Below are 139,914 nucleotides of genomic sequence, written 5' to 3'. Positions count from 1 at the left end.
CCGTGGGTCTTCAATTGTATCGATCATTGATGCGTTGAACCGAGGACTTGATGGAGATCCTAAATATTTAACTTTATTGCATTGTAAATCTCTGGACTTGTGCACAAAATTGATGAGGCTTAGCGACGTCCGTTCTTGAAACATGAAGATGTTGATGATGGTGTTCAAAATTTTGGGCACGGTTTCCCTCCTCATCATTTGAGTTTCATGTCCTGCATGGTTAGTGAAATTCGGGGCTTCTCCTGACATGTGCTCTTTTAGGGTCATGAGCTTGGCCAAGCGCAAAGCAAGATCGAGATTTGCAATTATTTGTAAACATATGCAACATAATCACATCCTCAATTAAATTTCATCAACAAGGCATGGTGTAATTAAATGCAGCATGTGTTTCTTGCATAGCGCAGAGCTCATTATTAGGCAGAGGTTCTTTAAGCATGAAATCAACATTCTCAAGAAACTCTAGCCTATCATGAAAAGAACAAGGCATAGAATCTAAACTTTCATTCCGACTATCGGTTCGAGCATGAGATTTTTAAAGATTATCAACAAAACTAATAGAAGCTTGAGAATGTATACCTTAGCCTAGGAGCTTTTTCATACTCATTGGAGTTGTGGTTCTTTGTGCGAGATGTCATCTTGATGCACTCTTTGTGGTCCGTCGTGGTTTGCTTCTCACGTCTCCATGTGTTGAATGTTGCGCTCTTGTAATCCGTCGTGGTTTGTTTGCAACATCTTCGTTTGTCGAAGGTCGACCGCTTGTGCCTTCATTTGACAATGTCATTGGGGTTCTTCCTCTGCTCCAAGCCTATGAATTTTATTATGTATGCTTGATGAAAGCATCGCCCAAGCTCCCCTTCATTGTTGTCATCGTCATCTTCTCTATCTTGTTCTCATCGCGTTGCTCCTGCCTCTTCTTTGTGGAATCTCTCCTTTATACTCAACAGAACATATACCAAAATATAGACCTATTGAAATATTTATTAAATTACCTTTCCAACATGTGGTCATTCATCTTAAACCGAGTCCAAATGAGGGAGTTATGCCCGTTTCACTTTTGTTGTTGTGTGCTGTTCAGATATTTTCAGAGTGCACAACCTTCAATGTTTTGGACATACCCGCTTGTAGGAATCTCCGATTGACTTGGTTCTTGATTCATTGGAACGGGAACTTCGTGGAGCTATGCTGATATTGCTTTTGAGGTCGAGCTGGACATTGATGAGAACAATATCTTCTTGTGAATTCATCCAAAGATGTCAATGATCTCGATCATGTGGTCTTTGGTGCGTAGTGTCATGCGTCCCTAGGCTTCAAGGTCATCACCATTGATTGCCAGCATATCACAGCTTCAATGATGTGCCTTCTCCATTGTTCTTGCTCTACCCAAGGTGTCGGGATTGGAATATGCTCCTGTTCTTCGTGTTGATGATCCGAACGGTTTCCTTCTTTGATAGCATCACTCGATTAGAAGTATATCGAGCATCCCACTGGAGAAGATAGGTGGTGTCGTGGTTCTTCTAATCTTGTTGCCTCCAGCTTTGGTCAACTTCAAATCATCAGCTTTTGCGTACACAGTCTTCCAATCATCCTTTGACATCATCATCACCTTCTTCGTCGATTGCAACTGCCTCTGTCCTCATTGAATTCCCCTTCATCCAGTGCAGAACATGTACCAACTTCTGCTCCATTGCAAGTTGCATCAAATTATCTTTCCAACAAGTGTTCATTCGCCCCAATTGGACTCCGGATGAAGAAGTTATGCTTGTTTTATTACGGCGCTGCAATCTGTCCAGAGGGATTTCAGAACGCACAGCGTTGAAAGATTTTACCATAACTCTTCACACCGATCTCCAAAGTTGACGGTTCTTGATCCGTTGGAAAGAAAACTTGATGGAGCTTCAAAATAATCTATTGTTTGCTCATGGTACTTCTCTGATCTTGGGCGAAAAACTCATTACAACAGTAACACTTCATTGATGATGATGATCGCACGATTTTCTTCGCGGGCATGCTTCATACCTATTGCTTGAACAAACAATTCTTCCCAAAAACATTAGTCTTTAAAATTAATTGACACGGCGGCATACCTTATTTATCATCTTTTGCTTTGGGGAGTGGGGACTCGATAGCGGATGATGGGCCACTAACAAAAGTTAGCACCTACCACTAAAGAGCGAATCTTGATGTTGTTGCCGTCATGTCAATGTGGACATTGTCGATGTTCCATGTCGAGGTTCCTCGATCATCTTGTTGCTGATTGTTAAAATTTGTTGAAGTGGATTATGGACTTCTCGAAGTCCAATTTGGTGTCTAGCTTTTTCCACCTGCTTTCAAGGACACAAAAAAGAAAACAAGGGTATATGCAATAATAAAAATTAGGGTTAGTCTAAAAAAACTAGATAGATCGACCTAGGGTTCGAGTTGCCGATCCCCGACAACGGCGCCAGAAAAGCTTGTTGACGCTCCTTAGCGCCCCAATTTATGTACCGCAAGCGCACGGATCATGGTAGCTTTTCCCTTAGAGTACTCCCCCAAGGTTTATCGATCCGTGGATCGACAAAGAACTACCTAAGGTTTTCCATCTAATCTAACGGATCTATCCTAACATGAAGCATGAATTGCACATATAGGGTAAACCTTTGATAGATATGAGTGTTGTGTAAAGGTTGATCTCATCCATGAACATAGGCGTAACCATAGCAAAACCAAAGACATGACTAGGCCTATCGTCATCTAGTTGTAGTTCAAGCTAACGAGCAAATAAATCATGCATCTCAATCAATAGCATCCTTAAATCAAAACCTCCAATCCAACCCCTCGAGAACCCCCCTACTCAGGCCACGCCCTGTCACGACGCTCCCTTTCGACAAAAGCACCCCGAAGCATGCTAGACGTGTCGAATCCCCTTGGGTAGATCCGGTATGAACTCCTAGCCACCATAGCTACAAGAACACCCCATGCAATCTATCTCGAGAATAGATCTAGGAATAAGCGCACCCAAGGCAAGAACAAAATCAAAAAGGAGAGACATGATCGCTAATAGATTCGGAAGACATGATTATCATTACTCACATAATATATGTGTTTGGATCATCACTGCCGTGTGCACACCATCGATGAATCCAACTAGCTCATGAACTCCGCCATGGCACAACCACACAGGGAGGCCATGGCGGTAAGGGGCGGCCTAAGCCATCTCCTAGACAACTTCGAAGACTTGCGGCGGCTGTCGTCTCCCTCCGGTCTTGGCCCTAGGTTTTTGTCGAGTTCTGGGTGGATGGATGTCGCGAGTTGAATAAGGTGCGAGCTATTTATGAGCTGAGGAAGCCACCGGTCGAAGGGGAGGCCGAACCGCCTCGGAAACGAGCTAGGCCGGCCTGCTCATGGGCCTAGCCGGCCGGCCTGCTCATGGGCCTAGGCCGACCGGCCTGCTCATGGGCCTAGGCCGGCCGGCCTACCCTCTTTCGGGCTGCCTCGGTCTCATCTTTCATGTGTAGACTCCTCGCATCTTCTAGAGTTTATGTCCTTCACGATTGCACCCCTTTGGACGTCGTTATCTTGGAGATATCTTCGAGGAAAGGATAGGATAGGGAATCCTTCCTTAAATCTTCATTTGCTTTGCTTAATCCCGAAGTATCTTGATCTCATCTTCGTGGGCTTGGTCCTTTGGGCTCTCTTAGAGGATGGATGTGCATGAATGGGCTTCGAATCAACATGGGCTTTGGTCCTTCCTTTGGGCTTTGGCCTTCATCTTTCTCCGTGTTAGTGCTCGATCATGGGTCTCATCATTTCATGCTCCAAAATAGGCCCAAAAACTGCAAAAACGAAGTTCCTCCAAAATATATGTGCAAATGTGAAAATGACCAATAATTAGGCCGGGGTTAGGATGGTTAGTGATTTTGATATTAAATTCATGACATTATCAAGGATAAACAAGGGATAAAATAGGTACTTAAGGAGTGCCAACACACCAAAAACTTCGCACGTAAAGTATGAGTTCATAGCATGGACGGGAACAGGCATCTGTGGTCGGTTCCCTTCATCAAGCTTCTTCATTAGGAGGTCCAGGTTGGCGGCGAGCATGTCCGTTTCCTTCACGGTATGCATTCTGCCCTTGGTTCTGGGCTAGGAACGCTCCTCATTCCAGCACTGGTTGGAGACCATCTTCTCGATTAAGGCCGTAGCCTTGGCAATTGTCAGATCGAGATAGGCTCCTCCAGCAGCAGCATCGAGATGGGCTTTGGATGTTGTCATTAGCCCGTTGTAGAAGCTTTGGAGTACGAGCCACTCGTCCATCCCATGATGAGGATAGGCGAGTATGTATTCCTTTAGTCTCTCTCAAGCTTCTGGGATGGATTCCATCCCCGTCTGCTGGAAATTTGAAATTCTTCCACGTAGGGCATTGGTTTTACCCAACGGGAAGAATTTAGCGAGGAACGCCGTGGAACATTTGTCCCACGTGCTGACGGCTTCCTTGTTCTAATAAAACCATTGCTTTGCTTTCCCCAGGAGTGAGAAAGGAAACAGGTGGAGCCTGATGGCGTCAGCTGTAACGCCCCGTATGGTTACGGTCTTGCAAAGCTCCAGAAAGTTCTGGAGATGGGCGTTGGCGTCCTCATTCGGCTTGCCACAGAATGGGCTAGCCTGCACCATGTTTATGAGGCTAGACTTCAGCTCAAAGTTCACGTCCCCAATATCAACGTTGGGTCCAGTTGCCACATTGGCAGCTGAGGGGACGGAGAAGTCGCGGAGAGTCTTCTCAGCCATAAGTTCGGTGATTGATGGTGCTTGGGAAGCTGGTTTGCTTGTCGACTGCGAGATCGGAGGAGGGACGACACGAGGTCGGACCCTTCTCACGAGCTTCTCGGGATTTTCAACAAAGTTTGTCAGCAAGGAGAAACCAGACATACACTACCCTGTTTTCATCCAATTAGGAGAAAACAAAAGGATAAACACATTAGCCTGTATAAGCAGTAGCTACCTCTTACTTATATTGCCATGTTTATGTACTTTAGTAAACACCTAGTGCCATCCCCAGCAACGGGGCCAGAAATGCTTGTTGATATTTCTTAGCGTCGCCACTAGGAGTGGTTAGTTCCTAGCAACGCTGCCAGAAATGCTGGTGTTGGTATGTCTTAACGTTTACAGAAAAATCCGCAAGCGCACGGATATACTATTGTAGCATTTCACCCGGAAGTATTCAGGGTATCGTTATTTATATTTTCCCAAGGGATGGCTAGGTTGTGTAAAGTGTATTTACTTAGTTGCATAACCATGACACGTATGAGTAAGATGAAGACCACTGACTATACAGGGGTAAGTGATAAATAAATGATAATCAGGGGTAATGTGACTCACACAGAACAACCAACTCTCATGAATAAAGAATAAACAAGCAATCCTAAGGTTAGTGGGAGCATAGGCACAGGTTCCTAGTATACTATTCATATTAGCAGATAAGTTATGTTAGCCACATTGCTTAGAGCTGCAGGTGCCGGGAAATTAGGGATATCGGGGAGAATGACCCGTACTGGAGAACATCTAGTCCCATTTTATCTTTGCATGAACTCCTACACTGTACCCGAACGTCGGGGAGTACGCTAACCGAGAAGCAGCTTCCCGGCGAACCGACAGGGCTGTCGCCACCTGCGGTCTACCCCAGTCACACCGTGGAGCACCGTCATATCCGAAGGATCCCGCATACCCGGGCACCATGCCCGCATATGAGGTCACTACCCTAGCACCCCCGGGTCCCCCACCCTTCAGATGGACATGTAAGAGTTTAAGGCAAGCCCGAAAGCACAACGAACCGATATCCTTACCCAGATCATCTGGTCTAAGCAAGCAACTACTATAACTTGGTAAAGCAAAGATCAAGGCTAAGCAAGCTACGAACATAGCAAGATAACCAAGAATGAACTCAATATAAATAGCATAAAGAAAGTTGGAATACAAAGCCATACCGGAGGCCAAGGATTGCTCGCCGACCCCGAGGACGACTGGATTCGCTAAGGAGATAAAGTTCTAGCCTAGCTCCACTATCCTAAGGAGTACAAGTCAAAAGAGAGTGTAGAGAGAGGCCTTCAAGTGGTGTGTGTGAGAGAGAGTGGTGGGAGGCCCCTTATATAGTGCTTGAGGTCGGTTCCCGCCATCTCCTTGTATGGAAACATGCTAGACCGCCTTCAGGAGGATAGGATCAAGCTTCCCGCCAAAACTCAGCCTCGGAGGCTGCCAGATGGGGTCGGCCGACCCCTCCCCCCCCCCCTTGGCGCCATTTCCCACTGATCTTTGCTGGTACACTGCCTGGTGGGTCCTGATGTCAGATGGTCGGTGCCGGGGTTTGGTTGGTCAATTTAGTCTGATTTGTGGGCCTCCTTTGCTCATGTTACACAGGACACGATCGCCTATGACTTCTGTCTGCGTATTCGTCGTGTTTTCATCTTATTCCGGACTTGTGCTCCTGAAATCATAAATTCTCGAAAACAACTGTGGAGCTAGGTTAGTGATACAAATATGCGGGTAAGAGGTATAGTTTTCCTTCTTTTATGAGTATAGTTGAAGGTCATATTTCGCACTTAACGACCGCCAACAGAAGCATGGGTTGGTTAGCCGGTTCTGTGCCCAATGCGACCGGAACGCGTGCCGCTGCCATGGCCGAATAGCCATGGGGCACTGCAGTGTGGCCTGTTCCCCAGTTTCCTTAGGGCTCAGGTGATGTAGACGCGGCCCGATCTTCCGAGAGGTAAGGTAGATTCGATTGATGGAGTACGTGACGTTGGCGATCCGACTTCTAATCAGACACGAATTCGAAGCCTGCAACCGTTACACCACCGCTCCGCTGGTTATCAACCAAGCACAACTTGATTGACCTCGCCGAGAAGGCTTTTCCTGCAAGCGAATCGAAGAACACTAGCAAGAAAGGATAAACTCGCAATCTGAAATTGCAGATGTGAATGAAGCAAAAATCAAGTGGGGTTCAAGAACTCGATTCCAAAGGACTAATCGACACAGTGGAGGAGATCAAGAACGGGGGCCCTGGATCAATGTATAAGGACTTGTCGCCACAGATACAACGATGCAATGTCTGTTCCTCAAAGGAAAACTCAAGACTAAACAAAACCCAAGTCTAAGCGGCGGCGGCTACTGAGTTTATATAAAAGCTAGGGCGTCCTAGGGTTGGGGCGACCAGGGAGGGGGCGCCCACAACTTGGGCTAAAGGCCCGACACGATACACGGGCCATTGGCCCAAAAGAGGTGGCGCAGCACCTTTCCAGATTCTGGATGTCGAATTGTTTCATTAATTCCCGTCGACTCCGAATAGCTATGGACCTGAATCTGGTGGAGTTAGAAAGGATATGAAATTATCTTTCCATCCATATAAAGATCTCCTCAAACGGACTCCGTATGTGGCCGTGGCGTCGTTTTTGGTGCAGACTGTTTCTGGAATCCGAGAAGGAAACGAAGTCCAAGTTGAAGACGAGTCGGACTTCAACGTGTACGCATCCGATGCAGCGATGTCCTCATCATCCTCCCCTTCTTGAATTGGAGTCGTCCTCGACTCCATCCCATCATCAATCTCCTGCAAAAGGTTAGGGACAACAGGATGCATTGTGCAAGACATAGGAGCAGTTGGAAAAGATTTATATCGACAAAGCATAGTATAACAAGGTGCATCATGATTATCACAAAGCTCAGCAGCAGCAGATGTAGTAGCAATATAAACACCTTCTTTCAATTTAATTCCATTCGGTTTAGCATCAGATGATTTATTGCTAACATTTTCAGCATGCTCTTTAAAATGTTTCCTAATATCAGCCGGCGATAAAGGAAGCAAAGTAATCTTTTTGTCCTTATGCATGAAAGTATATGTATTAGTTCTACCATGGTGTGCAGCATCAGTATCAAATTCTCATGGTCGTCCTAACAATAATGATGATGATTGCATAGGTACAACATCAAAATCAGCATAGGCACGATAAGAACCAACAGAAAAGTGGATGCGTGCTGATTTAGTTACCTTAGTCTTACCACAATTGTTGAACCATTCTAGGTAGTAGGGGTGAGGGATAGAACGAGTGGTCAAGCCAAGCTTCTTGACCAAATCTGAACTCACCAAGTTGCTGCAACTTCCGCTATCAATTATGGTGAGAACACGACAATCCTGCACGATGAAAAACATGTGGAACAAATTCTTGCGTTGGAGCTTCTCCTCATCCGCATGTTCTGCTTTAGAAGTCAACACACGCTGCACAAGAAGACTAGGAAAATCCGCAGTTGCAGCTATGGAATCAATTGCCTCACCCTCATCTTCTTCCGAATCTGAAACAATGTTAGCTGCAAGGACCAAATCATCCTCAACATCACTAGCACTTACATATCCATTACCATCAGGAGCAGTGATGAAAGCACGAGCACTTGGACAATCCTTCATGACATGTCCCATGCCCTTGCAGCGATGGCACACGATGTTTGTAGATGATCTACTCGAAGACCCCCTTTCAAGCGTAGCATGCTTCTTGTGTTGTTGGGCCTGCACTGTAGATACATTGCTTACCTCAGAAACTGGCACAGGAACTGGTGGTGTTGCTGGTGGCTTAGCAACAGGCGCCTTGGGCTTCTCAACGTCGGAACGCTGCTGAAATAATCTCCCAGTGTTAGACCTGAAAGAATGTTGGGCAATGCGGCGTCCCTGTACTTCCCTTTCTGCCTTAAGAGCAAGATGATACAATTGGGAAAAACGATTCCAGTCTTTGTAATCAAGAATATCTTGTATATCACGATTTAAACCACCAAAGAACCTAGCACTAGTGTCCTCATCATCCTCATGAATACCACAACGTGCTAGACCAATAAGCAATTCCTGATAATATTCCTCTACTCCTTTATCACCTTGTTTTAAATTTTGTAATTTTAAACGTAGATCACGCTGGTAATAAGGAGGAACAAAACGAGACTTCATGCGTTGTTTCAAAACAGGCCAAGTTTGAGGCACAGCAGCAGCATTACCAGCATTGCAAAGATCAGTCCACCAAAATAAAGCAAAGCTAGTAAATTCACTAGTAGCAAGTCTAACTCTATGCTCAGCAGGAACCAAATGAGAATTAAACTTTTGTTCAACAGCAAGTTCCCAATCTAGATAAGCCTCAGGATCAGCAGTGCCAGCGAAAGGAATCATGGTAAATTTGGCTTTAGCAAAAGGATCATTGTTACCACGATTTTGATTACCTCCCATACCTTGACGATTGCGCCGAAGACGGTCCGCAGCACGAGCGTCAGCATCAAGGTCGGCATCCTCATCCTCATCATCGTCATCCTCATCAGGTTGGCGTCGGTGTCGCCGTGGGGGGTGACGTTGTTCAACATATTCAACCCTGGTGACGAGACTGTTGATAGTGCGCATCAGCTCATCAAACTTCCCGTCGATGTAGTTGCGCTGGTCATCAACAAGTTTCTGCAGTTCATTCTTTGACACACACTCGTTGAAGTCCGTAGGTGACTCTCCTCCTGTCCCTGGCATGGTTAGCAGATAGCAAAAGACAACACCAAAGTATTATCCCTATCAACTAAAAGGAATTGGATGGTGGTGACAGTGGAGTGCAAAATCTCAAACGGCTTACCACCGTCTTGCAAGTGTTCTTACCAAAGCCAAACAGGATGGTACAATCTGGTGTTGAGCTGGGTGTAACAGTTGCAAGATGAACCTGTGCTGATCAGAAGAATATGTGTAGCTTGGACAGGCACAATATGGTAGCAAGGGATTAGCAATAAACGCAACAGAATAGCAAAGTTCAATAAGTATCCAAGGCACAAGTCACAATTGCTGGCTAAGATATGTCCCTAGGAGTAGCACAACAAGTTGAAACAAGAACGATGGATAAAGCTCAAAACAGCACTTGCGCGGTTGTTTTTATTCTTTTTGCCGATTTCCCTCCAGCACTAGTAGGAATCAAGATTTCTTATTTTGTCAACTATTTTTTTTATATTTTTCTCTCAACAAGGATCACAAGAGATGGAAGCACAAAAAATTTCACCTTAAACAGAGGTGAGATGTGGCCTACACAAAATCAGGAACGTTTCCTGATAATCTGAAAACAACTTCGGACCCTAAAAACTCAATGTTTGTGAATTTTTTTTGAATTTCTGAGATCGGCCCCAAATGGCAAAGCGATTTTTTCTCATGTGCAAAATTTCGTCACCTTTCTGCTGTAAAAAATTGAGCCAAAACGGAGCACCGAGCGAAAAGTTATGCCCGTTTTACCGAAGGAACCTCAAGTTATGGTTTTCAGATAGCACAACTTGGCAGATCGGGTGACGGTGGCTAGGGCAAAGCTTCCCTATTCTCCAACACTGAACCACACTGAGCAAAGCTTCTCAGTAATCGAACAACCAAGGGCAAAGTATCCCTGGTGTATGCAGCATGGGTATCGCCAGATGAAATCAAGAAGGGCTGCGATGCAAGGCGAAAACACAAGGCGGCTTGCAACCTATCTAGGGCTTGCGCGGCGAGAGTTCACACAAGGCGGCTAGCGAGGGCAAGTCAAGTAGCGTGAGGGCTCGACTTGTTGGTGGGGTAAAGGTGGATAGGACGGCGGTTGACTACGACTACGAACACACGAAGCCAGCAACAAGACTCGACCACGGACACAAACTCAACTAAGCGAAACTGAAACGAAAATTGCAGAGGCTAAAACAGGTTATGGGACAGCGGAAAGTGTAATTTTTTTTGGGCTTTTTGTGGACTGTAGGTAAAGGAACAAGATGAATCTAAAGGGAGACACGAAAATATACCTCACGGTAAACCTGAATCCTGATACCACTTGATGTATACGCGGCCCGATCTTCCGAGAGGTAGGGTAGATTCGATTGATGGAGTACGTGACGTTGGCGATCCGACTTCTAATCAGACACGAATTCGAAGCCTGCAACCGTTACACCACCGCTCCGCTGGTTATCAACCAAGCACAACTTGATTGACCTCACCGAGAAGGCTTTTCCTGCAAGCGAATCGAAGAACACTAGCAAGAAAGGATAAACTCGCAATCTGAAATTGCAGATGTGAATGAAGCAAAAATCAAGTGGGGTTCAAGAACTCGATTCCAAAGGACTAATCGACACAGTGGAGGAGATCAAGAACGGGGCCTTGGATCAATGTATAAGGACTTGTCGCCACAGATACAACGATGCAATGTTTGTTCCTCAAAGGAAAACTCAAGACTAAACAAAACCCAAGTCTAAGCAGCGGCGGCTACTGAGTTTATATAAAAGCTAGGGCGTCCTAGGGTTGGGGCGACCAGGGAGGGGGCGCCCACAACTTGGGCTAAAGGCCCGACACGATACACGGGCCATTGGCCCAAAAGAGGTGGCGCAGCACCTTTCCAGATTCTGGATGTCGAATTGTTTCATTAATTCCCGTCGACTCCGAATAGCTATGGACCTGAATCTGGTGGTGTTAGAAAGGATATGAAATTATCTTTCCATCCATATAAAGATCTCCTCAAACGGACTCTGTATGTGGCCGTGGCGTCGTTTTTGGTGCAGACTGTTTCTGGAATCCGAGAAGGAAACGAAGTCCAAGTTGAAGACGAGTCGGACTTCAACGTGTACGCATCCGATGCAGCGATGTCCTCATCATCAGGTGAAGGCAGCGTTGGGTTTAGGGAGGGGCCGTGGTGCTCCCTGGCCTGTTCCCCCGGTGGTGCGAGAAGGGGTGCTTGTGGCAGTGCCGGAGCATGAGGACACACTCGGCTCCGAGAGGGGCGAGTGCTAGCACAAGTGGCCGCGCTATGGAGGATGAGGAGGAGAACAAGCCACGCCATGATCATGTGCTAGTGGGCTCCCTTCTCACACCCTCCACCCGCGGCGGAGTCTTCAGGTCGCTATTGCGGCAGACAGTGCAGCCGGCATGCGCATGGGCCATGCCGCCGTCATGCGGCTGCCACCGCCTCCCGCAGAGCCGCGTCCACCCGCGCCGCCGCGAACTCCCCCTCGCCCTAATCGGGCCATCCTAGCAGGTCGCAGATCCTGGCGACGGCGAGGCGCGGGGTGGGATGGTAAGGGCATTCCTCAGATGGACCACCTGTCTGTGAGAGAAAGGGAGAGGAGACGGTAAAAGAAGAAAAGCTGAAGTGGCCACTGGCGCCACGTGGGATGGGTGACGTGGATCAAAACCAGGTGGTTTGAGTTTGAGGAGGGTAATCTGCACGGTTTTGATAGTTGGCTGGTGCAGGATGTCCGATTTTGTAGTTCCGGCTTGAAAATCGGACGATCATGATTAGGGATGGCAATGGGTACCCGAAATCCGATGGGTTTTTACTCCATTAGGGTACAGATTTGGGTCTCCTTTTTGACTCGTGGGTTTATTAATGGGCACAAAATACTACCCGTTGGGTTTATGGGTACGGGTTTGTTCCTACAATACTCGAACCCGTGAACCCATGGGTTTTTTTAAACCCGATCCAACATAGAGCAATTGTCATTTTATTTTGTCATTTTAAACCCGTGAACATCCCTTTCCTTCAATTCTTATTTTGGTGAACCCTTAAGTGGTGGGTATGGATGTTGTCGCTTTGCAATTGGCGTGTTGTATATGCATACGATGGATTTGTGACTTTGTATAGTGTTATGATCATTTAAATATAGATGTTTTTATTTATTTTTTACTTTCTTTTGTAATTTTAAGTGAACATAGATTCCTTACTCATAATACGCTACAATGATGTTTACTATATTAAACTTATTAATCATGAGAAAAAATTGTATAGTAAGTGTAGACTCATGGATGACCTGTGGGTACCCGGTAACTCGATGGGTTTGGGTTTGGGCAAAAATTCTAAACCCGTCACGGGTATGGGTTTTTTAATGGGTTCAAATATTTTTCATGGATTTGGGTTTGGGGTGGCAAAACTCGATGGATTTATACTCGTTGCCATCCCTAATCGTGATGGTTTAGGGTTGAAAAGTGGACTTTACCTAAAACTTTATCTCATTCCCTTTTTAACACTTCCATTACATCTGTTAACAAAGTTTGGTGGAAACTACCCGTGAAAAAAAAATAGTGGGGCTCTTGGTTATAGATGGCCATTCAAGCCGCCCGGCGCGGCCCTGGCCCGGGCCCGCCCTGGCCCATTCTTAATGGGCTGTGCCTAGCCCGGCCCAATATCTCTACGGGTCGTGTCGTACTAGCCCACGGGGTCCCCTGACGGCCCAAGCACGAGCCCACAGGCTTGTTTCGTGTCGGGCCAGCCCGACATAGCCCAGCCCAACAACAGAGGTCGGACCGCTTGAAGCTCATCAGAGATGGAGGGGAAGGGGACTAGGGGAGACAGTGGAGGATTGGAGGCGGGGGCTGGCGGCTGGCGACCGGCGGGGCGATTACAAGGAGGTGGCGGCTTGCTGATTGGGAGTTCCGTCGGTCGACGGGAAGATAGAATTGATCATATCTTGGAGGGTCTCGGTTTGGAAGGCGGTATCTTTATTAGAGTTAGTTTTTGTTGAGTCAGAGTTGTATTTGCCGTAATCGGCTAGGACTCGGTTAGCATGGGGTATAAATATATGACCCCGGTCTTTGTAAAAGATTGATACACATCTAACAAACAAAACTTTATACTTTTCTGCAATTTACTTTTTCGTCAGCGGCTTCGCTACTTTCTTTTCTGCGAGTCCTTTCAAGCTTATCAAGGATGCCTCACATTCCAGCGACTTGGTTTGCTGGTAAGTGTTCGTTTTACCGAGTAAATCTGAGCTTTAGCTTCCGGGCGTATCGTTGTTGCTTCGTTCAGATCTATTCAAAAGTTATCGAATTTATCTAAGCTTTGATCTCTGGTGCATCGCTGTTTTCTCGTTTAGATCTATTCACAATTTATCCGGCTCACAATCTGTTTAATCGGCTATTATCTCTCTTGCTGTCACGTTAAATCTTGCAGAGCCGATTAGATCTATTGTGAGCTTAGCTTTGCTCAGATCCATACATTCGTGGATTTGTGCACTGTCTCTTGGCACTTGTCGGTTTAGATTTAGCCATCTGCTGCATACCGAAATCGGCAATTTCTTGTCGATTTCTTATAGATCGCTTTTAATACACGCTTATCCTGTTCGATGTGTTGTCGTTTCCTGTATCGGCAGCGCCTTGCCAATATACTGCGTGAGAGTCATTCGGAAATTCAGCCGATACGCTCTCGAATTTGACGGTTTGTTGATTCTTTGTCAATTTACAGGTTAAATTGACTGGCATGTCTCGGTTTGAAGCATTTGCAGTCTAAACTTGGCGAACGGTGCTCTTAGGCTTGGTGTGTGATCTTTTCGCGTCAACACTTGGGAGCTAGGTTTGAGTTAGCGGGTCTTTGGAGTGTGGCCTGTGGCTCACGCTGTGGCCTGTGGACTGGGCTGGGTGACCTTTGGAATTAGCGGGCCAACATCGGAACGGCCTGCTAACTCCGTGCCGAGTCGTGTGAGGTGGCAGCCCAACCCCTGTCACGGTTGACGGGTCGTGCCAGCCCGGGCACAGTGGAGAGTGGGTTAGACTTAGGCCGGGACAACGGACTGCGTCCTCAAGGACACTTATACTCTTGGTTGACTGAACCTCCTCTCTCAGAAGGCAACGTATCTAGTGCAAACCAAGGACCTCGTGCAAACCCGTGCAAACCTACTAAACAAAGTTTCAAAAAATTCTGAAAAAAATCATGAATGTGCTTCTCAGCTTACCTCATATATATATAAAATTTCATGGTCAAATTCATCTTACTCTAGAAGTTACAAAAAAGACAAATTTTCTGACAACAATAATGGTTCAAATGCATCTCAAATTTGTCTTTTTTGTAACTTCTAGAGTAAAACGAATTTGACCATGAAATTTTATATATGGATGATGTAATCTGAGAAGCACATTCATGATTTTTTTCAGAATTTTTTGAAACTTTTTTTAGTAGGTTTGCACGGGTTTGCACGAAGTTCTTGGTTTGCACTAGATATGTTCCCCTCTCAGAAACCCCGACCCTTGTCCTCTCGTGAACTTGGGGCGACCCCTTTTGCCCGGGAGGCAGCATGGGGACTCGTGGCTGCGGCTGCGGGCTGGCCGCAGGCGGCGTCTGCGGCAGCCGCGGCGGGCAGGACGTGGGGAGATGCGGCGACGGGACAGGTTGTTGGTGGCTGCGGCGGTCGTGACGGGTAGGCTGCGGCAGCGGGCTGCCTTTGGCCGCGGGCGGGCTGCGAGCGTCTGCGGTGACGAGCAGCCTCGTGGGGCTCGGGCGGCGGCCAAGGCCCGATTGGCTGCTGCAGCGGGCAAGGTGCGATGGGCAAGTCGGCCAAGGGCGCAGGGGAAGCCTTGCCAATGCACGGTGTAGCCTGTGGCACCGTCGACACACGCGCACCTTCCCTGGCGCTGGCTCCCTGCGCCCTTGCTCTTCCAATGCTGTTCAGCTCCATCTGCTCCCAAGTCCAAGTGTAGCGTGAGGGCAAGCAAGTAGAGGACGGCAGCGTCAATCACCAATGCCCAGTCTGTGCCCCACCCTGCTCGGCCATGCTGGCTCTTGTCGTCTCGCAAGTTTAAGCGGCCAAGCCATCTCATGCATTTTCTTTCTTTCTGGCTTTATGTTTGGTTATTGAATATTGATTAGTGCATCATTTACTTTTGTTAATGTAGCTTTCAAATTTCAGGGGACACCAAAAAATGTTGTTTTTTTAAGTGAAGATTATGCGGAAATCCAAAACAGCAATCGCCCGCTAGCTGTACCGCGCGACGTTGCAGCCGAGAGGACGCGCGGCTGTCCGTGACACCATCCCCCCCACCCACTATTGATTTGTCATTTGTCCGCGTCCGTGACACCCCCACCACTATTGATTTGTTTTCTTTTTCTCTTTTCTAGTTTCTTTTCTTTTCAGTTTTTTTCCTTTCACTTTCTACTATGTATTTTTCAAGAGAAATTCTTTTGAAAAATATTTTAGAAATATTCTCCTAAAAAATTATATCCAACATTGTGCTTTAGAAGTTGTATGATGAACTTAGTAAAAGGTTGTTCGAGAAGTCTTCCTGATTATATTTTCATTGAAGTTGTGTTGAAAACTTATCCCGATAAGTTATACGTTTACAAGCTGTATGACGCAAAATTGTAGTTGTCTGATAAGTTTTCGTGAAAATTATGTTCAAAGTTATCATTTAGTAATGAAGTTAAAAAGTTATGCGTCAAATTTATACGGGTCATGTTAAAATATTATCCTATAAAAGTTGGTTGGAAAAATTTATGCATAAAAATTATAAGTATCATAAAATTTATGCTGCAAAATTATCGATAATAGTTATGTCGAAGAAAGTTATACATATATATGTTTTAAGTAACTTACTGAAAGTAGAAAATTGTGGAGAGAGAAACTTTCCTTAAAAGGAAAAATCACCCACTGTCGGGATCGAGCGCTAGTATTCCTGCTAGCGCGCGCTAATTAGCTGGGCCCAAGATTATGTATGCGTGTGATGCTTTTTCGAGTAAAAATTATCAACACATTCGAGCAATGGTATAGATCCGGTTCTAGCTTATGTTGCCGTAAACTTATAGAATGAATGGTCATTGTTTCATTTTCAGCATTTAAGTTTAGGCCTTAACTAGGATTTTGCACAGGGCCTCAGAATTCTCCGGGACGGCCCTGGTGCCAAGGAAGGAACAAAAGAAAATTTTGGGTGTCAAATAGGGCCGACAAACATTTCCAGTGCTACACAGAGCAGCAGGTTTTTTTTCTTGCGCTACACAAGGAATTCTCTCTTTCATTTACCGGCTAGTAAATTACGTCGCGTTTCTCCGCAGCTCGATGACTAACAATCAGAGACAAAGGTTTATACTGGTTTCGAAAATTATCCTAAACTAGTGTGGTTTAGTTTAGCACTCAAAGACAATTGTCCTGCTGACGCAAAAATTTCCCCGCCGAATGGAAAATCTTCACACTCCACAATTGACAAAAAAAAGTAGACGCTAGATTCAAAAGGCTATCGGCTAGCCAGCCGATGCTGATGACGCCAGCAATAGGCTCGTGCAGCCGATTGGGGAAAAGTAAGGTACGCTTAAAGCAATGTAGCTCGCGAGGAACACCTTTTTTTTTGAAGAAATCCCGAGCAACACTTAGATCTAAACCCAAATCGGCCTGCGTGATAAGATCAAGAGGTGGTCGATCAAGATAGATCTAAACTGGATAACTTGTGACAAAAACATAAATCAAACTAGATTAAATGGATTAGCCTAGCACGATCTAAGCAGATGTCGATACCTTGTGGTAAAAATTTAAAACAAACTAAATCAAACGGATTAACCTAACAAGATCTAAGCTGGTACCGATAACTGATGATAAAAGCAACAACAGGCTAGATTAACGGATCAATTAACCTAACAAATTGATAGCTTTTATCGATAAATTGGTGAACAAGGCAGACCCCGCCGGACGGATCTACCTCCCTCGATAACTTTGAGCGCTATAGATAGAGGAAGAAGCGATGCACCGTCAACCTGGATCTATCTACGCAACTCAACTTACAACTTACCAGCAAACGATTAACATGCTTGCTGAGAAGAAACCCATAAAAAGAAAAACTACTGCAACTATGGCGAAGCCGCCTGCGAGAAAAGTAGATGCGATGAATGTAAATGTTTTTATTGGATGTGGTTGATCAAGATTTACAAATGCCGGAGGTCCGCTATTTATAAACTAAACATAGATCTCGTTGCCGATACGGTGAGATTATAACTTGAATCGCAAGAAACAAATTTTCCTAAACAAATGACTCCAAATCTACGAGATAACTTGCTGACGTGATCCCATCAGTCCTTCCTTAGCTCCACTGGCTGCGACATCCATTCTAGCCAACAGACCCAATATGTTTCTTTCTGCCCTCCGTCGGCCCACTCCTCATCGGCTGCCTATTATCAGATTGACACGTACCAAAAAATGGTATAAACATATCCTATGTCCAGTGTGGGTGGTCAGCTTTGTGTTTCTTGTGATCGAGTGCTGGGTACTTGCAAGCAAGTGTTGTGTGCGTGAGAGAGAGAGTCGAGAGTGTCTAGAGAGAAAGAAAGAAGGCCCAACTCCATATCTGTTGGCTAGGCTACAATTAAGGAGGGGTATCTCACCCTGGGGTTGATATCCTGGCGAGGGGGAGGTTGGGAGCTCTACACATGTCCTAGCTAGAGCCTCATTTTAGTTGCGTTCCACCACGTCGCGATGCTAAGTCAAGTTTGCCTGGTCAGCGGCGCCGCTTGATGTAGCCTCTATCATGTCCGCCATCTCCTTTTGGCAGGACATGGCATGGCCGGGGGCTATAGTACGAGTTTCTCGGTCGTCTGGTGCTGTCATCTTTATTTCGTGGGTGAGTTCAATACTCCTCGAGGAGGTCAGGGTTAGGCAAAGAATGGTAATGGGTTGGGTTTCGATTGGGTGGAGTGTTTAGGCACCTAAACCCAAAATTTGAATTTAAACCCGCCTTGAACTCCGATTCGGATGAAAATCTATCCCAAAATCAGAACCCTTGGATCCCCGAAACCCAATGGGTAACTCAAAACCTTTTTTTTTTACAAACCAGCATAATTCGAAACCTTGCATCAACACACATGTATTCAAATACGAATGTAAATACATAATAGTCACAATTATTACAAAACAGAGCAACACCACACAAGGTGAGATGCAGCATCAGCTTGAGAACCACTTAAGCACTATGGGCCGACATTGCTCACTTCTTGACAAATGCAAAAAGACAAACACATACACGACCACATTGGATGAGTCTCGGTACGAGTTTGACACTTAGATGATGCATGAAATTTGAGATCTAGGTAAGGGATATGCCGTCGTACCTCCTGGCCTACTTGATTCGCAAACTAGCGAGGCCAACGAGGTCACGGTATGGCGAAGCGCCAAGGTCGGTGAGGTCGCTTGTCGGGGCTTCAGGTGGGTGTAGGCGGACAACGGATTGGAAGCCAGGTCATGGCTCGCGGAGTGGAGGCCGGAGCCGAGGCCAGCGGCCGTCATGTGGGGTGCCTCCGCACCTGACTGCGTGTGGGTGCTGAAAGGATCTTGGTGATGCCTAGAGCGGGGGTGAATAGGCGAACCTGAAAAACTTAAAAATTCTCCGCAGCGGATTAGTCTGTCGGAACTTCCGACCCTACGAAGGAAGTTCCGACAAGGATAATGATTTGAATGAATTCAAAAGTTTTTGGAGAAACCTGGGATTGTGTTTGAACTAAAAGTTCACAAATGTGTTCTAGAGCAACCTGCAAGTGATCTTGTACAAAGAAACACTACACAAATGTAGATTGGGACAAAACAAGCACAAAAGTCAGCTAAAACAAGATATGATTATGAAGAGCAAGTGACACACGATTTGTTCCTGAAGTTCACTTCCACAAAAGGAAGCTATGTCTCCGTTGAGGTGCTCACAAAGAGCCGGGTTGCCCTATAACTCTTTTTCCTCACCCAATCAACCACTTAGGAGGATTGAGTACTTACTAGCTCTTGTCCACAAAGGTGATTCAAACTTCTCGGGGCGCTCACACACGAGAGGGCGCTCCACGGGCGACGCCGAACCGTCTAGGAGCAAGCTCCGAGAGTAACAAACACGAATCGGAAGAGTGGATATGCTCTTTGTGCACTCAAGATGGTGATGGCTGCTATCACAAGTCAAAGCTCAAGCTCACACTCAAATCTTGTTCTTGTCCAAGCCCTATCTTGAATCAACTCAAGGATTAGCTCTTGGAGGGAATGGAAAGAGGTTTTGGAGGCTCAAGAGTGTGTTCATGTCGGGAGGAGCAGCAACAAATGAATGGTGGGGGGGCTGAGGGATATAAATACTCGAGCCCCAAAAACTAGCTATTACTTGGCGTTTTATGCACTTATCGGAACTTCTGACACTAGGTCGGAACTTCCGATCTGTTAATCAGGAATTTGCCCGAGAGCCCCTTATCGGAAGTAATACAAAAATTCCGAGGGGGGGGGGGTCGGAACTTCTGGTACAGTGTATATCTGGTGGCCGAGAGGGTTTTCACGGAAGTAACAGAGAACTTCCGAGGTGGGTCGGAACTTCCAACCCATACAAATTTTGCAGGGATAAAACTGTGGAGTGTGTGTAGTGACTCTAGTGATTTTTTATTAGTTCTTCTAAGCACTTTAGCAACTCCATACTATATTTCCGCGTCCCTCTTAATAGTACGGTGATCCTATACTCAAATTCAAAATTCAAAATAGAAAATTATAAAAGATCCTCGTTGAAGCTCATCCACCGTCTCTTTAGCAAATATGGTGTCGTTAATTGCTCTTTCTCATTTCAATGATTTTAGGTCCTGCTCATAGCTTCATAAACACGTTAGCTCCTTAATTGTAAGTGTCATTATCGTCAAAATCCATTGAGGGGGGACAAATGCACTTACAGGTGCGCCGGCGTGGGTGTGAGGTCATGGCCGACCTCTGCCGTGCTGTGCGGGAGCGAGACTAGGTGCAAGGCTGCCCCAGTGTACCTGCGCGATGCCGGCGTGCGGCCGCCGTGCGCCCGTACGGAGGGGAAAGGGTTGAAGGATAAGAATTTCAGGCTTATGTAATTAGGCTTATAAAATTGATTGAAATTTATTGGATATATGACTTAAAATGATAAGTGTAACTAGATCTATATGTGAGTCCAATGTTAAGAGTCAGACCTGATGTACTAGAACATCACATTAATATCTTAGAATTTATTGAAATTCAATTGAATTTGTTAGAGATGACTCAACATAATAGCCAATTCTTCGGTGCAAACTGGTGTGGTTAAATACATATGTGGGTCCTGCGTCAAGAGTCGGGAGCTCTTTTGCAGAATCGTCATTCATGAACTGCAGGATGATTTCACCAAAATTTGAGAGATTTTTGCAAAATTTACATCTTCAACTGTTCAGCCGATCCTACGGTCCAGGAATTCTTATCTACGTTGTGGCCACCTCTAGTGCAGGAAAATGCAACAGGTCTGGCTTGTATATGGGCTGGGCCTTGCGATTCACCCCACACACAGGCAGTCGCCGAGCGGCGGAGCAAATAATCTCCATATCTTTGCTTGCTTGCTGCCTGCAATGTGGGGGAGGATTGAAGTGAGGAGAAGAGCCTGCTCCTACATCCATTCTAGCAGAGCAGAGCAGAGCAGAGTAGGCGGCCATGGAGGCGTCGTCAAGGCTCCAAAGCCTCCTGAGGCCCCTCCTCCTCTCCCCCTCGCGCACCACGGCCAGAGCCCTCCAAACCCTAGCCCTTCGCTCCCCGCCTCCTCCTCCACGCCTCCCTTCCTCCTTGCTCCTCCTCCGCCCGCGCCGCCTCCCGCCTCCCCAACCCCACGGCGTCCCGTCCCGCCTCCCCCTCCTCCGCCCCTTCGCATCCGTCTCCCCGGCCCCCGCCCCCGGGAGGGACCATCTCGACTCCAAAGACCAGGGACCCCCGCCCGCGCCCTTGCCTCCGCCGCCGCCGGAAGAACTCGCCTCCGACGACGAGGCCTACTACCACGAGCACCTTCTCGAGGTTGCACAGGAGAACCAGACACGGGTCGTCCCCGTCAAGGCCTTCTTCCTATGCACCAGGTATTGTTTCATCTCTCCCAAAATCTGCTTGTTTGTTCCGGATTCCGCGATCAACTGATGCTTGATGAGGCCTCTCCCAGTATCGACCTGCGGAGCCTCCAGTCCCAGAATTCCTTCAATGTCATCCCACCTACATCGCGTGCCACCAACTACGTCGTACTTAGATACTACGATGTCAAGGGAGACCCCGAGGTACCTAACCCAATCTTATTTTTTCTTATTATCACGATAGAATCAGCAGATGTTGAAGGCATCTTATGGTCTGCAAAGTAAAGTCTAATGTTTCAACAGATTCTTAAAATTGAAACCCAAAAGGAAGTTAATATGCCCTGCTGTCTGCATTTCCTTTATTTGCAATGTTGAATTCCAAGTTTGAAACACCACGGCAGGCTGAAGTTTACTGTTTTTCGATGTTGTGCTTCATTTGTCATAGTGTTGCCCCCCCCCCCCCCCCCCCCCAACAACACGCACACACCCGACTGTATGCCTGTATAATCGCTATTGAACTCAGCCTTTGCAGAAGGCTATCTGAAAGCTCTATTCTTGATTTGCCTGTGCTCACTGGGATTGCAAGTTAGGATAGAGTTCGGTCTGTCTTTTGTTGTTTCCCGAGACAGCATTTTGGTAGTATATGATGATTGTCTTTGTACAATATGTTCATATTATGCTCCTGCTTATGATTCATGATATGTACATGTTCTACTTATTGCCTTTCTAAAGGTCTGTGTTTGTTTTTTTTTTCCTAGATTGTTTGTTAACGACATGCAGAGAGCATACTTACTGGATTAGTTTTATCATTATTTCACAGGGTTTTAAGTCTGGTGTCATAGATGAGAGCCATTGTCACTACATGGTCGTTTTCCAATATGGGTCCATCGTTCTGTTTAATGTTTCTGATCATGAAGCAGATGGATACCTAAAAATTGTCGAGAAGCATGCATCAGGTTTACTTCCAGAGATGAGAAAAGATGGTAAGCCCAGAACACTTGTCCTCAAGGAGTAGAGTTTCTCATTCTTTTTATCTGCTTTGGATGTTATCATTGTTTCCTTGCATTAGTACTATCCTAATAGAGTTAAATGTATCTCATGGTATAAGAGGCATCTATAGAAGGTTATACTCTATTGTATGTCTATAGTGTTCTTCAATCAACAACTGCAGACAAAAATATCCCATGATATCTGGAGTTATTGATTTGCAGATGATGGCACCCATGGGTTATGGTAAGTTCTGTGACGAGAACTGTTCTTGGCTTATATAGAGGTTTACCATCCTGTTGCGTTACTTGGCAGAGAGCACATGGTATTTGCTTCACTAAATATATTCCTAGCAACTTGACCTATCTGCATTATTTTTTATTGTCGCTTCTTTGCATTTATTGTTATGGGGGCTGTTGTGTCATCTAAACGTTAGCATGCCCATGACACAACCTTTCCCAACTGCAGATTATGCTGTTGTTGAGAAGCCTACCTTGGAGACATGGATGCAGGGTGGTCTTGACTATATTGTGCTTAGGGATCTGAGTATTGATGGAATCCGTACGATTGGAAGTGTCCTGGGTCAGAGTATTGCTCTTGACTACTATATCCGTCAAGTACGTATAATTCAGAAGAAGAGATGTTGTGATGATACATCAAGAAATCTAATCAATTATCTTTGTTCATAGGTGGATGGAATGGTAGCTGAGTTCACAGATATCAATCGTGGTATGGAAAAAACTGGTACCTTCACTATGGAGAGGAAGAAGCTTTTCCAGCTCGTAGGGAAGGCCAACTCTAACTTGGCAGATGTTATTCTTAAGCTTGGACTCTTTGAAAGGTATCGTAGCTTCTGGCTGACTAGTTTAGTTTTCCTAAATGTAAATAATTTATGAATATTCCTTGTCCCATTCCCTGACACTAAAGGCTAATATCCTTTGTTGCATGCAACATTTGCAATTTTTCTTTGAGTTTGATAATTACACGTGCATTCTCCTGCCAGAGATGTTGCATATGTGCATCCCGTAGTCAGACAGTACACCGGTGTTCATGAAGCTGCTGCTTAGCTTGTCTCCATATGGGAGACAAGCTTTTGCTTTATTTTTAGTTTACCTTTAGTTTTATGTGATTCTGTACAGGTTTGTAAAGTAGATGGGAAAAGACCAAGCTTGCATAATTGTTGTAAAAAACGAACCCAAATTACTTATTTACCATTGCATGACTGTCAGGCGGTATTCCTTTCAATGCATAGTTCCTCTGAAATTCGCTGCCTTGTTGTAAGAAACGTGTTTCATTTGGCCTGCCTTTTGTGAGTTGGGGAAAAATACTAGTTCAGTTTCCATCTGTGATCTGAATTTGACTTATATGTTTACTGTAATTTAATTTGTCGGTGTTATTTCTTTATGCAGTTTTCTCCTTGTTTCCCTGCCATAGCTGTTGGATTCTGACTTTGAGATGAACTCTTTTATGTTTATATTTGAGCACATGTTTACACTAGACCTTTGTGGATTCCAGGTCAGACATAGCATGGAAAAATGCAAACTACGCTCAAATTTGGGAATACCTTCGAGATGAATATGAGCTAACCCAAAGATTTGGAAACCTTGACTTTAAGTTGAAATTTGTTGAGGTAAGGCTGGTGGTTTGATGCAGAAAATTCAGTGGTTGAATGAAAGTTTTTATGGTTGTGTGTTTCTGTATTTCTGATGCGTGCGATATTTTTGAAATTGGCAGCACAACATCAGGTTTCTTCAGGAGATCCTTCAGAACAGGAAGTCGGATTTTCTGGAATGGCTTATTATCATCCTGATCAGTGTGGAGATATTGATATCTGTTTATAACATCATCCAGGAGCAGATGTAGCGCGGATCCTGAACACGGAACGAGGGAGGTGTTTTGGCCAAGGATTTTGTGTTGCCCCCGATGCCATTGGCAGCCTCAATCAATTTGTGAAGGAGAGTAGTAGCTATAGAGTGGGGATCATATTGGGAATGGTAGATGATGGTCGCACACAGCGTAGTCTTAGTCCTTTGACTTGGTTTAGTGCGAATGCAATGCAAAGGTGCCCGGACCATAGTCACAAAGTTCCTGGGTCGAGGAACGGGGTCGAGGGTCGAGGGACGTCACTTTATAAAATTGTGGTACGAAGGGGGTATATCTCTATGGAACGATAAATTATTATGTGGAACGCGACTCTAATTCATTCGGGTCGATATTTTCGGGTCGATGCGTCTTTAAAAAGACAAAAACTATATATATATATGTGTGTGTGCGCGTGCTACAAATGAAGAAACTAATCTGCACAAGCATATAAGAAACATACAAAATAGTACATTTAGATCATACTACACGTACTCAGCTTATTATCTAATAAAAACCACCTCAATCCGCTGTCAATAACCTTCTTATCCCAATTAAATCTGCTAGCAATGGGCTGCGACCCCTCTCAAACCGGGACACGATCCAACCTTGAATGGGACACTGACCCTCTTTGACCCCGACCCTCGAATCGGAACGGCGTTCCCGGGTCGTGGGACGAGGCATCGACTCCGAATTCTGTGACTATGGCCCGGATTTTTACCGTGACAAAATCGAAGGGTGCAAATAGTGTAGTTTGGGTGACTGAATACCAATACCATGAGAGACCAGGTGAAACTGATGACTGTGGCTAGTGGCTTGGCTGTGGTTTGGCTATGTTTGTTTGGCTGTGGCTGGTGGTGCAAGGAGCAAGGAGCAAGAGAACTCTGAAGCTCAAAGGTGTGAAAGGAGCCTTTCTCAAGAAGTGTGAAGCAGCAAGTAATTTCAAAAGGTGGCATACTGGTATTTATAGACTCTAAGGCACATACATACGAGTAGTACACTACATAGTGCGATGCAATGCCACAAAGAACGACAGAGGAGCTGGAGCGGCAAAAAAAAATTGCCGCAGTGCAGCTAGCTGACGTGGGCCAAGCAGTCAATCTTGCCAATCGGCGCACACCACGTGCCACCTCTCCCCGGAGGAATCTCCACGCCCCTGCCGTGTTCCCACACAACCCCCGCTCGAAATTACCGGAATGCCCGCCACGGACGCTATGACTGGATCTGGGGAAGGGGCAGAACCGTCCGAGCAGGCGAGCACGCCGGTCCAGTGGGCCCCCATCCCGATCGGAGCCGCACGATCGGCCGCCCAACGGCCTCGATCCCGCTACTAGAAGCTTCCCCTGTGCCGCCGGTCTACGCGTATATAACGCGACGCCCGCCTCCCCCACCCACTCACCGGACGCATCCATCTCCTTCCTTCCTTCCTCGGTTCCTCCCCTCTCCCGCATCGTGACGTCAGCAGCCATGGTGAAGGCCTACCCCACGGTGAGCGAGGACTACCTCAAGGCGGTCGAGAAGGCCAAGCGCAAGCTCCGCGGCCTCATCGCCGAGAAGAACTGCGCCCCGCTCATGCTCCGCCTCGCGTAAGCCGCCCGCCCGATTCTCTTCATTCATTCCCCTCGCCCCCACCATCCCGATCTGGCCGGGCCTCCTCACTGTGCAGTTGTCACTCGCTTAATCCCTCGCAGCTGGCACTCCGCCGGCACCTTCGATGTCTCCACCAAGACCGGGGGGCCCTTCGGCACTATGAAGAACCCCGCTGAGCAGGTGCACGGAGCCAACGCCGGTCTCGACATCGCCGTCAGGCTGCTCGAACCTATCAAGGAGCAGTTCTCCATCCTATCCTACGCTGATTTCTACCAGGTTACCTGCCTGCCTGAGATTGCGCTTTCAATCACACATTCCCCTTGTTCCGGATCGAATGACATCTTCCGCTCTAACGGCGCTGCAGCTTGCTGGGGTCGTGGCCGTGGAGGTCACCGGCGGCCCTGAGGTCCCCTTCCACCCAGGGAGGCAGGTAAGACAGATCCATTCTTCTTGTTAACATCAAATCATGCCCCAACCCAACCCGACACAATCCTGAGATTTTGCTAGGGTTTAAGCAAGCAAATCCTATCCTCTGCCTACCAATTGCTCCTGCAGCACACCTGCCTATCAATTGCTCCTGCAGCACACCTAGAATTGAAATCTTCCTATTGGCTTATGTGGACACATACAGATGTGCGGAAATACTGTATTAGCACCCTGTGGGGTCCTTCGACTTTGCTGGAATACTTTCGAGTGATTAACTCTATATATTGTCTGTCTTTGATCAGGCCTTTTTGGCTCTGGATTTATGTGGTGCTATGAGCTTACCCCAACTTGTATTTATGTGGTGCTATGCTAATTATTGCAGCCCCTCATTATGTAGGTTCGTTGGACTGTTGATAGGTTGGCAATTTCGTGTCTACATTTCATTCCTTTATCTGTCATATGACATGCCACATGTAAAAATTCGTGTGTTGCATTTGCTGAATAAAGTTGCCATGATTATAGAGTAGTAATAGGGTGATGATGGAGCCAATTGATCTTCTGCATAGGCCTAATATGCTTGACATGGAATTATTGCAAGTTTCTTTCAAGTAGTACTCATTCCGTGGATGTATCATTTATTTGCTGGGCCAGGTCAAAATAGATAGTAAGCGTGTAATTAGTAATGAGCTATATCTCCTGTGTTATGAGATGTTGTTTAAGGCTTAAAATATTATCCTCTCTAGAGCCTTCCATAGTATTTGTATTTGCTTGAAATAGACATTAGATCATGTGGGAATGTGCTATTGTGCATGGATTTGGACTGTTGTTTCTTTACCCATTTAGCCGTAGGTGTTGATGAAAGCATCATTTTTATTCTGTAGGACAAGCCTGAGCCTCCACCGGAAGGCCGCCTTCCTGATGCCACCCAAGGTACAATTAGAAAATAGTTTTTGTATTGCCAAAGCTTATGGCTTCATTTATGTTAGTTTTATTCTGTTGACGTGAAATGAATGCATCAATAATACCTCCCCTTCAAATATGAGCATTTCAGCAGTAGCAGTAGCAGTAGCAAGTATTTGATTATGCTTCTTCCCTTTTGTGATTCATTTTTTTTCTAAAAAATATGTTCTCATGTTGGGAGTCTTGTTCCAAAATTTTTGCATGCTTCTGGATGCACTATGTGGCATCCTTCTTTTGGGGAAAAAAACACAGCTCAAGTGCAGGAAAATGCACAAACAAGATTTCCCTTCAGTTCTTGGATTGCTTTCTTTGTTGTGTGGGTGATAAAGTGAGAATGGTTTAGGGTTTAATTATATTTTCCATAAATTGGTAGGAATGAGATAGATGGACTTAGGGATGTAAACGGATCGAATACGGATGGATATTGCTGATATCGTATTTGTTTTTTTTTTCAAATACGGATAGTGTTAGTTTTTGCCAGATAAGATTGTAATGGATATTGACATCATAAAAATGTAACTTTTAGTATCCGGATACGGACCAGTTACAGATATTTAATATCTGGAATTGGGATAAAAATCCTTCCAAACTGGATCGAATACGGTCGGGAAATATCTGTACCATTGACATCCCTAGATGGACTTACTCGTTGGGGTCTCTTGCATCAGGTTCTGACCACCTCAGGCAGGTGTTCTCCACACAGATGGGTTTGAGCGACCAGGACATTGTTGCGCTTTCTGGTGGTCACACCCTGGTTGGTGGAATTGTTGAACCAGCCTCTGTATTTTTTGTGTTTCGGAACTTGAAGGGTGCTGCTTATGCGTAATTGACTATCTCATGTAGGGAAGATGCCACAAGGATAGGTCTGGCTTTGAGGGAGCCTGGACTTCCAACCCTTTGATCTTTGACAACTCTTACTTCAAGTAAGTGAGCTATTTCTTTCAAAGGATGCCCTTATTTCTAGTTAAATAGCAAGCTCTATTGATCGGGTAATAGCCTTGTGGGTTTAGGGTTTAGGGTTACAAACTCCTTGAGACAAGTCTTTGTTAAAGTTGAATACTCTGGCAGGGAGCTTCTGAGTGGTGAGAAGGAAGGCCTTCTGCAGCTGCCAAGTGACAAAGCACTCCTCTCTGACCCATCCTTCCGCCCGCTTGTTGAGAAATATGCAGCGGTATATATTTGATCCTTGCGTTTTCTCCTCTTCCGGAGAGTTTTGTCTTGTGCTTGTCGGTTGTGACCTGGATGATTTTGCCTGATTTGTAGGATGAGGATGCTTTCTTTGCTGACTATGCTGAGGCCCACCAGAAGCTTTCTGAATTGGGGTAAGGGTGCTCCTGATCGGTGAAGAATGCTTGCTCAACAATTTGACAGAGTAGTAATGTGGATCCCTTTGCACCATGTTTTCTTGATTGCAGATTTGCTGAGGCGTAAGGTGCTTCCAGAAAAGGTAAAAGAAGGGGGCTGGGGGCGGTTGAAGATTGTTGCCTAGCCAATTTATCTTTGTGGCTATTTGCACCTAAGACCACTACGAACCGGAAGAGTGTGGTGGCGGCTTGTCTGTAATAAACATTCGTGGGCCTTGTGAGGCAGGCCATACATCTTTCGTGTGTTTCCATGTAACGGTTAGAGTACTGTGATTTCCTTTCCGGGGGTTGATGAATTCAGCTGAAGGTGCAGTAGTGTGTAATGTCATGGTTCTTTTGGAGAGATGGTTGTTTTGGCCATCTGTTGTGATGTTGGTGACCATATCATTCTCTTTGAATCATGAACGTCTGGACTTTGCAGCTGAAAAATAAATAACTAGTAGTCCTTTATTTTAAATTGTGTGTCATTTTGACTTTTTCTAGATACTTATAAATTGGAGAGGAGTGTTTTTTCAGGCTTCATCCAAATAGAACTGGAGTGATAGAAATGTGTTTAAAGGTCTGTTTGGGAGCACTTCAGTTTAAAAAAAAATTGCTTCATTTCACCAACTTCATAATATTTTTTCAGCTCCACTTCACAAACTTAAGGAAAACCGCCAGCTGGAAGGAGGGGGCATCACCGGCGGCTTTTGCTCCGCACACTGCCAAGCCGTCATAGTCCTTGCCTTAGCTCTTTATATTTTCTTCCCCAAATCAGTTATTTGCCAACTCCCTAAATAGGTATAGGAAAGGAAAAAAATATCCATCTCCTACCATTCCCATTTCTTCTTCCCAATCATCAAAATTTGTGGATCCACCGCGCCTCTGCTCTGGCTACGGGAGGAGGAGGCGATTGAGCACAATAGAGAGTTGGAGCTCGAAAGAATTAAAAGAATCTGACTAGTTTTTTTGTGTGATTTTTCGGTGGCTTGAATTGGTAGGTATATATGATTGGGGGAGGCATAGTGCCGTGAAAGTTCTGGAGGATTTTGGAGCTGGGCAGCTGGCTCCTCAGCGCTGGGGGCAGTAAACGCTAGATGGTGCATCGCGGCGGCGGCGGAGACCAGCATGCTGCCAAGCACGAGCGCGGCAATGGTGATGGCGACGCTGGGCCTGGTGCCCATGAGGGCCGGCTGCAGCCTGCCGCCGTACTGGCCGCGTCCGCCGCTCGTGCTTCGCGGAAGTCGCGCAGCGCGCCGCCGACTTCATCCTCGCAGGTAGCGTCGGGCCGTGGCGTGACCTGCGCCGGATCATGCCCGGCATCATCGCCGGCAGCTTTTGCCAGAGCGAGAGGGAAGACATAGCGAATCGGCAACGCAGGGAAGAAGCCCGCGATAAAAAGAAACGGCGCTGGGAGGAGGATCGGGAGGAGGGATGGTGTGCGTATTTTTACGCACAGAATAGGGAGATTTACCGATTGTTAGGAGATAGGAATTTAGTATAAAAAACTATTGCAGAGGTTTATTTATTTATTTTTTAAAATAAGGATAGGGAAGTAAGATTAGAAACTCTTGGAGATGTTCTTAGAGTCCGGCACTGTGGCAGACGGTAACCTAACCGTCGTAATGACAATTAGAGGCTTAGAGCTAAAGTACTTAAAACGGAGTAAGCCAGCAGTCTATTGGGTAATATCTTGATAAAACTATTTGAAGTCTATTAGGTAATATCCTGATAAAACCATTTGAACTTTGATCGAACCAAAAGCATACTAAAATTTTGTCGTGGTGTGGCAAATCACAGCCGGGTGGCGGAATGCACCCGCCTAAGCCCAGAGGGTGAGTACTCGGGGGTTAGCTAGCGACCAGTTCGATCTCGCTCAAGAACACGATGAACACCAAGGGTTTAGAGTGCTTCGGGCCGCCGGAGCATAATACCCTACGTCCACTGTGTGTTGTATTGCCTTGCCCCGAGAGAGTCTGCGAGATTTTGGGCGAGCCTGAGTGTGTGATCCCGAGAGCTTGTCGTGTACAGCGAGCGCCTCCCTTCTATATCTCAAGGGGACGCGTACATGGCCGTTGGGTCCCCGACAGGTGGGCCCAACTGGTGCGGTATAGAATAATGTACTATTCATACATTATGGCGTCGCAGGTGAAGGAGATCTCTCTCCTGGATTCCCTTGCCTGCTCCTGGAGTTCTCCGTTCAGCATGTCTAGGCGCTGTCTTGTCGGAACAGCGCCAGGCGTAGCTAGCGGCGACGCCTGCCACGTAGCTGAACGGCCGTGTAGCTTGCGGCGTAAGCAGCATGATGGAAAAGTGTCGTGCCGTCGTTTCCAATTAATGCAGTAGACGGGCTCTGCGTGGGTGCGACGCAGGCGGCTGCATTGTGTACCTTGGTAATTCGCGGTGCACAGTGAGGTCTGGCAAAGGCTGCCCCGCGTGCCGCGGTGGCCGAGCACGCCTCAACCCACCGCATTGAATGCGGTGGGTGGGCGAGTCTTCCAGCGGAAGGTGCGCGCACGAGCCCGCGCCCGTGCCTCCGGGACACGTGGCGGGTCCGGACCCCCGGCGGTATGTTGGTTCTACCGCGTGGGAGGTCTGGATGGACGCGGGAGGTCCCGGACTCCTATGGGGGTCCGGGGTCTCGGCTGTCAACTCAGAGCTTCCCTTCCTCAGGGACACGTGGCGTCTCCGGACTTGTCCCCAAGCGGGAAACGGGTCTGGGGCCGTTGGCCTGATGAGATAAGAGCCTGACCCGTGGGGTCTGGCTGCTCCGTCCTTTGGGAGTAGTTACGGATAACTACGCGGGTCATGTCTTGCTGTAGTAGGAGTGGGTATCCCTGCTACAGGGTACCGACAAATCTACACGAAGGCGAGTTCAGAGTTTACATTATTTCATAAATTGTACATCACAAATTCTAAAACTAAATTATTATTATAAACCGAGTTTGAAATCATAAAAGTAATTCAGAGTTCATGTGCAGAAAAAAAAATAAACGATAGTTCTAAACGACGATACAAAATATCAAGATGAAGCTTGTACATGACATCAATCAACATTATTATCATTGGCCGGGCTCGTATCACATTCCACCAACCAACCAAGAGCATGGTCCTCAAAACTTTCACATGAAAACAAAACCACAAGTAAGGCTGAGTATATTAATACTCACCAAGATTGCCCGATTAGTGTAATATACTAAGCCGACTATTAGATATGTAAGGCTTTTGACTTGAGAGGTTTGTTTTGCCAAGAATCATCTAAAAATGAGTCCTTACTTTCAAGCTTTAGCATCAAATTCTAGTTCAATTAACTATTCTACGTAAGCAACTATGTAAAATCACACATGGTGGAAGAATTAATTTGCATCCAATAAAATTTATCATCATCATTGTTCCATTTTTTACTCTATGTGGTAGAAGTATTAAGGAGCCTCAATGACCACGAGATATGGACAATTTGAATCGAATTTTATTAACCTTGCAAGGCAGACCAAAACACACGCATGAGAATCGAGTCACCCACGCAATTTTTTCTCTTTCTTTCCGGATTGTGGATCGGTGCCTAGCTCTGCACCCGCATGTGGCCGCATGTGAACAATGTTTAAAGAGGGTGAGAGTAAAGTTCACTCAGCGAGCCAATCAAGTTCTTTAGCTTACTGATTACCATATTTCTTAGCATGTGGTTAGTACGGTCAAATGGTTAACCACCACTACCACACACTGCGGTCCTAACATTTTTCACTAAACAGACGGGGCCTTAACCATGAACATTGTACCTGACCCCGCCCCTCGACGCAGTATGTAGTAGACATTTACCTCATATTTTCTCGTGAGTGACAGAAAATGACTCAACTTTTACTGCCCTTATTAGCAGAGCATCTACTCAGACTTTTATCTCTAGTATTCAGAACATGGGTACCTAGAATCATGCAACTAAAGTTCCATTCAACTCCTATAAACTTAATGCACAATACTATATATAGAAATAACAGTTGCATAAGTTGAAAATAAGAGTTATGCTTCGGGGCTTGCCATTCTAAGCAAAGTTAGCCTTGAACTCTTTCGAACTCTAGTTCGGGTCTTCGGCGGCTTCAGTTAGATTATCTTGAGCTTCTCGCTGCTCACTCTCGGGCTCAGGCATCGATTTGTTCATTCCATTGGCGAGAGCGGTCATGTCTACATGAAATGCATATGCATGAGTTGTGTTGACGGGCAAGTTAGATCAACATTTCACTATAAAGTTGTAAACCAACAAATTTAAATTATATTTAGAGTTAAATACACCAGCGGCCCTCGAACTTGTTCCCAGGTGACACCTAGGTCCACAAGCTCGCAAAATCGAAATCTGGCACCCTAAACTTGTTAAGTTGTGCCAGTTAGGTCCATAACCCTTTAAGAGGCATGAATATATGCAAAAGAGCCATTGAGTTTTATCATCTTCTATATCTACATCCTCTGACCGGTCCACCTCCGCGACGCTGCGCACTGCTCGCCTCCGGCCGCGCACCGTCCGCCTTGCCCGACGATGTATGTTGCTCACCTTCGGGCACGAGCTCAGCCATGGCTGCCACGAACTCTGCCACGCCATGGCCTCCGCCGGGAGGAGGGGTGCACCAGCACGGATCCTGCCGTGGTGGCCATGGACGGAGGAAGGAGGAGCGAGGAGGCAGCCCACTCACGTAGACATGGCCCGCTCCGCCGCGCGCATGGCCCCTGCTCCTCGGTCAAGGGAGGGGGCAGCGCGGCCCTGCGCGCCCTAGAGGGCGCAGGGAGGGGGATGGGCGGCAGAGGGAGCAAGGATGGGGAGGGGCAGCGGATGTAGATATAGAAGACGATAAAACTCAAGGGTATTTTGGCATATTTATAGGCGCCGAGGGAGAGGGAGGAGTGGCGAGGAAGCTTACTAGCGAAGGCAGATGACCGGTCGAGGTGAGGGACAGGGGCGCATCAAGGCTCGGCGTCGCGCCGTCTTCGTGGCGCGAGCGCAGAGGAACGACGCCGTGTGGCGAGGCTAAACCGGACGAGGACGATCCAGGGGAGGGGAGAGGATCGCCATGGGCTGTCGGGGAAGGGCAGCGTGGCGCTGCTGGCCAGCCCTCGCCGGCCAGGTGACTGTCGAGGCCTGCCATGGTCGGGCGCAGGAGGGAAAACAGGGGAGGGAGAGAGAAGACAGAGAAGAGAGAGAGAAAGGTTTGAGGCTGATTTTGAAACTAACTTTTTTCAGAATTCTATATGGAAACTCGAGAAATTTTGAATACGAAAGTTGTAGATAATTTTAAAACCTCCAACTTTTGTTTCAAGTAAATTTCATTTGAGTTACAGTTTGAAAGTTAATTTAATTTCTTACTTCTAGAATTTGAATTCCTAGTTACTTAATGTATTTAAATTTTAAATTTGCAAATTGTCTTTTCACTAAACTTGTATGGCAACAAAAATATATGTGTGTTTTACCATCTTATTTAGGGAAATTTCTATATATATACATGTATATATATTCACATATACATGCACACCTACATACATACATATGCAATTGTTTTTAATGACTTTTAGATTTTATGCACGATGTTATGTTTGAGTTTCGTTGCTTAGCATTTAAGCACGTGCGGTGTTACAAGCAGAGGTGGGGGTGAGATCGGGAAAACGGGGTGGGAGGAGCCCTTGGGGTAGCGAGCCGGACGAGGAAGAACATGAAGCTGGTCGGGCCGCTGCTCCGTGGCTTGCAGGCAGCGGCTCATCTGGGCCAGCTCCTCCCCGATGGCCGTCTGCTATCACTGTAACTTCTGCACTGTAACATTCCATATTTTTATGGAATATTATATATTCTAAAAATACGAGTTTCCAAAATTTTTCTTGTGCACGTGATAATAACCAGAATAACTTAAGGTTGATTCCATTCTCTATCCTAAATTCCTAGCAAAATTAAAATCAAATAACTATAAGGATATTAATGTTCGTGTGATTTATTTGGAGTTTTGGATATTTTCGCATCTACTATGTTTAGTTTGGTTCGAATGATTTTCGTCTGAAATTGTATGAGAATGTATTTGAATTAAGCCATTCAAATGAATTCCAAAAAACTAACAAACCCCTTACTAACTGGACCTAATTTCCTAATCTAACTCGGCCGATCCCAAAAACCCCTAAGGCCACTCGGCCTGCTAACCACCCCCTCTGCACCGGCCCATTTCGGCCACTCGGCCCAACCGGCCACCGATTCCCCACCACCCTTTCCCTATGCACTGACCCTCTCACTTTGAGTCAATGACAATAGGGGCCCGCATGTCAGCTTTGTCTTCAACCTTCAACCACTCCCTCTCTCGTCTCTACAGCTTGCCCCGCCCCGCGTCGCCCATGACCGTGCGCTCTGCGCCAAGGGCCGCCGCGGCGTGCACACCCTGCTACCAACACCGCTCCCCTGGCCGCCTCCGCTCGCGCGACCCGCAGCCGCCGCCTCCGCTCGCGCGGCCCGGCCTCGCCCCTGCGCGATTAGCGCCATCCATCGCCCGCTTTGCCGCCTATAAGAGCCCCTGCGGCCGCCACCTGAAACCCTAAGCCACGCTACTCCCTTCCCTAATCCGCCGCTGCCGCCGATTCCGTGGAGGGCCAAGTGTTGGAATGATCTCCTTCCTAACAGGCCCAACGACCTATTAGGCCCTTAATCCGCGCCCTGATCGGGGGCGCCCAACCCTTAATGGTTGGTGGCCCCCGCTGTACAGCGCTAAATAAAAGGGGGTGAGGGGCCGGGGCACTCGACACGAGGTTCGTCGCGCCGCCAGCACCCTCACCCACATCCCTAAACCCTAGCCGATCTAGAGGGAGCGCTGGAGCAGCGGGAAACCCCACCTTCATCGCCTTCACCGCCGCCAGCTCTGTCCCGTCGTCGCCGCCATCGACCACGACGCCATCGCTCTGGCATCGACTTCACTGCACCAATCGTCGCCGCCTTTGAGCGGATCTCCATCAACGAACCCGTGATGGCCGGACCAAGCTCTTCTGCAGGCACTGAACCGTTGTAGATCTAGGACTTTGTTGTACTCAGATCAAGAAAGAGAGAGAAATCCCACTGATCCGTGCACTAGTGTGATCCTAAAGTCTATCACCACTCACGGTGTGCTGGGTCTGCTCCGCCGGATTCAGCCCGACTCCGGCGTCCCCGCCCCGCCCAGCGACTCCCAGTCGGCGGAGGCCAACGCACAACACCGGTTAGCCGCTCTGGCGCCGTCGCCCACTCCCTACCGCGCCGCTTAGGTAGTCTGGAATGCGTGTTCTCGCCGCAAACCATTCCCTGGTGGCGTTTGCAATCTGGCGCCGCGCAAGCCTACCAAATTTGAGGCCCAGATGAACTCCGCCATGGACGACCTTGTGCAGAAGTTCAGTAGCTTCGAGACCTTGATGACTCAAGCACTGGACAAGTTCATGGGTTTGGAGGTGTGGAAGGCGACCTCAGAGGAGGCCACCGAACGGCTTCTCTCGCAGGTTGAACGGCTGGCGACCAGACTTCATCAGCTGGAGATGGTGCCACCACCTCCACCACCACCCCCACCACCACCTCGGCCGGCCACAGCGCCTCCCCAACACTTGCCGCGTTGGACGAACCTGTTCGATCTCAATCTGGCTCCAGCAGGGGCGACGCGTCCTTCCGCGTCGACTGGTGAGCGGCCCAACGGGCACCACGACGACCATACGGTGGGATCCTTGGCCCCCATCCGCCGCGCCCGGTCACGGGTTCGATCTCTGACGGTGATCCTTTGCCTTCTTTTGCTCGTGATTCTGTGCGGGATAGCTCATCTCGCTATACCCCCTTTCCTAAGCTTGAGTTTCCGAAATTTGATGGTGATAACCCTCATCTGTGGCGTGATCGCTGTGACATGTTTTTTGAGGTGTACTCCGTGGGAGAGAACTTGAAGACTCGGTTTGCTGCCCTGAATTTCGATGGCCCGACTGCAACCTAGCTTCAGACATTTGAGCACAAGGGTCGTGTTCTGGATTGGGAGGAATTTTGTGCAGCTGTCTTTGCTCGTTTCGACAAAGATCAGTATCAGCTTCTCTTGCGCCAACTGGACACTCTTCGACAGATAGATTCGGTTACATCTTATCTGCACCAGTTTGAGAATCTTTCCCATGGCATTCTTCTGTACAATTCAGCCTATGATGATACTTATTTTGTCACTAGATTTCTGGGGGGTCTGAAAGAAGAAATTCGTTCAGCAATTGCTCTTCATAGGCCATCAGATGTGTTGACTGCAAGTTCCTTAGCTCTAATGCAGGAAACTGAGTTGGAGGCTGTCAGAACTCGTGGGGTTCAGAAGGAATTCAGCAGACCTTTCTCCAAGCATTCTGGATCTTCAGACAAACAAAAGTTACCCTTCTCTGATAAGGTGCTGCAAACTAAGCCCAAGACTGACAAGTCTGATCAGGATGACAAGTTAAAGTCATTAATGCAGCATAGAAAGAAAAATGGATTGTGCTACAAATGTGGGGAGAAGCGGAGTCACAATCACAAGTGTCCTGCTCAAGTATCTCTACATGTTATAGAGGAGTTATTTGATGCACTCCAACCACCTGACTCTGAAGATGATGATTGTGCTTCTAGTGAGGAGGAGTCTGAACCTGCTGTGGTTTTAGCAGTTACCCCACAAGCTTCGGCAACACCTGCAAAAAGGAGAACAATGAGACTACAAGGTTGTCTTGGCAATAGAGAAGTCATTATCCTAGTGGATTCTGGTAGCAATGGCACACAGTTGATGTGTAACAAAGTGCTTAAAGGCCTTCAGTGGACAACTCAGGGGCACTCCTTTGTTTCTGATGTAGGAATTTTGCCTCTCAAATGTTATGACATGATCTTGGCGGAAGATTGGCTGGAAGATTGTAGTCCAATATCCAATGTGGGTCGATTGGAGAAAGAAAATCATGAGGTTCACTCGCAAAGGGGCCAGAATTACTTTGCACGGTCTCAAGGCTAATTTGTCCAAATGTACTGCTATTAGTGCTGGTAAGATCAAGGGCTTGATCAGACGTGGTGCCCTAACTCACTGCATTCAAATGTGGCCAAGATCTGTCTCTTATCATGTCCCTGATCAGGATGCTTCTATTCACATATTGTCTGAATCACCTAATCAATGGCCAATGGAAATTCAGGGGCTAGTTGCTCAATACAAACATGTCTTTCAGGAACCCACCCAGCTACGTCCAGAATGATAATGGACCATTCTATCGATCTGATCCCTAGAGCACAACCTGTCAACATCAGACCATATAGATATGCTCCTGCCCAAAAGTCTGAAATAGAGAAACAACTGAAAGACATGCTCAACAATGGCATTATTAGGCCAAGCACCAGCCCTTATGCTTTTCATGTACTATTGGTCAGAAAGAAAGATGCAACTTGGCGTTTTGTGTGGATTATAGATGTCTGAATGCTGTTACAGTGCAGAACAAGCATCCCCTACCACTACCAGGAAATGCACGTTGCGCGACACCCCAAAATCATCGCAATAAGCCCATAATGTGGGTCGATTGGAGAAAGAAAATCATGAGGTTCACTCGCAAAGGGGCCAGAATTACTTTGCACGGTCTCAAGGCTAATTTGTCCAAATGTACTGCTATTAGTGCTGGTAAGATCAAGGGCTTGATCAGACGTGGTGCCCTACTCACTGCATTCAAATGTGGCCAAGATCTGTCTCTTATCATGTCCCTGATCAGGATGCTTCTATTCACATATTGTCTGAATCACCTAATCAATGGCCAATGGAAATTCAGGGGCTAGTTGCTCAATACAAACATGTCTTTCAGGAACCCACCCAGCTACGTCCAGAATGATAATGTGACCATTCTATCGATCTGATCCCTAGAGCACAACCTGTCAACATCAGACCATATAGATATGCTCCTGCCCAAAAGTCTGAAATAGAGAAACAACTGAAAGACATGCTCAACAATGGCATTATTAGGCCAAGCACCAGCCCTTATGCTTTTCATGTACTATTGGTCAGAAAGAAAGATGCAACTTGGCGTTTTTGTGTGGATTATAGATGTCTGAATGCTGTTACAGTGCAGAACAAGCATCCCCTACCACTACCAGGAAATGCACGTTGCGCGACACCCCAAAATCATCGCAATAAGCCCATTTTCGTTGCAATATCAAGGAAAAACAACGAATTTAGGATCGTTGAAAAAAGAATCTGGGCATCGCATATACCCAGGTGGCAATAGGCTATCTCATCGCACTGTTTATTCAGTTGGGATAATGCAGGTTTGTTGCAACGACGGTCGGCGTGGCAATATGTTGTTGAAGCAACGACTTTGGTCGTCGCGCTAACCAGTGCGAGGGTTGCTATAGTTGATTTTGCAACCACGTAGGTTAGATGCAATCACGCACTAGTGCAATAGAAGATTTCGGTTGCAATAGCATATATTGCAACAATATCCAGGTGTGGCAATAACTCATATGGTGTTGCAATATCCTTGTAAGATATAGCAACGATTTGTTACCCGTGGCTATATCCTAAGAGGATGTCACAACGCCTCTTGAAGTCGTCGCTATATATTTGAAGGATATACCAACGCCAGGACTTGTCGTCGCTATATTCTTAGAAGATATCACAACACCAGTTATTGGCGTCGCTATACCCTTAGAGGATGTCACAATGCCTGGACGTGTCGTCGCTACATCCGTAGAGGATATCACAACGCCAGAACATGTCGTCGCTACATCCGTAGATGTTATCACAATGCCAGATATTGGCGTCGCTATACCCTTAGAGGATGTCACAATGCCAGGACGTGTCGTCGCTACATCCATAAAGGATATCACAACGCCAGTTGCAGCTGTCGCTATACCATTGGAGGATATCACAACGCCAGTTGCAGCTGTTGCTATATCCTTGTAGGTTATCACAACGCCAGTTGTAGCTGTTGCTATATCCTTGGAGGATATCACAACGTCACTTGAAGTCGTCGCTATATACTTATAGGATGTCCCAACGATAGTACGAGACGTCGCTATGTCATTATAAGATATCCCAACGGCAGTTCGAGTCGTCGCATTTTAATTGGTGTCTATCCCGTCAACGATACGATTCGTTGCTATATTCTGTGTATGAAATCCCAACGCCCATATGAATCGTGCCAATATCAGAACAAATCCAAATATAACAGAAATTTATGCAAAGCACAATTCCAATCATCAAAGCATCAAATAAGAATCCAGGGATTACAAACAAGCAGGGCTCAAACCCATAATGTATTCAAATGCAAACTTCTTTGTAGCATAAAACCAATAATGTCTACGACATCAAGCAACATCTAGTGTCAAGTGCACATATTAAAATAACATAGTTAAGAATAGATGTACATTGATCATAACCATTGGCCCGGCGATTGCAAATCTCAAAGCTGATGCACACATCAAAATATGTTGGAAACGTGCAATGATTAGTCTTAGTTTGCAGCCGAACCTTGATTCTCCTGCAGCTTAAGAGAAACATGGTTCATAGTGAGATGACAAACTTATGGCATGTACATGTTTGCAAAAGAGAAACGGCAGTTCCTTACCTGTTGTTGTCTTTTTCTACTTGATCTCCTTTTATGTAGCAGCTGTTGTTGAGTAATGTATGTCTTATTACTAGCTGCTGCAGCTTTCGCACTTTTATCATTGTTGAACAGACTCTTAGAAATGTTAGATGCTTCCTTTAAACTACGAGGTGGAACATTTTCTTTCTCTGTTGTGGTTTGACTTTGTTGCCCAATCTGCATTGTAATGTGGCAACAATTAATTTTGCCTCTATCTGAATGCACAAAACATGGTGATACGAATTGTTCTAATTCATCACGTACCTGGTTCAGATGGCGCTCTGGAGGTTGTGCTGGTGTTTCAACATTACTAGTGTTTTCTTCAGCGTTCCTACCTCCATTCTCAGTTGGGGCAGCAGGAATGTTTACCTCAGCGCTCCTATGTTCATCTGATGCCGTATCGTTCGATGCAGGGATAGCATATATGTGTGCAATAATTAGGCAAGTAAGAGATTGGCAGCAGTCGTGTAGCAGTAAACCTCAACCATAAGCAATTATAGTTGCTCATTATCATGATGCTAGTTAATTCAAGACATTACAAAGAAAATTGTACAATCTGATTTCATGCATTACCTCTTCTGTTGGCAGCAGATTATTATTTTGTGCCATCATTGTTATGACCTCCTGCATCACTTCCTGTTTAAGTTGCAAGCTTTTGCTTCTTTGCTTCCTTCTCAGCATTTTTCTGTGCCATCAGTTGTTGAAGTCGATGAATCTCTTTTTTTTATCTTCAAGTCTATCCTGAAAGATTCGTTTGTTACTACGAGTCGACATGTAACCATGGCCACATGACATGGAAGATTTGGCTCCTGTTGCTTCTAGGTTCGTTTCCTGGAAAGCTTGGTCTTCTTCAACGGGGTCAGCTGCGGCACATGTAGATTCTTCCTGTTCATTGGATTCCGACGTTGACAGTCTCCATGATGTCTGAGACTGAGGGAAAGAGACAATGGAAGGTGCAGTTTATGTAATGCTCTGATAGAAATAATAAAATATAGTGTGTAACCATGATTACGATCGAATAATTACTCACGTAAATTTTTTCTGCTAGGTGTCCAGACCATATTCCTTGTCGTGTGTGCGTAACCTTAAAGAGTTGCAAAGTACTTGGCTCTGCACCAGCTTCTCTATCTCTCTGTGAGTGCAATATGAAATGCTTTAATACCATATTATTTGTTTTATGTATTGAAAGTGAAAAACAATGTAAGAAGTATTTACATTTGCCCAACTGCACCGCGAGTATGGTTTGGAACCCATCAGATGATTTGTTCTCAAATTCTGTCGATTTGAAGAGTTCTGGCTGCTAACTAACTGCACTCAGCAAACAAGTAATGTTTATCAATGTAAATTTGAACTGATGATTCTGTAATTAGGTTTGTAAAGTAGTGTTGTACCTTGAACTTCTTAGATCCAAAGTACTTGATCAAATAATGCCACTCCACAATGTCTAAGTCTTCAGGCCTGTTTTTCATCCTCTCATCTTAAGTGTTGAATGTCTTGTAGGTAGCACTAAAAGTGGCTCGCCATCTTTTGTAGCGCTGTTGTGCAATCTTCCAAATCTTTTGCTTCATTTCATCAGTGTCTTCGATATCCCAACATGACTGTACGAAAGAAAATGGATATTTTTAATGCAACCTTTTGTAGGTAGCTGATGAAGTGTCTACCACTATATATGCATGAGATAAATGAATAAATATGCTTGTGTCATTTACATACCATAACTGCATGTGTGATACTAGTCTTGACATTTTCTTTCACATTTTTCCACCGTCTAACTCCAATTAGTGGAGCCCTTTTCCTTGTAAACATAACCACTTTGTCCACAAATGTACGCCTGTTTTCTCCACATGGACCACCCCGCTTTGCGGAAAATTCAATTTTTAGTTTTTGATGCATCCCTCTCTTGGCCACTGCAGCAATCCCTTTCAAGGTACCACGTCCAGTTTTCTTGCCACCATCTAGTAATAAAGACATAAGAGCTTATATTAACTACTGAAGAATAAAGACTGTAGCTAATTTGCAATCATGTACCTTATAGCTTCTTTATTTTCCTAGCATGACGTGGCCATTCTGTCGGAGGTGGGTCACTGCTACCATTTGCATCATTAGGTTCTGCGCAGCGCTTCTCGAATGCTTTATAACACTCTGCCAAAAAATTGGATAACAGATGAACTAAGTACATTGACAAATTTAATTAGAAATTAGAAGTGCAAAAGAACAAATAAGTACTGATGTCTTTTAGATGGCCTTGGTGTCTTAACCATTCTATGAATGTTTTTATAGTTTCTTCCCTGAAATCATCTCGTAGATCTGCAAGTAACGAACAATAATAGGTAAGTTAGTAAACCTCACTATTCTTTAGTGAACCAGAGACAATATATATGTATTACCTGTTTCAGAGCCTTCGGCCATGAGCCAATCTTTGTATGCATCAAGTTCAAAATCCTCCTCCTCCTCCTCCTCCTCCTCCATACCATCCTCATCGTCATCACTCTCATTAACTCTCGATCGTTTGAGTGGTGTAATTGGCACACTTCGTTTTGGTTGTTCCTCGGATGTCAACAGTAGCCTAATTTTCTTTTCGGACTCTATGTTTTCAATTATGTTGTCCTCCGATCCGAAGGGAAAGAAGGATTACTCGACGGCCCTAACTCTCCTAACAACACCAAAAGTCCTCTCCAGGACCCAAAGAGGCCCAATTCACAGCCCAGCTCTGTTGTACGGCCCGTCCGAACCCCCTCGAACCCGCGGAGCAATCTCTGCCTCACTCGAGGGTAGCGGACCTACCCTCGGGAGAGCGAACTAACTCCGCCTCACTCGAGGCTACCCCTCAGCTAACGGAGTTAACGATCCACCGACTCACCTGCCCGTCGGACAAGGGCATTAAATGCCAACCACTCCGCCGCAGAGCGCGGGTCAAACGGCGTCAGGCCGCCATGCCGCACAGCGGCTGTGACCAGGGTCCCGTCCGCCAACTCCGGTCACTGCTCCGCCATCCCCAGCACTGCAGCGGCACTGTGGGAGCCTGCGACGCTCTGCACAGACGTGCCCGGCACTGCTCCTGCCACTGTGATGCCTACTCCGCGTACTTTCTCCGCTGCAGAACCCTCGGACGGCATGGACGTGACCCTTGAACGCGGTCGGGACCTTGACCGGAGCAAGACCCCCGCCTGCAGGACCCTTGACGCTCTGTCACGTCATGCTTGGAGGACGGTACCCTCCACAGCAACTGCCACGACGCCCACTGGAGCCACAAGGACGCCGGCGCAATCTCCAAGAGGTCAGGACGCCGCCCAGGACAACTGTCACGCCCGGCGCCATGATCTCCAGTACCGCAGAGTGTACTTTCTACAGTAGACATCCATTGCACGCCCCCGATTCGGGGAGAAGACGACGACTTCTGACCCCCAGTGCATGTACACCGCCCCTCCTTGTGTCTATAAAATGAGGAGGCGGGCCTCTCATCCGGACAACAAACACTCGATCACCGCACGACGCACGACTCACCCTGCTCTCCAGAGCACGATATTGGCACTTGCCTCAATCACTTAGCAGAGACCTGGGAGCTTCCCTCCCTCTCTCGCCTCGCTTGTACCCCCTACTACAAGCACTCTGGTGCAAGATAGTATAGTGCCCTAGCACACCTTTGCTAGACGTACGGTCCCGCGGCCGAAACCAGAATAAATCCTTGCATTACTGTGTTGCCTCTTGCATCAACCATCTAGGGTTAGAGACCGCGCAGCATCATCACTAGTTGGTGCCTGGCCGTCGGGTCTGGACACCGACAAAAACATTAACAGTTTCTCAAAAAGATCAACTAATGGCGCATATCAGAACGAACAAGATGTTAGCGGATCCGCTTACAAAAGGCCTGCCACCCAATGTGTTCAGAGAACACTTAGCCGGCATGGGTTTAAGGGAAAGCCTATGATTCCTAGACAAAGAGAGCCCTAGAACAAGATTATGTTCCAGATCGGAAAAGTGATTGTGGCTGTTAATCTGACGGTAATAACTGTCATGACGAGGTCCGTCCTACACACTGATCTGTGATGGGATGGACCAAACTCAGATAAAGAACAAGAATAAGAAAAATGTGAGATCAAGGGGGGAGAATGTTGGATGTGATCTCCAGGCCCGATCCAAAGATCAGGCCAAATCCCCTTGATTGCGCCCTGATCGGGGGCGCCCAACTTATATGGCTGGTGGGCCCCCATTGCCCGCGCTATATAGAAACGGGAAGGGGGTCGGGGCTCGTCATCCCAAGTTTGCCGCTGCCACAAACCCTTCCCACATCCTGATCCAATCACGGGAAGCACGAGGCCGACGGGATGTTCCGCCAGCGCCGCCACAACGTTCACCGCCTCCACTCCCGTCGCCGGTCAGTGCTGGTGGAGGCCAGAGGGCTTCCGCTACCCACGTCGACCACCGTCGCCGCCGGATCCGTGCCTCGCCGACCCCGACTTCCTCACCGCCATTGGAGCAATGGCGAACCAGAGCTCCTCCTCGGCCGCGGCACCCGCCGCCGATGGTCTGCGCCTCCTTTCACCTCTCTTGCTCTCTCTCTCTCTCTTGTAGTAGATCAAGGATGAACTACTTGTATTATCTACTCAGAATCATGTACCCAACCCAATTTGTATGCCTAGTCTCGAGCCCATCGGTGAGCACCATCGAACTGCTCCCCAACTCCCTGTCCTGCTGACCGGCGTCTTGCCGATGACCCATCCTTTAGCAAGCCATAGGAACCCCCCGTCCTACCTATCTTGTGCAGGGACCCTCACCACCGTTTACCCCCGTTCCGCCGCGGCCAGACAAACCAGAGCCTGTGCATGCCCACCCCTGGCCGGGGAAGCCCAAAGGCGGCACCTTTGGTGACGCCCGAGCCAAGCCAAGCCCATCGGCCGCCGGTCCTGCACCATGCCAACCCCACGTGTCGAGCCGAGCAACCATGGCCATGCACCATAGCTCGCACGCTATGTAGACCAAGGTCACACCCTTTTTTGTCCTGATCACACACAAGCACGCCTCGTCCATGCTCTGCAAGACCTCGCTCTGGACTAGGTGGACACGGGAATGCCACTATGGCATTTTGCCGACAGCTCCGCATGCACCTCTTCACACGCATGTCCACAACCTTGTCATGGCCATGCACATGCACGCGTACGCATTCCTCACCACCGATGGACTCCATCTCGCCGACGCGCTTCGCCGAGCTTCGCCCAGCCGGACTTCGCCTCGTCATCGCTTCTGCACTTCAAGCCTCGCGGAGGAAGGAACGTCGCCGGCCATGCACCGATGCCGCTCCGCCAATCCTAGGAACACCGGCGCCACGCCGTGACCCGCGCACACGCGCATGAGCACCTCCACATCCGCGAAAAGATGCCCCTTTTACGCCCTAGCTGTCATTGCCCAAGCCACCGCTGCCGCCATGGAAGCAGCTGAAAGGATCACCGGGGTGTCCGACCCTAGAGGGGGAGGGGGTGAATAGGGTCGCTAATCGCTTTTTAACCTAGGGCTCAATCTAATTGCATAAGATAAACCTAACACGTCCTACACATGCTAGTTATGACTAAGGTTTATGTATGCTACCCTCTACTTACCCCAAAAGACTTGCAACCTATAGTCAATCCTAATCAAACTAACTAGGAAAGTAAAGGTAAGCAAGAAAGAGTAAATGCGGAAACGTAATGCGGTAAGTAAAGTGGTAAGGGAGAGGATATGCAAACTCCCGTGAAGACATCAAGACACATGATTTAACGTGGTTCGGTTAGGACACCAAAGTCCCTCTCTACGTCCACGGCCACTTGTCCAACACGAACAAGTGTGATGCCGAGTCTCTTCGCTTGATCACCGTCTTGCCACGCCTCCAAGGATCCCGACAAGCAAAGGCTAAGTGACGCCAAGTCACAAAGACGAGGTCACAGCCACCGTCTATCTCGAAGCGTCACCACGGCACCGTCTTCACTATCTTGGAGCTTTAACACCAAGTAGGGGCCTCCTTCCCCGCACAAAGTGTCATTGCCGCTCCACACCAAGTCGGAGGGTCACACGACGAGTACACAAGGTGCTTGCCGCAGCAAGGCTTTCTCTCAAGCTAGTTCTCTCAAGAACTAAGGCCTAAACAAGCACTAAGCACTCTCACAAGTGTGCTTAAGCCTATATGATGTATAATGAAGCTCTATAGTGGTTGGAGATGATCTTTAGCTCTTGTATACTTCCTTGAACTCCAGCACTCCCAAATGACCTGGCCTTGGGGGTATATATAGGCAGCATAAGCAAATATAGCCGTTGGAGAAAAGCTGCCAGAAAACTGCGTAACGCCGGTTAATCCGACGTACCCCAAAAGCCATCATCGGTTCAACCGGTGTATGTAAACTGCTACTTGAAAAACTAGCCGTTATCAATCAACCGGTGTATCGCCGGTTTAACCGATGTAATCAACCGGTGTATGTAATATTAGCGTCGGTTTAACCGGTGAGTGTAACTTCTTCACGTTCCTCCAAAAACCACCTCTCTGGACAACTGAACCGATGCAATTGACCGATGCATCGTCGGTTCAACCGGTGTAGGCATTTTCCTCGGTCTTCATCTGCCAATGCACCGACGTATACAATTTCCGTAGCGTCGGTTCATCCGGTGTAAAACCCTAGCCTGCAGACCTTCTCTGTGATTGCACCGGTGAGTTCATTTTGCCCTACGTCGGTTTAACCGATGATAGCAAAATGCCTCAAATCTTGTCCCTTGGACCGAAGAGCTCCCCCTCGACCCCCGTCCGCTAACCGGGTAGCGGAACCCCCGTAGGGGTGGCCCTTCGGGCCTTGCTACGCCTCTCTTCTCTTTGTCATCACTTGAACCTAAAAGCCTGAGAATAGTCATCTTAATAATCACATTAGTCCAAGTGTTGTGTGCGTCATCAATCGCCAAAACATTATATTGAAATATGGCATGAGAGGCCATTTTCGCTACAGCAGCACAGCCAGAGAAGACTTCGCTGCCGCCGAGCAGAGAGGAAGAATGGGGGTCTGCCAAGACCGACCCCGAAGCTAGGCCGTGCCGCGTTCGCCATCGCCGCCAAGCTCCGCCGCCGAAGCCTCGCTGGGACATCGACTCCCCACCGCTCATCGCTGTGCACGCACACAGGCACGCACACTCGGCCACACCCCCTGGTGCTGCAGTGGATCTGCCGTGTCGCTGACACGCGGACCCCGCCTGTCAGTGCGGCCGGGGACGAACGGGCTATTACTGGGCATGGCCCATTCCCTTTAATTCCACGAGCTAGACCCATTTTCCCTTTTTGACCCCATTAGCCGAAGTCCACCTGAGCCGATCCGCCCGAGTCGAGCTAGTGGCTCTTGGGCCGAGCCAAGCCGGCCTGCTGATTTGAGCCCGTTAACATTTGCCGCCTTCCCTTTTTCTTTTAAATCGAGCCTGACCTACAGGACCCACCTGTTGGTGACAGAGCGTTGCTGACTTGTGGACCCGACTGACTACTGACTTGTCGGCCCTTTGACCCGTTGACTTGGTCAACATTGACCGAGACACCGCTCGTTACTCGTTAGCAATGGCCATGCTGACGTCAGCAAATGGCTAACCCTGTGCTGATGTTAGCATGACATGTGGTGCACCCAGAGGCTGCCACATGTCAACCTGTGTGTATTCAGTTTTCCGAAATTCATTTCATATTTTTAGAAATAGATTTAAACTCCAAAAATTCATAATAAATTAACCGAAGCTCCGAAAAATATGAAACCAGTTTCATACTTTTTTTAAAATCATGATCTACACGTTAGAATAGGTTTTGGGTGCTATTTTGGTCTTATTTGAGAGTTTTGTGCATAATTGCATTTTGCCCTCGTATTTATTCGTAATTACAAATAGGACCCTGTTGCTGAGAAGTCGACCGACGTCCTAGACGACGAGAAGACCCCGGAGGCCCAGGAGAACTACGAAGTCATCTATGATATGAAACCCCAGTAGGCATTGCTTGCTAGAATTGCTATCGCTTTAATGTTATTGTTGAGATGAACCTGCATGCCCTTCTTATATATCTGAACCCCTTGATCTCCTACTCATACCATGTTGAATGGTTGAGGTGCTTTGCATGTGTTGTGTGGGATATGTGATAGTCTTGGCGTGAGTGGAGATCTACCTCAGAGGTGTTGGTGACTAGGACTTTAGCCGGGGGTGAGCGATTTAACCAGATCTTCAGATCAGGGGCTGGGGAGCGTGTGTTGGGCACGCCCTATGGACCGAGGAAGTGCATGGTCACATCCTGTGGAGCACCTGTGGCGGGTGCATGTTTTCCTTCGGTAAGATGTGGTGGACTGGAGGAGTTGAGGGGTGAGACCTGTGATGGGTGCCCATCGCGGACTGCTGTGGCAGATACGCATATGTGACGAAGATGCTTGCCCCGGCATATAAGGAACCGGTTGGGGGTAACTATGTTTAGTGGGACTATGTAAACGTGGACACCACTTATCTCTATGCGGAAGGATTCGGTTCGAAGCTAGCAAGTGTGGTGCCAAGCCTACAGGAGGATAGGGTATCAATGCAGGGGAAGAAGGTGCTGACCTCGCGTTCCCCGAGTCGCATGTTAGGCTTCACAGTCCCGGGGAGACCTCTCGTGGGAGGACGCGCCCAGACCTGGGAAAGCAGGATGGTACCATGGCTACTAGTTCTCGTTCTCAGTAGACCGGTGTTTCGTTGTCAGTTGATTTGATCCCGACTGGCTTCGATTTGAGTGGGTCAAGGTGTACAACCTCTGCAGAGTGAAAAACTATACATATAGCCGCGTACTCAGTCATGTACGACCCCACTTTTCTATTACTTCCATTAGTTAGTGTTACTGGATATTTCTACCTCCCTCTAGTCTACTTTTCTGCTTGGATAGTAGTTGAGGTGCGATGAGTGGGAGTTCTCGTACCGACTGGGTGGGTTATGCTTGGTATGGAAGAGTTGAAGTTGACTGGGAGTCCGGGATGCCGGATGGCCCGCGTCAGGAGATTGGCGGATGCTATATATATATATTTGCTGCTGATGCATAGGAAACCCCTAGCCTTATCCTTGGCTACTCTTTTTATACCCGTGCATTCCACTTAAAGCTGCATGCGGATGGTGATGTGAGCCTATCCCGTTCTTGGGGAGGATCCGATTCTATTTCAATGCTCAAGCTGGACGACAACGGAGGACGCTAAGGACGGCTCGAGCTACGCTCAAGTTTGCCTGTGGAGGAGTGAAGCAAGAAGATGAAGGATGCCCTGAAGACTAGCTACCGCTTTCGAGTTCTGTTTGTTTTTTTTTAGCCCAAGGGGCTTGTACTCTGATATTCGTACTGCAAATCCTCTGGATTATGTATAATTAAACCCATGTAACGACTTCTATCGAGAAGTATGACTGTGATATGTAATTGAAATGAGTTCTGTATGTGATAGCTACTGATCCAGAGACTATCACAACAATACAGAGAGTCGTGTTCTTCTTTTGGAAACCCGGTTCGTTTCATGCACCTTCTCGAGCAGTGCCTCCTGCTCCTCCTGACCCGACTGGCCCCCACGCTAGAGATGGCAACGTGCTCCCACCGTAACCTCTGCACCTTCTCGAGCAGTGCCTCCGGCTCCTCCTGACCGGACTGGCCCCCACGCTAGAGATTGCAACGCGTGCTAAATATCTACATAGCCGTGGATACCAAATCCAATAGCGCAGGCGCGGATACAGATCTGAGCTTGTGCCCAACGGATCTGAGCTTGTGCCCGTGGGCACAGATGTGGGTGCAACTCTACAATCAATAGATATCTTCTAACGGGTTTGAAAAATTAATATTCGAATTCGCAAACACACAAACCGGCAATGCAAACAATGACTCTTGTGATGTATGATGTATGAGACTCGTTTATTTATTTGCTCATACTTATTTGTTTCCTCAAATAAATAGTGTTAACATGTTGCTTGTTGAGCTATAATTTATTAGTGCCAAGAAGGTGCATTGATACATTAATAATTTACATGCTACTAAAATGTGCTTGTGTGCTTGATTTTTTAAAGCTTGCGGGTATATGGGCGTGTCTGCGGGTATGCGGGCATCCGTGGATAGCGGGTACGGGCGTCGTTTACTACCCATAGTGGGTTGCGAGCATAGGTGCAGGCACAGATTGTAGCATATGGGTTCGGAAGGTGGCGGTGCACGAGAAGAAGGCGTAGGGAGAAGGGATGTACTTTCCTCTCTCTTTTTCACGAACCGATAAGTTGTTTAATGAGTGGAGTTAATCTATAATACCTATAAAGTTAGTCCCCACTAAAAGTCATTAATTGTATTTCTCTCAACATGCAAGCTATCCACGTCATCATCCATTAGGATCTTGAGTCATTAATTTTATTTCTATCAACATGCAAGCTATCCACATCATCATCCACTAGGACCTTCTATTTATGCATCCTTCCGATTTTCTGTGCACAACCGCAAGTCACTATTGTAAGCCGTCAATTCTAGCGCAAATAATTCCTCCACCACAACAAACACACCTGAAAGGAGCTGAAGAAAACTAAAGGCCGTCACTGCAATATGAAGAAACCCAAATATCGTCCCTGCAATCGAGTTTAAATAACTCGACTCCACCTCCGACATGCCCTGCCCTACGCGGCACGACTGTAGCTAAGGGCACTGTCGACTTCATCTTCGGTAACGCCGCCACTGTGTTGTAGGGCTGCAACCTCCATGTCCGTCGTCCGCTCCCCAACCAAAGCAACATCTAGGAAAAAGGAGATGAAAGGTCTTCGCTGATGTTTACGCTCATCTTCAAGGTGTTTGGTTTTCAATCTCTTTTTTTATGGTTTTCTAATGGGAGGAAAAGATGTGGGCAAAGAATAGTATATAATAAGAATACAAAGATAAGGATTAAAGGGAGAAAAAGAAAAAGAAGAAAAGAAATGAGAAAAGGAAAAAGTAGAGAAAATAAACAGAAAAAATAGAATGAGAGAGAAAAAGAAAAAAATAAAGAAATAAAAAGAAAAAATTGTCTCATAATTTACGAGTGTTATTTTGTCATTAATATTTTATTTAGCTAAAATAATCTTCCTTTCTATATTTCAAGTCCCGCAGCAACGCGCGGGGAATCACCTAGTTTTACTTGTTTTTGGAGCACCTCTTTAGGAGCTCCATGAAAACATAGAGTTGGCCCCCAACTCAAGTTTTTTTTTTCTAAAGTTTCTGCATCTAAAGTTGTTGGAGCTAGAAGTTGTTGGAGCTAGATGTGTTTGCCAGGGAGTTCATAAAGCGGAGCTAGAAAAGTTGGAGCGGAGCTCTACTAAAGACCTCCTAATATTGTTGGCTAGAGGGTAAAGGACGAAAATCGAGAAAACAACAGCAGGATTTGGAGGTTCAAACCTTTTTTTAGAACAATTGACATCTTTGACTTTTACTTGAGAAACATTGACAAAATATTTGTTTAAAACACTAATTTTTTAAGTTTTAGCGTGTCATGTATTTCTAACTATTTATTACTAGCAAAAATGATTCTAAAACCGGAAAAGGTAGATTCAGAAGGTAGCAAGCAGTCAAAGTCCTTGCCCCCCCCCCCTCTCGGGATAAAAATATTCCTTGCCTCTCGGCTCCCGCTCGCAGGGATGGACGTTCGGTTCTAACCGAACTGATCGGTTTGGTTTCTTGGTTCTTTCAAAAATTTTGTTTCTAGAAAATAGACACTGGTCGGTTCTTTTTAGATGTAGGAATCGATGAATTTCAGTTTCGATTCTTTTGGTTCAGTTCCGTTTCTAAGTGAAGGAACTGAATTTATTTTTGAATAAAAAATAGCTCATTCAATAGCACATTTCAACGGGATTTTCATGCACTCAACGGTGACAATTCAAATAACAATAGAGCGTAAAACAACAGTACAACACGTAAACGTATAGTTGTCTTAAATTCAAAGAAAAATAAGCTAATAATCATCAAGTCACAAATAAATTACAGTAGTTTGAAAACAAGCAACAATGCAAAAATAAATTCCTTGCCTCCCGCCCCCCGCCCCCCGCCCCCCGCCCGGCCACCAGCCCACCACGAGAGAAGAGAGAGGAGAGCTACCAAGTACCAACCCCCCAGAAGAGTTCCTCCGTCTCTACTAACAGAGCGAGCAGCAGGACTGGATGGTGGTATCCACGGCGTCCTCGCCTCTGATCCCTACGGGAGGAGGAGGCCGCCGCCAGCCTCCTCACGCCCTCTCCATACCCGTGCGCTCCAGCCGCCGCCGCTCCCTCTCCGCCTCCGCCTCCCGCGACCCCGATCGTTCCGGCGTGCCCGTGCCATCCTCCCGCGGCCCCATCTCGCTGCCTCGTAAGATTAGATTCCTACCACCCCCACCTCATTATGAATTTATATTATGATATTCTTGGCAGAACCAACGAATTCCTGGAATGGATTCAGGGCCTCTGACGAGCGCGGATCTGATGGAGCCTAGTGGGGACGGATTGAAGGTCGCCTACCAGGTCGGCGCCAAACCCTAAACCCTACGTTACTTCTCCATCACTCAATCCGCCTTAACCATTACGAGGTTTCCGTTTCCTTTAGGGTTACCCCGGAGCCTACAGCGAGTCGGCCGCCAAGAAGGCCTACCCGAGCTGTCACACCGTGCCCTGTGAATACTTCGAGACCGCCTTCCAGGTATCCCGTTGCTCACTCACTTCCTCATGTAAAAGTTGCTAAATGCTTCAAAGGCTGTGCTGATGATACTAGGATACAAATTGACATTGATACAATCTTTTTTCTTTTTTGAGCAATTGATAGAATCTATTTGGCGGCCATTTCTAACAGGCCGTCGAAGGATGCCTTGCTGATCGGGCAGTATTACCTCTTGAGAACTCCTTAGGTGGTAGCATACATCGCAACTATGACCTTTTACTTCGTCATAGGTTGCACATCGTTGGTGAGGTACGGCTTGCAGTTCGGCATTGCTTGCTGGCAAATCAAGGTGTCAAGATTGAAAACTTGCAGAGCGCTATGAGCCATCCCCAAGTAAGTCTTTTCCCCCCCCCTTCTAAATAATAATAATAGTAGTAGGAGCAGCAGCAGCAGCAGCAGCTAATTCACCTCTCTAAGAGAGCATTTCTATTTGTCAATTACATCAGGCACTTGCACAATGCGAACAAACACTGACCAAGTTAGGAATCGAGCATAAGGAAGCTGTTGATGATACAGCAGGTGCTGCAAAGGTACTATTACTTTCACTCTGCTTTTGCCAAATATACACTGAACCTATTATCAATGGATGTTTGCTTCAGGCCATATGAGCAGTGAATATTTGGATCAAGTTATTTATTAATTGCATATACCTATTCTAGCTTATTGCGGAACAAAAGCTCCAAGACACTGCTGCGGTTGCTAGTTCATTAGCTGCTGAACTTTATGGACTGGATATTCTTGCAGAAAACATACAGGTACAGCATGTTTCATACTGAATCTGTGAGATCATTCCTTATTTTCTTGAAGAGCGATCCAACTTGTTGTACAGGATGACACAGACAACGTTACCCGTTTTATGATGCTGGCTCGAGAACCCATTATTCCTCGCACGGACAAGCCATTCAAGGTACGAGAGATTTTTTTTTTCGCGAACGTTAAGGTACGAGAGATGCAGGGCATCTTCAAAGCTTTCATGATCAACCCTTTGATATTTTAATTGTATAAATTGATGATCTCCAGACTAGCATAGTCTTCTGTCTGGAAGAAGGACCTGGGCAACTCTTCAAAGCACTTGCGGTGTTTGCTTTGCGGAAAATCAATCTCACAAAGGTACCTTTGAAATTTTCATTATTGCACACTTTGATGCTTGTTGTTTTTGCAAGACAGAACTTATCAGTGCTACAATGTTATGTTCTGCAGATGGAAAGCCGCCCACACAAGAAAAGGCCTCTACGCGTAGCTGATGACAATTGCTCTGCACCGCTGAAGTAGCGACTAACCTACTCATTCCAGTTTCTTTGAGAATACAGAATCTGAGATTTTCTGAACTGATTGCATAGATACCCCTTCCCCTCATACCACCCTTTTTCACACTGTTGAGCCAGGCACTTTGACTACCTCTTCTATGTCGATCTTGAGGCATCAATGGCTGATCCAAATGCTCAAAATGCTCTTGGAAACTTGAAGGTATTGCTTTCTCAGTTTTTATTAATGGCAATGTGGTATGCAAGTTGGCCAGTCGGTGACTCAGATTCATTTTGTCCTGTAGGAATTTGCCACTTTCCTAAGAGTTCTTGGGAGCTATCCTACAGATGTGAGTGAAGCTTGAACCATCGAGTGTGTGCTTGAATTGAACTACAAGCTTGTCCCTTCGATGGTTTCCTCATAGTTGAGAAAGATATCATTTTTTAGGCAGGACAAAACGACACCCTTGGGGACAGGACAAAACGAAGGATGTCATTGGTTCATTTGTAGTTTAAGTATTCTGTTCATGTCTTATATTCATGTCTTGAGTTTCATAGCAAGAACCAAGTGTCTTGATCTATGAAAAGATATAATAATGTCTTTTTCATGTATGAAACCTAGCAGAAAAGAAAAAAAGGAGCTTTGATATAATTAAGATATAGGTGGAGAATGAATAAATCGGTTTATTGATGATGCAACTGTTAATGGTTACTTTTAATCTTGTTACGTACACAAGACAGATTGCGATGTTGGCACCTTTTGACAATTACGACGAGAAAGTATCAAGCTCAACTTTCTTTCCTTCTTTTCTAAATCATCGTGAACTCGTGATCCGTGAAAATCTAAATTTCCGCATAGAGCTGATGGACCATTTAAGGTGTTGCAACGAATTAATGAGAATGCATATAAGTTTGATTTTCCTGCAGATTTTGGGGTTAGTCCCATATTTAACATTGCAGATTTGAAGCCATGTTTGGGAGAAGAAGACGAGCTTGAGTCGAGGACGACTCAAATGCAAGAAGGGGAGGATAACGAGGACATTAACACCACCAATACATCCACACCGGCACTCACACCTGCATCGCCAATACCACCTGGTTCTATTACTCCTGCTCGTGCCCGCCAACTTAACCATCAAATAAGCTCACTCTTAAGTTCTTATCCATCATATGTAGACAATGGAGACCCGTGTACTCTTGTTTTGGTTAGAAATGATGGAGTTTAGCTTAGGAATGATGGAGAGGATCAGAAAGGGAGGGGATTCACGCGGGCTGGATTCAAACCAGAGAACAACAACGAATTGTGAAGGTTGCCACGACTTCATTGGAGTCCGATTGGGGACTTCTTGGACTTCATGGAAAGCCTATAAAGTCTATTTTCCAACGGATCCAGTATCACATCCATACCTGTTCCCGAGTGAACACAGTCATTATTTTTGTACATAAACCTTTTCTGTCTGCGGTGCTGCATCACCAAGTTGAGTCCAATACGGACAAGTCCTAGGGTTGGGGGCAACCTTAGTCGTCCTCCCACGTTTTATACTCCTTAGATGCTGCCAGATTAGGGTTGGGTTTTGTTTAGTTGCAAGTTAGCTTTTGCTGCTTCCTTGAAAGCACGCGTGCTAGATCAGCCGCCCGTCTTTTTGTATTCAAAACCCCACCATAGTTGAGATTTAGTTTGGGTTTTCAACTTCACCTTATGATTTCGGTGCTTGTGTTACTTGTTGTTGCTAGTTCTTTGATTGCTTGCAGGACGAGTGCCCTCATGGCTGGTGGTCGCACTCCACAAGATCGGAACGAACTAGGAAGGTGATGTATCGGTTGCTAAGGCATAACATCTCTGGAAGTTGTAATTGGGCCATGAGCGTTGCCTTCCTCCCCCAAATTGAGATATCCAGTTTCCTCTCATCGAAATATCGGAATCCAACCCCACGGGTTCACATCAGTCATGCAAAGAACCTCTACAACTTTTATAATTTATTTAGATGATGGATGGATGATTTCTCACTCGGATTAGATCTCACACATCTCCGGAGGACATCATCATCAAATCAAAAGAATACAACAATAGTAAGTACGTTAATAAACAAAATAAAGCAGACCGGTGAACCCTTTGATTTTTGTCTACTTCACCTCCTTGCCTCTCCTCTCTCTTCTCCTCTCCTCTTTTTCCTCCGTCCACCCAGTCTCTTGTCCCTCCCTCGCCCAACAACACCACCACCACAACAATAGCTCCAAACTTGGATACAATATTTTGATCCTCCACCCAAGGCGAACACCGCTCATCTTCTCCCGGATTCCTTTAGAGAAGAAGTGTGGTGCCACGATTCACTACCCGATGTGCTAGCTGTCAGGTATCAAACACAAGGAGTACGGGTTGTTGGAGACACCCACTTAGAGATCCAGCTAGGGGAGTATGCGGTGCGTTGTTCATATATGGAAGGGTGAAACTTAAGGATACAAAGAGGGTTTTAGCTAGACAGATTCAAGCTACTTAAGAGAATGTAATACCCTACTCATGTGTGCGATCACCTCTTTAGATTATATAGTTAGTGCATGAGAGTTTGATCCAAAAGCCGAGCAACAAATGAGAGATCTGTTTCTTAATCCTACATCCTTTCCTTTTGTAGCCCCTATGGTCCCAAGTGGTCTTGGGATTATGGTTTAGGATCACTTTGATATTTCAGCCACACAGGTTTGAGAATATAATGAAGTGCAGAACAATTCAAACCTAGGTGTCAATCATCGTAAGGTCCCTCACCCCCGAAGGTAGGAAATAGGGGAGACCTCTTAACAGTTGGCCACTTCTCGTATTGAAGCAGCCTGTTCGAATGCCCTGAAAAGAGCTGTCCGGGCTGGAATCGGCTGGTATTCACTGTTCATACTGTTCACTGCCGTTCGGCTGCCGACCGGCTGGGCCAGCGATTCCAGCCAAGCCAGAGCTTTTCAGCTCATCCGACCCTACCCACGGAGAATCAACGTCTGTGCAGGAGCAACCTGCCCCTCCAAAATCACTAGTGATTTGCGCGCGCCCATGCGCGCGGGCAAGCACGCTTTTTTGGAAATGGTTGTAATCGAGATGGAAACAAGATAATAGTAGCGAATATATCATAGGAAAAAGTGTGGTTAGACCAATTGAGTCATGTTTATGTATGTAAACCGGCTTGCCTTATAGAATGGAACAGTATTCAGGTTTCTCCGAGCACTCACTTAACCAAACCTTTTTTTTCCCTGCAGGTTTACATGTAGTGATCTTTGTGTTCAAGTTGCTGAGCCAAAACTTCGCCCCTGCTTGCTGAGAACCCTTGAGACCTTATTTTCATTGATGTGCTCATATTATGCTATTATGAGCTTTTCCCCAGGAGATAAGGTAACATTTATTGTTTTGCCTTCACTTTTATTGTTGAAATCTTCACCATATATCTCTGATTAACAGATATGGACTGAGTGGCAAATGCTGCCAAGGCTCAGCACTTCAAAGTAAAGCAATATGAGAAACTACAAAATTTCTCTTTCTGCTTCACTGAACACAGACTATATAGTGAAATCGGGAAGCCAAAAGAAGATGAGATATATTTGAACCAATTATATGCTTACAGATGGTCAACATTCTTATATCCCTCTGATTCAAAACATATGATGACATTTTGATTAGCAATTTGTTTGGAAAATATAAAATTTCTAACAAAAATGATTAGAAATTATTACATACTTTTCATGATGAATCTAGCAAGACCTATCTTACTTAATCAAACTATGTAATTCTTTGTATATGGATGGTCAAAGCTTGAAAAGTTTGACAGCTAGGAATCCTAGAATGATATATTCTGATGTCAAATGCTACCATTTTTAATCTGCCTTCTATATGTGGAGTCGGAGCTTGGCAACTGTTCTATTTTTTTCGAATTGTAGATTGAATACATGATGAATATTTTTCTGTTTTCCGTATGAAATAAATTTAAGGTAATTGCACCTATCTTAAAATCCGATAATCTATATATATGTGGATGTGATGCAATATATGCTTAATCTAATTTTGAATACCAGGTTGTTGTTGCTCTTATTCATGATTTATTTGTTTCCTCTTCAGAATATTGAGTCCAAGGGCCCAGATCTAGCAGACAAGAATGACACATCACAGAATAGTAGTAGACTCAGGAAGGGGTCATTCAAGTGCAGAAGTCATTCAGGATGGTTCTGTAGCTGAAAAAAAGTCACAGAGCATCATCATCCGAGTTGTAGTATGTGCGATTGAAATAGTTAATTGCAGAATAAACTTTACTGTGAAGTCGTACGAGACAGCTTGGTTTATTCGTGGCGCAAAAGATAGGGTCTGACATAAGAGTGATGCAGGTTTAAAGATATATCTTACATACACATGGTACAAAATGGAACTAATTTACACTAACTCTATACATCTTCAGAACTTTAAAAACTGGAAGTGGTAACTATAGCTAGGTGCTGGATGGTCCTCCTATTTCTTCTTTTCGACACCTGTATTCTTTGTGTTGACCTTCGATGAAGTCTTGTCCATGAAGCATGATCGTCTTGTGCATCTGAACTAAAGAAGCAGCTAGCTTGCTGAAAGGATCGATTGGAAATGGGTGACCAGTATAAGCTAATCTGATTTTTACTTCAGTGTCCGATTGTCCCATGTAGTGACTTATTTGCAAAGGTAGTACAGTAGAATTGCCCATACTAGCAGCGTTCAACGCATCTTCCATCTTCTTGTAACCCGATATTTTCAATTTCAACTCTTTTTCTAGTATGCTCTCTCTATCTTCAGAAAACATAAGATTTGTCTGACTAGAAAAAAAGATTGGCTCTGGCTGTTTCGAAATCTGAACGGCTGAAGTCATCAATGATTACTTTTTTGTTCACGAGATTTTCTAATTGCTTTGTCATAAGCGCTTTGGATGGCTTCGTTGGCTTTGGTTTTGAAGTTGCCGTAGAATTCTTTTGCATTATTTTCAGATATATTAGTGCCGTGGATTCCCAGAACTGTTATTTTGCCTACGAAATCGTCTGGATATATTTGGTTTGCTACCTCTTGTGTAACTGAGAGATTTAGCCTTTGTGCTGCTGCTTGAAAAGTCTGTTTCCTGTCTATGTAGAGACGGAGAGGTTCCTGTGTCAGAAAGGATAATTTGTTATTGCAAAATAAAGGAGGCACGTCCTTTGCTAAGCTCTTGTATGGAACGTAACTTATCTTATTAGTGAGTAAATTTTGTCGTTCTGGTTGATGACACCTCTAGAATAAGAAAAGCAAACAACAAACAACAGGAATCCGCATGTGCACAGAAGATTAGTATGCAAAAATGAATGTACCTTCCGAATGAAGCTGCAAGGGTCGATGTCATGTTCTTCGGTCGCCATGGATAAGAGCACCGTAGAGGAACGTAGAGCATACTTACTTATGTGAAGGGTGTAGAGGATTTTATTTAACCAATACAGTCACTGTGACCGCTGTAACTTGGCAGGTGTCACAATTTTTATCTGCGTGGTACTGTACGTGTCGTTGCTACCTGCAATTTGGTGGTATGAGCAGTGTACAACGAACCTTGGATAAGCACGTGTTTTGTCGTGAAAGGAATTGTACTGCTTAAATGAGCAGGTTGATGTGCCATTTATTGTTAGAATACGGACAGGAATCGATGGCCGCGAACCACAGGATGACCATCGGAAGGCCCATCGATTTTTCGGCGACGTGGCCGGGTCGCGCGGGTGCCTCCCCCGCCACGAGTGTTATCGAAGATAGTGTGGCTGCCCTAGGCTCGCTGCTGTATCCTGAGCGACCTTACTATTTGTCACCCATAAAATACCCTGGATGGCTGGATCACTCGTAAAGGAGGGTTCATTCGCAGCTGGTACGCTTACTACATTTTGAGAAAAAAGTACTTGTATTAGATGGAGATTAATACCACACATATAAATATGAGAAATTATAGAAGAATGTTGCACTCATTCAATCATCACCTCCACATACGTGCAAAGAATATTTGAACCAACAATTTACAACATCTTCTATTTGCAACATACGGAGCATTGCAAAACATTCTGCCAAATACATTTACTCACCAAAAATGTTATTAAATCCAAATCCCACAACCTATCTGCTCCAGTCAGTGCAACGAGATCCGGTAATTATTATTTGGATTTGAAGAAAATGTTAGTAGCTGACAAGCACGTCAAGATATTTACAATTGCACGGTCCCAGACGTACAACAATTTCGTGGAGATAACAATCGCGCAACACACAACTCGTTAAAAGCATGGTTGGTCCATGTCCACACTTTGCTACCTATTTGCCAAACTTCTGTACGCCTGGCTTCACATTCCTTGTACAATGCACAGTAAGCAGCCGACCCAAAAGAGCCAAATCACATTCATCAAATCAAACATATACGTTAAATTGAACCAGTGCATTCACAATGCTCCAATGGCAGCACAACATGAGCGCTATCTTAAAAGAAAGAAAGAAAAGACGCCCCTGAATATCAACGGCCTCTTGTAAGGGCACCACTGTACGCACTTCCTCATGTATCCATTGTGCATATGCACTTGCGTAGTACCATAGGTATATCACATATGCCCATGGATAATAACGCGGGTTCAGCTCATCCATCATGGAAGTTCCAGATCTACTTAACTAGCTTGGCACAATCAAATAAATAGCTAAAGAGACCACATAATAGAGAGATCCACAGCTGTGCAATACAAAAAGGATAATATGCTAACGTGGGAGGATGCGCACAGTTTACTCTACCATCTAATAATTCAACATAAGCTAACTTTGATACCAAGCACACAACCAGGCATGTATCTGCAGAAAGCCTAAAGTTTGCTCACCCACTCAGTGACTAATGTGACCTGGTCAGTGGGCGATCCTAACTCTAAGTCAGGTACACCAATTAATGCTCCATTGCTCCAGACTTCATGGTGCATTTCCTGAATTCACACCATGCAAATTTGATAAGCAAAAGAATCAGCAAATATAGTTGGCATCAGTCAAAGAACATGTACCTCTGAATTACAGCATATCAAGTTCAGACCGCAGCACTTAAGAAACCTGAGGCGCGGATGGCAAGTATTGAATTTCATAGGTGAGCAGCGATGGACCGAATGCACTGTACTTTCCCGAACTGCTAAATGCCCGCTCTGCATCAGCACGCCTAGAGAAAACTACTTTTGCAATCTTCAACTTCTTAGTGATCTCAGTCTCACTCTCCACGATAGGTCCATGTATGCGGAATATGCTATTGATGTCATCCACAGAAGGGATAGCTTCTGGACTGCTAAAATGTAAAATCAAGGCTGCTGGGCCATCTGCAGGTTTCGCGTCCAGCGGACAATCTGCAGAAGCTGGATGATTTGCATCTGCCGGAGGATGATCTGTAGATGCCGCATCTTGAGGTGCCTCCTCCTGCTTCATCTTCTTATTGGCACTCCTGTTAGTGTTGTGAGGGTGGCGCTTCCTCTTGCGGCCTTCATAATCACTATCTCCATCATCAAAATCGCTGATGATGATATCACACCAGTATGAGTCCTCAGCCTTCCTAGCTGAGTACAAGCTCCCCGCGGACTTCCTCCGGCCCCTCTGACCATCCGCGGCGGCGATCAGATGGTTGTCGGCTTCTGGACTTGTAGCTGGGCCCAAGCTCCCAGCTGACTTTTTCCTACCCTTCTTGCAACCGAAAGTCTGGAGCAGCTCTTTATCTTCATAAACACTGGGCGCTTCAGAGTCCTTGTGCTTTGAGAAGAAGCTAACGATGACAGGAACCAAGCCATGACTACCGTTGACAGGATCAGCGGCAACGGAGAGAAGCTGCAGCAGCATGTCAGCAGCGGGCGGATACTCGAGTCTGTCTTCCATCTCCTCATCCTTGAGGTGTGTGTCCCTGCAGGCATCGGTTTTCCTGGGCCTCCCCCGTGGCCTTGCACAAGGCGCAGCAGCGCCCCTGCCCCTGCCCCTGGACCCTCTCTTGCGGTCGGAACCGAGGTCGGATTCAGAGTCAGTGCCCCCCTTCTTGCTGGGGTCCCAGTCCTCATCGGAGTCATCCCTGACGGCTTCGTCCTTCCTCTTCCTGCCCCTCCTGGGCGTGGCGGCGTCATTAGCATCCGTGGTGGTGGATTTGGTAGGCGTGAGGGGGAGCAGGCCGAGCTCAATGGTGTAGTTGGGGGGGTCCGGCAGTGCCCTGAAGGCGTCGAATGCCCTGAGATGCGCCTTGGCGATGGCTGCCTGCACCCTGTTGGTGAAGCCGGTGCGATCGGCGGCCAGGTCGTGAAGCGAGGTGAGGAAATCGGCGGGGACAAAGGGGCGGGCGGGGGTGGCGAGGGCGTCCTGGACGCGGCGGGAGAACTCGTCGAGGGAGGCCTCGACGGCAGCGTGGAAGTCGTCGCCGCCGTCGTCGTAGAGCTCGGCGACTGGGAAGTAGGGCTCGTAGGGCCTGAGCTCGGCGGCGTCGCACCAGGCGAAGGCCTTGTCGCCGAAGTAGGAGACGAGGAGCTGGCCGTGGTGGCCGGTGCCGTCGCCGCCGGCGGAGTAGACGAGGCCGGGCCATGCGGCGTGGGTGAGCTTCTTGCCCCAGACCATGTCGCCCGGCGCGAAGCCGCCGACCCTGGGGGCGCCGGGATCCGGAGGGCGCGGGCGGGCGGGGGGCGGAGGGTTCTTGCGGGGGCGGCCGCGGCCGCGCTTGGGCGGCGGCAGGGCTTCGGAGGAGTTGTTGAGGTCGATGTGGGCGGACATGGTGGCGGGGGTAGGGTAGGGTTAGGGTTGGGGCGGGGGGGGGGGGGGGGTCGATTTGGGGATGGAACGGAAAGCGCTCGATGAAGGGAACGGCAAGAAAGTGGAGTGAGTGATGGAAGCGAGGCGAGGGACACACCGCCCACGCCCACGCGCCTATACATGGTCATGCAGCCCGAAGCCCATAGGCCCGGCCCAAGCACGGCGATTTTGGTCCGGCTTAAGCACAGCACGACCCGGTCCAAACTGTACCCAGGCTAGCCCGGCCCGCTACCCGTGCCCGGGCTTGGGCCGCACCCCTCGCCCGTGGGCTGGCACGGCCTGGCACGGAAGTTGCAGGTCGGCCCGTAGTTGGCCCGCTAACTCTAAAATCTAACCAGCCCAGCCGGCCAGCCCACACAACTCCCCCCACTCCCAGGCTGCAAACCCTAGCGGCCCACTTACCTGGTCACCACGTCCGCCCAGCGAGCGCCACCCCCATCCCCCAACGCAGCGCCCCTCGCCTCCCCCCGTCCCCCGAGCCCCGAGCGCCGACGGCGGCCGCCGCGCCTCGTCTCCGCCCCGCCGGCCGCCGCAGCGCCGCATCCTCGTCTCCGCCTGGCCCGCCGCCGCTCCTCGTCCCTGCGCCTCTTCCTCTCCGGGCGCCGCCCCTGCGACTCTTCCCTCCGGCCGCCGCCCCTCGGATCCGCGGCGTCGGCCGCCGCCTCTTCCTCTCCGCCTCGCCGGCCTCCGCCTCCTCATCTCCGAACCACCGGATAGCCGCCGTTCCTCAGATCTGTGGCGCCGGCTGCCGCCTCCTCCCCTCCGAACCGTCGGATGCCTCGCCGGCCGCCGCCTCTTCGGATCCGCAGAGCCCGGCTGCCGCTTCCTCATCTCCCCCGCCGGCTGCCGCCGCGCGCCTCGTCGTCTCTGTTGTCTGCTCCTCGATGGGCTTCGGGCGGCCCGAGATCCGCTGTTGGGCCGGGCTGTCTCGGGCTGGCCCGGCACGAAAGTAGCCCGTGGGCTTGTGCCTAGGCCGTCAGGGGAGCCCATGGGCTAGCACGGCACGACCCGTTAGGTTATAGGGCCGGGCTAGGCATGGCCCGGTAAAGAGCGGGCCAGGGCGGGCCCGTGCCAGGGCCGGGCCGGGCCGCCCGAATGGCCATCTATACACGCGCCCTCTGAGCGCCTGCACGCAAATGGATTAGAGATCAAACTATATCCTATATCCTACACTAATATATTCTCATGAGAGAAATTAATATCACTCACTCCACTCCAAACCACCACTGTCACACACCAATCTAGTCTAAACTTTTCAGCTCACAATGTAATGAATTATTAGTCTAATTATGGTTACAACTCAATAAAAATATTTTTTCAAAAAAAATTATAATGTAGGTCTTGCCATACTGTTTTGCATAGAATAGCTGCCAGTCATACTGAGTCATCTCCAACAAATTTTAGTTATTTTGATAAAATTTTACAATGTGAACGCGATGTTATATTTCCAAATTCCGGCTCTTGACGTGGGGCCCACGTGTAGTTCTAGGCACACTGCTTTGCACATAGTAGCTGCTAGTCATACTAAATTATCTCCAATAAAATTCAGTTAATTTTAATAAAACTTTATAGTGTAAATGCAAGATTTTATTTCCAAGATCCGGCTCTTGATGTGGGGTCCACGTATAGTTCTAACTACACTGTTTTGCACAGAGTAGCTGCTAGTCATACTGAGTCATCTCTAATAAATTTCACTCAATTTCGATAAAATTTTATAGTGTGAATGCAAGGTTTTAATTCCAGGTCCGTCTCTTAGCGTGGGGCCCACGTGTAGGTCTAACCGCACTGTTTTGTATAGTACCTACTAGTCATATTTAGTCATCTCCAACAAATTTAAGTGAATTTCAATAAAATTTTATGGTGCAAATATATGGTTTTTAATTTTAAGGTCTGGCTCTCGACACGGGACCGATATTTATATATAGTCAAACTATTTTGCACAAAATATCTATTTCAACCCACTCAAACCCATATTTACATAGAACCCGCTCCGCTCCGCCGTATTACCTAATACAACATATTTCAACCCACGCAAACACACTCCACATCAAAACACAACCTATAAAACTCATTTCAACCCACACCATTTGCAGTGTAATGCGCGACTGGGAGCCGAGAGGGGCGGAACATCGACTGCGCTGTAGGGGCCAGCGGCTTCAGGATTGGTGGTGTTGTCGCTAGACCTGCTGGGCCAGGTGCTCGACCGTCTGTGCGACCGCGGGACTGCAAGGCATGCTGCCTCGTCAGCCGCCCCTTTGAGCGCGCTGCGGGTGCTCTGCTGGGACCTACTTCCACGCCTGCACCTGCTTCTCCCTGTCTCCCATTCCCGGTGCTCGAGCGACTCGATCTCTCCTCCTACACCTCGCTCGACGACGCCTCTCTCACCACGGCAGTTGCCGACGCAGGAGGCGGCCTCGCGGGGTGCCGTCTCTGGTGAGTCTCTCTTCAACTCCTCGCGGTTACGGCTTCCTCTTGTTCTCCTTGACCGATTTGAGCACTCACCTCTCCATTTCCCCACCTTGCAGGCTCTCCCCGGCCACGAGATCGCTTGCTGTCACCGTTCGTAGAACGTACTCGTCACCGAATCTCCCCACCCCGCGACCCCCTGGTGAGCCTCCTTGCGTCCCCACGCAGCCCCACCCGCCCCTGCTGTTTTGTCGCCCTTCACCGTTGGCGAAGCCACAGCTGATCATGTGCGGCTGCACGCCGTGCCGTGCTCGGGCTAGCCACACCCCGCATTGCAGCCGTAGGGTGCCGATATGTGACGGAACCGTTAAATTAAAACTCTGATTAAGCGTAATGGTCGTCATTTGAACACATTGGACGCATTAGCTTAACGACTTAATTTGGCGATCTTTTCTCAACCCACGTCCGATCGAAACAACACCGGTAGTCCCACGCGAAGGTGGGCGCAGATGGTACAAGCACAACCCATGTTTGAAAATATACCAGAGTGACATACGATAACAACAAAGAGTTTTACAAAACGAGTTCGAAATACATAATATTATACGAGTGTAGCTGTCTTTTATACAAAGTTTGATAAATATGAAATCTGCCCACTACAATGTATAAGAACGACAAAGAATTACACACTCAGCCCACGAGTGTGCAATTCCAACACTCCAAAGCTACGCGCCTGGGTCCTCGACGTTCCACCCATCCGCATCCAGTCGAACGAACTTGGCGCAATACGGACAGAAATCCACGTGTGCGGGTCCTGAAATCATTTTTCCAACAAAGCCCTGAGCAACTAATACTCAGCAAGACTTACCCGACCAGTGGGTATAATTTAGCCCACATATCTAGATATGCAAAGTTTTTGGCTGGTGGTTTATTTTGCAGAAAAGCGACTAAATAAATTCCTTACTTTCAGTATTTTAGCTCCAGATTCTATACAAATTAACTCTATTCTAATATTTGCATGGATAAACTATAGCAGACATGGTGGTGCAATCAACAATAATTCAAGGTGTTCATCATCATATGTATATAAATATACTCATCATGTCGTTATAACACTACGCTGCGACGCAGTGACCAAGGTGCTCATATCCGAGAGCGACTGACGGCGAATCGATTCGATTTAACCTTGCAAGGTGAACCTAACCAACAACCAGAATTTGATTGATTCACTTAGTTTGACCATCGGTCTGAGGATGATAGGCTGAGCTGCGAATAAGCTGAGTACCCAGAGATGCATGCAACTGTTTCCAGAAATGGGCAACAAACTGTGAGCCTCTGTCTGAAATGATTGTCTTGGGTACGCCATGAAGACTCACAATCCAAGCCATATATACCTTAGCATATTGATGAGATGAATAACGTGTCTTCACTGGAAGAAAATGAGCGGATTTAGTGAGGCGGTCAACGATAACCCAAATAGAATCATATCCCTTTGACATGGGAGGCAAACCAACAATGAAGTCCATACTAATATCCTCCCACTTCCACGAAGGGATATCCAACGGTTGTAGCATGCCAGCAGGTCTGAGATGACTTGCCTTGACCCGTCGACAGATATCACACTCAGACACATATTTGGTGACCTCACGTTTCATCCTGGTCCACCAGAATCGCTGTCTGAGATCTTGATACATTTTGTTACTGCCCGGGTGAATGGAATACCTAGAAAGGTGAGCCTCATCAAGAATTTGTTTCCGGAGTTCTAAATCCTTAGGCACCACCAGCCGGTTCTTAAACCACAAAACGCCCTTGCCATCTAAATGGAAACATGCCACTCGAGGGTCATTTTCTCTGAGCCTTTGCCTAATCTTTTCCATGCTAATATTGTCTTTCTGAGCCGCAATAACTTGATCTCGAAGAGTTGGAGTGAGAACAATGTTAGCAAGAGTACCCTCAGCTACAATAGCCAAATTCATCTTCTCCATTTCTTGACACAAAGTTTCATGCAAAACTGTAGCTGAGACGCAGTTGCAACTTGCCTTGTGACTCAATGCATCAGCAACAACATTTGCCTTGCCCGGGTGATAATGAATCTCCAGGTCATAATCCTTAATCAATTCTAACCACCGTCTCTGGCGCAAATTCAACTCGCTCTGGGTGAAAATATACTTAAGACTCTTATGGTCTGAGTATATATGAATAGGGTTGCCCAGAAGATAATGACGCCAGATTTTTAATGCATGCACCACGGCTGCCAATTCCAGATCATGCGTGGCATAATTCTCCTCATGTTGTCTGAGGGCTCTAGAAGCATAAGCAATTACTCTCTGGTCTTGCATGAGTACACAGCCGAGACCCGTACCTGATGCATCACAATATACATCAAAGGGCCGAGTAATATCCGGCTGAGTCATGATAGGGGCAGACGTCAGAAACTTTCTCAGGGTCTGAAAAGCCTGCTCACATTTGTCATCACAATTGAATCTCACCCCTTTCTTGAGTAATTCAGTCATGGGTCTAGCAATTTTTGAAAAGTTCCGATACAAATCGGCGATAATAACCTGCTAGCCCAAGGAAACTCCGAATCTCTGAAACAGACTCTGGAGTCTTCCAATTCAATACATCTTGAATTTTACTGGGGTCCACAGAAATACCGTCCTCCGAGATGACATGGCCTAGAAATTGCACCTTTTTGAGCCAAAATTCACACTTGCTGAATTTGGCGTATAACTTGTGCTCCCTGAGACGCTGAAGGACGATGCGAAGATGCTCTGCATGCTTTTCTTCATTTTTAGAAAATATAAGAATGTCGTCGATGAAAACCACGACAAACTTATCCAGCTCGGGCATAAATACTGAGTTCATGAGATACATGAAATGTGCCGGAGCGTTTGTTAACCCGAAGGACATCACCAGATATTCATATAGTCCATATCTGGTAGAGAAAGCCGTCTTAGGAATATCTTCGGCTCGGATTTTGATCTGATGATAACCCGAGCGGATATCAATCTTAGAAAATACTTTGGCCCCGAATAGCTGATCAAACAAAATATCAATCCGGGGAAGTGGATATTTATTCTTGATGGTGACGGCATTCAGAAATCTATAGTCCACACACAACCTGAGGCTTTGATCCTTCTTTTTAACAAAAAGTGCTGGACAGCCCCAGGGCGAAGTGCTAGGATGAATATAGCCTTTGTCGAGCAGCTCTTGCAATTGCTTCTTTAATTCCACCGGTTCATTGGGTGGCATCCGATAAGGTCTTCGGGAAATTGGTGCCGTTTCCGGTTGCAATTCAATCGCAAATTCAACATTGCAATCCGGTGGCATCCCGGGTAAATCCTCCGGAAAAATATCCGGGTACTCACATACCACTGGTATGTCAGCCAAAGCCTTTCCCTCAATGTGAATGGAAGTGGTTGACTCAAGGTTCTTTAAAGATAAGGTCATAGCACCATGGTCAGATGGTTTTATTTGCACAGAATGTGCATTAGTGTCTAAAAGAACTCCTTGTTCCTTCATCCAGTTCATGCCAAGTATAATATCCATTCTTTGAGTTGGGAGTACTATAAGGTGTGCTATAAATCTTTTTCCTTGTAACTGGAGAGGCACTCGCCTGACAATTTGGTTGGTAATTAATTGGCCCCCGGGCGAATGAATATTGTATGGACTTGGCATGTTTTCTATTTTCAATCCGAGCCTAATGGCACACTCCTTGCTAATGAATGTATGAGATGGCCCAGAGTCAAACAATATGGTGACGGGACAATCGTTTACAGAAAACGTACCCGCCATCACTAGAGCTCCCTCCGGGATACCCTCAAGGGTGGTGTAATGCACTTGTCCCGGTTTGGAGTGAGCGACTTTGCCTTTTTGATTCTGCTGACTGGACGGTTGGCCCTATTTTGGCGGCATCAGGCAGTTCCGTGCAAAGTGTACAGGCTGCCCACAGTTGTAGCACGGAAACAAATTGGGGCGCGCCCCCAACTGCTGCACCCAAACCTTCTGCTCACTCTGCTGAGGAACAGGAGGTCTAACTGTGCCCTGTGACGGTGTGTACTGAGGGGGCCGATAACCCCACTGCTGCTGTGGTTGGTGTTGAAAGGGGGCTCGCTGTGGGCCCGACTGTACCAGGCGGAACCTCTGAGGAGCACTGCTCGAAGAGCCCACTGCCGGTGCCTTTCTCTTCTTCTCTGCCTTGTGAGCTAGGTGGGCGTCCTCCTGAATGATAGCCCCATTCACCAGCTCACTGAACGTGTTGAACTTGAATATACAATTGTGAGAGACAAAAAGTACGAAAAAAATCCCATCGTCTGGTTGTTTTGAAGTGCAGCCCTTAAATGAAACCGTGGCAACACACGGGCACTATACTAGTAAGGTTCGAAGCAGTTTCCTACTATTCTTTGGTATATGTGTTAAAATGTAAGGATTGAACTTTGGGTTGACTAGATCTATTTAGAAACATTATTTTCTTTCTTTGATATGATAGATATGCTTCGCGCCTGCATTATGGAATTAGAGTTCTTTTCTATGTTTAAATCACTCATGGCTACATGTTATTCTATTTCCTTAAGATTAAGGAGATCTATAGATATGGTGATATGATTAACTATTTGGTTGATGTTTGGCATATGTGAGATTACATTATTTAATCATGATTGACGCTATTTATGTTACAGAAGCACCACTTGTATCTCTCAGCATTAATTATCATGAACTATTCTCTTTTTCCATCATGGAGTACATGGTATTTGGATATTGAGTATATGGTATTTGGATATGGCATTTATCTTATGGCAGTGCATCATGTTGCATTGCATTGCATTGGCATATGGAGTTATGTCGTGAACCTATGGTTCAGATTGTACTGGTATAGCATCGTTTATTGGGCATAACGATGCAGCTTCATACCATGTTGGGTATGAAGACAGGAGCTCATATGCATCCATGTGCATACATCATTGGTTTGGCATAGAGATGCATCTTCATACCTTGATGGGTATGGAGGCAGGAGTTCATGTGCGTTTATATACATTTCTGTATGGGTTTGCGGGTTGGATGTGATGAAGTATATTGCGATATACTATGAATAATTATGTCTCACATTGCGCTATGGCTTATCGAAATTTGGATATACTATATGTGGGTTGTATGGGATACTGGGATATTGGTTTAATGTAGTTGCATCGAAACTAACATGAGAAGTGATACTTTTCCTAGTGAGGTGGCTGAAGTGATCGTGAAGATACTATTTATTTTCCCTTCCTTGCCATTCATAAGCCCTTCAATTTCTTTCATAATATTTTATTTGGTTATGGGATATGATCTACATTTATGCTACTTTATTTTTCCCGATTGTTATGGCAACCTATATGTTATGGCTTTTGGGGGTGACTTCCTATTGTTCTATTGGGATCATAAACTATTCGTCAGGAGTAACTCATTACAAACTAATGCTATGTTTTCATACCTTGACCTTCTAATTCTTAGAGAAAGAAGTGAATATGCGAGGGCTATTCTATACTTGTTGCGACATTAAATGAGGTGGTTTAAATAGCTTGTTAAAGTAGTTTGTTTGCTGAGATTATTCAATCTCACTCTTATTTTTCCCTCCCCAGGTTGTCCTTTGAAGAGAGCATGAGAAAATGGGTTAGTTTCACATCCTACACTTTTACAAGATCCCATAATGCTAAGATGGTTTGTCCTCCGAGAGATGATAGGGACCCCTTGCTAGTGTTGTTAAAGATAGAGTTGTTCTATCGGAGTATCACGCTTCAACATATTGTCTATCTATTATTGCTTCTGCTTTGTGCTCGTTTCAAGGTTTATGCTATCGAAATTTTTTAACTTCCAGCATTTGGTAGTGTAGAGTGTAGCATCTCAGGGTTGCGTGATACCTGGGGTGTTACAGGTTCAGATCTTGTAGTCACACAAAAAGTTGAGAGTATTATTTTCTAGAATGATAGGATATAGTTATTTGAATGCTAGTTCCGGACCATATTAGAATGTACTATAGCCTTTATGTGATAGAAGACAAATTCAGAGCTTAACTTACCAAGTTAGGTACAATTTACTGAGCTAATGCATCATAATCCATTCCCCCCTTTAGCAGCCAGAGCCTGTTAACACTTGAATATTAGCAACAAGTACATCTTTTTAAGCATATAGTTATTAACAACACATATTACCTGCACAAGTTGAAACTCCCGGTAACGATCATTTTCCTTTCGGAGCTCTTTATTCTCCCTTAGAAGCCGCTTCTCTCTAGCAGTAGCATTCGATTATGCCCGACTAGTTAACATCTGACCCTCGAAAAATCATTGTACCGTCGGTTATCGATTACAAACACCGACTATTCAACTTTTAACCATCAGCGACATCTTAACTGTTGGACATCTACAGTCTCCCCAACTGCTTGTTGGCCATTGTACTAGCCTGCCGGCCTAAGTTAGGTTTCTAGTAGTGTTTGTGGTGGGTGTGAGCAGTTGGCCATCTGGCCCGAGGACCACGACATAATTTTTTGGCCCGGCACGAAGTTAATTGGACTCAAACCTCGTGCCGTGGCTGAAGCCTCGACATGTGGACCGGTCCGGCCCAGCAAGAATAAGTATCTGCTCGACCAGGCACATGGGTCGGCCCGAGCACAAGAGGCCTGCTAAGGCTCGGGAGCCCGATTAACTTCGTGCATATGTATATTTGAATGTATATGTGTGAATAAAAGTGTTTGAATATGAGAATGTGTAAAGATTTTAATAATTTTTTTTGCCAAATTTGAAATTTTAAAACGATTTTGAATTAAAGAAGAGGTTAAATGGCTACATAGACTCACGAGCCGGCCCGACCCGCAGAGCCCGTATAGGATATTGGATCATGCCCAGATGGAGACCTCGGCACTTGAGCCGGTCCGGCCTGGCACCCGAATGACCGACTATAGCTGTGGGGTCGTCGTCCTGGTGCCTGGTGGTCATGCGATGCAAATATATATGCATACAATGGATCCCACCATCTCGATCAGTAGCTCATTCACTACAATATATGTAGATATCTGAGTCGATCGATCTGATGCTCATAGATTTTAAGCCAAGCAAGCACAAGCATGGCGTCGCCGAAGCACCACAATAGTAAGCAGGCCACTAACAAGACGAAGAAGAAGCGCCCCCTGCTGCTCCGCCGTGCGATGCTGCATTCCTGCCTCTGCTTCCTGCTCGGTCTCCTCACCGGCCTCGCCCCTTCCGACTGGGCCGACGCCGCCAACGCCCAGGTCTTCCGGGCAGTCCGCGCCATCAACCACACGGCAGCCCTGCTGCAGCTCAAGACGACGGCGCGCTACCTGGAAGAGCCGCACCACCCCCAGCTGCTGCTGGTGGTGACGACGACGACGGGGCTGTCGCCGGAGCGCGAGCGGCGGTCGGCGGCGCTGACTCGCACCGCGCACGCGCTGCGGCTGGTGTCCCCGCCCGTGCTGTGGCTGGTGGTGGAGGCCGCGCGGGAGGCGCCTCCCACGGCCACCCTGCTGCGCCGCACGGGGGTCGTCTACCGCCACCTCACCTACACCGACAACTTGACGTCCGACGCCTGGGAGGAGGAGCGCCACCACCAGCGGAACGTCGCGCTGGGGCACATCGAGCAGCACCGCCTGCACGGCGTCGTCTTCTTCGCGGGCCTCGCCGACGTCTACGACCTCCGCCTCCTCGAGCAGCTCCGGCGGATCAGGTGGTGATGCGATGCATTCTCGATCGCTCTTGTTAATTTAATTTGTCGCCGGGCGCTCCATCGGCCTGCGACTGTTTTGTCGGTGGTCGAATAACTCATGAATGAATGGATGGGGATGGGGACATGGATCGGAGTCCCAGCAGTGAAATAATTCGTGTCGGCAGGCAGGCTGGCATGGCCTATGGACTCTCATGGGATGCTCATGCATGAATAATGAATCATATCATTGGTGGCCACTCCTCCAATAATGTTACAGTACTAATGCATGCATGCAGGACCCTTGGTGCGTGGCCCGTGGCGACAGTGTGGGAGCAGGAGAGGAGGGTGGCCATCCAAGGGCCCCTCTGCAGTAGCGGTGGCGCTGCTGCATCCGCGTGGTTCTCCGCCCCCACCACCACCACCTCCGGCGCCGGCGGGGGTTTCAGCAGGCCCACGCCCCCGCTCACGTCAGATGACTCCGTCCACGGCTTCGCCTTCGCCAGTGACCTGCTCTGGGACCCTGCCAGATGGGACCGCTTCCCGACCACCGAGCCAGACCAGTCGCAGGTACGCTTTGCATCTTTATAATAGGAGGATGTCAACTCAATATAAAAATAATTGCATTGTAAACGAAGCTATTAAATATAATTAATGCACAATTAGAGGATGGTTACCGTAGAAACTAGTGGTCAAATTATGGACTAATTAGGCTTAACTTAATAGATTCGTCTCGTGATTAAATCACGACTTATGAAATTAGATTTGTAATAAATCTATGTTTAGTACTCCTAATTGATGTTTAAATATGCGATGTGACGGGACTTATGACTTAAACTTATAAAACCAAACGTGGCCTAGATTTTCCATACGTCTCTAGAGGATAATTTTTCCCAGATCTATATGAAACTATGCTTCATCATCGGCTACCCAACTCGATAAACCCGACCCGACCCGCTCGAAAAAATCCAATCCGACCCGATCCGATTAATGTGTAGGTCGGGCTCGGACCAAAATTTTCAACCCGATAAAAAAAACTGGTCAGCCACTAGCCGATTCTTTTCACCCGAAATCCAACTCAACCTGACCCAACCCAAATTTTATACACAAAAAAATCAGGTTTGACCAGACCCAACCGGACCCGACCATGTGTTGGGTCGGGCTCGGGCCAAAAAACCGCCCCGATGGATGGTCAGGTCAAGCCGGGTACGAGCCAAAGAAAAATGTGTTGGGTTCTTTTTGACCCAACCCGACTCGATAAATGATCAAATCTACATGTGAACATCAATCTTGTGCTCTTTTACTCAATGTACAAGATGTGACATGGCCGTACGAGACATTGATTGTCAGCGTTCCTGTTGGGATTTAAATTGATTTGCTCGGGTTCCGATTAGTATTCTCATTGATGGATCGAGGAATCATTGCTTGCTTTACAAATAACTAGGCAATTACATCCATACATTGCTACGGGCAAAGTTGGTATAAGTATTGGATACGTATAATTATCGGTTTGTTAATTTTTAGAGATCTGTGTGATCGAGTCATGGCAAAGGGCTGGTCCAACTCACAGACGGGATGGACTAAGGTCCACCTGACACAAGACGAATCAAACCAAAAATTTAGGTAGAAACATTATTTTCTTTAGAAATATGTGTAGATTAGGCAATTATGTCCGTGCATTACTACGAATAAAGTTGGTATAAATATTTGATATGTATACTACGTGATCGAGTCATGGACAAAGATTAACTGGTCCGACTCGCATACGAGATGGACTCCTGTCAATACACAAGACGAATCAAACAAAAAATTTAGGTAGAAACTTTAATTTCTTTAGAAATATGTGTAAATTAGTCAATTATGCCCGTCCATTGCTACGAATAAAGTTGGTATAAACATTGGATATGTATACTAGGTGATCGAATCATGGACAAAGATTAACTGGTCCGACTCGCATATGAGATGGACTCCTGTCAATACACAAGACGAACCAAACTAAAAATTTAGGTGGAAATCTTACTTGCTTTAGAAATAAAATAAATAAATATGCAGTTTCTATATATAATTAATAATATGATTATACGATTATGACCGACTTATATTGCATAGTTATTCTTGTTCAGGATTCCATCAAGTTTGTGCAACGGTTGGTGATGGAGGATTACAACAAAACAAAGCCCATCCCTGAGTATACCAACTGTTCACAAGTCATGGTCTGGCGTGTCGACACTACGCTCCTGCTCTTCTAGATCGTAATATAACCACCACTAGCTAGCTTCATTAGATGCATGCGTGTGTGTGTGTGTGTGTGTGTGTTACAGCTAGAAGTTCCATCTATCGTAAAAAAGAAGAGAGAAAGCAAGCACAAGGGAGAAACTTGAAAACAAAGTTGTATGGTACGGTATTCATGCGGGGCCATCGTCCTTCATAATAAGCAGAGTACGCTTTATATATATGCATGTATCATCGGGTATACTATATGCCTTCCTTTAGGATGTGATGTCGATAGACAGAGAAAGCAGAGAGAATTGCATCATCATGCATTGAGTCGCATCAAGGCAACGCACCTCTTCTTTTCTTGCTGCCCCTAAGCTCGCCCTCCTTTTCTGGTTCTTTTTTTATCTTTTGTCTCGTTGCAACATGCATCAATACGTTATGTAAAGAAATCTCCTGAAAAAATGCTGTGAGGTCAGCCAAAACAAGTTAGGATGTCAATGCAAGTAGCAGAACACAAGTGCTAAACTGATTTCACCAGTGAAGCCAAAGCCGGTAAAATAAGAAAAAAAATATCGTTTGAGCCAGCTGTTGCCTCTTGCTGTTGGAGGCGGTCTTAGATCTTTTTAATAGACTTATAAAATAGCTTCACGCTAAAATATCTCCGTTCGCGTAAAAATTGGATGGGTCGTTGTCCGTGATGAATGCCGCGTGGGTATCTCAACGATCGGACAACGTCTTCTGCGCCCTCCTCGCTCGGCTCCTGTGTAGGCAAGGCTCGCAGCCATCGGCATCTCTCGGCTGGCGCTCGGCTCCGGCAGACTACTGGGTTTTTCACGGTGCCTCCCTCGTCGGCTGCCATCCGCTGCTGAATCATCTTGCCTCCGTTGACCAAATCGCTTCCAATCTTGTTTGCAGCGGCCTGGATCAGTTGGATTCTTTGGTTCAGGTCTCACACCGATCCATTTCTTGCTTGCTCACCTTGCAATCAATTGGATGTATCATGTTCACTTCTTGAATCAAGGTGGAAGGTGTTGGTTCCGCATGAATCTGGGACTAGTACTAAATGAAGCTGTGGAGGCAGAGCAGGAGCAGCGCTGCCCGATTTTCATCATCAAATCAAAAAGAATGAAATCCACATCGATGAAACATCTTATAATGAAAAAGTCGTGGTAAACCGTACCTACTGAATTATTTGTAATTTTCTTCTGCACATCACACAGCATGAGTCAGTCACTCCTGATCCATCCCGGGTGGGGGTGGGCCCCTGATTGATTGTGCCAATACATGCCCTGTTTAGTTTGCTTAGCGCAAGATAGGTATCGAATAAAGATAATTTGCAAAACTAACTCCACAAATTTTGTGCTACTTCGCGAGACGAATCTGACAAGACATTTGATCGTATAATTAGAGGATGGTTACTGTAGCTTTACGGTAGCCAATCATTGATTAATTACCGTCATTAGATTCGTCGCGCAAAATTGCACCCATCTGTGATTGTACAAATAAACTTCGTTTAGTACTCTATGCATGCAAGATTCCTTTTTTAGCACAAGCAGAGACTCCAGAGAGAGGAGTGCCTTGTAATAAGGGTAAATCATTTATTTTTGTGTTTATTATCGAAAAAGAGAGGAAAAAAACTACTAATACAAATAAGAAATGCAGGCTGCCGACATGCAGCAGTTAGTTGTGATGGATACTCCTATCCTCTAGTAGATGGATAGTTATAGTGTTTTAGATACACGCGTCCCCCCGTCTCTTTCTCTCTCTCGTCTTCTTGGGCGTCGGCCTCCCCTTGCAGCCAGGAGGAGGCAGGAGGCAAGGCTCCCATACCCTCTTCCATCCCTCCCTCCTCCCCGGCCGTCATGGGCACCACGTACAAGTGCTGCCTCATCTTCAAGCGCCGCTTCCACTCCCGGGACGCCCCCCCGCCCGACGACGTCCGCGCCCTCTTCTCCCTCCACTCCGGCGGCGGGCCCCACATGGGCGCCGACGGCCTCCGCCGCTACCTCAACGCCTCGGGCCACGAGGACCCCCTGGACGACGCCGAGGTGGACCGCCTGCTCGACCAGATCCGCCTACAGCAGCCGGGCCGCGCCCGCCTCCCGCGCCTCGCCCGACCGCTGCTCGCCCTCGACGACTTCCACCGCTACCTCTTCTCCCACGACCTCAACCCGCCCATCCGCCACCCGCAGGTGCACCACGACATGTCCCGCCCGCTATCACACTACTTCATCTACACGGGCCACAACTCCTACCTCACCGGCAACCAGCTCAGCAGCGACTGCAGCGACGCCCCCATCATCAAGGCGCTGCAGAGAGGGGTTAGGGTCATCGAGCTGGACATGTGGCCAAATTCAGCCAAGGACGACATCAACATCCTACACGGCAGGTGAGGTCTGCTATGCTATTCTAATATAAGAGTAAAATGCACCGCCTGAAGCGGGTGTCGTCCCGGTCCCAAACTCCAAATATCCTCAAATTTGTTAATTGGTTCAAATTTATTAATTAATTCACCTGAGTTCCAAATCACTACTACCCTTATTAAACCGCTAGCATGTGTTAAGCTGACTCATAGTTGACGTGGACCTGACATATATATGGGCCCACATGTCAGACCCACGTCCCTCCTTCCTCTACCTTCCGCACATCTAGCCGGCGGTGCAGCGGGCCTTGCACGCATCTAGGGCAGCCCGGCCGCGCACAGTGGCTTGGCACAAGCCCGCGCAGGGGCGGCCGCGGCAGGCGCATGCCGGCGGCACGACAGGGGAAAGGGACTGGGGAGCATGAGGGGGTCGCGGGGAACCTCACCACAGGCTTAAGTCCGGTGGAGGAGGGTGCCGGTCCGAGGCGGAGAGGGCGCCGGTTCGGGGTGGAGGGGCTAGACCTATCGCGCTGCCGGCTTGCACCCGTGCAGGCTGCCCCTGCGCTACGCCGCACGGCGCTGGCCCCGCCGGGCTCCCCTGGACGTGGGCAAGGCCCGCCGCGCCACCGGTTGGCTGCGCGCCGGCGGGGAACGCCATGCCACCGCCGTGCCGGCCATGGTGTGGAAGGCAGAGGAAGGAGGGAGGTGGATTTGATATGTGGGCCCCACATGTCAGGTCCACGTCAACAACCAGTCAGCTTGACCGCTGGCAGTTTAACAAGGATAAAGGTGATTCGGACCTCACGTAAGCCAATTAATAAGTTTGGGGACCCAGATGTGTATTTTGGGAGTTTGGGGACCGGGATGACATCCACCGCCAATTTTAGGGGCCGGCAGTGCTTTTACTCATAATATAATTTAGCATTACTGTATTACCTGTATCTTCTTTTATTTATATATCTCTCTTATAACAACTTTGCTGCTTCATCTTGCTGCATGCTAGCCTGCCTAATGCTAACTAAGATAATGCAAGTTAATTACTAGTAATTAAGTAATCAGGTGGTGGTTCTTAATTACTTTTTGTTCAACAGAAAGAATGCATGCATGCCCAATTGCTTATGCAATTTCCATCATTTTATATTTTACATACTATACTATAGGACCTTGACCACCCCGGTTTCACTGATCAAATGCTTGAGATCCATCAAAGAATATGCATTTGTCGCGTCCCCCTATCCTGTCATCATAACGCTCGAAGACCACCTTCCGGCTGACCTCCAGGAAAAAGTTGCCAAGGTATGTCCTAGTGGCCGCAGGCCGTGCTTTTCTTTCTCGAACAAGAGTACCCCCATTGTACGTTGCCTCTTCTTCCTCGACCTGCTGCGCTTCTCTAACATGGGCCTTCTGGAAATAATCAATCTTATTAGATGGTTCTTCAAGTATTTGGCAACATACTGTACTATCCTGACACCGATCAACTCAAGGAATTCCCATCACCCGAAGAGCTCAAGGGTCGTGTCCTCCTCTCAACAAAGCCCCCCAAAGAGTACCTTGAAGCCAAGGTTGGTCCCATGAAAGAGGGTGATGCTGACCTCCTCCTTGGCAAAGGAGCCGCTGATGATGCTGCGTGGGGTAAAGAAGTACCGGATTTTCATACTGAGATCAAGTCTGCTAAAAAGGTATCGCCTTCAACTTCTACATTTATAACCCTCCTTTCTTTCACACTGCGCAATCAATCAGTTATGCGAGATTTCACCTGACTAATTGTGGTTCCCTCTGCTAGCATGATGATGATGTCTCGGAACACCAAAGAGACGACGAAGATGACGACGACGACGATGACGAGGAGGAACAGAAAATGCAGCCACATATTGCTCCACAGTATAAACACCTTATTACTATTAGAGCAGGGAAGCCAAAAGGCTCTCTAGCTGATGCCTTGAAGAGTGATCCAGATAAAGTTAGGCGCCTCAGTCTGAGCGAGCAACAACTTGCCAAAGTGGCAGAGGATCATGGCACTGAAATTGTGAGGTATACATAAAATAAAATAACTACTCTTATTAGCAGCTTCCCTCTTTGTATTTTAACAGCGGGCGCCTGCAGTAGAAAAGAGGGAGAGATTAAGATACCATATTCCTACATGCACCGAACTGTGAATAGAAAATACTGAGCACTGTAACATCTAAAATTGTTTTCCCCCTTTGCTCTAAATACGAGTAGGTTCACACAGAGAAACATACTGAGGATATACCCGAAGGGCACTCGCGTTACTTCATCCAACTACAATCCATTTCTTGGTTGGGTGCATGGTGCTCAAATGGTGGCCTTCAATATGCAGGTATATTTTCTCCTGAGCTGTCGATCCAAATTCTACAGGCTGCTGCTTGCCTAAATCGGTTCGCTGACCATTCATATAACAGCAATCCTATTTCCTCCTTGCAGGGATACGGAAGAGCCCTTTGGCTAATGCATGGATTTTATAAAGCCAATGGTGGGTGTGGCTATGTGAAGAAACCAGATTTCTTGATGCAAACTGAACCGGGAGTCTTTGACCCAAGGGAACCCCAGCCTGTGAAGAAAACCTTGAAGGTCAAGGTGTACATGGGCGATGGGTGGCGGATGGACTTTAAGCAGACACACTTTGATCAGTATTCTCCTCCAGATTTCTATGCACGGGTGTGTATGCATATACAACTCTGATTAAGTTGGGCAACAGTGTGGTTACAAGCAGCATTGCTTGTTCTAATCCACTGGTATGGTATGGTATGGTAGGTCGGCATAGCTGGAGTCCCAGCAGACTCGGTGATGAAGAAGACAAAGGCGATCGAAGACAACTGGGTGCCAGTATGGGAGGAAGAGTTCAGCTTCCCCCTGACCGTCCCGGAGATTGCTCTGCTGCGGGTGGAGGTGCACGAGTACGACATGTCGGAGAAGGACGACTTCGGCGGGCAGACGGTGCTGCCAGTGTCGGAGCTGCGCCCGGGGATCCGAGCGGTGGCGCTCTTCGACCGCAAAGGGAACAAGTACAACCACGTCAAGCTTCTCATGCGCTTCGAGTTTGCGTAGAGTGAGCCGACGATTGCATTGCAGGTGTGAGCCCGTCTCCCTTTCCTGTATGTATATGCTAGTGCGAATATATGCGTGTGAATGACAGTTTGGTGAGCTGTTTCATGGCTTCTCCGTGTATAGATTGGATTGGAATTGCCGAATTGGATGATGCAACAGTCTTGCTATGTAACATGTTACTATTATACAATAATAATAAAAATAACAAGGCATCGTGCCTAAACCATGCTGACTTCTTCCGTACTGTATGATTATTCTGAATCCAGGAAGCTGATCGATCACTACTACGTATTGCGTTGACCCTACCATCCCATGGGAAATCCTGTAAAAAAAAAACACATTTATCCGATACCTGCGAATGAATGATCATACACTCTTCTTATTTGCCCATTTGATTATGAAAACGGTGATCCTTGGCCGCTCAAGCTTATGTACACAATGTGGTTCAGACATTAAAAAAAAAGCAGGATATATTAGAATGAAACATTAACTCTTATGTCTTTCCCTCTTTGCTTCACATGGTCATTAAATTTATCCATCAACTAAATAAAATAAATTAGGTCTTGTCGGATTCACTAATGGGGTCTCGCCAGTCTTCCCCTTTAGGCCATCAAATCTTGGAGCTGCAAAGCATTAGGCCAATCCTTCAGTCAGAAGCATCACCCCAGAATTCCAGACATGAGATGCTATAAGACACTGAATCGACGACAGATTTACCAAGGCTTTCACTTCACAAACATGCTAACTAGCAGCAGAAGACTCCTGAGTTACTTCTGTAGTCGTATCTGCAGCAGAGCTTCTGGTATCGGCAGCCTGGTTTTGGCTGCTCTGCACTTGACTTACTGCTGGTGCTGGTTGTTGTTGATCTTCAGCAAGACCCAGAACCACCAAAGTAGACCTGCCATAAAAGCAGAATCTCATCACATATCCAGCGCCACATATAATATGCATACCTACAATTTGCTATAGATAAGAGCAAACAAAGAAAACCTTGGAAGAGTAGATCGGACATTTGGCTGCTCGGCATGCTCAACCAAGGGTGCCTTCAGTGTGGGATTCTTACTCAAGGCATTCTCAAGTTGAGGAGCTGGTAACTGAAAAAACAGATGCCACATCATGGGAAATCTTGATACATGATTAAAAAACGGAATTGGATCCAAAACTCGTATGTTCATATCCGGTGTAAAATAACTCCTAGATGAGGATTGAGCATAATGCATACACAAACAAATAGGTCATGTAAGAGATGACAATGCGTGCCAACCTGCAGTAACACACCATATGACTGAGGTTTCGTCAAGATAGCACACTTCAGAAATCCTACCCATAACTTAGGATATTTCCAAATCTGCCATGAGAAGTGGAGTCCAGTTTCAGAACTATGTAAAAGAGAACAGCAGCTAAAGTCATCTTCAATTAAGAAAAAAAACAAGGACCTGCTTGCTCACAAGGCGTGACATGATCTCCATCACAAAATCCACCTGTGAGGAAGGCTCACCATCAGATTATGAAGTCCTTTAAATCAAATCTACTAAATGTGAGAAATGATGCCTCCAAGAGACTAAAATATTAACAACTTTGCATGATTATAAGATGCAAATACTCAATTTCCACAGAATGGAGTCAATAAGATTCGCATTAGCTATTTTGTTTTGGCAGGATTTCATTCCTGGATCCTCGATTGCCTCAACCAGTCATCTTCCTTTCAAACAGGAAGTAGGCACTACACACGGCTGAGCTAACAGGATGTAAATATGGGTGCATCTTTCTTGTTTATTCGCATCTAGCTACAATGAAAGAATTATTGATGTAGGTTTTCCAATAGAATATGGCGCATTCACCAAAATCGATAGCAAGAGGCCATAAGCATTGATGAACTCTTGCTTCTGGAATATCATGTGACTAACAAAAAATCGTCAGTCGTTCAAGAAAAACGACAAATTGTCAATGTATGCCTTCAAACGGAAGATCACATTGGCTGCATGAACTTCACTTTAAACAACGCTAGGGCCATGTCATCCTGGTCACATCTACAAATCTCTTTCACAAACTATGTTATACACAAAGATCATGCCATCCATTTCATAGCACCAAATATCTCAGGCTAATCACATTGACATAGTTGATAGTTCACATAATGTGAGTGAGGAGTTAATTTACCAATGCAGGAAAAACACCTATTGCTTGCATAACAGTCCTCATGAATAGCAAAGGAAGAGGAATTTGCTCAACCTGTGGAAAAGTTTACATTGTTCAACAACTACATCATATAATAAGGCAGATACTATGAAATCGAAATCATGCCCACCAGTTGATTTAGTGCTTTTGCCAAAATTTGCTGGGTGAATATTGTTCTTTGCTCGAAGCAAGCAGAGCATGCATCCATAACCTATAATTAGTTATGAATCCTTCAGTAGATTAAATTAGGTTGCCAAATGGTTCAAAAACCCAATTCTAAAACAGAGAGAAACTAGCATACCTTTTTGAGTGGTATTCCTTCCTTATCAGGATATATTACATGAATTGCAATTAAAATTTCTGATGGATCAAGAGAAGGGCCATTCTGGGATGATCCCTGCAACAAGTAAAAAGTGATGCTGTATGATTAGTATGCAACGCTAAACTGAAATGAATAGGTAAAATAAGTCCAAATCTAAGTAATTTGAAAAGTTCAAAGTCCTAAAGAGAGAAACTTGTTCTTTAACAATAAATTTTTACTAGGCAATAGTTCACTTGTGAAGTTCTATTTATGTCTCAGCCTCATGTATGGAATTCGACCAAGTCTCAAGCTAGAGCTTTATTTTCAAGTTACAATTGAGGAATAATATCAAAATTCACTCAACAAACATATATCACCATATCTATGAAAAACTAACCTGCAAGATTCGTGAAAGGGCGGCCTGAAACTTGTCCATGGGAAGATTAACAATACTGGGGAACACAGGCAGGACCTGAGAGCAAAGGGTAATGACCATGACTAATGTGTACCTGGATAAAAATATAAGAAGCATCTCAACAATAGGAGTTCTGCTACACATCCGACTGCATCCTGCTATACGATGGCAGCAAATCAAGGTGGAGCCATTTCTATCCTTGCGGAGACTAGGGAGCAATTGTTTTCCTCAGCAGTGCACAGAGTCAGGGCGTTTGGACGATATGGTCGGACCCATAGATGTTTCCCAACAATAATGTCAAAAGTATTACTCCAGTATAGCAGAAAGCCAGTTAATGTCAAGGACTCAAGGTTCATACAATTGAAAGGCAAAACACTTACAATAAACAGGGTGGCAATTTCCATGGAATAAAAAAGATAGCAGTTTAACAGGCATGTGCAATTGCAAAATAAAGTGCAAATAATTGGCAGTAGTATAGACAACTGCAGAAGATTGCTAAAGTTTAAGCCGCAGCCTAGAATATGATAATGCTAATTAGTGGTATGTAGTGGGAGGGGGACAAAACCTCGTCTTTTGGCAGATGAGACAAGACTGCAAAAAGGAACTCAACATCCTGCAAAATGAGGCTGACATTTTAGTAACTGAGAATATCCAAGCTAAGTCTGATCTTATAAAATATCACTAAGAAATCTGTGTTTTTTTAAAGCAAGCAACGACCTTTGTTTTAGAATATAAGTTTTTTATGGAAGAAGTCAATTCTTTGGATGGAACTGCAGCATCAGTGAGGGTTTGTAAAACCTGCATGGTGCAATATTATAGGTTATAAAAATGCACCCAATGCAAGAAGATAATCTTAGAAAACATAAACCCTCTTTTGCATGTAGTCAGTGGATTCTGATCAATAGAAGAGAAAATCGTAAAAGGCAAACAGAAGTCAAAAGTACAACTTGCACCTGCATTAGGAGGTCCTGGCTGTCACCTGGTGGATCTGAGATGATCCCAAGAAGATCAGGAGAGGAGCCTATTGTGCGTATTAGAATTGGTACTTGTCGGTGAACTGCCTGGAAGAAATCAATTACATGGTAGATAAATATTTGCTGATAGAACAAAACGTAAAGGAATATCCGAGCTAGCTGCAAGGCAGAGAATGATAGGCTGTAGGGACCTGCTTGGCAGCTTGAGGTAGGCTACCATATATTGCAAATACATGTCTGAGGAGGGAATGTTTCTGGTAAGAAAGACATGTTTTGCTTGCTGTTAGAAGATATCATAGAACTAGACTAAAATAGCTGCAAATCAGTAATCATTGACCTTGGTGCACAATGCAAAATACAGCGACATTAGAGTTTGAGCATCTGCCACTGAAGCTGATAAATTTTCTAAAATACCATCCTTCAGAAAATACAAGTACACCCAATCAGCGAAATTGCAATCGTTTCAGAATATCAGCATAAAAATATCAGAAAGAAATGAGAGCATGAGACAAACATTGTGTGCTTCAGGAGTAGCTGTTTCAGTAGCTGCAGAATCACCAGATGGAATCACTTCTAGAACTGAATTAAGTTTTTCATTTGCAAAATCTTCAATCTTTTTGGAAATGCTTGCCATGGGAAATAACTTATTTGCTACCTGTTGTTATCATATGGCAAACGAAGTGAGCAAACCATGTAAGTGCAGATTTCATAGAAGCAGGCGGAATTTGCAATTACCAAACGTATTGCCTTCATGCGGACCTCCTCTAAATGATGAGTTGAACTCTGCACAAAACACTTTAGTAAGTAACGGATAAAAAAGGCACTAAAGGTTATACTTCAATAAGGAAAGTCACGGAATATTAAAAATAAGCTTCAAATGATAACAAAGCTTAGGTTTTATCCATAATAATTGCATATTCAATTATTCAGAGATTGACCATGTAAGAGCAAACAGAATAGTACTCAAGCATCTTGGATTCCTTTGATAGAATTTGCAAATACATAATCCAGTATGTAATAATTCATTGAAGAACTGAAAAACAAGTTGAAATTGATGCTCATGTTAAAAAAGGCTGGCCTGTGCTCTACCCCAAATCAGAAGTAAAAATACACTACTTCATCAAGTTGTCATTTATTGGAATCTTTGCTACCAAGTGTAGGAAAGTAGGATGCGTATAATGTGGTCGATTGTATTGCAATGAGCCCCTTGGGCGGTATATATAAGAGTACAAGGCTTGGAGGGCAAGGCACCTCCCCTAGAGATAAGGAAGACTATCACGGGATTACATCAATCCTAAACTACCATATCTGGAGTTGCCTAATATACTCTAACATCCCCCGCAGTTGTAGCGGTAGCAACACGAACGGTCAGATTGGAGAACAATAGAGATGTATCCCCCCTGCAGTCGGAACACCGGTGCAAAAGCTTTGACTGGAGACTCATGCAGATGATAGCCCTTTAGTGCTGTAGTAGCCGAAGTCGAGGTGGAGGTGGTCGAAGCCGTGGAGGGGGCGCGGGTCGAAGCGTTGTCGAGGTGTTCGAGTACACAAACTCAGCAGCTTCTTGCCGAAGACAGCAGCAGGACGGTGCGGCGGATGACGAAGGTAGATGGCGCGGTTTGCGACTTAGGTCACGCTCAGGACAGGGGTGGCGACGGCGCAGGTTGCAGCAAGTGCCGCGCTCAGATCAGGGGTGGCGACGACGTCTTCCTTCAGGAACATCGGTGGCGATGTCTGCGCGAGAACGGTTGGAGGCGCGGAGGCGGATTGAGCGCCTGCTTGACGAAGACCGGCGGCGAGTGGCGCCACCGCCTGAAAAGGCAATGACACCGGTAGGGTGGCTTAATCACGAACGTCGTTGCTGCAGCCTGGAGGGCACAGCAACAATCTCGTCCTTCGAGAGTGTCGACGATGAACGGCAGGGCGACGCAAACCCGATAATGAATCGGGGAAAAACCTAAGAAATCACAGCAGCAGGGGACCCGCGGGCACAATCTTGGGTGCACATAGCAATTGCCCGCCAATCCTTCACCTTACCTCTTCCCGTCGGTCAAAACAGAGAGAGAAAGGGGGAAACAGATCGGGCGCGGAGTACGCCCAAGCAGCGCTCCACTCTGGCGCACGCGACGGGCAGAGAGGAGAGCCGGTGGGGAGGGGTGGCGCTTCGATGGCGCGGCGGCCCGCCACACAAAGTGGAGAGACGACGCGGCGGAGCAGGACCAGGCGGGGCACCGCAGCCCGACGACGACGACAGCAGGCAGCGAGGTCGGGCCGCCACCCCAGCGGGTACAACGGCGGCCGCGGGCGGCGCAGCTGGACCGGCGAGGGAGGGGCGGCGTGCGGCCGCCGGACGTGCCCCAGTGGTGCAGCAGCATGGCACCCCCCAATCTCCTCCGCAGCCGCGGGTTCGCACACAGGGGCAGCGACGGCGCTGGAGTAGATGGGGGCACATTGCCAGATGCGCTGGCAGGGGCGACGAGGACGGCGGTGCTTGCGGCAGATCCTGGCGACGACCGGCGAGGTGAGTCCCTTTGCTGCTGGTTGACGACGACGGCGGCGCGGATCAGAGGGATCCGCGACGCATCCTAGGAGGGCGCTGCCCCCGGCAGAGATCAATCTCGATCTCCCCGGGGGTGCGCGGGTGCAGCGGAAGCGGCGGCGCGGCTAGGGTTAGGATCTCGTAACCTAGGCTTCTGATGCCATGTAGTAAAGTAGGATGCGTATAATGTGGTCGATTGTATTGCAATGAGCCCCTTGGGCGGTATATATAGGAGTACAAGGCTTGGAGGGCAAGGCACCTCCCCTAGAGATAAGGAAGGCTATCACGGGATTACATCAATCCTAAACTACCATATCTGGAGTTGCCTAATATACTCTAATACCAAGCACTCAAAATTTTGTCGAAAGACACATGCAAGCATGTAACAATATATTTCCTAAGAACAGAAATATTAAGAAATATTTCCTGACATCAGAAAAGCACCTGCAAAGCAATTTCCAGACATCTGTCCTGATTTAAAGGTCTTAGCATGATAAGGTTCCAGACAGCACTGAGACCTTGTGTTACCCTATCACCACTCTGGATATCCTTGTCCTGCTTCTCATTACTTCCAGGAGAACATAAACCTTCTAGAAGTTTCAACACATCTTCTGGTAAGTATGGTGCCTCACAAAGCAATTTGCCAAGTGACTTATCTGAAGCCGGAAACATGTCTCGAAGATTTTCAGCCTATGCAAAAGAAAATTGACAGCTTATGACACAAGTGAAATAGCATTTGTGACAAAGTTCCATCAATTTTAAGTAGACATACTACAGTCAGAAGAAAGGATTCATAAACTGATGTAGCAGTTCTAGATGAAAGAAAATCTTGATCCTGCTCGGCCTCACGATATAACCGGTTCAGGATGCATAGAGTCAACTCGTGCCCCTGCTTAAATAAAGAAAATTTGAGTAAAAAATCTCTGAAGAAGCAAGCTGAGTGGAACACTGGAACTAAGAAAAGTAACCGCAGATATAAATCGCTAGTAGGACAAATTCCTCTAATAGGGACACCAGTCATCCTAATTAACAGTTATGCAATCAAACCCCTCCTAGTTCAATTCATACAGAAGAAAGTTGATTACTAATTATTTCGTCAAAAGAATTGATTACTAATCAATTCAGGAGCTAAACAGCTAAGTTTCTCATAGTCAATACATACCCCACCAACAATTCTATAGAAATGTAGCTATATATCAATTGTACCAAATGGACTAATTATCATGCTGTACATTGGTACCTCATTATTTGCATAGTCAGAGAGGACATGCTTTTGGAGAAGCTCCCATGGGTCCAATTCCAGAGGAAACTGCAATGGTAAGTAACACAAAATAAAGGACGGCCACTTAAAAAAACAAAAAACAATGTAAAGGACGGCCACTTAAAAAAACAATGTAAAGAGAGCATGAGTGCATGACTACAACATGATTGGACATGTTTCTGAGAGGAGCTATGCTTTACAGAAAAGCACCAACCGAAGCTCAAGTCAAAAGTATCAATTATACTGGAGATAATAAGCCCTTAGTTAGTACCTCAACACCCAAGTGAGCAAGCAGCGGAAGGCGAGCAATTGAGCCACCAGTTGCTTCTTGCTTATCACTCTCAAGAATACGCAAAAATGATTCTTTTTGAAGCAGATCTTTGGCCTCGTCGCTGAGATCAATGTTATTGACAACAAACTTTGGAAGAGCATATTGTGAACCAAGGGAATTCAAAGATGAAAGCTGTGAGTTGTTTGCTTCCAGTATAGAGGAGCTTGGGCTGCTAGTTTCTGTAGACTGAGCCAAACTAAGACCAGCAGAGGAATTATCAGCAGGCAATGAACTGATAAAACTGCTAACATGCTCTTGGGCTCCCTGAGGTTCTGTTGAAGCATGGGAAGCCTCTGATGATTCTAGAATATCAACCAAACTATTGGCACCTGCACTAGTTACTTTGACCTCTCCTGTTTCCATACATGGAACATTGGGACTGCTACTGTTCTCTTCCATGGGAAGACTTACTGAACTAGGAACAGGTGAACTAGCAGGAACTGTCATGACATCATCTGCATAAGATAATACTACTGCAGATTCCTTAGCTGGAGGCACTTCATATTGATCAATTTGACCCGCTCTCTGAAATGCAAAAGATCAATTAACTAAAAAGGTAGTGAATCTAACATATCAAAAGATGACAGCTAAGGAAAAAAAACCTTCAGTAGAGATGCCAACAGAGAGAAGGAACTTGACAATGCTATTCCATCCCCAGAGCTAGTAGAAGGAAGCTGGTGTTGGTCAGCTTCAGGACGAGAAATAGGGATGTGTTGCATGTTAACCATTACAACCTCCGCTAATAAATCGCTAGCGATACTGGATGAAAGGATTTGCAGTGATCCAGCAGCTCTGTCACCTTGTGCAGCTAGAGCCGCAAACATACCAATTAATTGATACACAGCTTCAGAATTCCCAGTTCTTATAGAGATGGGCTGGCTAGATGAGATATTAACAGAGGTTGATTCAACATTTCTCTTGCTTGCCTCTTCACTATGTTCTTGAATATCAAGTGAATGTCTGATTCTTTTACTGGAGTGACCATCATCTTCTGTCATATGATTCATGTCCTCAGCCAGACTACGCTTGTTACTACTGTCAGTGCTTCTCTCCTATATATCAAAGAAATATAGCCATTTTGGAAATAGTTATGATTTATGAGAGAGGGAGAGAGAAGGCTTGGAGGAGCAGGTACATACCATCAGAGGCCACGATTCTTCCCTGTTTGATGTGTCCCCAAAATTCTTACCAGCATTTGTTGTATCTTCTATTGAACCCCCCTGGTTGATAATATTTTGAGCTTCCAATAGACGTGCTCGCCACTGAAAATTCAATAAAAGCCTCGGATTAGTAAAGAATGTATCTCAAACAAATATATGTGTTGGTGTATACTGAGCACATGTGTATAGAGGCCCATCTAGAGACCCTATGTATAGGTATTATATATACCCACACTTTTAGGGTTGGAGTAATACCAGCAATTATTCCTTCCTACATGGTATCATTAGCCTAGGGTTAGCGTCTCCTCTCTCCACCCTCCAGCCCGCCGCCGCTGCAGCCGGCCGCCGGCCCCTCCTCCTCCCCTCTCCTCCTTCCCCTCCCTCTCTTCCCTTCCTTCCCCTTTCTCTGCGCCGGCGCCATGGCCCTCCACTCGGCCTACCAGGCCCGCCGCCTCTCTGGTTCTGCTCGATCGCGAGCAGGACGGGGCCGCCGCCGGCAGGAGCCTTGAGGCCGCCGGATCCGCCGCCCACGTGGCCGCCGCCGCTGGATCCGCCGCCCACGGGGCCGGCGCCCCCGGATCCGCCGCCGCCAACCCCTGGATCCCGACCGCCGGCTCTGGCTCTGCTCTGAGCGCCTCCCCCTCTGCTCTGGGAGGCCCGCGGCCGCCCTACGCCGCCATCGTGCTGGCTGCAACCGCCGGCGGGGGCCCTCCTCTTCCTCCTCCCGGGCCCGATCCCGCCCTGCAGCCGCCCCTGCCGCCGCCACCGCCCAACGTGCACCTATTGCCGCCGCCGCCGCCACTGCTGGCGGGGGCGTAGGTGGCGCGGGGGGTGCTACCGGCCCCCTGTAGCCCCTGCTGCAGCCGCCGGCCGGTGATGCGGCCGCCGCGGCTGCCGATGCGGCCCACCGCGCCGCGATCGCTGCGGGCAAGCAGGCCGCCGCCGCCGCCGTCGCCGCGCCCGATCCTGCGTGGTCGGGCCTCGGGATGGCCCCCGCGGATGCGCCGCTCGCCGCCGCCGCCTTCCGTGGGCAGCAGGCCGACACCGCTCTCGCCGCGGCGCTCCTCGCCGCCAAGTCGGAGGCTGCGGTGGCCCAGGAGCGGGTCCGCGTGGCTGCCCTCGCCTGGGAGCGCGAGCGCGCCACGGCCGACGCCCTCGCTCTCCGGGTCGCCGAGGCGGAGCGCTTCCTCCGCGTCTCCTCCGGCCAACCCGTCGACCCCGAGCACGGCGCCTCTTCCTCCCACTAGGCCCCGCCCGCTGGATCTGGAGCCCGGTACGACCCGACCGACCCCATGGTCGCCCAGCTCCACCTCCAGGCCTCCGGCGTCCAGAACATCAGGGCCCTGGTCTCCGTCCTCCTCGACCCCGCGTCCTCCTCCACGGCCGCTGGCGGGACCAGGTCCTCCTCACCCTCCGCCGCTACGCCCTCGACGACCCCGTCCTCGTCGACTCGCCGATCGAGGCGCGGGACGTGGCGTGGCTGCGTCTCAACAGCGTCGCCATATCTTGGATCTTCGGGACCATCTCCCTAGATCTTCAGGACCTCGTCAGGACCCACGATGGCACCGTGCGGCAGGCCTGGGTGGCGCTCGAGGGGCAGTTCCTCGGCAACGCCGAGTACCGCGCCCTCCAGCTCGACGCCACCTTCCGCACCTTCGTGCAGGGGGACCTCTCCGTCGGTGAGTACTACCGGCGGATGAAGAGCATGGCCGATGCTCTTCACGACCTCGGGGATCCGGTGTCCGATCGAGTCTTGGTGCTCAATGTCCTGCGGGGCCTGAGCAGCACCTACGACCACCTGAAGAGCTGGATCGCCCGCCAGATGCGCTTCCCCACCTTCCTGCAGGTCCGGGACGACCTCGCCCTCAAGGAGATCACCAGGGGCCTCGCGCCCGGATCGTCCTCGCCCACCCCCGCCGCGCTCGTTGCTGCTCCACCGGCCTCCTCCGCTGCTCCTGCCACCTCCCTCCTTGGTGCTGCTCCCGCCGGGCAGACCGGAGGAGGGGGGGGGGGCGTGGACGTCTCCGGCTGGGGGGACGGGGTGGTGGTGGTTGCACTGGTGGCCCTGCTTCTGGGGGTACCGGTGGGGGCCGTCGGGGCGCGCCGACTCTAGCTCTGGCTCCCGCCCCTGCCCCTGGAGGTACGTCCTAGCCATCCTTCAGCAACCCATGGTCAGGGCGCATCTCGATGTGGCCATTCCAAGGCCCGGGAGGGGGGCCTCGTCCTCAGCTCCAGCCGGCGGCCATGTTCACTGGCGCTACTCCACTCTTCGCGCCGTCCTGGACCCCGCCCGCTCAGCCCAGCCAGCAGCCGACCTGGCCTGGGGGTGGGACCAGGCTGCTTTGGCGCAGTCCTTCAGCACCATGGGACTGACGCCGCCGGCCCGCACCGAGTGGATCGCCGACTCGGGTACCTCGTTCCACACCACTCCTGATGCCGGTATCCTCTCTTCTGTCCTACCCCCACACTCCTCATATCCTTCTTCTATCATGGTTGGTGATGAGTCTTGCCTTCCTGTCACCGCCGTGGGTTCTGCTCCTCGTCTTTCTAATGTTCTTGTTGCTCCTCAAATGATTCACAACCTTCTTTCTATTCGTCAGTTTATTGCTGACAACTCTTGTTCTATCGAATTTGACTCCTCTGGTCTTACTGTGAAGGATTCGGCTTCCCGACGTCCGCTCCTCCGATGTGACAGCCCGGGACCCCTTTACACTCTTCGGCTTACTGCTTCCGCTGCCTCGCCTACGCTTCTTCGTCTGCTGCTTTTGCCGTGACGCCTTCTTCCATCACCTGGCACCGCCGGCTTGGTCACCCCGGCAGCGACGTTTTGGCTCAACTCAGCCGTAGTACCGATGTTCCATGTACTAGGGCTCATGCTACGCACCTCTGTCATGCGTGCCAGTTAGGTCGTCATGTCAGACTTCCGTTTTCTTCTTCTTCTTCGCATGCTGCACATGCTTTTGATATGATTCACTGTGACCTGTGGACATCTCCTGTACTCAGTATGTCTGGCTATAAATATTATCTGGTCATTATTGATGATTTTTCTCATTACTCTTGGACTTTTCCTTTGCGCGCCAAGTCTGAGACCTTACCCACCCTCCTCCACTTCTTTGCCTGAGTGTCCACTCAGTTCGGCCTCACCGTTAAGGCCGTCCAGTGTGACAACGGGCGGGAGATCGATAACTCCACCTCCCGGTCCTTCTTGTCTCGGGGTGTTCAGCTGCGTATGTCTTGTCCGTATACCTCTCCTCAGAACGGCAAGGCTGAGCGGATGATTCGCACGACGAACGACGTCGTGCGCACCCTTCTGATCCAGGCTTCTCTGCCCCCGCGCTTCTGGGCTGAGAGCCTCCACTCCGCCACCTACCTGCTCAACTGCCTTCCGTCCACTGCTTCTCCTGCTCCCACTCCACACCACGTTCTCTTCGGTACCCCTCCTCGCTACGACCACCTTCGGGTCTTCGGGTGTGCGTGTTACCCTAACACTTCCGCCACCGCTTCTCACAAGCTGGCGCCCCGCTCGACTCGTTGTGTGTTCCTCGGGTACTCCCTTGACCACAAGGGGTACCGATGCTTTGACCTCACCTCTCGCCGCGTTCTGATCTCCCGACACGTCGTCTTTGACGAGTCGGATTTCCCCTACTCCACCTCCTCTACACCTTCTCCTGACCCCCGAGCTTGAGTCTCTGTTTCCAACTGACCCGGTGGTTCAGCCACCGTTACCTGTCTGTCCTTTTCCTGCAGATTTTCTCGGCATGCCGCACCGCTTCCGGTGATCCCTGCTGCGCCGAGCGCGGCCCCGGTGCCCGCAGGACCTCCGGTCGTGCCGCGCGCGGACCCGGTGTCTCCCGCTGCGCCACGCGCGGCCCCGGTGCCTTCCCTTGCACCTGCGCGGTACGCTCAGACGGTGCAAGTGTACCGGCGTTGACACCAGCGCCGCCTCCTGCTCCGGAGGCTCCTGCGACGCTGACGCCGGAGCCGTCGCCGCCTCCTCCGGCTCCTTCTCGAGCCGAGCCGGAGGTGTACCACCCGCCAGTCATCCATTGGGATCCTCGGCATATCCATCCCATGGTGACTCGGCGGATGGCGTCTCAGGCCGCGACTCTCTCCGCCACCGAGGGAGAGCCGCTGGTCTCTCCAGTACCCTCCTCTGTCCGCGACGCCTTGGCGGATCCTCATTGGCGTCGCGCGATGGAAGAGGAGTACGCGGCTCTTCTTGCCAGCCAGACGTGGGACCTCGTGCCGCGTCCGTCTGGTTGAAATGTGGTGACTGGCAAGTGGATCTAGACGCATAAGCGTCGGGCGGATGGCACAATGGAGCGCTACAAGGCACGCTGGTTTCTTCAGGGGTTCACTCAGCGGCCTGGTGTGGACTATGATGAGACCTTCAGCCCAGTCATGAAGCCTGCTACGGTGCGCACGGTCCTCAAGCTTGCGCTCTCGCGCTCTTGGCCTGTGCACCAGCTGGACATGAAGAATGTGTTTCTTCACGGCACTCTGTCGGAGACTGTCTATTGCTCTCAGCCAGCGGGATTTGTGGACTCGAGTCGTCCGGATATGGTCTGCCGGCTCAACAAGTCTCTCTATGGACTGAAGCAGCCTCCTCGGGCTTGGTACTCTCGGTTCGTCACGTTCTTGCTGATATTGGGGTTCACCGAGGCCAAGTCTGACATGTCTCTCTTCGTCTACCACCGTGGGGATGAGGCTGCATATCTGCTGCTCTATGTCGATGACATTGTGCTCACAGCCTCCAGTCAGCAGTTGCTTCAGAGTGTCATCTCCTCTTTGCAGCAGGAGTTCGCTATGAAGGATTTTGGTCAGCTCCACCACTTCTTAGGCGTCACTGTTGAGCCTCGCCAGTCTGGTCTTCTACTTCACCAGCGGCAGTACGCACTGGATATCATGGAGCGGGCTGGGATGACTGATTGCAAGCCCTGCTCCACTCCTGTCGACACTCAGGCGTAGCTGTCTGCTGATCTGGGTGATCCGGTGGCTGATCTTACGGCCTACCGGAGTCTGGCCGGCGCATTGCAGTACCTCACCTTCACCAGGCCGGACCTCACCTATGCTGTCCAGCAGGTCTGTCTCCATATGCATGATCCACGGGAGTCACACCTTGCTGCGCTGAAGCGTCTCCTCCGCTACGTCCGTGGCACTGTGGACCTCGGCCTGGTGCTTCACCGCTCGTCCTCTGCTGACCTGGTGGTTTACACCGACGCTGACTGGGCTGGCTGCCCGGACACTCGTCGCTCCACTTCCGGCTACGCCGTCTTCCTGGGCGGCAACCTGGTCTCCTGGTCGTCCAAGCGGCAGCCGGTTGTCTCTCGCTCCAGTGCTGAGGCGGAGTACCGGGCTGTCGCTAACGGCGTGGCGGAGGCGTCCTGGCTACGACAGCTCTTGGCGGAGCTCCACAGCCCGCTCGCCAAGAGTACGCTCGTCTATTGCGACAACGTCAGCGCCGTGTATCTCTCCACCAACCCCATCCAGCATCAGCGGACAAAGCATGTGGAGATCGACCTACACTTCGTGCGCGACAGAGTCGCCATCGGCGATATTCGGGTACTCCATGTCCCGACTACCTCTCAGTTTGCTGACATCTTCACCAAGGGATTGCTCTACTCGACCTTTTCGGAGTTTCGCTCCAGCCTCAACGTAGCCGGTGGCTAGTTGTGGCTGCAGGGAGTATTAGCCCTTTGTACTCTCTTGTCCAGTCTTGAACACCGTTGCGCCGGTTGTTCAGACTGCGGGGGGGGGGGGGGGGGGGGGGGGGGGTTGGCTTTCTTGTTGTCCAGTCTTGAACACCGCTGTGCCGGTAGTTCAAACTGCGGGGGGGGGGGGGGGTGTTGGTGTATATTGAGCCCATATGTATAGAGGCACATCTAGAGGTATTATATATACCCACCCTTCTAGGGTTGGAGGAATACCAGCAATTATTCCTTCCTACAATATGGGATATGCTTATTCTCAAACAAACGGACAAATGAGACCAATCATAATATACAATACTTAGCAATCAATTCAGAATATGGACTAAATGGTGCTGATTGATTGCATCCATACAGTTTATACGGACTGGTTAGTGCAACATATTTTGGTTGAGGATTGTGATTTATTAAATGGTTCACTAACACTGAGGTCTCAATTAGTTCTGAAAATAGTTCTAGGTATAGCAGTGAAACATGGGAATCAAGTGTAACTCATGGTTAGGTTCACCACACAGGATGTATTGTATAGGACTTCATGGAGTGTACACACCACCTCTCTCGCATCCCCTTTCCCCTTCTCTGCACATCTTGTGGAGAGGAGTTGCACAAATCTGTGGATCATGCTGCTAACTCCAACATTCATATTTGTCGGAGTGTCTGGTATTACACAAGCCCACCTTTGTCCTCCCTAACCCGGGCCAGATTTGTTGTGCCCACATGCTGAAGTGAAAATCAAATTTGGCTGATGCTGAAAAGCCAGCCTCTCAAACCCTATTTATGCTTGATTGATTTTATCTCTAAGAAACCCCTGATGTGATCACAATTGAAACCATAGTACAAAAAACTGGACTAGATTGACCGGTTGAACCAGAAAACTGGGAATCAGTCACAGGTTCAAGTCAACTGGAAGATCAGCCATGCAGTTAGACTGGTGTGAACCGTTCAGAGCTGGGTCCAACCAGCGGGAGCTGCTACAAAATGTTTTAAAAAACTTGCGCTAGAGGCAGAATCGAACCCATACCTCAAGTGTAGCACATAGGAAGCACATCAAAGCCTACAACAAACTGGGCTAAGTTACTTCTGTGGTGATAGTGTGAAAACAATTCTAGTTTACCTCTTAAGTTCCATGAGTATGTTACTTAGAAATCATTTATTTGTAATTTTTATGAACCAGTGGTTCGATCGGTGAACCAGCAGACCGATAAGATCACCAGCCCATCCTTTTGTTCTATGGTTGAAAGTTGAAACCAAAAGGTTTGGTCGTTTGGATGATGGTGGCATGCAACACAGGTATGGATTGATCTACATGGAATGGGCATTCCATCAGCCTAGCATGGGAAGAGATAAGATAGGAAGAGTAACAAAAAACTTCCGGAGAGTTGATATTCATTTGGGAATTCCATTTATGCATTTGCATGTGAAGTTGGTGCTATACCCAGCACGCACGTCGATCTGCATACCTCATGGTGCATCCAGCAAGATTAAACTGGTCAATTTTGAGAGTTTTCTTAAGAAATTAGTTGCTTTCTTAAGCCTAGTGGAGATTAGATAATAAGATTGGTAAAGAATATAGACATGTCCCATGGAAGTACCTAGTTATCTCTCTGCCCTACCCCTGTAAGCCCCTTCAACTCCTGCATGTTCCCACCTCATCACCTCAAGCGTAGTACCTGGCTTTTGAGACCCAGGCAATGACCAACCATCACCAATTATTATGTTCCATTAATGGACATGAAAATATCCAACGTAAAGGGAGCTTTGTTTATATTTTTCCTATTTGTTTGTCTGAAATGCCATAAAAGAGTAGCTAGTTTAGTTTTCTTCTTGCCACTCTGGTCCATGTCTAATAAATATTTTCAACCATTCAAACAAATATCCCAGTTATCCTGCACATGTTCCAACTAACCAAACAACCACATTCCAAGGGAGCTAAAATCAAAACACATAGGAATCACTTTTTTCACCTTCCAATTGGACTAGAGTCTAAAGCCTGGTAAAAATCCATCCAGGATGGTTGATAAGGGGAGGATGACCCTCACACAGATTGGAAACAAATGAGTAACAAACTGGCTCAAATTTGATAAAAGATAAGAAAAAAAATCCTAATCAGGGTGTCTAAAAACCATAATATAGCCTTCGATAGATATGGTATCTGTTAACTCCGGTCGTTGAGCACATATTGAAATAAGGGCAAAAGGACACATCTCGAATGTACCAGTCAGTAGAAAAGTATTGAGATAGGTTGAAGCTAATGAAATACCGGCTCAGCACTTGAATGTGTACATTCTAGGCACGCAGAAAAGGCACTCTTCAAAGCATGGAATGCACCTGGGACTCGCAATTTAATGATTGAACTTGCTGGATCCAAGGAAAGTAAAACTGGCAGTATGCGTCCGTAAAAGGAAGGCCTTCTTTGGGCAATAGCTGAGAGACTGGAAGAAGTTTGCATTAGAAGAGTTAGAAAAATAATGCACAAAATGGGTGAAAGAAAAAGGAGAAACTCGCGCTGGATAAAGATCAGAGTAGCATGCAATGTTTCAACAGATAAGACAAATAAATGACACAGCAGGGAAAAGAGAATTAATTGCCCAGCAGCTGGTACTAACTATAATATATAGAGAAAAGATTATGGAACACAAGTGGACAGGAGACAAACCTAGTAATGAAGACAATGATCATGGAAGTACTGAGTGATTTTACTTTAGGAGACTTGAGCTGCTCTAGCAACAATCCGAGGTTCTGGCTGGCTTCCATGGCTAGATCCCTGACATTAAGCAAAGGGTGACCTCCTCGTAACCATGCTACATTGAATCCCATATCTACAAATGATTTACAGGTGGCCAAATTAGAATGCAGTTATGCACCCAACAGATCCTGAACATGGAAAATATTAAACAGGTGGCCAAATTAGAATGCAGTTATGCACCCAACAGATCCTGAACATGGAAAATATTAAGTTCCATATGAAAGACAACATAGGCTGTACCTTTCGTAGCTTCGCTTGTTGGATCTGATGGGATATTAGGATCCGGTGTGTACATAAGAACTGTTTTTTCAACAAACTTAACGGCCAGTAACCTGGCACCTTCATTGCCAGTGGTCTGACAGAGAGATTCCACATGAGATAGGTGTAGGCCAAGAAGATTGGTTATTTGGTTGCAAAAGAAAGGAGAGGGGCTCGCCTGAAATGCCATGAGAGAGACAGCAGATTTGAATTTGAGCAGCCACTCCCATGATGATTTAAGGGCATCATCAATCCCCCCGGTGGAAAATAATCCCTGGAACCAAAACAAGCAAGCTGAAACGGAATTTGTGCAGGGAGGCAGCTCCATAAGCAAGTGCTGGAAATGGAATTACCTGGATAACTAGGTGTTGGAGCAGCTTGGCAAACAAGGCGGTTCCTGTTTTGATAGCTTGCCTGACAACTGCAGGCGCCTCATCATTCAGAAGGTGCAGCAAACAAGGGATGATATCTGGTAGGTACTCCATGTGTTTGGACCCGACCTCACCAATAATCCTACGGCAGGAGAGCTTTTGCAAGTTCAGAAACATGTTTCAAACATATAGGTTTAACCTAATTCGGCTGGGCTGTAGACACTTAGCACCTTGAGCTAGTAATTAGACATTTGCAGCACAGCTAAGTGGTCCCTTATCAATTTCAGTCGTCAGAAGCCCGGGAAAACTGCGGGTAATCTAAGCTAAAAAAAGAGTAAAATGCACTGGGGGTCCTTAAACTACTTGACCTGTTCTGTTTAGGTCCATGAACTTCGAAAATGCATTTTTAGGTCCACGATTTATTCAAGTGTGTCACTTGAGGTCCAAAATGCCTTTGACCAGCGTTGACTGGTTACGTGGACAGCCACGTCTGATCCTACGTGGTCAGCGCGTGCCAAGGCCGCGCACGGCATGCACGGCGCAGCTCGGCCGGTGCCGAGCGGCGAGGGAGGCGAGCGGGGCTGGGATGGCGCGCGCATGGGTCGTGCGGTGGTGCGGTGAGCCTCACCGGTCGGGCACAGGGCGCAGAACGGCGGCGAGGAGGCAGCCCGACGGAGGCCGGCGAGGAGGAGGGCGAACGGGCGCCAGTGTGGGGAGGACGGAGGCCGGCGCAGCTCGCCGTCGCCGCCACAGAGCTTGAGGGGCGCGGAGCCGAGGAGAGCTCGGCCGGGGCCCCTGCTCCTCCGATACGCTGCTGTTGGGGGAGGGAGAAGGCGTGGGGAGCAGGGGCGGCCGGCGGAGCGCGCGACGACGGTGGAGGGCTTGAGCTCCGCCGCTCCCTCTCCTCCGTGCGCTGGCGAGGGCTCGAGTTCCGGGCGGCCCGCGCCATGGCTGAGTTCGCCCCAGCACAGGTGGCCACCGATGGAGCGGCGCCGGGAAAGCACAGGTGGTCGCGGAGGAGCAGGGGCCCCCGACGGCGGGCCATGCGGAGGCGGACAAGCAGGGCCCCACCCCCGACGGCGCCGGCCCATCCCTCCCCACGCCTTCTCCCTCCCCGACGGCGGCGTATCGGAGGAGCAGGGGCCCGGCCGAGCTCTCCTCGGCTCCGCGCCCCTCAAGCTCCGCGGCGGTGACAGCGAGCTGCGCCGGCCTCCGTCCTCATCCCTTCTCCGGCGCGCCCTCCTCCGACCACGCGCGCCACGGGGCCGCGTCGCCATCCCTTGCTCCCTCCTTGCGGCTCCCTGCCGCGCCGCCGCGATAACCGCCTCCGCCGTGGCAATTTTCTCCCTCTCCTCGCCATCGAGCTTCGCCACCACCCGCTCCATCTTTGTGCGCCACCGGAAGCCGAAGCCGAGCCCAGGTGAGCGCCTAATCAGCAATTTCGCCATCGCCGCCGCTGGCTGAGCTCTGGCGACCCCACGCCTCACCGCCGTCGGCATAGCTCCGACCTCCTTCCTCTCCCTTTTTGCACGCACCGTATTCGCCTTGCTATGCCGGTGCTCTTCCTATAGCTAAAGGCACCGCTCCGGCCGTAGGCTCGCCGGAACGCGGCTCGTCGTCGACGCGCTCGCCGCCACGCCGCCATGCGTGCGGCCAGCTCGTTCTGCTTCACGCCGCTGCCGCAAAAACGCTAGATTGGGCTTTGCCCCGTTGCCGCGATGCTCATGCGCACCACGCCGGACCTCGCCATCGCCGGGAACGGCGAGGCCGCCACAGCACTGCGCCGCGATAGCTGCCACGCATCGTCAGGGCGGTGGGCGAGCTCCAGCCCCGGCGTGGGCAGCGCACGGCTCGGCGCGGACCCAAGCGGCTCCCAGAGCTCTGGCGGCGCGGACTCCTCGTCGGGCGGCAGCTTCCTCCCCCTTTTCCCTCTCCCTCGTGCGCGCCCGTGGCGTTGCGCCGAGCAGCGGCGGCGACCTGCTGTGCGCAGGGCCATGGCGGCGAGCTGCTGTGCCAGCGGAGCACGCGTGGCGGCTAACGGCCACGTTGGATCAGACGTGGCTATCCACGTAACCAGTCAACGCCGGTCAAAGGCATTTTGGACCTCAAGTGACACAATGGAATAGATCGTGGACGTAAAAATGCATTTTCGAAGTTCATGGACCTAAACAGAACATGTCAACTAGTTTAAGGACCCCGTGCATTTTACTCCTAAAAAAATGTAGGCGACTGGTGAAGTTGGAGTAACCGGAGCAGGAAAAGGGGGAGCTCACTCGGCTGCATGCTTGCGCACGGGGCTGGCCTCATCGGTGTGGAGGTCGGCGATGCGGGCGACGCGTCTGGGGAGCGGTTCCCTGCGAAGATCGCGTAGATGGCTGAGGCGCTCCGCGATGTCATGTGCCGGCGGAGGAGGGCGGTCGTGCGCGTGGAAGCTCGGCGAGGGATTTCGGGCGGCCAGCATCGCGACCATCGGCCCAAGGTGCACTCTCCTCCTATGCTGGTGGTGGTGGTGGTGGGATGAGATCGAACCGAAACCCTAAAAAGTAGCTGCCCGTCGACCGGCGACGAGCAGGGGAGCAGTTACCCGCCGCCGTCTGCCCTTGTCCCCGTTGATTGAATTGAAGAAGAGAAGCAGCGGCGGCGGCTGTTGTTGTTGGGCTTTCTGGCCTCGGGCTGGGCTGCCGGCCCAAGAGAGGCCCTAGTGGTCCTCCTCATTCCAGGCCAGGCCCTGGTCCTCCTCATTCCAGGCCTCCCCCCATCACCGGCCGCCGCCCGCCGCGCGGCGCCTCCGCACTCCCATCACCGGCCGTCGCCGTCCCGCCCTTCATGGCCGGGCAGTCCGACCCGCACCTCTCCATCTTCTCGCCCTCCGAGGTAACTAACCCCTCCCACCTGGTACCACCTACCTATCGCCAAAGGGGAAGGGATGCCGAATTCCTTCAATCTGTGCTGCAGGTGGAGTTCGTGGCGGAGGATGAGATCGTCGACATCGTCCCCAACATTCGCATGGACGCCCTCAACATGATCTGCGTGCGTCTCCGTCTACCACCCATTTCCATCTCGCTCCACTGCCGATCCCCCATTTTACATGCAGCATCTCACACTGCCGCTGCCACTGCCGTGTAGGGGGACTTCGGGCCCTTCTACCCGCAAGTCCCGACCAAGGTGCCGCTCTGGCTCGCTGTCGCGCTCAAGAAGCGTGGCAAGTGCACCATCCGCACCCCGGACTGGATGACTGTTGGTCAGTGCTTTGCGTGCTTCCTTGTTTACGTTGTTCTGCCCCGACTCCTGTGAAAGCATTCCTTGGTCGTATAACTGTATTGGTTATCTACTTCATACATCGTGCGGGGTACTAACGCCACCATTACCTGTTGCTAGACCGTTTGACACAGGTACTGGAAGCAGAAAGAGAGTCCTCTCGAGAATTCCAGCCATTACCATTCCACTATATTGAGATTTCTAAGCTGCTGTTTGATCAGTAAGCACTGCCTCACCCTGTTCCTTTGATGCTAACACATTGTTAACTTAAACCTAATTCACTCTCATTTTTCTCCTGCAGTGCACGTGATGACATCTCAGATGCATACTTGGTGAGTTTACAAATTTGTTTCTTGTGTCCAGCAAGTCCCAATCGTATTGAAAAATTGCTTACTCCTAGTTGTTATCATGACGCAGGTGAGATCTTTGATTGAGGACATCAGAGATGTCAGATTCCACAAGGTTGAGACTGGATTAGAGACAATATCTGGACGCACTCATGCTGTAAAGGTAACTTTCCCCACTTCCGGATTGCAGGAGCTAAATCAACTGCCTCAGATTCTCAGGTTGCAGGTGGGGCGGGTTGCAGCCAGTCGCGAACCTGCAAAGCTCGCCGCTAAACTAATCTGTCAGCTGAATTTGGCTCCGTGGACTTGCTGCCAACCTACAGGAATCCGCATGGCTCGCATTTGCTTGCACTAGCAGCTCGCTTGGCCTATGCTGCACTGACTTGTACTACACGCGCTTGAGTTTGCTCTTAAAATTTTTAGAAAAAGCAAATCACAAATCTTTAACACTAACAATAGCAAAAAGTTCAAAAAATTGCAAAACAACCTCTTGCTTCAAATCCGCAAGTTTCGAAAACAAGAACGTTTTTTATTAGAATAGCAAACCTGCAAGATTAAGCCTAAACTATAAACATTTGTAGAAAACTATGACTACAGGTTAAAAGCATGTGCAGATCCAAATCGGTGTAGCAATCAAGTTGCAGCAGATGTGACCAAAATGCAAGATCAGTACAATATTCCAGGATTGACAAATAGTTTACTCAACCAATTCTGAATATACAGATTACATTAACTGGCAGAACACTATTTCCAGTATATCAACATGCTCTTCAGCACTTCAGCTCGATATATCGTAGGTTTTCAGAAGTCTAATCAAATCCCAAATCTTGGCACTGTGGTAATCTTGATAGAAGTTTATGATCTGAAATGTTTCTTTTAACACTAACAATAGCAACAAAGTAAAAGTATGAATCTTCATCCTCCATTCTTTCTTCGAATCTGATAAGTTAAAAGGAAAAAGGGGAAATTTTATAAGAACTGCATTGTTATGTTCAGAATCTAAACATTTGCATGATTATAGTTTAAGTTTATGCACTAATGATTTTACTCTCTATGTAGAGAAGTGGCCTGCAAGCATGTTAAGTACATGTGTATTTAAATGATTATGACAGCATTCAGTCCACATGTTTGATTGAAACAATGTCAGGTTGCAGGTTTCTGCTGGTTTCAGAAAATATATATGAACAATCACATAGTATTAAAAGAAAGTGCATTTGCTATTATGGACAGTATGCAGGCAACGATGCTACATGATCCAACTAGCTAATTTGTCAGAACAATAGGAATGTTCATATCCAGTAGCTGCATCACCCCCTTGTACAAGTTTCCATCAGCAGAAATTTCCATCAATAGAAAAAATATGTGTTGCAAGAAAAATTAAATGGGAAAATCAAACGCGGAACAAAGATCCTGAGAGCATGGACGGATGGACCACCCTTTTGCTACTGCTTTTGGCAGCTGCAGCTCCTCCGCGCCTTGCCGCCAGATCCAGGGACTATTGCTCGAGCTAGTTGTTCATCTGAGCTGGAGACAACGCATGTCAACCATTCCGTGCTGAATTTCTTCAGCGAAGGTAGTTCAGAAAAAACAGTAGAGCCAAGGGGAAGGAGGTGCTGGGTACCTGGTGCTCGCCTCACAGCGGTCTTCAGCGCCGCCGGCTCCGGCGAGGGTGGAGTCGAGGGAAGAACAGCTACCGGTCCTGCTGGGACAGGTCCCCGGATGCCGATGGCGAGGCCGTCAGCCGCACCATCAATGCCTTCGAGGAGCAGCTGGCCAAAGAGGAGAGGGAGAGCAGCACAGGGGAGGCGGGGCCTGAGCCACCTGAACCACGGTGGCAGCGGCACGGCGAAGGATTCGGGAGTGAGAGAGGCATGAGGCTGCAAGTTCTTGCGGGTCCTCGCGGACCTCACTCTCGTTCGCATTGTTTGGCTGGCGGGTTACTGCAAAGAAATAGCAGCGGGCATCCGTCGCAAACTGCGTTCGTTTAAGAACCCGCTCCACCTGCAACCTGATCATATTCTGTTAAAGTTATTATTGGATTGGATGTAATTTACATTTCCATTGTATGTCTTACATACTAGCTTAACTTCTGTTTCATTGGTCAGGCACCAACTATACCTTACGCATCTTGTTTCTATTTTCACAGCTCAAAAATCTGTCTGCAATGGAAGTGAACATTGTCCGTCCTTTCATGGTGAGAACTTTGCAGGCATTCTATAAGCATGATAGTCCACAGATGATTCAGCAAGCAGATACTACAGGGAGCAGGCCAACACCAGTTACAGACCGTGGTCCAAGAGTAAGTCTTCACTTTTAGATTCAGCTTCTGCTGCTCGTGGCTTCTAGGAAGCAGTTGTGTAGGAAAGTAGGATGCACATAATGTGGTCAGTATATTGCATTGAGCCCCTTGGGCGGTATATATAGAGTACATGGCTTGGAGGGCAAGTAGCCTCTTCTAGGGATAAGTAAGGTTATCCCGGGATTACAATCAATCCTAAACTAACCATATCCGGAGTTGCCTAATATACTCTTAACATTCTCCCGCAGTCATAGCGGTAGCAACACGAACGGTCAGACTGGAGAACAATGGGGATGTATCCCCCCTGCAGTCGGAACGCCGGTGCGAAAGCTTTGACTGGAGACGCATGCAGATGATAGCCCTTTAGTGCCGTAGTAGCCAAAGTCGGGGTGGACGTGGTCGAAGCCGTGGAGGGGGCGCGGATCGAAGCGTCGTCGAGGTGCTCGAGTACACAAACTCAGCAGCTTCTTGCCGAAGACAGCAGCGGGACGGTGCGGCTGATGAGATGGTAGACAGCACGGTTTACGACTTAGGTCACGCTCAGAACAGGGGTGGCGACGGCGCAGGTTGCAGCAAGTGTCGCGCTCAGATCAGGGGTGGCAACGACGTCTTCCTTCAGGAACATTGGCGGCGATGTCCGTGTGAGAACGACAGGAGGCGCGGAGGCGGATCGAGCGCCTACTTGACGAAGACCGGCGGCAAGTAGCGCCACCGCCTGAAAAGGCGACGACACCGGTAGGGTGGCTTGATCACGAACGTCAGTGCTGCAACAACCTCGTCCTTCGGGAGTGTCGACGATGAACGGCAGGGCGACGCAAACCGATCTTAGATCGGAAAAGAAAAACATAGCAGCAACTGGAGAACCGCGGGTACAAGCTCGGGTGCACCTAGCAAATGTCCCTCCCCTCCCTTATCTTTTCCCAATCATGGTCAACCACGGGCAGAAAAAGGAGAGGAGGCGAGAGGCCCGACGAGGTGAGGTCGACGGTGTCGGGTGCGGGTTTGAGTGGCGCCTCTGCTCCTGCCGCACGGGAGATCGGCGAACGGAGGAGAGAGAGCCGGCGGGGAAGGGCGGAGCCCCCATGGCGCTGCAGTCCGCCGGCGATGGCGGTGGAACGGCGCGACGACGGTGCGGCGAGGAGTCCCGATGCAACCGTCGGCGGTGGATCTCGACGTGGCGCCGGCGACGACATCTGCGGCGCGGCGACTAGCCCAACCGCAGTACCCCCGACGGCGCGGCAGCTCAGCGCCCCCCGTGCTTCCTTCTGCTGCAGCGCGCTCGCGCCCAAGGCACCGGTGGTGGCGGCGCAGGGGGAGAGGGGCGGCGTTGGGCCAGATGCGCAGGAGGGGGGCGACGAGGACGGTGGAGGCAGCTTGAGGAGATCCAATCGACCATGGCGAGGTAGGTCCCCTGCTGCTACTTGACGACGACGGCGCGGCGGATCAGAGGGATCCGCCACACATCCTACGAGGGCGCTGCCCCCGGCGGAGATCGATCTCCCCGGGGGCGGCGCGGCGGCGGCAGCGGAAGCGGAAGCCTAGGTCGAAACCCTAACTCGTGATACTATGTAGGAAAGTAGGATGCGTAAAATGTGGTCGATATATTGCATTGAGCCCCTTGGGCGGTATATATAGAGTACATGGCTTGAAGGACAAGTAGCCTCTCCTAGGGATAAGGAAGGTTATCCCGGGATTACAATCAATCATAAACTAACCATATCCGGAGTTGCCTAATATACTCTAACAAGTTGTATCCATCAGTATGTACTTTTAAGAATCTAAGATGATGTGCACAAAAGGATCAGTGACCCAATATAATTCGCTAGCTTAATACGCAACAGTTTGAGACAGAGAAAGATTCGGTGCTTCATATATATATCCAAACATATCTTATCTGGACAGCATATTTTAAGTGAACCCAGTACCTTTAAACCGTAGCACATGATTTGTCAGGAAAAATCCCGTGTCTCAAACTTACAATTCCTTTTTTCTTCCTTTTGCAGAGAGATCTAAGACGCAGGTAGTGAGCATGGTATGCATGTGCCTATCACATGTATTTGCGAAGTATATCTGAGGACAGCAGTCGTTAAAGGTTGGCATTGCTTTCTTGCAATGTTACATGCTAAGAATGTGTTAATGTCCTGACCCCCTGAGATCTATCAAATAGTAAAGGCAATGGTGCATCGTCCATTAATTAGAAGTTTTTCTAAACTGTTATATTCGATCTGGTTGTATTCGGGGAAAGGTAAAGATAGTAAGCGACGGCAATAATCTCTCTCAAAAAGAAGATATTTTCCCCGAATGATTGAACAAGTGCATGTTACCGTTTGGTAGTTAATTATGCTTAAAAGTTTGATAAGTCGTCATTATATAAAAAAAGTCTGATTATTCATGCCTGCCCATGGCCAGAATTGTATTCTAAGCTTATCCTAGAGTGTACTTGATGAGATGGATGTATCCATGGATTGTGGTATGGATAACACAAGGATGCATAGTGCTCAAGTGCTGTTTCTGTCTGTTGGAGCTATTTGTCTCAGCAGACTACAGAGTGGTTACGGGTAGCATTAGATTACTTTCTGCACTGTTTCATTGAGAATTATGAGCTTATTGATACTTGTAAGCCGCAGTGATGGAAGATGTCAGATGCATTGGTTTTATCTAGCAACATTGTTATTGTATTGGTGTTATCCGTCAACCTCTGTACGTAACCTTTTTTTTTTTTGGAAATTTGGCTAAAGCACGCTGTGATCTGTTTCACATTGGAAACTCCAGTGTGAAACGGCATATACAATCAAAATCAAAGTATTTTTATAGTGCTCGTTGGTTTGCTCTAGGGCATGAAACAATAGAGTATACCAGCATCATGAATCTTCGTTTGGTACACAGAAGGCAAAATAGCCACTTTGATCCTTCAACTTTGCTCTAAGAGTCAAATTGGTCCCTCAATTTTCAAAAAAACCAATTTAATCTCTCAACTTTTATTTGTATTCCAAATTTGTCCCTATATTGATGTGATGCTTCATAATACCATGAGATAGATGTGAAAAGTCATTTTTACCCTTAGCTCCTTCTCATACTCAATTTCCATTACTGTATAGTTGTAATTAATCAATAATAGGTCACAATAGATCTATTATTCTATCGGTTGATTTGATGTCTCTCGTATTTGTTGAAATGCCCTTTCGTATTTAATTTAGTCTACACATAAGAATATCATGCATATATTTAATTAACTTGTTGCACCACTGCTAAACATGCAAATTGTGAGGGAGAGGAAATAGCTAAGGGCAATGATGACTTTTTAGCATTAGTCTCATGGTATTATGGAGCATTACATAAGTATAGGGATAAATTTGACCTAAAAATAAAAATTGAGGGGCCAAATTGACCTTTTTGATAGTTGAGGGACCAAATTGACCGTTGAAACAAAGTTGAAGGACCAAAGTGCCTATTTTGCCTACACAGAAGTACAGCTTTGAGTATCCAACGGGATTGTAAAGTAGTAAATGCATACTCTCAATGCCTCCCCCCATCTGTTCGGCTGGCAGTGGCTGATGCTGATTTGTTGTAAGAAAAAAAAATACTACTGGTTGGCTACTTCCTGTCCCCGAATAGAGTGTTATGGATCTCTCGAGCAGCCATCCATTCAACAGTAGGTGTTGTAGACAACACGAACAATGTTGGTATGTTGCAGTCCCTTGTTACACGCAGAGTAAGCATGTTCATATACAGTTGTTGCATTGTCATCATTATGGGCATGTTTGGATGATGGCAGCAGTTAGTTCCTTCACTGTCTCTTTTACCTTTACAGCAGTCAGCAGCAACAAGAAAACAATGACCCTTTGCTTAGTACAGTACACAACATAATAATTAGTATACAACACGGCACGACGTGCCTAAGCTAGCTACCGAATAATTACAATGAAACCTCTGCAATACCGCCTGCCAAGGAAAGCAAGCACCTCCACAGGTAGCAAACAAGTGATGACACTATACACAGCACCGGACTGACCGCGTGCAAGTGCAACAATGAATGTGATTACACAAAATATCTCTTTGTTGGATTATAGCTTCCACCACTTCTTGTTCTCCATAGTTTTTGCAAGCTCCTGTGCCAGGGAAGCAAAGTTTTCAGCTCCATTCTGAAGCTCCGCAGTTTGCTGGCTTATCCTCTGTAGAAACAATACAGCTTCATATTACTCTGAATAAGGGCTGCAAAGAAACAAAAATAGAAACGGAAGCATGAAATCAAACTATTTCACCTCCAGTTTCTCCTGCCGCTGCATCAGCTTATCCTTGGCATGAGCAGCAGCTGCTGCCGCATCCTGCAGTGGACCTACATTTAGCTCCCATGCACAGTAAAACCATGACCAGTTGCAATGTTCATGATATTAATTACCCCGCCAAATTTATATTTCGTTAGAATTTCCTGCGGAGTTCTCATTCTTGGTTTACCAACATGGCTTGACCCTTCAAATAGCTTCTCTCTCTCCTCTGCAGCCAACACAAACATACAGAGTTTAAACAACTATAAAAAACTCGGCCGGCGGGGGAATGACCGCCCCCGTGGTATTGTGTGATAGAGAAGACCGTCTCACACCGGCCAAGAAAATCCTCGAACCTCTGCCCCACCCTTACACAGCGGCACCGTAGCCCATGTGAGATGACCACGACCGGAGCCGGGCCTTAGACCTGTGCTTTGGCACTATGGGACAGGCGAGGGGAGTTTTTTAACCTCAACCTGAAATTCACTCCCACGGGAAGTCGAACTCAGGACCTGAGGAGTACCGCTGGGTTCCTCTAACCAACTCAGCTAGAGGCAAACAACTATAGCATTCAATAATGGAAACAAAAAATATGTGCTTATTATTATGTCTGACCTGTTGTTCTATTGTTCCTGTGAGATGTAGAGGATGATGCTGGTGCCGGGGCAGGTACTTCGTCATCAATCTCTACGTCATCTGCATCGAATACTCTCAAGTTAACAGGAAATACTTCTTGCTTTAAGATACATATAAGGAAGGAGAAAGAGAACCAATTGATAGTTCTTCTATCGGGTCATCAAGATTGGGTATTGATGGTTCAACAAATGAATCTTTCAAGAAAAATGACTCCAAATGTTCGTGGGGTGTTCGCACAGTGAAGCTTTCTCTCATTTTTGCACTTTCTTCAGCCTTGCCTTTCATTCCTTTAATGATGCCACCAAGGATTCCTGCTGCTGGATTCTGCGCCGCAATGTGTCCATGTGAAGCCAAAATGTACAGCGGTGTCACATCAGTAAAAGATATCAGAAAGAAAATTGGATACCTGCTTCGTTCTCTGCTCAGTTGAGAAACTAATAGCTGCTTCCGCAGCTGCTGCAAGAACTTTGTCATGAAGGCACGGGAGAGATTCTGGAATCCTATTACCAAAGGGTCGGCAGTCAAATCTATTGCTTCTCAATTGAATAGCATCCCAGTACAAACAATGCCTTAGACATGCAATAATGTGAAGTACCTGAAGTCATTCTCTGAGGCTATGAGAGAGATGATTGCAAATTCAGATCCATTTACCTGGGGTGGAGCATATGTTAGGAAAATGAGGATTTTTCAGTAAAATCTGAATATATGTGAAATCTAAATAGTCAGGGCACCCCCCTAGTTTCCTTTAGAAAATGATTCAACTGATAAGTTGCAGGTTTTACTGGTGAACAAAGCCAACCACTTCTTCGAGTACGCTTGCCACAAAGAAAACATGATACCCATTTTAGGCATCATAATTCCTGCTATGTTTTGTTCAAAAAAAACTGCTCTGTTTGGATGAAATAAGCTCGAAGATGTGGCAGCAACAATACAGAACTTAAACCAAACCTACTACACATTAGGCACTAAACTTCACTGCACTAAATCTGATCTAAACTTCACTACACAAAATCTGAAATCCACCAACCAAATCCTCATGATTAAGCTAGAAGGGCAAGTCATAAAAGTACCAGAGTAATTTGTCCGTTTGAGGAGCTCATGGATTTATCCATGCCTGCCTTGTAACTCCATCTCAGTATCGACATCAAGGAGCTATCAGCAACAATAGCCAGATCTGGCACAGACCTGCCCAGAATAAAGTCAAATTGCGCGAATATGACAGTACATGAAACTGATGGAGTGGCTTGAAAGTCAAAAATCTGCTTTTTTAAAATCCAAGAATATTGACTAGATTGAAAATCAATATTATCTATACCTTGAACATTCTCATGTGATTCTACGTAATACAAATACGAGCCAGATGAGATAACAGAACACCAAATATGGATGATGAAATGTTGCCAGCTAAATCATTATTGGTTCAAGTGAGCAAACAAATATGCTACTATTTTTTTCTGCCTCAAAGCATACACTTATTGTAAACACAGGACACATTTTCTAATATATATATAACATGAAGTCAATATGTCAAAGCTGCACTTATTATCCATATATTTCATGACAAGGCAAAGACACGACAAAATGTAACTACCTCAATTCTATAGTGCCAGTCTGATAAGCCAATATCAACCCACAAATTTTGCCATCCATATTCTTCAAAACTGCTGACCAGCAACAAGGTTTTGCAAGTTTCAGCTTATTTAGATACTTGTTTTTTCCCTGACAGGAAAAGGAACACCACCAGTAAGATGTGGAAATTTGGAAATTAACAGAACGCAGCTCATAAAGCTAAATACACACCTGAATCAATGATGCAACGGATAACAAAAGCAAAACATCCTCACAGCAGACAAGAAGTGAATCTGAACCACCATTTTGTGAAAGGTGGGAAGCATTTTTCAGGTGCTTTCCAACTCCTGGTGCTTGTTTATTGTCAACATCATTGCCTTCTTTTCCTGTCTGACCTTGACTCCCTATTGTGTCCTCTGATAATTGGGTTTGCTTCTCATCTGAAGCTCCATCTAGATGCAAAAGCTTCCCAGTTAGGCAACAATCTAAAGGAGATACAAGGTAAGTGCCACCTCAATGCGATGATAGTAATTACTTGCCTATGACATACATGGAAATTGCAGATGATTGCTTCTGATCTAAGATATGTGAATTCATCATCACACCCGGTGTGCAGTCAAGTACAGTAACACGGCCATCCTTTGTCAAGGAAAAAAGAAAGTCTCTGAGTAACCTTGCTTTTTGAGGAGTCTCTTTCTCTGACTCATCTGCTTTTGCATCAGAAGTTGTAACACTGTAAATTCCCAAGGAAACAACAGGGGAGTTTGTTCCTGATGCACAATCTACAGTGAATAGAATTGATAGCTGACTTAGATCAAACATTGCCACCTTCAAGAAGACAAACCAGAAAATAATAGTTAACTAATATAGGTTGGTAATTGTAAGTTTCAAGCAAATAGTACAATATCAGAAATCTTAAGTATAGCATCTATTATAAAAATAGGTAGAATATACCTGGCCATTCTGATAGCCTGTGGCAAGTACTTCCCCTGAAGCTGTAAATAATAGAGATCGCACTGGGCAATTTGATGCCAAAAAGGCAACATAACAATGGAATCCTTTCCCATGATGAACAACATGAACTGTCGAAAAGCCAAACGAAAAGATTATTTGCTGTTAATGAAAACATAATGAACCATATTCAAAGAGAGAACTTTGCAATGCTTAGGCTGAGTCTCCTTACCGGCCTACTACAGTAGTTTTTTAGCACGAGAACAAATAATTTCAAACTTCAGCAAAAGAACAACATGGGAAGTATCTATAAATGTTGGGCATGGCAGCTAATACATAAGCAGCGGTTTTTTGTCCCCTGATAAGCTGGCGGGAGTTGAGCCCTTAGGTTTGGGTCCTGTTCAGCTAGAATTTGAGTGCCTATCGCCACTTATTTACAAGACCTAGTTCCTCCTAGGTCGGTTGAGTTTTTTGTCCACTCAAAAATGCTCAATCATAATTAAAAAAAAAATAGTTTTTGTTTCAACAATAAACATTGAGGTAAGTGATAGTGCCCATGTATTGTTCCCATCTGCCAAAGAAGCGTTTTGGCTGCTGCTTGTAACACTACCAGACACGACAGGTATCTTGTAGGTGCTAACAGAGTAACAAAAGGAAGTAAAATTGGCATAACACTGCCTTAATTAGGATGGCAGCAAAATTTTCACAAGGAAAACATATCTTGCATTTAAAGGAGTCTGGGGGATTTAAATAGGTCATTTCACCAGTTGAACCTTCTAGGCATGTCCCCCCTGTCATCAGGGTTCATAATGACACATATAGCTTCATGAAATGATTACCTTCTTGCTTCAATTCACTCACAAAGTGAAAGCTTGAACCCCCAGAGTGCTCACGAAGTTTATAGATGCATACCTACAAAGAGGTATAACAGGAGTATTAAATGTTGGTGTATATGTGAGCCCATGTATAGAGGCCCATCTAGAGGCCCATGTATAGAATCTATATATTCCACCCTTCTAGGGTTTGGAGGAATACATCTAATTATTCTCTCCTACATGGTATCATTTGCCTAGGGTTTTTCTCTCTCCTCTCCTCCCTCTCTAGGTGCTGCCGCCGCCGCTGCCGGCGCCATGGCCGGCTGCCGGCCGCCGCCGCTGCCCTCCCTCTCCCCCTCCTTCTCTCGCCTTCCATCCTCCTCCCCTGCTCCAGCAGCCGCCGCCGCCGCGTGGTCCCTGCTCCAGCAGCCGCCGGCCGCCGCCTCTTCCTCTGCTGGCGCTGGCGCTGCCTGTGCTGCTGCTGCGGGCGGGCTGGGCCTGGGCGCCGCCGCCCCTGGTGCCGCCGCCTCCCGCGCCGCCCCCTCCATGGCCGGCCGGCAGCTAGCGCCGCCGGGGCCCTAGGGCTGGCCGCCCTTGCCGCCCCCCAGGGCGGGCAGGCCGCGAGCGTGGCCCTTGCCCACGTCGGCGCGTCGGAGCTTCAAGCGCGGCTGGCCGCGGCCGTGCACACGCGCAACCAGTGGCTCGGCGCGGCCCCCTCCTTTTCCTCTGCGCCACCCCCCGCCGCTTGTTTCTCCTCTGCTTCGGGCGCTGCTGCAGCCCCTGCTCCGGGCTCCAATGCTCCGCGCACTGCTGTGGCCGCGTGGTGGCCAGCTCCCGCGGTCGTCCTCGCCGCTCCTGCGGGCTGGCCGAGCCTGGGCGCCGCTGCCGCCCACGCCAGCCCCGCTACCGCGGCCTGCTGGCCGTCGGAGCCGCCCCACGTAGCCGACGCCCACGCCGCGGCGGCGCCCGCGCCAGCCGCGGCCTACGAGTGTGCGCAGGAGATGCTGCGGGACCTCGAGGCCAAGCTCGTCAAGGCCAAGCCGGCGCATACGCATGCCTCGCACGCCGCGCAGGCCGCCGCCGCGCCCGCCTCGTGGGCCGCCGCCTCCCTCGCCGCCGCGCACACCGCGCAGGCCGCGCGGGCCGTCGCGCCCAAGGACCCCGCGCGGGCCACTGCCTCCCTCGCCGCCGCGCGCGCCGTGCAGGCCGCTGCCCCCGGCGCGTGGCTGCCCCAGGGCGCCGCCGCCGCCCCGGCCGCCGGATCCGCCTTCCCCGGGGCCCCTGGCGCCGCGCCCCTGCACGCGCCCGACCCCCTCCTTGGTGCTCCTCTCACCGGCTAGACCGGGGGTGGGGGATGCCGAGGGCGTCGGCGGCGGAGGGGACGTGGTGGTGGTGCTCGGGGCACTACGGACCCGACTTCGGCTCCCACTCCTGCTCCTGGCCCTGGAGGTACGCCCTGGCCATCCTTCCGCACCCCATGGCCAAGACGCATCCCGATGTAGCCGTTTCAGGGTCAGAGGGGGAGCCCTCGTCCTCAGCCCCAGCCGGCGGCCATGCTCGCCGCTGCTGCTCCCCTGTTCGCGCCGTTCTGGACCCCACCCAGCCAGCAGCCGACCTGGCCTGAGGGGTGGGACCAGGCCGCACTAACGCAGTCCTTCAGCGCCATGGGGCGGACGCTGCCGGTCAGCACCGAGTGGATCGCCGACTCGGATGCCTCCTTCTACACAACCCCACATGCCGGTATCATCTCTTCTGTCTGACCCCCACACCCCTCTTGTCCTTCTTCCATCATGGTTGGTGACGGGTCTTGCCTTCCTGTCACCGCCGTGGGTTCTGCTCCTAGCTCTTTTCGTCTTTCCAATGTCCTTGTTGCTCCTCAGATGGTTCATAACCTTATTTCCATTCGTCAGTTTACAGCTGACAATTCTTGTTCCATCGAGTTTGATTCTTCTGGCCTCACTGTAAAGGATTCGGCCTCCCGGCGTCCGCTACTCCGGTGTGACAGCACGGAGCCCCTTTACACCCTTCGCCTTCTTTCTTCCGCTGCACCACTCTCGCCTTCTTCTTCGCTCTGGCCGTCTTGATCTACAGCTTTTGCCGCGACGTCGTCTTCCACCACCTGGCACCGCCGTCTTGGTCACCCTGGCCGCGATGTTCTGGCTCAGCTCAGTCGTAGTACCGATGTTCCTGGTACTAGGGCTCCTGCTGAGCCCCTCTGCCATGCGTGCCAGCTCGGTCGTCATGTTCGGCTCTTTTTTTTTTCTTCTTCGCATGCGACGCATGCATTTGATGTTGTTCACTGTGACCTGTGGACCTCTCCTGTTCTTAGCCTTTCTGGCTATAAGTACTACCTGGTGGTGGTCGATGATTTCTCACACTACTCTTGGACGTTTCCTTTGCGCGCCAAGTCTGAGACCTTCCCCACCCTCCTCCACTTCTTTACTTGGGTGTCCACTCAGTTCGGCCTCACCGTTAAGGCCGTCCAGTGTGAAAACGGGCGAGTTCGACTGCGTATGTCTTGTCCGTATACCTCTCCTCAGAACGGCAAGGCTGAGCGGATGATTCGCACGACGTCGTCGTGCGCACCCTTCTGATCCAACCCTCTTTGCCCCCGCGCTTCTGGGTTGAGAGCCTCCACACCGCCACCTACTTGCTCAACCGTCTTCCGTCCACTGCTTCTCCTGCTCCCACTCCACACCACGCTCTTTTCGGTACCCCTCCTCGCTACGACCACCTTCGGGTCTTCGGGTGTGCGTGTTATCCTAACACCTCCGCCACTGCTCCTCACAGGCTGACGCCCCGCTCGACTCGGTGTGTGTTCCTTGGTTACTCCCCTGACCACAAGGGGTACCGATGTTTTGACCTCACCTCTCGTCGCGTCCTGATCTCCCGACACGTCGTCTTTGACAAGTCGGATTTCCCCTACTCCACCTCCTCCACACCTTCTCCTGACCCCGAGCTGTAGTCCCTGTTTCCGACTGACCCGGTGGTTCAGCCACCTTTACCTGCCTTTCCTTTCCCTGTAGGTTTTCCTGGCACACCGACATCGCTTCCGGTGATCCCTGCTGCGCCACGCGCGGCACCGGTGCCCGCGGTCGCGCCACGCGCTGCCCCCGGACCTCCGTTCGTGCCGCGCGCGGACCCGGTGTCTCCAGCTGCGCCACGCGCGACCCCGGTGCCTCCCCCTGCACCTGCGTGGTACGCTCAACCGGTGCAGGTGTACCAGCATCGTCCGACGCCTACTCCGGCGCCGCCGCGGTACGCTCAGCCGGTGTAGATGTACCGGCGTCGTTCGGCGCCGGCACCGCCGCCGCCTCCGGCTCCGGAGGCTCCTCCAATGCCTACACCGGAGTTGTCGCCGCCGCCATCTACACCGGAGCCGCCGCCGCCTCCGCCGACTCGCTCTCGAGTCGAGCCGGCGGTGTACCACCCGCCAGTCGTCCACCGAGATCCTCGGCATATCCATCCCATGGTGACTCGGCGGATGGCGTCTCAGGCCGCGACTCTCTCCGCCACCGAGGGAGAGCCGCAGGTCTCTCCGGTACCCTCTGTCCGCGACGCCTTGGCGGATCCTTACTGGCGTCGTGCGATGGAAGAGGAGTACGCGGCTCTTCTATCCAACCAGACGTGGGACCTCGTGCCGCGTCCTTCTGGTTGCAATGTGGTCACCGGCAAGTGGATCTGGACGCATAAGCGTCGGGCTGATGGCACACTGGAGCGCTACAAGGCTCGCTTGGTTCTCCGGGGGTTCACTCAGCGGCTTGGTGTGAATTATGATGAGACCTTCAGTCCAGTGGTGAAGCCTGCTACTGTGCGCACGGTCCTCTCGCTTGCACTCTCGCGCTCTTGGCCTGTGCACCAGCTGGACGTGAAGAATGCGTTTCTTCACGGCACTCTGTCAGAGACTGTCTACTGCTCTCAGCCAGCGGGATTTGTGGACTCGAGTCGTCCGGATATGGTCTGCCGTCTCAACAAGTCTCTCTATGATCTGAAGCAGGCTCCTCGGGCTTGGTACTCTCGGTTCGCCACGTTCTTGCTGACATTGGGGTTCACCGAGGCCAAGTCTGACACGTCTCTCTTCATCTACCGCCGTGGGGGTGAGACTTCATATCTGCTGCTCTATGTCGATGACATTGTGCTCACAGCCTCCAGTCAGCAGTTGCTTAAGAGTGTCATCTCCTCTCTGCAGCAGGAGTTGGCTATGAAGGATCTGGGTCAACTCCACCACTTCTTGGGCGTCACTGTTGAGCCTCGCCCGTCTGGTCTTCTCCTTCACCAGCGGCAGTACGCCCTTGATATTCTGAAGCGAGCTGGGATGACTGATTGCAAGCCCTGCTCCACTCCTGTCGATACTCAGGCGAAGCTATCTGCTGATCTGGGTGATCCGGTGGCTGATCCTATTGCCTACCGGAGTCTAACCGGCGCTTTGCAGTACTTCACCTTCACCAGGCTGGACCTCACCTACGCTGTTCAGCAGGTCTGTCTCCATATGCATGATCCCTGGAAGTCACACATTGCTGCGCTGAAGCGTCTCCTCCGCTACGTCCGTGGCACTGTGGACCTCGGCCTGGTGCTTCACCACTCGTACTCTGCTGAGCTGGTGGTCTACACCGACGCTAACTGAGCTGGCTACCCGGACACTCGTCGCTCTATTTCCGGCTACGCCGTCTTCCTGGGCGGCAACCTGGTCTCCTGGTCGTCCAAGCGGCAGCCGGTTGTCTCCCGCTCCAGTGCCGAGGCGGAGTACCGGACTGTCGCTAACAGCGTGGCGGAGGCGTCCTGGCTACGACAGCTCTTGGCGGAGCTCCACAGCCCGCTCGCCAAGAGCACGCTCGTCTACTGCGACAACGTCAGCGCCGTGTATTTCTCCACCAACCCCGTCCAGCATCAGCGGACGAAGCATGTGGAGATCGACCTACACTTCGTGCGCGACAGGATCGCCATCGGCGATGTTCGGGTACTCCATGTCCCGACTACCTCCCAGTTTGCCAACATCTTCACCAAGGGACTACTCTCCTCGACCTTCTCGGAGTTTCGCTCCAGCCTCAACGTAGCCGGTGGCTAGTTGTGGCTGCGGGGGGTATTTGCCATTTGTACTCTCTTTGTACTCTCTTCTTGTCCAGTCTTGAACACCGCTGCGCCGGTAGTTCAGACTGCGGGGAGTGTTGGCTTTCTTGTTGTCCAGTCTTGAACACCGCTGCGCCGGTAATTCAGACTGCGGGGGGGTGTTGGTGTATATGTGAGCCCATGTATAGAGGCCCATGTATAGGATCTATATATCCCACCCTTCTAGGGTTTGGAGGAATACATCTGATTATTCTCTCCTACATTAAACATGGTATCAACGACCATCAATTTCAACTGATCCACAAATTTGACAATAAGATCTAACCAGACCACTTGTTGTCCCAACAGCCAAAGTCATGTTTAATGAACAAAAGGCCAGAGATGATACAGAAGCATTTGCCCCGTCCAAATTAATATCAGCCACCTGCGGTAAAGAATAGTTATCACTGTATTGGATTAATATGTTAAGCCAAAGAGGAATAACGCAAGTAATCATGCAAATATAAATGAGACCCACCTTTCCATCCAAGACAAACATTGGCATCAGAACAGGAAACGTTGCATCCCATATTCTCACAGAACCATCTTGATAGCCTGCAATGTATAGTCTTTCAACAGCATGATCCTCGTTCAGAGACATCTCACTTGGAACCCCACCAGTCAAAGGCCATTTCATGTTCCCTAATATGAAAGGTCCAGCATTCTGCCTAGCACAAAATTTCTACAGAAAAATGGTCTTAAGTAAGTAATGATGCTGTCTTGATAGAGTAAAATATCCACATCCAAGCAGAATGCACCTTCAGTGAAATATTTGAAAGCTCTCTTTCAGTTAGTGAACAAAGATTTGTGACTGTTATGTTGGGATCAGTGATAGGAATGGCAACTGGAAATTTTTGTGCTTCAGGCAGAGCATTTCCCTCTTTTGTATTTTGCACAGAAAATAGAGAACCATCAGCATAAAAATTCAGTTGTCCAGGATTTGTCAAAATGAAAAGTGCAGAAGTTCTGCTTTTATCAGGAACCCCAGTATCAGGAATAAGAATCATATCAGCGAAGGATCCGTCAAGTTTGAGGTCCATCCTTGACATGCATCTTACTGATTCTAATCCAGCAGTTGACTCCAGGCTGAGAACCTGCAAGAAAATGAGCATTTTGGTCATTGATGAAGGTCTAGTTTTCTGCAGTGTGAGGTTTGGGAAAACATTTTTAAACAAACTGTGTTTTTCCAAGTTCAGGATAGTCATCCTAACAAGTATGAATAGATTATTTTAGATGAAAAATAGATATGGCTGCTGAGACCTGAACCCAAAAGGAATGTTCAGAACTGTTCGGATCTAAAAAATGGGTTCTGCCTGGAAAACAGTTCTTTATACTGGCAAGAAACTTGCTGTTAGCGAGTTGAGTATATGGGCTGTGGGACCCACATGGGCCTGCTTGGCGCATGGCCTGTTTGTGAGGCTAGATAGGTTAGGGTTTGTGCCACCATTGATTAGGCAAGGATCCTGTGATTGGGTGTTTCTATAAACCCTAGGACCCTTGCCTATGTATGTAACCTGTGCCTTGCACCCCTAATCAATCAATCCATTCGGTTCCAGCCATATTGCTTTCATGGTATCACGAGTCCGGGCTTCCTTCCCGGTCCGACTTCCGCTGCCCTAGCGCGCCGGCCCCTAGTGCTGTGTGTCTACAGTAAACATGTCTCACAGCCAGGTGACAGAAATTGGTGTTCACTGAGCTAGGAATTTGTTAAGGGTATGGAGATGCCGCCCCCGGGAGGGAAGATCGATCCTCCCGGGGACGGCGCAGCGGAGATCGACGAGGGTGGGAGGCCGGATCGAGACCTAGAGCTGTGATACCATGTTACAAATGGATTATTGATGTATTGATAGAGTCCCAAAGGGCAATATATAGAGTAAGTACAAGAGACATGAGACTCCCCAAACCCTAGACTACTAGTACATTTACCATTATACCCTTAACAGAATTCACTTCACCAAATTTGTAAATAAGCAAAAAGGTATAACTGAGTTCACCTGAGAAGGCATCAATTGTGATCAGCAATGCCTTTTAAGATGGCAGGCAAAAGAAAAGGAAAATCATAACAATGAGAAAGAAACAAGAGGCGAACCGTGAGAACTTCTTCAGATCCCATATCATCACCACCATATACAAAAAGATGCCCTCCTTTATTAGAATGAATTGCTGACCCAGCAGACCAATGCAATACAATGACAGGAAGCCTACGACTCCCTGAAGCCAGCTGCAGCTTAACAACATTAGATGAAACATCCATTTGCTTGTCTTTCCTGGGGGGTCTTGTATTCATATCCCATAGAAGTATGTCTCCTGTTATATAGCCAACAGCAACGATTGAGCCCCCTCTTGATGCCCAACAAAGAGAGCAAATTTCTCTTTCTTCGTCACTGTCATCAATAGCATTGTTCAATTGATCTTCATCAGCATCCCTCTGTGCACCACTGATTTGACCCTTCATGTGTAAATCCCCATAGCCTCTAACAGAAATTGCATTGCTATCAGATACATCCCAAAGAACCAGCAACCCTTTCTCATACGCAATTAGCAACCTGCAACATTTACCAGCAGTCATTCTTAAGTGTTCGAGGTTCACAAAATAGATCTGCCTCAAAATGAGAATAATGGGGTGTCACAAAGCTATTGTTCTTCTTTCAAACTTTCTTGCATAAAAACCTCTTTTTATGGTATTCCAGGACATTTGATAAATCACATAACTGTTTTCAAAGTAAAAGTGAGGAACTGACAATAATACCATGTCTGACCATCCCGATAGTCTAGTAACTGATAGTTATTAACCAAAATTCAACAGGTCGCATAAAATGAAGAACTCACCTTGTCCCAAAAGTGTCAGGTTGGATCAGTATTCCAACAATAGGTTGAGGATCCTGTAAGGAAATACCAGCTCTTTCTGTGGGGGGGACAATGGACCATGGAATATTAACTTTGAATCTCAGTGGGTAAACAGTATTTAAATTGTGCAGGACAAAACGTGCTTTTTATTCCAAACAAATGAATAACAGAAAATTGCAGTATGTTATGAATATTAATGGTCACACTCAATTTCACCGAAATTTGTACTGACTCAAGTAATTTTTTTATGTTGCGCCTAACATCATATGTTTATGAGGAGTGTTGAAAATTCAGAGTAACAGACTATAATCATCTTTGCCCAGAGTTGGAGTTCGCCCACCATCTCATGCAGCAACCATATGGAAAGAGATTTTGTATATCAATAGAGGCAATTGAAAGAAACATTCTTTGTAGTTAACATCTGATGAGGAAGACACGTGTACCGGTTAAGGACTGGATAGGAACATTATATGGCATTCTTTGAAGCTTCCCATCATCTACCTCATACTTCAATACAGAAAGAAGACCATTCTCATCTCCAAGGTACCTTAGGGAAAATTTTCAATACAAAAGACGGGTTATGAGTTTCTGCAAACAGATATAGCAAAGCCAAACTAAGTAAAATTTTAGAATGTGGAAAAACTGAGTAGCCGTATCGATAGCTTACATCAGAAAGGACCCCTCTATGGCTGCAAAAGCAGTAATGTTGACATCCCACTGGGATGAATAAAACAGTTGCCTGAACTCAAGATTCCATACCTACAGGACAGGCATGTATCATATACAACGGTAATAGGGAAATGTACCTTTTCTATTTCAGGGCTAGAGAACAGCTGACACTCTTCTTGGATAAATAACGCAAGGAGTAAAGGAGAGTTCAGATATAGGTGTTACACTATATAGTAGGTAAATGCACTTTTTCTTTCTCAGGAATTTCTCGCAATGCTCTTACCAGAATTTGAGAAATTGTTAAGTTTTCTTTGTTGTGAATGGTGATTGAAAGAAAAGTGCAAAATGTCTTTACGGTATTTGCAGTTGCAGCTTACATGATTCAGCACTATATTGGAAGATACTTTCCTTATGAACTATTTTCCTCCTAAACCATCCATTCCCGTGATATTTCAGGCTAATAATAGATGTGTCCTTGGCATTAAAAAATGACAAAGCTATACAAGAATGCTCACAGATTGTATTCTGGAAAATAAGGCTAGTTCAGTTGGTGGAAGGCTATATGTGAGTCCTCATGAATTCAAGTGCCTATTTCTTCTTCAGAGCCACATAGTTCCTCCTACGTTGGTCGAGGACTCGAGTTTGTGTGTGTGTGTGTGTGTTGGGGGGGGGGGGGGGGGGGGGCGAGTTGCATCAAAGTACATGTAATGAAGAAAGTTGGAGTATGAACCAATACATGGGCAGCACATAGCCAATGTTAACATATATTATCTCCAGGGATCCCCATAATAGAAAAAGAAGAAGAGTTTGAATGCATCAAAAACTTTATCTATCAGTAGCTCACCTGGATTTCATTTTCATTAGAAATTGCAACCAGAAGCCCCTGGTTTATTATAAACTGTAAAGAAGCAACCCATTTAGTTGTTTCAAGGAAAAAGGTGCAACTTGGACATGGTAATGGGTGTTATATGTAAGCAGCAAAGAACATGGATAGTTTGATAAGGCGGTAACACTATATATATAGCTTTGCCTTTGACAGAGAAGAAAAATAGTTAAGATCCAAACCTGCAAGAATTTGTACGGCACACTCTTTGGTGATATAAGAATGCCTTCAATGTTATCACCTCCAAATATTTTTATCCTACCATCCCTAGCAGTTTGAAGTGCAGAAAGGCTATGAGCATGTACTCAAGAAGAGACGGGGTTAGCATGGATGAAAATACTGAAGCACAGCACTGGCAAAGATATCTCATTCCATACAGTTAACGTCAGCTTTGTTACTGAATTGAAGTCTTTGCGACATATACAGCAAGAGGAAACTGAATGGGACAGCTTGTTTCCATGCTTATGTAAGTAGTTTCTTCGCTTTGTTATACTACAAGTAACATGTATGAAGGAGGACAGAAATTAGTGAAGCACAGTGACAGTGCAAGGCACGGTGTTGTTTTGTTATGAACCAAGCATAGGATATTGCCACATAGGCAGCTGTGACTATATGCAGAATGAATTTTGTGCGAGTGGGTCAGGGTATGCGGATTGATGAGAGTGATTTGGAGTCGAGGCTGACAGCGTTCCGACGGCGAGGAGGCGCTGGACGGGATCGAAGGCGAGTAGTGAGGCCGTGTAGGGCACCCCGTAGTGAAGCGCGATCTGCGCGTCCATTTGGGGCACGTCCCCAGGTGCAGCTGGTGATGCTCCTCCCTCTCCCTGCAGCAAGGGCCAAGCCAACATAACACGCAGCAGGAATCAGAAGCAGAAGGTGAAGGCACGACAAGAATGGATTCCAGTTCCGTGCCCGCAACCGGAGCTAAGCTTCCTTTAGGCAAGGGAACTCGGCAGGTGGTTGGTCGGATAAAAAAAAAGTCAAATGGAATCGCCCGAGACCAAGAGGGGGGACCTGATGGTGGTGGTGGAGTGCCTTGTGGAAGAGGCGCTTGGCGAACATCGCCGGGCGGGCGGCAACGGCTGGGTCGTCGGACTGATTGCCGTCGAAATCGAAAGGGTCGACGAGACGACGACGGTGGCGTGGAAGACGAAGAACGGAAGAAAAGGTTTAGGTGAGAGCGTTTTTTTCTTTTTATATTTAAAAAAATAAAAATTTCAAAAATATATGTTGGTTTTGAAAATTTTCGAAAATACCCCGGTCGCCCGGCCCAGGGGCGACATGGGTGGGGGAGGGGCCTGTCGGGCGACAGGGGCATGTCGCCCCTCCAACGTGCGACAGCCCCCCACGGGCGACGGGGGTCTCCCGCCCTATATAAGTTCTGGCCTCCATCCCTTTCTCATTTAAGTCCAAAAATTCAGAAAAAAAGAGAGGGGTGAGAAGAAGAAAAGCGGCGAAGCTCTGCCGAATTCCGCACTTGTGATCTACCGGTAACTTCCGTATAAATCCATTGATATTGTATAACAATTTAATTTAATTTAATTAGCGGATTAGCTGAATTAGATTTGGTGATTTAGAACACTCGTTTAGTATTACAATTTCAGTACTATTACAGACTTGTTTTTAAATTAATTATGAATTAGAATAGAATTATGACAGTACCTTATTGATATTGCAGCATAAGGCAATAGAATTATGACAGTACCTATATTTTCACGCATCGATTTGGTATACGATATATGCATTATTGAAATCATTGTTCGTTATTTGGCGCAACACACTATAGCGCTGTCGCGGCTCTAAGAGGAGGGCCACAGCCGGGTGGCGTAGTGCACCCGCCTAATCCCAAAGAGTGGTTACTCGGGGAGTGCAAGCGATATCTCAGATCTACACATCAAGCAATCACACAAGAACACTCGAGGATTTAGAGTGGTTCGGGCCGCCGGAGCGTAATATCCTATGTCCACTTGAGAGTAGTATTGCTGTTGTGTCGGTGGATAAGTCTATCCTCTGCCTCTCAGTCCTCTTTCTGGACCTGAGTCCTTCACTAACGGGCGTCCCCCTTTTATAGAGCAAGGAGAGCGCGTACACAGGCGTTGGACCCCGATAAGTGGGCCCAACAAGGATGTATACCTTACTAAAAAGATATTAATGGGGCTACAGTGGTGGAGCATCTCTTGCCAGATACGCTTCATTGCCTTGTAGATGCTCTGACCGTGGGGGGGGGTCTTCTCCTGTCCCATCGGCGAGGCGCCCGTTGAGGCAGTGTAGGTTGCGGCGTAGACTGTTGGGTCTACCGTGTAGGCGTTATGATACTTCGTCGCTGAGTTGTCGTGTCTAACTGGTGTAGCAGACTGACGTGCGTGGCGTGAATGGCGCCAGCGGCTGTACTGTGCTCCTTGGGTTCTGCTGTGGCAGAGCGCACTCAATACCTCCCGCATTGAATGCGGTAGGTGGGCAAGTCTTCCCGAGGAAGCTTGGCAGCCGCGCGTGTACCTGCGCCCGCGGACACGTGGCGGCTCCGGACCCCACCAGGCGGGGTGTCTGCTCCCTCTCTGCTGAGGGGTCCGGATAGTATATGGGGTCCGGGACCCGTGGGAGTCAGGGCGTAGTTAAAGATAACTACGAGACGCTTGCCTAAGTACAGCCAGAGGGGGTACCCTGGTCCTGGGGTACCGACAAGCGCCAATGTCTTCGTCAGGATCAACCTACATTCCTTGGAGCAAGTGTGAAGCCACCGTACCCGAAGGAATTGATGTGCCAATGTGCTTCTGCGGTTTGTTATGCAAGTTCATGCAATCTGAGGTTTTAGGAGATGACTACGACATGAGGTTCTTTATGTGTGAGAACTACGAATATGATCCACCTAAGCGATACGGCAAAGACCGGGCCAAGGTAGCAGGACAACAGACGCTATTTTTCTTTGTGACCTAACATTGAGTTATGATTCTAACTTTTGTTGGACAAAGTCTCCTCCGCCTCTTTGTGATTTTATGCAGTGGTTTGACACCGTACAGTCGCAGCAGACAAAGGATTTTGTGGAACAACAAGCAAGGTGTGCTGCAGAACGTTGGCGCCGAATGAAGCACGAGGAACAGTAAGAGGAGAAGCGCAAGAAAGAGCAAGAAAAGATCCGCAAGAGGATGGAGGAGGTGGATCGTAAGGCGGCGGCGGAACGTGAAGCTGACAGGGAGAGAAAGCGAGAGAGGGCACGCCGTGCGAAGGAAGCCGGGCCCGAAGCAATTAGGAAGGGCAAATATCCTCGGTGCACTCAGTAGAGTAGTACCATGTAATCCCGGCATTTTACATTCCATAAGGCATGGTAGGTGTGCACGCGACAAGAAATTACCTTGTCGCGTGCATATGCCACTGCGATTAGTTGTTTATGTTTTCAATTGAGAGCTTGACTCTGTGTGTTGTAACTTTTACCATTAATTTGCAGTTGTAGCCGGGAATCTATGAAATCTTTGAACTTGTCCTTAATATTTTCGGAGCTTTTCATGTCACTAGAATACTAAAAAGCACACATTTAATTAATATAACGATAAGAAATAAGAACTAAGAAATGCATTACATAATGTGAACCATCAAGTTTACATCATAATACAATGGTAATGAAACACACATCACACATGTAGTGGCATGGCAGAACCCGTTGCAAACTACGGTAAACAGATTCTGGACTAACCTAACATGCCTTAGGTAATTTAAAAAAACACAACAAACACAAAGATGCAACATGTCACTAGCACTAGGGTAGTCCTAGTAGCCATACCCCCACGTAGCAAACGGCGTTGAGCCTTCTCCGCAGTATCCACCCATTGCAGATGGTGCAGGCGGTGGTGCCGAAGGCGTAGGGCCCTTCTTCTTGTGACAAGGGCAGTTGCAGTAAGGAATATTGCATGGTTCATCCTGTGAACCGGCAGTATTGCTGGTATCATCATCTTCGTCGTCTTTGTTACCCTCGCTCACTTCCTCATAATGGTTCACCTTGCATTTCAGATCAAAGATCTTTATCTGGAGGCACTCGATGAACTCCTGAACTGAATCAATTGGTGCAGGATCGACCCACCTAGTAAAACCACAGTTTTCTGGAGCATCGGAAGACTGCAAAACAAATTTCATGTAAGGTGTCTCATTGAAGATAAAGAAATGAAACAACCGAGTATTACCCATGCGTGTGGACATTTAAAGAAACGCCGACCGCCATCCATCTCGTCGGTGCACATCTGCACTAAGCAGTCCTCACCATGTCTGCATTTTGGCCACGGTTCTCTACGGTTATCGTATTGTCGAAGAGGAGTTTCATTGGTAAATTCACTATTGTGCTGTGGCGGAAAGTCAAACACTGGCTCCAAAAAAGAATCAGGTCCAAGAGGCCCCTCCAATATTATGGGGTCTCCCTTTCTTCCCCCTTTTCCTTTCCCAAAACCGTAGTAATTCTTCCCGCTAGACCCACCTCCAGACATTGGGTATACAATGAGCTTTGGTGTTTGAGTGCTGCTGGGAGTTCACAAACTTCGGAGTATTTATAGGCGCACAAAGGTATGATACTCGGAGTGTGGAGTGTAAATGCACCTGAAAAGCCTACATGACAACACAGTGAAGAGGCTAGCTGACCTAACACTGAAAAGGCTAGATTCGATTCTCGAACTGACTACTCGATGCATCTCTGTGCATGTAGAGCATCTAAGTGCATGCAGACTCACAGCACTGCATTGCTGCCGCTCGGTCGATCGCGCCTAGATGCTGCCTTCCCCACTACACGCCACAGACCTTTGCTGTAGAATGACAGGTCCATCGTCCTCGCCAGGGAGACTGCTATTGGTTTGTCGTCTTTTGTCACGTATGGTGAAAGAGACTGCTATTGCATTGAATTTTCTCTGTTGATTTTGGATGCACAACCTCTTAAACATGTTCTTAAAATTCTTGTTCTTGAAGTGGTCATAGAAGTTTGCACCCATATGCCTAATGCACCACCTGTTTTGGACATCGAGCCACAATGGAGGCATTGTCGCAGTTCCACGTTGCAATTTCAGTATTGATTATAGCAGACCTGCATGCCTATCACTAATAAGACACACATCTGGACGTGCAGCAACAACGTGAACCTTCACTCGTTCAAGGAACCAATACCAACTGTCTAAGTTCTCGTTCTCAACAAATGCAAATGCGAGTAGAACTATTTGGTTGTTGCAATCTACCCCGATTGCGGTGAGTATCTGACCTTTATACCTTCCAGTCAGAAATGTGCCATTGTAAGGATCGATGGACCAAGAGGGGGGGTGAATTGGGCCTTTTTCAAATTTCTAAGACAATTAAAACAAACTTAACCTATGCAATGCTAGTAAGGCTCAATTCATCAACCGGCTAACAAAGCAAACTACACAAGCTAACAAAGATAAGAAACTAAGAAAGGTAAAGCTAAGTTATGATCTCTAAGGTCAAGCACAAGAATAATTGCAAGAAAGTAAGTGCTTGAAATGAAAGAGTGGACAAGAGACAACCGAATTTTTTCCCGTAGTGTCGATGTGTTGGCACACACCCCTAATCCACGTTGTGACACTCACTAAGAGTCTAGTCACCTCCCATGTCACCGAGACTTGAGCGCTCACTAAGAGTCTCCGTTCACCATCCCAGCATGGTGGAGCTCAAGCCACGTACAACCTTCTTCGGGCTCCCACAATTTTTGGCAAGCTCCGGAAGAAACACCTTCAATCACCAAGATCGCCTAGGTGCTGCCATCACCAAGAGTAACAAGCTAGGATCTTCACTTGAGCAAGAACCGATCACCAAGAATGGATGCACACAAGCTTCTCTCTACTCAAGTCCTTAGTCTTGCTTCTTGAATGATTGAATGAACAAATGTGTGAATGATGAAGCTCAAGGTGGCTCTCAACAATATATGAGTGTATGAAATGTTGCCTGGTGTCAAGAGAGTGCAAAATGACCCATTGGAGAGGTATATATAGGCAGCTCACACGAATAGAGCCGTTGGAGAAAAGCTGCCAGAAAACTGCGTAGCGCCGGTTAATCCGACGTACCTCCAATAGTCACCGTCGGTTTAACCGATGAATGTAAACTGCCCATTCTGAAAACTAGTCGTTACAACTTAGGCAGATTAACCGACGTATCATCGGTTTAACCGGTGAGTGTAGTTGTCCACTGATCAACTGAAAAACCAAGTCTCTGGACAACTGCACCGACGTCAACTCAAATCCATCGTCGGTTTAACCGGTGAGTACAACTTCTGAAATCCCTGAAAAAACCATCTCACTGGTCAATTGCACCGACGTTTCATTTCAAACATCATCGGTTTAACCGGTGTATAGAACTTGAAATACCCTGGAAAAACCAACTTTGGACCAATGCACCGACGTTAATTTCAAACACGTCAGTTTAACCGGTGTATAGACTTGTCCAGACTCTGCTGACTTCGTTTAACCGACGTATAGAAAAATTGAGTCGTCGGTTAAACCGGTGTATAGACTTTTTCTGGTTTTGCCTTTTCTGATTTGAGTCTTGAGTGAAATCCAAATATTCTTGAGATATAAGTTGAAAACCACTTATTTGAACTTCTTTAGAACCTGAGTGACCATAGTGTGCATCCATTTTTTATTGATCATGTCCATGCTCAAGTTACTTGACCTTAACCCCTCTTAATAGTGCGATCACTACAAAACTATAAAACCTATACTAACCTAAGTGTCCTTCTCAACCTTACGACACTTAGGACTAGAAAGATCCTTAGTCTTGTTATATATATTTGAGTTGAATACCGAGATCGCCTTTTTGAATAACGAAATTGAGGGGCCTCTTTTGACATATGACCAAATGAGCGGTAATGATTCATTAAGCTGCACAAACTCATTAGTCACAATAATGGTTGTCATTAATCACCGAAACATACCTAGAGGGCCTAGATGCTTACTGCCATTAATGCAGATCACCGGAAGACAACACTGAAATGCCCTAACACAGGCACCTAGGCAAAAGGAGGCTCGTTGCAGAATGCTTTGCCCCCTAGTCACGGCTGGTACGAGGTATGTGTCATAAAAGCTTACAGGATTTCTAGCAGCAACCGGGGTATATTTTTGAAATTTTTCGAAACAGACATATATTTTTGAAATTTTGATTTTTTTTAAATATAAAAAAGAAAAAAGCGCTAGGTGAGAGGGGGCGGAGGTGCTGATGGCCCACGGATAGGCCCAAGAAGGCCACAGCCAGGCCCATCTTTTGCTTTGTTATTGTTATTGTTTTGTTTTTTTATTTTGACTAGTGGATGTGCACGTGCCGACGTGTTTAAAGAATAATTATATTTAAAAATATCAAATGTTTAAAAAATAATTGTATTTAAAAATATTATTATACAGTAGCTATTATATTATAGAGTAAAAAATAAAAAGTAGTAATAACAATACAGAGTAATTGTAAACTGAGGCACACATATTACTCCCTCCGTCCCATAAAAAATATAAATCTCGTTTACTGAGGAGTCAAACAATTTCAATTTTGACCAAATTTATACGAAATAGTACTTATATATATTGCAACATAAGTATATTTAAATTAATCATGTAATATATTTCTATACTACATTAATTCGGACGCACAAATATTAGTAATTTTTTTTATAAAATTAGTCCAAATTAAAAGTGTTTGACTTCTCGGGAAGCGAGATTCACATTCTTTTTTAGATGGAGGGAGTATTTTAGAATAACAAAACTTAATCACAATATATACAATCTTATTCACACTCAAAAAAATTCTAACAAGAATATATATAAACATAAACATAATATATACAAACATACCATTTTGCACAGCTTGGTTATCATGTTGACCTTGTGAATGTAGCTTACGACGATTCAAGGTATTTGTGATATCTCCAAATGGTCGACGACCATCCATTTGCTTCAACCCATCAAAATATGTCACAACAAAAAATAAATAACGAGTCATCTCGGTGCTGGTTAATCAAACGAAGAATCACGTCTACGACCAAACATGCAGGAGGGGGAGATGTTTAGAGAATGATTATGAATCAAACCTCGAACCTCTATGCTCCCTTCTTGGCGAACAGGACTGTCGGATGGGGATGACCAGAGCCGCCTATGGCGCAAACCAGTGGAGTCTCTGAAAGGCCCTTGTTTGGTTTTGGTAATTGAGTGACAATTTAGGTGGACTAATAAATATTTATGTTGAGATACACAGGTGATTAGTCCATACAAAGACACTAGTATGAGCAACATGTGCCATGGAGGAGAAATGGCAAAGTGTTGATGGAGTCATGTGACCAAAGTGGAGAAGATCAAGAGAAGGCTTGGCTCAATGGACCGGTTGCAATGGTGAAGGGCAAGTTAAGGCTTTGAAGCGAGGGACCGCGAGGCGGTGAAGCTTGGGTAAGACTTGGCACCGATGGACCGAGGCAACGATGAAGAGCGAGCAAGGTCAAGATCGATAGACCAAAGAGGTCATGTGATGATATGGAGTGGATCATATCATTCAAGGAAGATCAAGCCTTAGACTCATGATGATGATCAAAAGGCTTGATGGAGATTGGTGCTTGTGTGGCATCAATATTTGGGAAGATGAAATGGAATGCACAAGCCAAAGGTATGAATTGTAGGGCATTTCATTTCACCGGTCAAAGGTTGTGTGTAGAGAAGTGCATGACCGAATTTAGGATAGATGGCCGTACTATCAAAAGGGGCAAACTTGTTTGCATATCGGTCATCTAGTGCCACTTGAGCGATCTAACATTGCGATGTTGCTAGGATCGAGTGGTGTGGTGAGATCAAGTGAAAATCCTTTGAAAATGATAGTGAAAATGCTAACACACATGCACATGGTGTTGTTCACTTGGTGTTGTTGGCACATTTGCAAATGAGAAGGTGTTGGAGTTGATGTTGATCAATTTTGGGAAGCAAGAAAGGTTTTTCGGTGTTCTCCGGAAACTAAGTTGGCCCTTGGAGTGAAATACTGTTTTGATACATTGTGTTATGGATCAAATATTCAGTTGGGTTGTGTAGCCCTCTGAATAAGCTTTCCATAGAGTTTAAGATCATATAATTTGGATATCAGAGCTAAGAGTTATGGCCGTTTTACTAAGATACATTTCTGCTAGAAATGGACCTGCGGACGGTCCGCTCCTGGGGGGAGGACGGTCCGCCATTGTCTGGTTTGAACTTGAACAGAACTAATTTTGGCTCTGGATGGTGGTCCAAAATGAACTGCGGACCGTCCGGTCCTTGGGGGCGGACGGTCCGCCTTTAAAACCTGAAACCGGCGCAGAAACTTGGTAGTTCTGTCTTGGGTGTCCAAATGAACTGCGGACCGTCCACCATTTGTGAGGCGGACCGTCGGCCCGGGCTGTAACAGTCGACTCCGAGAAGCATTTATTGAGAATATAGCCGTTGGATTTGAAATGGCGAACTGTCCGGGCCCTGTGGGGCGGACAGTCCGTGAAACCTCTGTTTTCACGGGATTTGAGTGTAACGGCTAGTTTGGGGCCTCCCACTATAAATAGAGGTGGTGGCCGGCCATTTGAGAGGTTGAGCACCTTGGGGACTTGGTGTCCTTGTGTGAGAGTGCTTGAGAGCCCTCTAACTCACTTGTGCTTGCAAAGAGTGTGATCCGATTGTGAGAGAGTAATTCTACTGCATTGCATTGAGAGATTGCAAGAGTTTCGCACTAGGTGATCGAGTTGCAAGCCGGTGGTGTTTGGTACTCTTGGAAGTTGTCACCTCCTAGACGTCTTGGTGGTGTGTCTCCGTCGTGAAGTCCGCAAGAAGATTGTGCGGTGTTCCGGAGAAGTGATTGTGAGGGGTATTGTGCTCACCCCGCGGGAGCCGCGAAGAGCAACTCTAGTTGAGCGAGACACGAAGAGCAACAAGTGGTCTAGCCGGATCATGTGCTAGAGCTCGGTGTGAGCACTCCACGTGGGAGAGTGTGACTTGAGAGTCACCACTAGCAAGAGGATCGACGTCAACCTTGGAGCTTGTCTCAACGGGGACTAGCTTGGTGGCAACCAAATGAACCTCGGGATAAAAACCATTGTGTCAACTTTGTCTACTCTTCTCGGTGGTTTGCATTCTCCAAATCACAAGTCTTGTATTTACATTCATATATATCTTGTGCTTGTGTAGTTGCTTTAGTGATTAGTTAGCTTGTGTAGCTTGCTAATCATCTTCTTGCTTGTGTAGCATAGAAGTAAAGATTCTAGTGTAGCTAATTAGCTTGTGTAGCATAATTAGTTGTCGTGCTTAGTTTGTGTAGCTAAGTTAGTTTTGAGATCTCTAGTTTGGTTTGTGTAGCCTTGCTTTTGAGAACTACTAGTTGTGTTAGTTTTTGTGAACCTTGCATACTAGTATGTGTAGGAGCCACCCCGGTTGTTTGAGTACTAGTTGCATTGTCTTGTGTGACCTTGCAAACTAGAATTGTGTAGGTGAGCTCTACCTAGCCCAGCACCTTAGTTGCTCAATTAGGATCCTTTTGTAAGGTGCAAATTATAGATAGAGGGGTGTAGTCTTGGCTAGATCGATTAGTTTAATTTCGCATAAGTTTTGGTTAGCCAGCAACATTTTAAGTTTTAGAAAGGACTATTCACCCCCCTTCTAGTCCGCCATCTCGACCCTACAGTCTCACACCTCAATGACACCCTTCTCGACGTACAGGGGCACCGGTGGCGACGATCAACCAAATGTGCAGGAGGGTGCCGGTGCCTACAGCTGAACCTAAACCCCACGCGTCGAGCAGGCAGGCAGTCAGGAATGCGGCAGAGCGCGACAACGTGGAGCGGATGGAGCACTCCGAGGAGGCGAGGCCACGGCTGCAACAAAATAGCTGAACGATCAGGCATGCAATCAAGAATACGGCAACGTACAGCAACGTGGGGCGAAGGGAGAGCGCCGAGGAGGCAAGACCGTGGCCGGGCAGGTAGCACGCGGTGACTTGTGAGCACACCAAGCAGACGGGCAGGCAGCGCGCGGTGATGTGCGACAAGAGCGGCGGAGGAACGGGAGGGCACCCAGCGCGTGCTGCTGTGCAATGAAAGCGGCGGCCAGAACGAGACGAACAGAACAATCAGCAGAGGAACGTGACCGTGATCTCTCTTGCTTCCATAAATTCAGTGATCCTCTCTTTTTTACTACCAAAAAATCAGCGATCCTCTCTTTACTTCCAAAATAAAGCATCCCCAAAAATCAACGATCCTCTATTTTTTACTTCCAAAAAATCAACAATCCTCTCTCTTTTTACTTCAAAAAAAACAGCATCCTCCAAAAATCAGCGATCCTCTCTCTTTTTACTTCCAAAAATACAACATCCTCTCTTTTTACTTCTAAAAAAACAGCATCCCCAAAAATCAGCGATCCTCTCTCTTTTTACTTCCAAAAAAAAACAGCATCCTCTCTCTTTTTACTTCGAAAAAAACAATGGTGGGTACGGTAATAAGTGATCCTCTCTCTTTTACTTCCAAAAAAAGCAGCATCCCCCAAAATCAGCGATCCTCTCTCATTTTACATCCAAAAAACAGCATTCTCTCTCTTTTTACATCCAAAAAACAATGGTGGGTATGGTAAAACTTTTGGTGAAAAAAAACAAGACTTTTGGGTGGAAACATTTTCTATCTATCAAAAAATGAGACTCCACCCCCTTTCATCAAAACTTTTGGCATGACAAGTGGGACCTCCGTGAGGGGTATGGTGTGCCTAATTTTTGTGAGAAAAGGTTTCAAATGTTTCAACTTTTATAGTATAGATTGAACATTGGACGCCGCCAATCGGAACCGGATAATCAAGGGCGGGCTCAATGGGTAGTCCTGACTGCCCAAAATTTCGGCCCAAAATTTTTTTAGAGCTTCAAAATAGAGTATAAATTGGCCCAACACCTACCTCGGCCCATATAACTCATCACCTCTCCATCTCCCTCAGCCAAACCCTTGCTCCCTATAAGGATCGCCGGGGTGTCCGACCCTAGAGGGGGAGGGGGTGAATAGGGTCGCTAATTCGCTTTCTAACCTAGGGCTCAAACTACTTGCATAAAATAAACCTAACACGTCCTACACATGCTAGTTATGACTAAGGTTTATCTATGCTACTCTCTATTTACCCCAAAAGACTTGCAACTTATAGCCGATCCTAATCAAACTAACTAGGAAAGTAAAGGCATGCAAGATAAAGTAAATGCAGAAACGTAATATGGTAAGTAAAGAGGTAAGGGAGAGAATATGCAAACTCCCGTGAAGACACCAAGACACACGATTTAACGTTGTTCGGTTAGGACACCAAGTCCCTCCCTACGTCCACGGCCACTTGTCCAACAAGAACAAGTGTGATGCCGAGTCTCTTCGCTTGATCATCGTCTTGCGTTCGCCACCAAGGCTTCCGGCAAGCAAAGGCTAAGTGACCCCAAGTCACCAAGACAAGGCCACCGCCACCGTCTCTCTCGAAGCGTCACCAACGGCACCGTCTTCACTTTCGGAGCTTCTCACCAAGAGGGGTCTCCTTCCCCGCACAAAGTGTCGTTGCCTCTCCACACCAAGTTGGAGGGTCACACGACGAGTACACAAGATGCTTGCCGCAGCAAGGCTTTCACTCAAGCTAGTTCTCTCAACAAGATGCTTGCCGCAGCAAGGCTTTCACTCAAGCTAGTTCTCTCAAGAACTAAGCCTAATCAAGCACTAAGCACTCTCACAAGTGTGCTTAAGCCTATATAATGTACAATGAAGCTCTAAGGTGGTCGGAGAAGATCTTTAACTCTTTTATGCTTCCTTAGTCTCCAGCCCACATAAATGAGGCGTGGGGTGGCATATATAGTCCAACCCCTCAAACTAGCCGTTGGGAAAAGGCTGACGAAATTCCTTAACGCCGGTTGATCCGACGCTCAGTTTTTGTCATCACCGGTTCAACCGGTGAATGCTTTTTCCCAGCAACTAGCCGTTACTGCTCCAACGGCTACTTGATCAATTGCACCGACGCTCTTGAAAAGCATCGTCGGTTTAACCGGTGTATGTAAGCTCAGAAACCCCAAAAACGGAGTCTCTGGACAACTGCACCGACGCTTGTCTTCAGGCATCGTCGGTTCAACCGACGCCAAACCCTAGCCTCAGCTTCTGGGTCCATTGCACCAACGCCATCATTTTTCCCATCGTCGGTTCATCCGGTGCACCCTGCTGACTGAGTCTTCTCTGAGCTCATTGCACCGGTGTATGTAATTTGCCTCACGTCGGTTTAACAGGTGAGTGCAAATTACCTCTATCTTGGTCATTTCGACCTAATTTCTTTGGGGTTTTGTATCTTTTCATCCCTTGGACCTATAAGCCTGATAATGATCATCTTAACACATATATTAGTCCAAGTGTTGTGTGTGTCATCAATCGCCAAAATATTATATTGAAATATAGCATGAGAGGCCATTTTCGCTACACTCCCTCACTCCTGTTCCCCACACCCCCGCCAGGCCGCCACCCGCCCACCCCGAGGGCGCTGCCACCATCTGTGCCTCGCCGCCTCCCGCATCCCGACGCCTGCTGCACGGGCCCCCATTCAGCCGCCGGCCCCCATCCGCCAAGCGCTAGACCGCCTCCCGCATCCCACCGCCGGCCGCCCGGGGCACCATTCTGTCGCCAGCCCCCATCCACCATGGCGCCACCGCTAGACCGTCAGGCACTGCAGACCGCCACTTGTGCCGCACTGCAACCATGAGGCTCCGGCACAGAGGCGCAGCCGGTAGTCCCGCCGGCCCCGTGCTTGGGCACATGGCCGCGCGCCGCATAAAGCCGGCAAGGGCGCAACCGCGCAAGGCATCCATACGCTCATTTTTATCAGATTTACTCTTTTTAAGGTGACTTATTTCTTGTATTTGTGTAAGTCGATCGTGAGAGCCGTTCGATCTATGGCCAACCGGGCCTGGCTTTCTCTGTCCTGCGCTGTACGTCGAGTGGGCTGGTGGTAAGTAGTTATCTATTTGCTTGGTGTCCATTCAACTAGTGTGCCGATCCACTCTCTCCTCTCTCGTTCTTATCCATTCCCGTTCGCCTCCATGCGCCCTTGCCGCTGAGCCTCGCCTCGCCGAGACTCCACCCGGTGCCCCCTGTGATGCCCCCGCGGTCCCTCCACTCGCAGCTCCTCATGGCTGCCTCCGCCTGTTCTGTCGCCGCCCCAGCCGGCGGGAACTCGGGCCTCCTCCTCGCCGCGGCCGGAGAGAAATGGCCACGGCTGCAAAGCCGCCCGCGCCGGCGGCGGCAGTGGCCGGAGCTTGGCGGAGTACTCCGGTGGGTGTACCACCTCGGTCTCAACTCCGTCGGCCATGCGTACCTTCCTCATCAACTTCTTCCTCTCTCCTGTTCTCTTGTTCCTCTCTCGTGAGGAGCAGTTAGACTGATGATTTGGGATTTGTTAGGGTTCGAATCGAGATTGTAGGTGTTCGATGTTGAATTGAGATGTATGTGGCTTGGATTTGAGGATTATATATTGATTAGGGTTCCAAGTTCAGGGTCTTTGTAGTTGTTAAACTGAGATCGACGAGTGGGGTGTGAATCAGAGGCCTACGCTGTTGTGTCATCGACGTCGATTGCAATTAATCTCCAGCAGTCAGGTTTCAGATGTTGGGGATTCTCTTCCCCTGTGTCTGTCCATTACCCCCCATATTATTTGACGAGTATAAGTCCTGTTGTTCTATCAGCCGCCACCCCCCCTGTTTTTGGAAATTTGATCTTTGTTTTTGGACGCTTACTTCAGAGTTGTTTTTTCTCTATTAATTCACACCTTCGTGTGCTGTTTGTCTTGTTTTCCATGCCTTTAAAATGACATCACCGTGAGCATAAACCTATTTCCATGTGCATTTAAATACTATTTTACTTATGTTCAGGATGTGTATGGATCGTTTGCAAGATGTGCACACCTCTCATTGCGGTTTTGGTTAGGCTTACATGTGGTTTTGAATCCTGAACACCAGTAAACCCTAAACCAGTGCTTGTGATGTGCTAACTGATCTTAAATGTTGTATTTAATTTATCCAGCTTCAATTTATATTTTGGCCACCTGATCACCTGTGCTTGTAATGAACCAACATTGGCCTCAAATATCTGCAGTCTGATAGATGTTGTCAAGGTTGTAGTTCTATTTGCCTTTTGTTTTCACCAGACTAGAAGTTGTCAAGGTCAGAGTTTTTATCTGTAGTTTTACAATTTTGGCTTAGAGGAAGTATCAGGTGAAGTATGTTTGCCATCTATTTATCTCCTACCCCTACTTGCATTGTGTTGACAGCCAAGATTGGCACCAACCGGTCTGACCGGTATGACCGAGCGGTCTAACCGGTCAAGGCACTGTGGCCTGTCCGGCAGGGGCCGACCGGTCTGACCGGTAGGTCCGACCGGTCTGACCGGTACAGGTAGAGTCCGAGTACAACTAGAGATTTTTATAGATTTAGATCTGTAAACAGGATTTCTTGTGGGATAAGTCCACCCCACCCTATAAATATAAAGGGTCACGGCCGATTAGAGAATCCAATCGAACAAAATCAATACAAATTCTACTTTTTATCCTCTTCTCCAAACCCTAGCTTTTCCAACCCCTTCTGCTGTTCTTCCTTCGTCTCCGTGACGTTTGAAGGCGTTCTAGGTGGCCTGCCGATCCTAGAACAACCCTACGTGCGCCTACCCTGACGGGGTCCCTCCCGGGTTCGCGTTCGTCGGCCGTCGCCGATTCTCACCGGCGACCGGTCTGACCGGTCCCTTAGACCGGTCTGACCGCTCCACGCAGAGAGAGCTGCATCGAGCTCTTTCTCGCGCCGCACGATCTAGTGCATTCGTGTGTTGACTGAGATTTGCGTCAACATACTTTTTGGCGACTCCGCTGGGGAAGAAAGATCTTGGTTAATAAAACCGATCTAATATACTCCGAAGAAGATGGGCTCTAACACAGAAATCGACAAGGAGAACATCATCCATTCATATGAGCATCTTCCGGAGGACGTTCGTTTGCTGCTAGAGGAGCGCAAGAAGAAGCGTGATGAAGAAGATCTACAAGCGGCGCTTGCGAGCATCAAGGTCGGTCGAGGCGGCAAGGTCACCAAGATCAAAGAGATCGACTTCACTTCTACCTCCTCGGATGCATCTACTGAGGTAACACCTGCTGCAACTGCTCCACCTTCTGGTGTTACTATGGAGCAAATTCAGAAATTGTTAGCTGAGCGTGATGTTTATTGGGTTAATTGGCTTAGCTCTAAGGAAAGGGAATCGGCTGGTAAGAAACCAGAATCAGCCGATGAACCTCCATCTGTTTCTACTTCTGAATTTTATGTTCCCCAACCATCGGCAGCATCTCCTACGAGTCAACCACAATATGCGATGCCGATAAATTATTTCAGTGGTCAAACTGTTACACCTACATACACTGATCCTATTATGAGTATTCCTGGTTCGGCCAACATTAGCCGAACGAACGAGATTGTTCAGTACACACCACCAGAAATCTCCAAGAATTCAGTGCCACACCCCGGTCCTATCTCCGACGAGATGTTTGACCGATATGTGCAGCGTTGGCAAAACCGGCAGAGACCGGTCAGACCGATATATCAGCCCGGTCAGACCGGTTCCCCCAACCGGTTCGACCGGTCGTACCGACCGGTCCGACCGGTCCATCCGGTCAGTTTGTTTCAAACCAGCGAGAGGTATCTACATCCACACAGCCAAATTCTTCAAGTAATTTTGATAAAATGCTTACTGATTATAAGAATGATTTGGCTAATCTGCTTAGAGAAAGTTTTGGAGTGGATGTTAGAAGCAAAACCCGCACATACCAAAAAGTCGTATCCTACTTCGTTTGATTCGGTTGCATACCCTGCTGGTTTTAGGTTGCCTGAGTTTGTTAAATTCAGTGGGGAAGATACTAGGAGTACATTTGAGCATATTAGTCAGTATCTTGCCCAATTAGGAGAAGCTGGTTCAATAAACGAGTTGAAAGTGCGTTTATTTTCTTTATCTCTAACTAGAACCGCTTTCTCATGGTTTTCATCTTTGACACCTAATTCTATTGGTTCATGGGAACAATTAGAGCAGAAGTTCCATGAGCACTTTTTCTGTGGGCTTGATGAGCTTAAATTGTCTCACTTAACATCGGTTAGACAATCGCGTGATGAATCTGTCAATGATTATATAAGACGATTCCGCGATACAAAAAACCGATGCTTTAGTGTGAATATTGCAGAAAAAGATCTAGCTGATTTGGCTTTTAATGGCTTGCGCTCTCACATCAAAGAAAGATTAGAGGGCTATGATTTCTTTACCGTTACTCAGGTGC

The 139,914-nt window shown here is 47.7% G+C and overlaps 9 protein-coding genes and 1 non-coding gene across 21 annotated transcripts; 7 read left to right on the top strand and 3 right to left on the bottom strand.

Annotated features, from left to right (window-relative positions):
* The first annotated feature begins 4,291 nt into the window (after positions 1–4,291).
* Positions 4,292–4,398, top strand: LOC120663243. The gene has a single exon (XR_005670459.1). It is a non-coding gene; the product is annotated as a small nucleolar RNA R71 (small nucleolar RNA).
* Positions 4,399–21,081: 16,683 nt separating this feature from the next.
* LOC120662268 (protein RETARDED ROOT GROWTH, mitochondrial-like) lies at positions 21,082–25,171 on the top strand. 2 transcript variants are annotated; one of them, XR_005670223.1, is made up of 8 exons: positions 21,097–21,563; positions 21,644–21,755; positions 22,372–22,534; positions 23,007–23,155; positions 23,228–23,379; positions 24,054–24,168; positions 24,273–24,610; positions 25,114–25,171. XR_005670223.1 is itself a non-coding variant. In XM_039941446.1 (7 exons), exons 1-7 carry the CDS (start codon positions 21,151–21,153, stop codon positions 24,399–24,401), a joined length of 1,233 nt encoding a protein of 410 aa, XP_039797380.1. In that variant the 5' UTR covers positions 21,082–21,150; the 3' UTR covers positions 24,402–24,726. The 2 variants fall into 2 exon arrangements, 1 of the variants encoding a protein (XP_039797380.1); XM_039941446.1 differs by lacking the exon at positions 25,114–25,171 and having other exon boundaries at positions 21,082–21,563; positions 24,273–24,726.
* Positions 25,172–25,772: 601 nt separating this feature from the next.
* On the top strand, positions 25,773–29,195 carry LOC120662269 (L-ascorbate peroxidase 2, cytosolic). Its single transcript, XM_039941448.1, has 9 exons — positions 25,773–25,984; positions 26,090–26,264; positions 26,353–26,418; positions 27,296–27,344; positions 28,043–28,128; positions 28,218–28,297; positions 28,443–28,545; positions 28,638–28,696; positions 28,790–29,195. The coding sequence occupies exons 1-9, from the start codon at positions 25,866–25,868 to the stop codon at positions 28,803–28,805; spliced, it is 753 nt and encodes a 250-aa protein (XP_039797382.1). The 5' UTR covers positions 25,773–25,865; the 3' UTR covers positions 28,806–29,195.
* Positions 29,196–52,342: 23,147 nt separating this feature from the next.
* On the top strand, positions 52,343–54,898 carry LOC120662267 (arogenate dehydratase 2-like). Its single transcript, XM_039941445.1, has 11 exons — positions 52,343–52,610; positions 52,701–52,762; positions 52,845–52,937; positions 53,088–53,288; positions 53,402–53,485; positions 53,615–53,710; positions 53,785–53,862; positions 53,976–54,065; positions 54,156–54,223; positions 54,341–54,422; positions 54,505–54,898. Exons 1-11 carry the CDS (start codon positions 52,424–52,426, stop codon positions 54,562–54,564), a joined length of 1,101 nt encoding a protein of 366 aa, XP_039797379.1. The 5' UTR covers positions 52,343–52,423; the 3' UTR covers positions 54,565–54,898.
* A 5,690-nt stretch (positions 54,899–60,588) lies between these two features.
* Positions 60,589–62,968, bottom strand: LOC120662266. The gene is made up of 2 exons (XM_039941444.1): positions 61,223–62,968; positions 60,589–61,147 (listed from the first exon to the last, which is right to left on the bottom strand). Exon 1 carries the CDS (start codon positions 62,943–62,945, stop codon positions 61,260–61,262), a length of 1,686 nt encoding a protein of 561 aa, XP_039797378.1. The 5' UTR covers positions 62,946–62,968; the 3' UTR covers positions 60,589–61,147; positions 61,223–61,259.
* A 9,326-nt stretch (positions 62,969–72,294) lies between these two features.
* On the top strand, positions 72,295–75,615 carry LOC120662263 (probable beta-1,4-xylosyltransferase IRX9). 2 transcript variants are annotated; one of them, XM_039941442.1, is made up of 3 exons: positions 72,295–73,103; positions 73,379–73,649; positions 75,189–75,615. In XM_039941442.1, exons 1-3 carry the CDS (start codon positions 72,487–72,489, stop codon positions 75,231–75,233), a joined length of 933 nt encoding a protein of 310 aa, XP_039797376.1. In that variant the 5' UTR covers positions 72,295–72,486; the 3' UTR covers positions 75,234–75,615. The 2 variants fall into 2 exon arrangements, with proteins under 2 accessions (XP_039797376.1, XP_039797375.1); XM_039941441.1 differs by having other exon boundaries at positions 72,306–73,103; positions 75,203–75,615.
* Positions 75,616–76,979: 1,364 nt separating this feature from the next.
* LOC120662262 (phosphoinositide phospholipase C 2-like) lies at positions 76,980–80,943 on the top strand. Its single transcript, XM_039941440.1, has 7 exons — positions 76,980–77,685; positions 78,819–78,954; positions 79,086–79,337; positions 79,442–79,689; positions 79,879–79,996; positions 80,101–80,334; positions 80,431–80,943. Exons 1-7 carry the CDS (start codon positions 77,159–77,161, stop codon positions 80,722–80,724), a joined length of 1,809 nt encoding a protein of 602 aa, XP_039797374.1. The 5' UTR covers positions 76,980–77,158; the 3' UTR covers positions 80,725–80,943.
* A 211-nt stretch (positions 80,944–81,154) lies between these two features.
* On the bottom strand, positions 81,155–101,623 carry LOC120662259 (symplekin-like). Of its 8 annotated transcripts, none has more exons than XR_005670221.1 (28): positions 101,240–101,590; positions 98,949–99,108; positions 98,774–98,869; positions 98,578–98,692; positions 98,248–98,410; positions 97,852–98,023; positions 89,863–89,985; positions 89,326–89,775; positions 88,664–89,248; positions 88,372–88,440; positions 87,904–88,020; positions 87,576–87,821; positions 85,328–85,375; positions 85,107–85,247; positions 84,930–85,010; positions 84,784–84,846; positions 84,572–84,679; positions 84,336–84,416; positions 83,713–84,231; positions 83,601–83,675; positions 83,204–83,299; positions 83,033–83,113; positions 82,885–82,956; positions 82,161–82,205; positions 81,989–82,072; positions 81,715–81,818; positions 81,442–81,622; positions 81,155–81,347 (listed from the first exon to the last, which is right to left on the bottom strand). XR_005670221.1 is itself a non-coding variant. In XM_039941431.1 (28 exons), exons 1-27 carry the CDS (start codon positions 101,434–101,436, stop codon positions 81,466–81,468), a joined length of 3,777 nt encoding a protein of 1,258 aa, XP_039797365.1. In that variant the 5' UTR covers positions 101,437–101,623; the 3' UTR covers positions 81,155–81,347; positions 81,442–81,465. The 8 variants fall into 8 exon arrangements, 6 of the variants coding, with proteins under 6 accessions (XP_039797365.1, XP_039797366.1, XP_039797367.1 ...); XM_039941431.1 differs by having other exon boundaries at positions 84,184–84,231; positions 101,240–101,623; XM_039941432.1 differs by having other exon boundaries at positions 81,155–81,368; positions 84,184–84,231; positions 101,240–101,589.
* A 3-nt stretch (positions 101,624–101,626) lies between these two features.
* On the top strand, positions 101,627–107,372 carry LOC120662264 (DNA replication complex GINS protein PSF2-like). Its single transcript, XM_039941443.1, has 8 exons — positions 101,627–101,840; positions 101,922–101,996; positions 102,093–102,207; positions 102,345–102,444; positions 102,526–102,556; positions 102,642–102,734; positions 104,718–104,870; positions 106,874–107,372. The coding sequence occupies exons 1-8, from the start codon at positions 101,793–101,795 to the stop codon at positions 106,892–106,894; spliced, it is 636 nt and encodes a 211-aa protein (XP_039797377.1). The 5' UTR covers positions 101,627–101,792; the 3' UTR covers positions 106,895–107,372.
* A 1,199-nt stretch (positions 107,373–108,571) lies between these two features.
* LOC120662261 lies at positions 108,572–123,786 on the bottom strand. 3 transcript variants are annotated; one of them, XM_039941438.1, is made up of 24 exons: positions 123,626–123,786; positions 123,296–123,435; positions 122,794–122,878; positions 122,573–122,626; positions 121,727–121,818; positions 121,503–121,606; positions 121,042–121,117; positions 120,302–120,758; positions 118,971–119,306; positions 118,691–118,894; positions 118,499–118,597; positions 113,131–113,203; positions 112,295–112,422; positions 111,880–112,168; positions 111,572–111,792; positions 111,363–111,490; positions 110,842–110,956; positions 110,367–110,422; positions 110,178–110,271; positions 109,906–110,095; positions 109,751–109,831; positions 109,270–109,364; positions 109,133–109,195; positions 108,572–109,042 (listed from the first exon to the last, which is right to left on the bottom strand). In XM_039941438.1, exons 1-24 carry the CDS (start codon positions 123,671–123,673, stop codon positions 108,935–108,937), a joined length of 3,336 nt encoding a protein of 1,111 aa, XP_039797372.1. In that variant the 5' UTR covers positions 123,674–123,786; the 3' UTR covers positions 108,572–108,934. The 3 variants fall into 3 exon arrangements, 2 of the variants coding, with proteins under 2 accessions (XP_039797372.1, XP_039797373.1); XM_039941439.1 differs by having other exon boundaries at positions 111,572–111,780; XR_005670222.1 differs by lacking the exons at positions 108,572–109,042; positions 109,133–109,195 and adding an exon at positions 109,492–109,611 and having other exon boundaries at positions 109,272–109,364.
* Positions 123,787–139,914: the final 16,128 nt, after the last annotated feature.

This window comes from Panicum virgatum, chromosome 2N, assembly GCF_016808335.1.
Source record: "Panicum virgatum strain AP13 chromosome 2N, P.virgatum_v5, whole genome shotgun sequence".
NCBI lineage: Eukaryota > Viridiplantae > Streptophyta > Magnoliopsida > Poales > Poaceae > Panicum > Panicum virgatum.
Note: the sequence above shows the minus strand (reverse complement) of the source record. Positions and strands in the feature narration are given on the sequence as shown.

What these genes read in the sequence shown, in the direction of transcription:
- LOC120662269 (XM_039941448.1), top strand. Translation starts at nt 25,866, where the DNA reads ATGGTGAAGGCCTACCCCACGGTGAGCGAGGACTACCTCAAGGCGGTC. An exon ending in CCTACGCTGATTTCTACCAG is followed by an intron (nt 26,265 to 26,352) that starts GTTACCTGCCTG and finishes ACGGCGCTGCAG; the next exon opens with CTTGCTGGGGTCGTGGCCGT. An exon ending in TTTCTGGTGGTCACACCCTG is followed by an intron (nt 28,129 to 28,217) that starts GTTGGTGGAATT and finishes TATCTCATGTAG; the next exon opens with GGAAGATGCCACAAGGATAG.
- LOC120662259 (XM_039941431.1), bottom strand. Translation starts at nt 101,436, where the DNA reads ATGGTCGCGATGCTGGCCGCCCGAAATCCCTCGCCGAGCTTCCACGCG. An exon ending in AAGAATCGTGGCCTCTGATG is followed by an intron (nt 89,776 to 89,862) that starts GTATGTACCTGC and finishes TTTGATATATAG; the next exon opens with GAGAGAAGCACTGACAGTAG. An exon ending in AAGGAATACCACTCAAAAAG is followed by an intron (nt 83,114 to 83,203) that starts GTATGCTAGTTT and finishes AACTAATTATAG; the next exon opens with GTTATGGATGCATGCTCTGC.
- LOC120662266 (XM_039941444.1), bottom strand. Translation starts at nt 62,945, where the DNA reads ATGTCCGCCCACATCGACCTCAACAACTCCTCCGAAGCCCTGCCGCCG.
- LOC120662261 (XM_039941438.1), bottom strand. Translation starts at nt 123,673, where the DNA reads ATGTTCGCCAAGCGCCTCTTCCACAAGGCACTCCACCACCACCATCAG. An exon ending in GATCTGAAGAAGTTCTCACG is followed by an intron (nt 119,307 to 120,301) that starts GTTCGCCTCTTG and finishes ATTTTCTTGCAG; the next exon opens with GTTCTCAGCCTGGAGTCAAC. An exon ending in GATAGAAGAACTATCAATTG is followed by an intron (nt 109,832 to 109,905) that starts GTTCTCTTTCTC and finishes TATTCGATGCAG; the next exon opens with ATGACGTAGAGATTGATGAC.
- LOC120662267 (XM_039941445.1), top strand. Translation starts at nt 52,424, where the DNA reads ATGGTGGTATCCACGGCGTCCTCGCCTCTGATCCCTACGGGAGGAGGA. An exon ending in GGAAAATCAATCTCACAAAG is followed by an intron (nt 54,066 to 54,155) that starts GTACCTTTGAAA and finishes TATGTTCTGCAG; the next exon opens with ATGGAAAGCCGCCCACACAA. An exon ending in AATTGCTCTGCACCGCTGAA is followed by an intron (nt 54,224 to 54,340) that starts GTAGCGACTAAC and finishes CTGTTGAGCCAG; the next exon opens with GCACTTTGACTACCTCTTCT.
- LOC120662268 (XM_039941446.1), top strand. Translation starts at nt 21,151, where the DNA reads ATGGAGGCGTCGTCAAGGCTCCAAAGCCTCCTGAGGCCCCTCCTCCTC. An exon ending in GCCTTCTTCCTATGCACCAG is followed by an intron (nt 21,564 to 21,643) that starts GTATTGTTTCAT and finishes GGCCTCTCCCAG; the next exon opens with TATCGACCTGCGGAGCCTCC. An exon ending in TCCAGAGATGAGAAAAGATG is followed by an intron (nt 22,535 to 23,006) that starts GTAAGCCCAGAA and finishes TCCCAACTGCAG; the next exon opens with ATTATGCTGTTGTTGAGAAG.
- LOC120662262 (XM_039941440.1), top strand. Translation starts at nt 77,159, where the DNA reads ATGGGCACCACGTACAAGTGCTGCCTCATCTTCAAGCGCCGCTTCCAC. An exon ending in ATCAACATCCTACACGGCAG is followed by an intron (nt 77,686 to 78,818) that starts GTGAGGTCTGCT and finishes ACTATACTATAG; the next exon opens with GACCTTGACCACCCCGGTTT. An exon ending in TCCAGGAAAAAGTTGCCAAG is followed by an intron (nt 78,955 to 79,085) that starts GTATGTCCTAGT and finishes CAATCTTATTAG; the next exon opens with ATGGTTCTTCAAGTATTTGG.
- LOC120662263 (XM_039941441.1), top strand. Translation starts at nt 72,487, where the DNA reads ATGGCGTCGCCGAAGCACCACAATAGTAAGCAGGCCACTAACAAGACG. An exon ending in GAGCAGCTCCGGCGGATCAG is followed by an intron (nt 73,104 to 73,378) that starts GTGGTGATGCGA and finishes GCATGCATGCAG; the next exon opens with GACCCTTGGTGCGTGGCCCG. An exon ending in CCGAGCCAGACCAGTCGCAG is followed by an intron (nt 73,650 to 75,202) that starts GTACGCTTTGCA and finishes ATTCTTGTTCAG; the next exon opens with GATTCCATCAAGTTTGTGCA.
- LOC120662264 (XM_039941443.1), top strand. Translation starts at nt 101,793, where the DNA reads ATGGCCGGGCAGTCCGACCCGCACCTCTCCATCTTCTCGCCCTCCGAG. An exon ending in TCTAAGCTGCTGTTTGATCA is followed by an intron (nt 102,445 to 102,525) that starts GTAAGCACTGCC and finishes TTTCTCCTGCAG; the next exon opens with TGCACGTGATGACATCTCAG. An exon ending in GACGCACTCATGCTGTAAAG is followed by an intron (nt 102,735 to 104,717) that starts GTAACTTTCCCC and finishes CTATTTTCACAG; the next exon opens with CTCAAAAATCTGTCTGCAAT.